This window comes from Sceloporus occidentalis, unplaced genomic scaffold (genome assembly GCF_023333645.1).
Source record: "Sceloporus occidentalis isolate IW3139 unplaced genomic scaffold, rSceOcc1.0.p SCAF_2, whole genome shotgun sequence".
Taxonomy (NCBI): Eukaryota; Metazoa; Chordata; class Lepidosauria; order Squamata; family Phrynosomatidae; genus Sceloporus; species Sceloporus occidentalis.
Genome location: NW_028316982.1, coordinates 78,039,240 through 78,145,008, shown reverse-complemented (window position 1 = coordinate 78,145,008; position 105,769 = coordinate 78,039,240). Strand labels below are relative to the sequence as shown.

The window sequence follows — 105,769 nt, the reverse complement described above, 5'->3', positions numbered from 1 at the left end:
TTGGTTCTATGTTGAAAAGCCTCCTTTCATCTCATATAGGCATTAAAGTAGTGTGGAGATTAACAGAAAGGGCTAATATCTAGATTATGCAATATTTATTTTGTTATTATGTAAGCAAAATGTAATATTTAAAATAAAAAATAAAATGTGAGCTTGTATTTAATGTTATTTTTATCCAGTCAGAGTACAAGGATCTTTATAGTAAATGTACTTGAATAATCCTGAATTTCATAATAACCTCCTTGTTTTTCTGAACAATTTTATTGTTCTATTATAGTGCCAGCACCATCAACCACAGTGACACCAACAACTCCAGGTAAGTCATTCTGGGCCACATGCTGAGAACTTAATAATAAATTCCTGTATTGGTCAACCTAAAAGTAAATCACACTGAATTCAATAGGAGCTTACTCCTTCATAAACTATTGTTTTCTCCACTTTTGGGGGTGGGGGGCATTGTGCCTGTACTTGGAGATGCCATTGGGCAGAGAGGAGGACAAAAACAAAATTATAACTAGTATCAACTCCCAGTGCCCAAATGGCTGATGGGAACTGCAATCCAACATCTAAGCAGGGGTAGGCAACCTTTTTGGGCCGGGGGCCGGGTTGCTGTCCCTCAGGCAACTGGGGGGCCGAAGCCGGGGTGGAGCTTCCACCCTCCGGGGGTGGGGCCGCATGCCAGGGGTGGAGCTTCCACCCTCCGGGGGCGGGCCCGCGTGCCGGGGGTGGAGCTTCCACCCTCTAGGGGCAGGGCCGCATGCCAGGGGTGGAGCTTCCACCCTCCGGGGCGGGGCCACGTGCTGGGGGTGCTTTCACCCTCCGGGGGCCAGGCCTCCCCATCTTTGCAGGTCCCTGACGGGGCCCCAGGCCCTGTCAGAGGCCGGCAAAAAAGCCTCTTGGAGGATCCCAGTGACGGCACCGGGCCTCCTGGAGGCCCACTGCCGCCGCTGGAGCCCTGTTGGAGCGCGCCACCGATGGCATCGGGCCTCCAGGAGGCCCGCTGCCGCTGCCAGAGCCCTTGAATAGGGCTGTGACAGCGGCATTGGGCCTTTCAGAGGCCCGATGCCGTCGCCGGGGCCTTCGAACAGGGCCCCGACGGCTTCAGCGGGCCTTCCAGAGGCCCAATGCGGCCGTCTGAGCCCTCTTTGAGGGCGCCAGCGATGGCATCGGGCCTCCTGGAGGCCCGATGCCGTCGCCAGGGCCTTCGAACAGGGCCCCGACGGCTTCAGCGGGCCTTCCAGAGGCCCGATGCGGCCGTCTGAGCCCTCTTTGAGGGTGCCAGCGACGGCATCGGGTCTCCTGGAGGCCCGATGCCATTGCCAGGGCCCTCGAACAGGGCTCCAACGGCTTCAGCGGGCCTTCCAGAGGCCCGATGCGGCCGTCGGAGCCCTATTCGAGGGCTCCAGCAGCTGCATCGGGCCTCCTGGAGGCCGAAGTCTCACACGACCTTGTTTGAGGTCGCGCGAGACTTCGCCTCTGGGCGCCGCCATTTTGGGCGAAAAAATGGCAGCGCCCAGAGCGGCAAAAAGCCGCTCTGGGTGCCACCATTTTTTCACCCAAAATGGCACCGAACTCTCGCTCGACCTCAAACAAGGTCGCGCGAGGCTTCGGCGCCATTTTGGGCAAAAAAATGGCGGCACCCAGCGCGGCTTTTTGCTGCTCTGGGCACCGTTATTTTTTGAGCGGCGGCGGCAGCGGCAACCGCCCCCGGGGGCCACAACGAAGGCCTCCGGGGGCCGGATCTGGCCCGCGGGCCGGAGGTTGCCAACCCCTGATCTAGAGGGTTACATATTGGTTTTCCCTGATTAAAAACTTGTCTTGCAGGGACGTAGCCGGGGGGGTGTTCTTGGGGTCCGGACCCCCTCTTCCATTAGAAAAATGAATGGTGTGTGCTGATGCACCGCCACACCCAAGCCCCATTATAATGGTGGCACTTAGTCTGGACCCCCCCCCCCCCCTTTCCTAAAATCCTAGCTACATCCCTGTGTCTTGGCAAGGAAAGTTTGGTCTTCCAAGAATTTACATGTTCTATGAGATTATGGGATTGAACATAGAAATCTATTCTTGAGTTTAGTCAAGTTTACACCACATTGATTTATTCACTTTTGGTCTTTCACAGAACTGTCCCTGAGACTAGCTGACACCTACAACTACTGTGAGGGGCGTGTGGAAGTTTATTATGAAGGTGCCTGGGGAACCATTTGTGGCAACAACTGGGATCTCAAGAACGCACAGGTTGTCTGCAGGCAGCTTGGATGTGGGAATGCTGAGGCAGTAGTGCCTTGGCCTCGGTTTGGTCAGGGCTCAGGAAGAATCCTCCTAGATGATGTCCGGTGTGAGGGGGATGAAGCCTACCTGTGGGAGTGCAAGAACCTTGGATGGGGTGTACATAACTGCAGTCATCAACAGGATGCCACAGTTCTCTGCGAAGGTAGGCCCTGATTTTCTCAAGCATTGCTGTTATCCTGGAACTCCTCTCCCTTGTGGAGGGAGAAAGGGGATCACTGACCAAGTGGAGGTTTCTGTGCTGGCTCATGACTTCCACATCTGTGGTACAGTGAATCAGTTCTGGCTTTTATTATGAACATTAAAAGACTTATCTAAGATGCTGGCCCTCTCTGATAAATAGGTTTAGCACTTTGAATAGTGCCTTTAATGGTTGTACCAAACCCCAGAATGGATTCACTGCCCATTGATATGGGATTGACTTGCTGACTTTGAGTGACTTACTACAAAAATCTGACAAAGTTGCTTTGTGGACTACAATCCCCAGATTTACTCAGATGTCATGGCCACTGACAGTGAAAGGCATGGGTATTTTGGGAGTTGTAGCCTAAAAAGTAAATGTGTCAAGCTCTGCTTACCATCTATGGTATTCTGAGAGTTGAAGTACAAACATGAACTTTGCCAAGCTCTGCTTACCACAGTATACACGAATCAACTTCATAAGGTGTTTGGATTGTGACAGACAACCACTGCATCACACCTCCACTCTTGACATGTGTGGTCAAAATTTACAGTTTTAAGATCACATAGCTGGTTCACATGTTGTCTGTTACCCATTGGCCAGCTCTTCCCCTTATGGCAGTTGACCTGTGCTTTGCCCCAGGAGCTCATTCCCATGCCATTTTGGTATGTATTTGAATAACTACAACCATAAAGGAAAGGAAATTCACTTTGGGAATTTTCTACAGTTTCTACTGCTAGTCTGCTAATCCTTGGGGAAAAGCTAATTTCCTTTATGAGCTTCTCACATGGTCTGGGCTCCTTGGTGACTGCAGCAGATCAAACTGGGGGGAAGGAACACTAAACCTTTTTTTTTTTATCTTAATGGAAGAAGATTTATTTCCTCTTGTCAGAGAAATTGCTCTGCAATACTTGAATGAAGAATTCTTTAAGTATTATCAGACTTTGTACGTCTCACTCCAGAGGTCCATTCCATCTATTGGAAAGTACCTGGCACATCTTCTTTTGCATTCTTCTGCCATTTTAACCAGACTGATATCATCTGGTCACATATGTCCCCATTTTTATGTGTTGAATGTTAGAGGGTATGAGATTATTATCAGAAGAACAAAGCAAAAATGTATAGTAGTCCATCAGAGTTCCTATATTCTTTCATTTTGTTACTATCATTTCTTCCTTCACAGCTGAAATATATAAACCAAGTAAGTCCTTTTATATTTATGAATCTGTTCTCCGTATGTACATATTTTATCTCTTTTCCAGCATACAAAAAGTGCTGAGGATTTCCTCATACACTGAAATGCAGTAAAGAGACATAAAGGGACAGTGTGTAAGGCCCTTGGCTGATATGAAAGGAGATGCCAGAATGTGTAGAATCTTGCTGATTTATTTCTTTATTCATATCTTGCCCTTCTCCCAGCATGGCAGTTTCATGTTCATGATTCAGATTCAAATTCATTTCCATTGATTTTATTATGCAAAAGCAAGTGTATAAAGCCAAGCTTCTGAAATGTGAGCAATTTACCAATTTCTGGATTTGCATGAGTTCTTTGTCTTGTAGCTCTCCAGCTGGTTTCTGTCACTATTGGACAATCATTTTAGTTTTATGTAACTTGGTTGTTGATATTTTCTAAAACTGTCATTGAACTTGATTTTGGTGAGGAAAGGCTTTTGTATAAACATGGATTACAGATGTTAACCATCACCTTTTAAAAATTTCTTCCAGCTTCAACCAATGGAGATTGTGAGTATTTCACAAGTTTCAGGGTATTTCCTTTAAAGTAATAAAATGACCTTAATTTAATTTAATACAAAGTAGTCATTTAAATTTCTTGGACAATCTGAATAAAGTGTTTTGCATATAGTCTTTGAATGTAAAGCTTGGTCTTGATATCTTGTTTAAAATGATTCAGCTGTTCAAATCAATGCAATATCCTCAGATTCATATCACAAAATTATGTTTTAGACCCTAAATTTTTGAATCATGCATGTTTAATTGTTGCAATGTGATCTAACTATTCCAAACTGGTAATTTCTGAAAATTTACAAATTCAACCACAAGCAGTCATCAAAGCATGAAGCTTCAGATGTGACAAAATAAAGAGTTTTTCATACACATAGGGACTGGTCAGAATGCTCTTGGTGACTTAGGCTTGCACTACCAGGGGCTACACAACTGTAAATGCTTCTTATACCATTGGGCAAAGAGGTATCAAGTCTCTCCTTGTGCAATTGTTTCTCCTCAGTTGCACAATAGCAAATGAAGGACACTTTGCTATAATTTTACCCCCAGATCCCAATGACTGTGGCTTAGCCAGAATGAACAATAGGAAATCTCCCTCCAAGCCCATTGCCTAGCTGCAGCTATCATCTCTGCAAATTCATGTAAATAATCTTATAGAACTTTATGCCCATCCCCAGAGGTCAAGAGGACCCTGGCCACTATGGCAGAGGTCCAGCCCAGTTTTTAACCATCCACCCTCTGAAACTCACCTTAAAAGCCAGTCAGCCATCCAGAGCAGTGGAGGTCTCCTGCTGCTGAGTGAGGCACTGAAGGATGGCATGACCAGCCTCCTCTTGCCAATGGGCAATGATGTGATGGAGAGTTGTGACAGATTTGCACAGGGGTCCCTGCTTCTGCTCCCCATAGCACTGCTTCCTGTCAGGAAGGGGCATATTAATCTGCACAGAACTCTGTCATTGTGGATGGCTGACTAGTTTTTTAAAAGGGCTTCAGAGACAATATTGTTATAACTGCACTGACCAAGCAGTGGTTCAGTGATGCCTCATGACTTCCGTTTTCACTGGAGCAGCAAATCTGTTCTGACTTTTAGTATGAACTTTAAACAAGACTTTGGACTCTCCTGCAAATAGGTTTAGCACCATGAAGCTTTAAGGTTTCACTAAAACTCAGAGTGGATTCACTGTTGTCCGAATTATGGTACTTAAACAAAAGAACTACAAAGGAAGATTTGAAAGACAAATAGCAGAATTGCAGTGTATCCACAGAACCCAGATCATCGGCTGTGGGTTGAACAGAGATCATGGTTTCCTGGCCCACTATACACATTCCAACACTATCTAGACCTCATCCTCTTGGGAGCACCCTTGACCAGTTCATCCCATCTCCTCTCTGGTTCCCACACTACATTCCAATATTCATTCATATGGTTATCTGTTACTTGCCTTTAGACAACTTCCTTCCTCTTACATTTGCCGCCTAACAACCATCATTAAAACAGAACTTGCCACCTCATCTCCATATCCAAAAGATTTTTAATTTCAGTTCACATGCTCTCACACACACACCCAGCTTATACAAGTCTGTTTCTGGTCTCCTTACTCCAAACATGCATCTGAGGAAACAGACTGAAATCTATGAAACTTCTTTCTTTCTATTAGTTTCAAAGGTGCTACAAGGTCCCTTTGCATCCTGATTTTCCAAACTAACACAGGCTGTGTCTTTGAATCCTGCCTATTGATGTGGGACTCACCAGCTGACTTTGGGCAACTCACTACTAAAACATGTCAAAGTTGCTTTCTGGACTACAATTCCCAGAATGCCTCAGATTGTATGGCCACTGGCAGTGAATAGTATGATATTCTGGTAGTTGTAGTCTAAAAAACTTGGCTGCATTTGCATTGCAGAAATAATGCAATTTGATACCACATTAGCTGCCATGGCTCCATCCTTTGGAATCCAGGGATTTCTGGTTTGTTGTGGCAGCAGAGCTCTCTGACAGAGAAGGTTAAATATCTTGCAAAACTACAGAATCCCAGAATTCCATAGCATTGAGCCATGGTCACTAAAGTGGTGTCAAACTGTATTATTTCTGCAGTGCAGATGCAACCCCTAACAGGTTCTGTTTACCATCTATGGTACTCTGAGAACTGTAGTATGCTTCTTACCATAACATACATAAATAAACTTGTTACAGTATTTGAATACACAGCTGCTTCATAACACCTCCACACCTGATAGGTGTGGTGAAATTGCAGGGGAGACAATACAGCCACAAGCGCAAATGAGAACACAAAGCAGTAATAGGGCCCTAAATCTAACTTAAGACGTTGTTGCTGACTAATAATTTGCCAGTCATTGCTTGTAAAATGTGTATGTGTTTTCAGTGTCAAAATGGTGATATAGATGTCTTCAATGCTATTTTTTTAAAATACTGTTAACATCTCCTCTCTCCCCCCCCCCTTAAAGACATGACTTTCTACTTGAAGGATGGCCCAAATCAGTGTGCTGGTCGTGTTGAAGTATTTTACTTTATGAGCTGGCGAACTGTGATTTGCAGTGAAGGATGGGACATAAATGATGCTGAGGTTGCATGCCAGCAACTTGGATGTGGCCACGCTCTTGCTGCTGTGACTAATGGCCTTTTCGGAGAAGGAAAGGGTGGCCCATTGATGACAAAAGTAGATTGCTTTATATGGGATAGTGATTTGTTATCTTGTCCTCACGAGTATCGACCTGCCACATGTGGAAGCTACAAGCATGCTGGTGTTATATGCTCAGGTACCTTTTGTTCTCTTTCACAGTATAAAAATCCTCATTGACCTTTTTATGGGAATTCCCTCCCCCATGATCTTTACCCTGCCTGAATAGGGATTGCTTTCTTTAGAAAAATGCATTTATATTTGGGATGGGAACTTGCTGCCCTCCCAATGTTAATTGATCCTATCAATTCTCACTGTTGGCCATGTTGGCTAGAGAGTTTATCACATGTGAAGAAAATCAAGGGTTTAAACAGATATTATCCAGCAATATTTCTGCAATCGTGGTGAAGATTTTTCACACGCATCATGATTAAAAATGACTTATTTTGGTAATAACCAGCAACGAATCATTCACAGGGCAATCCTGTGAATGATTTGTTGCTGGTTATTCCCTGGTCATTCCTGGGATAAGTCATCTTTAATCACAATCGCATGTGAAAATCTTTACCATGATCACATGAATATAGCTGGATAATGCCCGTTTAAACCCCCAGTTTTCCCCAAGTGATAAAGTCTGAGGACTGAGTGGAACGTCAGTCCTGTAACGTCAAGATTCCTAAGAGGGGAACAGCCATGATTTATGCTATGTTTCCTGCAGCTAATTTCATTCATCTTATATGAAATCTAAGAATGAGATAACTAATTCAAAATTTCAGTCACTAAAAAAGATATGATTCCTTTCTAAATCTGTAGCAACCTGAACAGTTTGTGGTATGGTTATATTGCAGGCTGTTGTTATTGTTTTAAGTACAAACAATGTCAGGAATCCTGTATCAGAGTTACAAATGTGCTTAGAAGTTACATAGAAACTGTGAAAGTCCCCTAATCTGCACTTACCAGGAAGCAACATGATCAACAGGAATCTGTTCCCCTGTTACTTGGAAAGCAGTAGGCTACCTCCCCCTCCCTCCGCATGATTTCCAGTGTGAGGGGGAATTGCAACAAGGGCCCTGATTCTGCCTGTCACACCAGAGATCACTCATGAGAGAAACCAGGACCATCAGCCCTCCACCTTGTTACTCAGGAACAAGGGAGTAAATCCCCATCAATCACAGCAGCTCCTGCTGGTAAATGCAAATGTGGGGTCAGCTTAGGATTCATTGTGTAGCAGCATAGTTACGGTACTATGTGATATATAAGTGTCATACAGGATTCCATCCACTCTTTTTCAAAGAATCAGGGCTTCTCTCTTTTCATATATTCATTTCTTTTTAAAAAAATGTGAAAGTTAATTGTGAACTAGAGTTCACAAAGTTTGGATAGATATTCTATTAGGATTTGAATTAGTTTTGAATCCTTCCTGGTTCTTTTAGAAACAGTTCTGGCTGCTACTTATTTAGAAATAGCTGCTCACATTTTACTATTCATATTGTTTATCAGATATTGTAGAGAGCAGAGAACAACGTTTGTCCTATGCTGTCAGTACAATTCAAGGCCCCAGAAAGATATCTACTTTGGTTCACAGGAATGGTTCTGAGGAAAACACATGGAAGTCATACCATTAGAAAGATCTCTGACTAAACTAGTTTTCCAGCTGCTGGCTAGGAAAATTATTGTTGGTTCTTGCTTTCAGGGCCCTTCCACACTACGTAACTGAAGCAGTGTGATTCCCCTTTAACAGCCATCTCCACATCCTATGGAATTGTGAGATCTGCAATTTATGGAGGGAGCACTTGCAATTCTTAGCCAGGGAGGTCTAGTGCTTTTCCAAACTGCAAACCCCAGCTTTCCATTGGAGGTTGCAATAACACTTAACATAGAACCAGAATGCTATAACTGTGTAATATGAAATTCTGACTCTGGTGCAGTCTTTTGCAAAACATGCCTCCATATGAATAACTTGAGAATAATCAGTTTCAGAAGATGAACATCAGAAAAGTCTTCTTACCTGCAATCCTCAAGTCAGTTTACACACTAGAATTGCTCTCTGTTGCTAATAAGGCTGTTTTGCTGAACTTCACTGAAAGATTACATACTGTACGAAGGTGGGGAGATCCCATCCCCTATGACCTTTGCCACTGTTGCATTACTGAGGTTTGACAGTGAAACAGTGGCAGCAGCCATACACTTTTGCTTGATTTGGCTTAGCACAAGCTTTCTTTTGAAGTGTGAAGTGTGAGATGGTTTGATGGTTCAACAGCAGCAGGGAATGTTCCATTTTTATGTTTGAGAAAAGTGAGAAAGGAGAGTGACTTTTCAGTTCACAAATAGTCAAGCAATTTCTGGAAATATTTGAACTTCTTCCTGTCTCCATTCACAGATTCTGGACTGACACCACCTACCCTGACATGTAAGTTATAATTTATGTTTTATCACAATTTTTGAGGACATCAGAATAGGGTAATTGTTCTGTTGTTGTTGTTTGTTGAAAACACTCTTTCCCTGTACACTGTTATTGTTGAACATCAGCTGTGTAATCCAGGTTGCTGAGCATTTTGTATAATCAAACTGAGTACCCACTAAAGGTAGAAAGAAAATTTTAAAATATTTGGGAAATTGTCATAATTCTCTTTCCTGAGAGGACAGAAACCAAATAAGGAGAATCCCAAACTGGCAAAAATCTTTACCAATTAAGACTGATTCTGTATGAACAATGCACATGAGCTTGCATTTCAAATTGTATTTTCTGCATAGAAAATGACTTTTTATATGCAGGATAGTTGTCCTCTGTGAGGACATCAGGGGATTTAAATATATTATGTATGTGGAAAAACTTCAATTTAATAATAACTTCCTTGATTTTGTTTTGAAAAATTATCATTCTACTATACCAACAGCATCATTAAGACCATCATCAACCACAGTGACACCTACAACTCCAGGTATGCCATTTTGGGCCACATGCTGGGAATGTAGCAATACATTACTGTAATGATCTATATCAGTGATTCCCAAACTCTGGTCTTCCAAGTGTTTTTGAATCCCTAACCATTGGCCAAAGTGGCTGAGGCTTCTAGGAACTGAAGTCCAAAACAGCTAGAGGACCAAAATATGGGAACCACTGGTCTATACACAAGTAAATCCCATTGAGTTCAGTGGGGCCTACCCTTTAGTAAATGTGTGTAAGATTATGAAGGCGCGGGACAGCCTGCCCCAAAAGAACAGTCTCCTGGCGCCCTGGTTTGCTCCGCGGAGAAGCTACAGCCTCCAGATCGCAGGACCTCCTCACGGAGCAAAAAGAACCCACAAAAAGTGGGTTCTTCTTGCAGCGTCACAATGATGCTGGGACGTCCGGATGCTAGGCACCCATCACATCAAAATGGCAGTGCCCATCTGTACGAGGGGCAAGGGGCATCTGGAAGTGCCACCCCTTGCACGTCATGACAGTGCCCTATAGCACCCATCCAGAACAGGCCTAAGATTTCTAAATTCAGAGAGAAGAAGGGATTGAATTTAAATTAAATATAGTACACAGATGGGTATGACTTAAAGCCTCTACAGACCAACATAAAGAGCCAGCGTAAGGGCAGAGTGTGGCTGTGGTGACCACAGACTAGCAACCCTGACTCCACCCCCAAACTGCCCACCTGACCAGATAGCAGGCAGTTTCACGGCATGTTTTCGGCACAGCATTTACATGTGCTGTGCCAAAGAAGTAGGAAAAAGGTGCCAGCACAGCTGTTACGCACCCATTCCGCAGTGCAAAAAGGAACTGTTTTTTTTCTTTTTGTGCCATGGAAAGGCCAGATCAGGGCTGCAGCATGTAGTCGCCCAGATCCGGCGAGGAAAGGGGTGGCTACAGGCCACTCCAAAGGGGTGGTCTGTTGAGCCCCTCAGTTAAGTAGGAGTCATGTATAACTACTGGAACAGTATTGGAGAGAGGCTGCTTAATCCATTCACCTCCAGCTATCTTCTTCATTCAGAATTATCCCCAACCATCTTTGCCCAAATTACCCGTGCAGTCGACAGATGATGGAAATTTCAGTCCAACAGCATCTGGAGGGCTGCACATTTAAATTTAAAACATGGATAGCCTTAAATAATTGCCAAGCAAAGTTTCGTCTTCCAAGAGTTCACATGTTCTATGAGTTTGTGGGAATAAACATAGAAGTTCATTCTTGAGCTTAGTCAGGTTAAAACCACATTGATCTATTTGCTTTTTGTCTTCCACAGGACTGTCCCTGAGACTAGCTGACACCTACAACTACTGTGAGGGGCGTGTGGAAATTTATTATGAAGGTGCCTGGGGAACCGTTTGTGGCAACAACTGGGATCTCAAGAACGCACAGGTTGTCTGCAGGCAGCTTGGATGTGGGAATGCTGTGGCAGTAGTGCCTTGGCCTCGGTTTGGTCAGGGCTCAGGAAGAATCCTCCTAGATGATGTCCAGTGTGAGGGGGATGAAGCCTACCTGTGGGAGTGCAAGAACTTTGGATGGGGTGTACATAACTGCAGTCATCAACAGGATGCCACCATTCTCTGCGAAGGTAGGTCCTGATTTTCTCAAGCACTGCAGCTGTCCTGGAACTCCTCTTCCCTTTGGAGGGAGAAAGGGGATCACTGACCAAGTGGAGGCTTCAGTACTGGCTCATGACTTCCCTGTCAGTGAGGCATCTGGTCTCTCTTTTAGTACACATTTTAAAGGAGATTCTGATCCCTTCCTGCAAATACGTTTAGCACTTTGAATAGCTTCTTTAAAGTCTGAACTAAAACTCAGAATGGATTCACTGCCCTTTGATATGGAAATCACCAGGTACCTTTGAGCAACTTACTACAAAAGCCCGGCAAAGTTGCTTTCTGGACTACAATTTTCAGAATTCCTCAGATGGCATGGCCGCTGTAAAGGAATGGTATGAGTATTCTAGGAATTTTTGTCAAGCTCTGTTTACCCTATATGCTATTCTGTACATTATAGTACAAAAAGAAACATTGCTTATCACAGAATACTTGAATCAACCCTGCAAGGTATTTATTTTGATGTTGACAGACATCCACTTCATCTCACCTTCATACCAGTTAAGAAATTCTTCTTCCTGGTACAGGTGATCAAATTATTATCCTTGGCTAGTTTGATAAAGCATCTGTATTATCTTGCCAAGTACCTTCTAGTTCAGACACATCGTTGTTTACTGACTCTATCCATCCCTTTATTATTCTGCATTCCCTTGCCCTTTGGGTATTTATTTAGGCAACTATAATCATGTAGGGAAGGAGATTCAAATGGGAAGGTTCTACAATTAGTCTGCCTGTCTCCAGTGAAGATCACAGTTCCTTGAGAGCTCCTCACATGTTCTGACCTCTTTGGTGATTGCAGTGGATCAAACTGTTGAAGGAGGAAACAATAACCCTGCTTTTTATGTCATGAAAGAACATTTCTTTTGTGTTCTTACTGAAATTATTTTGCAGCATAACACTTGAGTGAAGAATTATTTAAGTATTATTAAAGTTTAATTTGGATGTCTCGCTCCAGAAGTGCATTCTGGTTATTGAGAAGAACTTAGCACAAGCATGATTTTGCATTCTTCCAATGGGTTCGTTCTAATGGAGACTACCAATAGCATTCACATACTTGACTCCAATTTCATTTGTTATAAAGCAGACAATGAAAAAAGCCTATTCCAGTAAAGGATTTAAATGTTACTCTGAAAACTAAGGCAGGGTACAGACCGCCCCAAAAGGGCGGTCTGCTCACACCCTGATTTGCTCTGCGAAGAAGCCACAGCAGACAAACCGTGCGGCTTCCTCACAGAGCAAAAAAACCCCACAAAAAGTGGGTTCTTCTTGCGGCGCCATTATGATGCCACAGTGTGCCAATGATACACTCACAACATCATTATGGTGCTGCAACATGCGGACACTAGCCATCTGTCACGTCAAAATGGCGCCGCCCATCTGTACAGGGTGTCCCCCATTGTTACGCCCTCGTCATGTGTTAGGGTTGAGGCACGTGTGGGAGGAGTGCCCTCGGCCAACTTCTAGCATGTGACAAGGGCGCCCTATAGGCCCATCTGGACCAGGCCTAAGATGCATAACCTCCAACTATCCCAATTTTGTGCCAGTACTGTAGCCACTCATTCACAGTCGCAAGGTTGTGGGTTCAATACCAGCTAGGGGCTCATGGTTGATTCAACCTGGCATTCTTCTGTTGTTACTAAAATGAGTACACAGCTTGTTGTGGGCAATTAGCTTACTCATTGTAAACCACTTAGGGAGTGCTTAAGTGCATGGATAAGTGGTATAGAAATGTATTTGCTATTGCTAACTTGTATTATTGCTGTGTGCCTTCAAGTCATTTCTAATTCATGGTGACCCAAAGGCAAACATCATGGAGTTTTCTTGGTAGAATTTCAGAGCTTGTATGTTCTTCCTCATGAACAACCTTTTCCGTCTTAAGCAGCCTGATAACAGTTGACCACATGTGTCCCATGTTTTCATCTCTTGAATGGTAGAAAGTAGGAGAATTTTCAAAGAACAAAGTAGCCCATCCCCCTCAAAAAGATATAGACTAGTATTCCATTACAGTTGCCATATTCTTACGTTTTGTTATTGTAATTTCTTTCTTAACAGCTGAAATCTCTAAACCAAGTAAGTCTTCCATTTATATCTATTAATCCTTTCTTTAGTCTTGCATTGATTTAATCTCTTTTCAAGTGTCCTTGGAGGAGACTAGGCAGTACCAAGTCTCTCAGATTCTTCCAGCCAAGATGACCAGTGCTGGCTGAAAAATTCAGAGAGCTTTATTCCAAAAATGTAAATTTAAGCACTCCTCTCTATCTTGTGATTCTGATTAAAATTGTCTCCACATACCCTCAGAAATTCTACAGTTTGTAACAAGAAGGAAACTTTCAGTCGTACCAATGGAGATAATCTCCAACAGCAACTGCCAGCTTTTCCATCATTTTTAAAAGCCCTTCCAAGTATTCTTGGGCTCATGGTGGCCAATCCCCAGATTTTCCACTGAGCTATTTTAGCTCCCCCATCCCATGACACATTCAAACCAGAAGCAACTTTAATTTGGGATGTGAGGGATATGGAAAAAGGTGAACCCCTCCACCTCTGGCAGAGGACATGTCAGGCCCTGTTATCAAGCGACATTGTCCACTTCTGCCCTAGAAGAATCCATGCCCTGAAATCTTTTAATAATTTTACTAGAAGAATTAAAATCTGGGCATTTCATCCTTCTACAAAGTGGAAATGATTCTACTTTCAGTGGATCACAGCATGTACAGGGAGGAAAAATTCCACCCAATTCCTCTATGGGAGAGGAAATTGCTATTACAAATGACTTGTCAGTATATTGTCTTTTTTAAAAAGCTATTATGATTTGGGTGTTTTAGAGATTATAATCAGGGTTGTATCTGGACAACTTAGCAATGACTTTACACTACCACACAAATCCATTTCAATTAATTTTATTGTTAAAAAGCAAGTGTACAAAGCCAAGTTCTAAAATGTGAACAACCTATCAATTTCTAGGTTTGCCTTGGTTCTTTCTCTTGTAGCTCTCTGGCTGGTTTATATCACTTTTGGATGGTTTAGTTTTATGTAATTTAGCTGTTAATATATTCTAAAACTGTTGCTGAACTGAATTTTGGTGAAGAAAGGGATTATTTTGAGTAAACATGGATTACAGATGTTAACCATCACTTTTTAAAATTTCTTCCAGTTGGAACTGAAGGAGATGGTGAGTCCTTCCCATGTTTTAGGGTATTTCCTTTTAAATAATTAATTGACCTTAATTTAATTTAACATGAAGTAGCAATTTAAACAACTTAGAGAATCTAAATAAAGTGTTTTGCATGAAACCTTTTGAATGCAAACATTGGTCTTGATATCTTATTTAAACTGCTTTACCTTTTCAGATCAATGCTTTTTCCTCTGATTCATATCACAAAGTTGTATTTTAAACCTGACATTTTTAAATTGTGCATATTTATAAAATGGTTGCAATGTGATCAAATTATTCTGAGCTCTCGTAATTTTAGAAAATTTGTAAATTCAAACTTAAACAGTCATCAAACCATCAAGCTACAAACATCACAGTATAAAGAGCTTTTTACATTCATAGAGATGGGACGGAATAATCCTGGTGATTTAGGCTTGCAGTACCAGGGACTACACAAGCATACGTTGGTCTTATCCCCTTGTGCAAAGAGGTATTAAGTACCTCCTTGTCCAATTGTTTTTCCTGAGTTACACAATGGCAGGTGGAACTCACTTTGGCATAGTCCTATCCCTGGACTCTAATGATTGTGGATTAGCCAGGGGAGCTGGGAGATCTCCCTCAAAGTCCACTGCCTTAATGCAGCTATCATCTCCTGAAACTCCACATAAATATTCTTGTAGACCTTTATGCCCCCCCACCCAGCATTCAAGAGGATCTTGGCTACTATGGCAAAGGTCCAGCCTCAGACTTATAGCCCAGTGTTGTAGCTATGTTTTAACCTCTCATCCACCCCCTGAAACCCACCTTAAAAGCCAGTCAGCCATCCAGAGCAATGGGGGCCTATGCTGCCGCCAAGTGCAATACTGCAGACTGGCATGACCAGCTCCTTCCTTCCAATGGACAATGCTATGATGGAGATTTGTGATGAGTCTCCACAGGGGTCCCTGGTTCTGCTCCCTATAGCAATGCTTGGTGGTGGGAGGGACTGATCACATCATTCTGCAGTTCCCTGCTGAGAAGCAGCACAGACATCTGTTTCTCTGAACAGCTGAATCTTGTGCAGTGGAGGCAATGCTGCCATGATTGAAAATGAACACAGAAGTAGTTATGAGGTCTTATGTCTAACTTAAGATATTGTAAATGACTAACAGGAAGTCAGTCCTACTTGTAAATTGTGGTTTTTAAATTTTTTAATAAAAGTGTTAAAATGATAACATATATGTTTGCAATGCTATTTTGTGGAAATAGTTTTATCATCTCTTCCCCCTCCCTCAAAGTCCTGTCTTTTCAGCTGGAGGATGGCCCAAATCAGTGTGCTGGTCGCGTGGAAATCACTTACTTTGCAAGCTGGAGAACTGTGGTCTGCAGTGAAGGATGGGACATAAATGATGCTGAGGTCATTTGCCAGCAACTTGGTTGTGGCCATGCTCTTGCTGCTGTGACCAATGGCCTTTTTGGAGAAGGAAAGGGTGGCCCTTTGATGACAAAAGTAGATTGCTCTATATGGGACAGTGATTTGTTGTACTGTCCTCATGAGGATCGGCCTGCCACATGTGGGGACTACAAGCACGCTGGTGTTATATGCTCAGGTACCTGTTGTTCTTTGGCACTATGAAATTCCTCATTGGCCTTCTTATGGAAATTCCCCGCTTCCCATGTTCCTTCCCATCTCATTGGGATTTGGCTTATTCAGAAGGATGCACTTATAACTGCATTTATATTTGTAGTGGGAACTTGTAGCCCTCCCCAGGTTAAAGTTATTGATCGCATCTTCTCTCACCATTGACCAGACTGGCTAGGATTGGGGAAAACTTCACTCCAGTCACCTCAGGGTTGTTCACAGCTTTCCAGCCATGATATATCCTGATATGTCTTATCCCTGATGTCATTCATCTTAAATGAAGGTTAAAGATGGTATATAGTCAGCCCTATACATTAATTGGAGTTATGGGGTGTAGGATCCCTGTAAAAGTAGAAAACCCGCAAATAAAAAAAGCCACACATTTTTTTAACCTGAGGGAAAATGTTTCTAGGAATCTTTAGGTCTTCCAATTGCTAATCAATGGTCAGCAACTGCTGGAAACTGATCATAGAATCAACCTGAAGGCCTTACAAGTGACTAGAGAAGTGTTTTCTCCAGGAATCTCCAGGTCTTGTGTGACTCTGTGGTCAATGTCAGGCAGAGTGATGTTGGAGGACCTAAACATTCCTAGAGAACACATATTAATCAAATCCTCAAATAATCAAAATTTTCAAAAGTCAAATCCACAAATGCGGAGGGCTGACTGTATTACTAAATAAGATTCAACATTTCAGTTAGTAAACAAAATCTGATTCCTTTCTAAATAAGTAGGTCATCCCATTGGGAAAATCCCTGAATAAGAGTTTTCCAGCTTCCAGACAGGAAAATTAATGCAGATGTTCACTTTCAAGGCTCTTCCACACTACACAATTATAGCACTACGATTGCCGTTTTACAGCTATGTCAACATCCAATGGAGTCCTGGGACTTGCAGTTTATGGAGGGAGCATTTGGAATCCTTAGCCAGGGAGCTCTAGTGCCTTCTCAAAATGCAAACTCCAGACTGCCATTGGAAGTTGCAATAACACTAAGGGCTCATTCTCACTTACCATTTAAACTGTTTTGTAATGAGGTTTTGATCCAGATCGTTGATTCAATTCCACTGTGGCATCATTCCTACCATGAAAGAGGATCTTTTGGATTCAGGGTTTGTTTGTCTTTTGCACCCCACTTATATTTGTGCTGCAATGCCCCCCCCCTTTTAAATGCCAATCAAGCTGATCGCATCACTGCATCGTTGGTGACATGGCCAAGCATAATGTTGGCAACACAGCCAGCTACATGAGGATACTTTGTGGTGCTCCCCCCCCCCCCCATCAACTTTCTTTATTTCCATTCACTTTCTAGCCTTGTAGCCGCATGGCCATGATAGGTAACCCCTCACTTTAGTTCTTCTACAGGATAATGAGAAATCACATTTCCAATTCAAAAAATTATTTTAAAAAAAATACCCACACAACAGATCCCCCTTCAAAAGAAAAGCAAAAAATACATTTAACCTCTTACAGTGGAGAAACGATCATGGCCAGATTTAGAAGGAATCGATCAGTGTAAAGATGGAAAATTAAAAATTCACCTCACTTACAAAGGGCAGTGCTAAAAAAAAGTGGCAGATTTCAAGCAGTCAAATGCTGGATGGGCGACACCCCTTGCCAATCCCTCCAGTGAAATGGGATTCTGATCTGAAGGTCCTTCCCACTTGTTGAGCACACTTGTGATTCGGTTCTTCTCAAAAGAACCTCTTGAAAAGTGCTATCAAATAAAAGTGAGTTTTCTGCGTTTACTTCACTTTCACGGAACTCTATCGTATCAGAATCGAGTTGAAACCAGCGAGAAGTGAGGATGATGGACATTTAACACGATTTGCAATTCGAAGTAAATCATAGTGGGAATGCGATCTAAATGTAGAATCGGAATGATGCAATTGTGTAATGTGAAACTCTCACCTTCTTGCAGTCTTCTCCAAAGTATGCCTCCATGAGAACAATTGGGGAATAACCAAGTTCAGAATGTCAAAAAAGTTGTCTTACTTGCAACCCTCAAGTCAACTTACATGTTAGAGTTACTATTTGTTGCTAATACGGCTGTTTTGCTGAACTTGACTGAAAGATGACATTCAGTGGGAGGGTGGGGAAATCTCATTCCCTATCCTTTGCCACTACTGCAACACTGAGTTTCGACAATTACAGCAGTGGCAGCCTTGCAGTCTTACTTGATTTGGCTTATCACAAGCTTTCTTTTGAAGTGCGAAGTGTAGGATGGTCTGGAGGTTCAACAGCAGCAGAGAATATTCCATTTTTATATTTGAGAAAAGAGAGAAAGGAGGGTGACTTTTCAATTCACAAATAGTCAAGCAATTCTTTGAAGTATTTGAGCTTCTTTCTATCTCCATTACAGATTCTGGACTGACACCACCTAACCTGACATGTGAGTTATAATTTATGCTTTATTACCATTTTTGAGGACATCAGAATATTCTGTTTCTTACTGCCCTGCTGTTGTTGTTGTTGTTTGTTGTAAGCATTCTTCCCTTGTACACTGCAATCTGTACACATCATTTGTGCAATGCAGGTTACTGAACATTTTGTATAATCAAACTGAGGGTGGCAATACCCACTAGAAGTAGAAAGAAAACATTAAAATATTTGGGAAATGTTCATAATTCTCTTTCCTAAAGGGACAGAATCCTAATAAGCCGAATCCAAGACCAGCAAAAATCTTTACAGATTGGGACTTATCCTGTATGAAAAATGCACATGAGGTTGCAATTCAGATTGCATTTTCTGCATAGAAATGTGCAAAAAAATTATTTTATGTTGAGGAAACTGATGTTTTCTGAACCAAAAAAGGTGCCCGTATACATTTTGTTTGGCACAAACCAGTTCTGAAATGGGAATAGTCTGCCAAAATTGCAATTTTTGATGACTTATTATAAGTGATAAAATTATTTGTTCTTGCCTTCATTCACACAGAATGCCTCATCTTTACATCTGCACACACAGGAATCTTCATCTTGTTCATTGCAGAATACGAAGGGGAAACTGAATGCAGTAGCTCATGTTGCCCATTCTTTTTCTGTATGAACACTGCCCCTGAAAAAATTCTCTGATACTTCTGAATTTTGCCAGGATGATATCTAACATCCACTGAATTATTACGCAGTTTAAATAGTTGCCAGTAAACTGTATCAGCTACTTAGGCCCAGTACAGACCACTGCTTTGCAGCGGCCTGGGGCCAATTTTAGGGTTCCGGAGCATGCAGTATCCACACTCTCCAGAACCCTAACACGTAACATTATCGCCACATTTGTAAATGCCCCTCCCCAGCAGCCACACTGACCAATGGAGCTCTGTTTTGTTGGCAGTCAGGATGCAGCAGCAGGATGCACTTCCAGGCCCCGTCTCCCAGGCAATCTCTGAAATAAGAGTAGCTGTCACATTTTCTTGCTTCTGGTTGTCACACTACAAACTACTGCGGGAGGTGAGCAGGCTGGAAATGTCCTCCTGCTGTGCCCCAATGGCAAGCAGAACAGCTTTTCATCAATCAGTATATCTGCTGATGGTTAGGTAGATCGAGGGAATCAGATCAGTAGACATGACTGCATCTATGATATAGGATCTCAGCATTAATTTTACCAAATGAAAATTCAAATGCTTATGGAAGAAAGGATCAGATTTGTTCTATGTGGAGAGGATTATTTTGATGGCATTTATCTGATAGAGGCATTCATGCAGTCTTGAGATTAATGTAAAGGACTCATATCCAGATTATACAATATTATCATGTCATTCTTAAGAGAAATGTCTTTTAAAAAATAAAAATAAATTCTGTACTTGTGCTGAATGCTATTTTTATCCAACCTGAGTTAGAGTATTTATGGTGCGGGACAGACCGCCCGAAAAAGGTGGCCTCCTAGAGGCCTAATTTCCTCTGGAGGGAAGCCGCAGCCACCAAACTGCATGGCTTCCCTCTGGAGGAAAAAGAACCCAGAAAAACCAGGTTCTTTTTGCACTGCAGCACCAATGTAATGAGTGCGCAACTGGCGACGCACTGTGACTTTCAGATGCCATGCGACACTTACGTAACAATGGTGGCTCCCATGTACATGGGATGCCGCCATTGTTACAACACCATGCCGTGCTAGGGTTAGGGACCGTGCAGTTGCTGCGCGGTCCCTAACCCTAAAATCAGGGCCAGCACAGCGCATTTGCACGGTCTATACCACACCTATATATTTTATATACTGCAAAAAACCTGAGTTTAATAATAACCTCCCTGTTTTATTTTTAAAAATTATCATTCTACTATAACACCAGCATCGTCAAGCCCATCATCAACCACAGTGACACCTACAACTCCAGGTAAGTCATTTTGGGCGATATGCTTGGAACTTAGCAATACATTTCTATAATAGTCTATTTAAAAGAAAGTCCCATTGAGTTCAATGTGGGCTAATCCTTAGTAAATTGTGCTTTCTATACAAAAAAAACCTATGCACATTTTGTTTTGCATTAATCAGTCCTGAAATGGGAATAGTCTCCCAAAACTGCAATTTTTGATTACTTTCTTGGGGCAAGGAAAAACATAGTAAAATTATTTGTTCTTGCTTACATTCACAAAGAACACCTCATCTTCTCAGCTGCATCTGCATAGACAGGAATCCCCATCTACTCTTTCCAGAATAGCAAGAGGAGGCTGCATGCAGTACCTAACGTTGCCCATCCTTTTTCTTCATGAACTATTCCCCTGCAAATGTTCTCCTATAGTTCTGGATTTTGCCAGGTAGATATATAACATCCACTGAATTATTGCACAGTTTAAATAGCTGCCAATATCCTGTATCAGCTACTTAGTTAAATATATTTTACTAAACAGACTAAAATAAGTAACTTCTTCTGGCCCAACCACCCCCTTCCCCAATATTTCAGTTATGGATTTATAGCCTAGAGTAACAGATCCATGACTGCTCCATACTCTGTATTCCTGATTGTGGCACTATCGCCACATTCATAAATGTTTCTTCCCAGGCTGCTTTAACAGCCAGCAGCCATATTGAGCAACAGAGCTCTGTTCTGGTAGTGATCAGAATGCAGCAGGATGACATTTCCAGGCCCCAGGCCCCCAGCAATCTGTGGAGTTGTCACAGGTTCCTGCTTCTGGTTGTGACACCACAGATTGTTGCCAGGGAGGAGCTAGAAAGGTCCTCCTGCTGTGCCCCAATGGCAAATAGAACAGATTTTCATCATTAGGTATATCTGCTGGTGGTTCAGATAGATAGAGGGAGTTGTGACTGCATCTATGATGTTGGATCTCAGCATTGATTTTACCAAATGAAAATTAAAATGCATATGAGAGAAAAGATCAGATTTGTTCTACATGGAGAAGACTCCTTTAACAGCATGTATCTGATAGAGGCATTCATGCAGTCTGGAGATTAATGGAAAGGGCTAATATCCAGATTATGCAATATTCATCTTGTTATTACTTAAGAGAAATGTATTTAAAATAAAAAAAAATCTGTACTTGTGTTGAATGTTACTTTATACAACCTGAGTTAGAGGGTTTATATACTGTATATACTTGGAAAAACCTGAATTTAATAATAAACCTCCTTGGTTTTATTTTAAAAACTATTTACCATAACACCAACATCATCAAGACCATCATCAACCACGGTGACACCTACAACTCCAGATAGGTATTGGGTTATGTGCTGGGAACATAGCAATGCATTTCTATAATGGTCTACTTAAAAGTCCCATTGAGTTCAGTGGGGCCTACTGCTTCGTAAATGGATGTAAGGTTACTAAAGTTTCAAAGTTCATAGAAAATATGAGATTAAATCTAAATTAAATAGTAAACATGTGGGTTAGTTAAGTAGGTTCCAAGTTTAACCACTGGAACAGCATTAGAGAGTGACTACTTAGTCTTTTCCTCTCCAGCCATATTGTTCATTCAGAATTATCCCCAACCAGTTTTACCCAACTTATGATGTTCCAGGTAATAATAGGATTTATTTATTTATATGCCACCCAATCACTGGGAATCCGGGTGGCTTACAACAGAGGGGATAATAGACAGTTCCCTGCCCTCAGGCTTACAATCAAAAAAGACACGACACAAAAGGAGAAGGGAATGGTGGGGGGGAGGGGAGCAGGTCCGGCATTCTTCTCTCCCTCTGAGGCCTGGACCAAGGCAGATGGACTGGAGGCCGGGCCCGATGGCATTCGGCCTGTCCTTTCACTCCCAGGCCAGAAGATGACAGTTGGAAAGAGGGAGGGGAGGGCTCTTCCTCTTCAGGCCCGATAGCGTTGGGCCTGTCCATTCGCTCCCTCTAAGGCCAGAAGATGACAGTTGGAAAGAGGGAGGGGAGGGCTCTTCCTTTTCAGGCCTAATGGTGTTGGGCCTGTCCTTTCACTCCCTCCCAGGCCAGAAGATGACAGGTACAGTTAAATTGCTAGTCTCATCATGCTCACCATTATCTGTGCAGTCAACAGATGAAGGGAATTGCAGTCCAGAAGCATCTGGAGAGCTACACATTCATCTTCCCTGACTTAAAACGGGTCTTGTCTTAAATAATTGCCAAGCAAAGTTTGGTCTTCCAAGAGTTCACATGTTCTATGAGATAACAGGATTGAACATAGATGCGCATTCTAGAGCCAAATCAGCACATTAATTTGTTTACTTTTTGTCTTCCACAGGACTGTCCCTGAGACTAGCTGACACCTACAACTACTGTGAGGGGCGTGTGGAAATTTATTATGAAGGTGCCTGGGGAACCGTTTGTGGCAACAACTGGGATCTCAAGAACGCACAGGTTGTCTGCAGGCAGCTTGGATGTGGGAATGCTGTGGCAGTAGTGCCTTGGCCTCGGTTTGGTCAGGGCTCAGGAAGAATCCTCCTAGATGATGTCCAGTGTGAGGGGGATGAAGCCTACCTGTGGGAGTGCAAGAACCTTGGATGGGGTGTATATAACTGCAGTCATCAACAGGATGCCACCATTCTCTGCGAAGGTAGGTCCTGATTTTCTCAAGCACTGCAGCTGTCCTGGAACTCCTCTTCCCTTTGGAGGGAGAAAGGGGATCACTGACCAAGTGGAGGCTTCAGTACTGGCTCATGACTTCCCTGTCAGTGAGGCATCTGGTCTCTCTTTTAGTACACATTTTAAAGGAGATTCTGATCCCTTCCTGCAAATACGTTTAGCACTTTGAATAGCTTCTTCAAAGTCTGAACTAAAACTCAGAATGGATTCACTGCCCGTTGACATGGGGATCACCAGCTACCTTTGAGCAGCTTACTACAAAATCCTGGCAAAGTAGCTTTCTGGACTACAATTTTCAGAATTCCTCAGATGGCATGGCCGCTGTAAAGGAATGGTATGAGTATTCTAGGAATTTTTGTCAAGCTCAGTTTACCCTCTATGCTATTCTGGGCATTATAGTACAAAAAGTAACATTGCCAAGCTGTGTTTATAACAGCATACTTGAATCAACCCCACATAAGGTATTTATTTTGATGTTGACACACATCCACTTCATCACATCTTCATACCAGGTGTGCTGAAATTCTTCTTCCTAACTTGGCCAAATGGTACAGGTGATTAAATTACTACCCGTAACTAGTTTGATGAGCCATATGGACAGGTTGCTTACCTGTAACGGTATTTCTTCGAGTGGTCATCTGCAAATTCATACAAATGGGTTTTACTGCGCCTGCGCAGTGCTGTTCGGAATCGTCTAGAATCACTGAGCAAAGTACACTTTGCAACAATAAGAAATTTTTTGGCGGTAACCCCGCCCCTCCTCTATAAAGCCCCGGTTCCCGCTCTTTTCCCCAGTTCCGAATATTTCCGCCAAGAAGGCGATAGTGAAGAAGCCAATGAGCAGGACACCGAGGGGAGGATGGGCGGGATTTGTATGAATTCGCAGATGACCACTCGAAGAAATACCGTTACAGGTAAGCAACCTGTCCTTCTTCTTCGTGGTCTCTGCGAATCATACAAATGGGTTAGACTGGCAAGCTTAGGTAAACGGAGGAGGGAGTGTCCTGACAACCAAGCTATGACAAATCACAGGTCCATTTATTGAAACAATAAAGGAGTTTGCATAAAAAGAGTCAGTGTCTCAATCTGCATTATACATGACATCAGCCTGCAAAATTTTTCAAAGGGCAACTCAAGACCCTGAGAGTTTTAACCTCTCAAACCTGCATAACCACAACCATCAATATTGCAGCATTTGAGGAGGCATCATATGGACCTTAAACAGCAATTGCAATGTATAACATGAACAACAGACCGAATGAAAACAGGTGGATTATAATGCAACATCAACCATCAGAATCATTAATAGTGCCCATTAATGTAAACCCGACACCAAAACTGCCCTCCCGAAGTCTGCGTCTTGTCTGGATCTGGTGTCCAGCCAATAATGCTTAACAAAGGTTAGGGGCTGGGACCAAACCGCAGCCTTACACACATTATCTAGAGAAATTCCTGCAAGGAAGGCAGAAGATGCAGCTACCGCCCTGGTCGCATGCGACCGTACCCTGGCTGGCAAAGGCTTTCCTGCTAACTCATAGCAGAGATGGATGGTATTGGCCACCCACTTGGAGAGTCTCTGGGAAGATACCAGTAGTCCCTTTCTAGGCTCCGAGTAACACTGGAAAAGTCTGTCGGAGCGACTCGAATCCGCAGTCCTCTGCAAGTAGAACGCCAGGGCTCTGCGAACATCCAACATATGCAGACCCCGCTCCTCAGTGGTGGTCGGATTCGACGCCAGGGTAGGCAAGACAATGTCCTGACACATATGAAAAAATGATACCACCTTCGGAAGGAACGTGATATCAGTTCGGAGCACCACCTTGTCCCTATGGAACCGAAGGAAGGGCTCATCCCTCCGTAAAGCACAAAGTTCCCCTGCCCTTCGGGCAGAAGTGATAGCCACTAGGAAGACAGTCTTCCAAGTCAATAATCTCAAGTCAGTAGTGGCTAAAGGTTCAAACGGCCTGGACTGAAGAGCAGATAGTACAACGTCCAAATTCCAAGCCGGGGTAGGCGCCGAAACTTGGGGATGCAGGTTATTGCACCCCTTTAAAAAGTTTTTGACTAGAGGGTCCCTGAAAAAGGAAGGTAAACCATTATATTGGAAATAGGAACAAATGGCCGAGAGATAACATTTAACAGACACAAGGCACAGCCCAGCATCCACCAACGACATGAGGAACTCCAGCACCACCGGCACTGTGACACGCTCCGGTGTCAGCTCCTTCTCCTCCAAGAATCGGAGAAACCTTCCGCCACTTGGAAGCATAGGACCTCTGCGTAGCCGGTCTCTGTGCTGCCCGGATCACTCTCTGTACCGAGAGCGGAAGCGAAATCAGCGGCGAAGCCTCCAAGCCACCATCGGTAGTGAGTCGATGTCCGGGTGCCGAACCCTCCCATCCTGGAGAGTCAGAAGGTCCGGGCGCGGTTCCAACCGAAGAAAGTCGTTCTCGGAGAGGTGAAGAAGAGACGGAAACCACAGTTGTCTCGGCCACCACGGGGTGATGAGGATCGCGTTGACATGGTCCCTCGACATCTTGGAGATCACTCTGGTGAGGAGAGGAAACGGAGGAAAGGCGTAGAGAGTCTCCCCGGACCAATCAAAAGCGAATGCGTCTCCGAGAGAATCCTCGTGCCGCATCCGAGAACAAAACTGTGGGCAATGTCTGTTGGAGGCCATTGCAAAAAGGTCGATCCGCGGAGTTCCCCACCAGCGAAACAGGCCGCGGACCGTCTGCGGATGTAGTCTCCATTCGTGGCAAGTCGAGACTGTCCTGCTCAACTGATCCGCCAAGGTATTCTCGTCTCCTGGCAGGTGAATAGCCTGGAGACGGATCCCTCTCAGTATGCACCAATCCCAAATTCTCAGAGTTAAGTCCAGGAGCGTCGTCGACTTGGTGCCCCCCTGTTTGTTGATGTAGTACATTACAGTTGTATTGTCTGTTCTGAGGAGGACGACCTTGCCTGTGATGTTGGATTCGAAGGCCTTCAGGGCCTTCTCGACGGCCAACATCTCCAATGCGTTGATGTGGAGACTGGATTCCTGCAGGGACCATCTGTCCCTTATACATAGGTCCAGGAGATGAGCGCCCCAACCGTCCAGCGATGCATCCGTCGTCAGAGTCACCTGTGGTTGAGGCTGAACAAAGGGCAATCCGATGCAAACGTTGTGGGAGTCTAGCCACCATGATAGGGAGGCGGCGACCGGTCTCGGTATGGTCAGCCACTTGCCTGGCGGATCCGACATGGGGTCGAAGACTGAGAGGAACCATGACTGAAGAGGCCACATTCGCAACCGAGCCCACGGGGTCACAAACGTGGTGGAAGCCATATGTCCTAGGGCGACCTGGACGTCCCTGGCCCTTATCCTCCTGTGAGATTGGACGGCCCTCACCGCAAGCAAAAGGGCCGAAAAACGGTCTTGAGGAAGATATGCAATGCATTCTTCGGAGTCGAGGACGGAGCCGATGAAACGGACCTGCTTGGTTGGCGACAGGTGAGACTTTTCCAGGTTGACTATGAGTCCCAAACTTGACAGGAGGTCCAGTGCAAAGCGGATGGATTCCTGAAGGTCTTCCCGAGAGGGAGCCGCAAACAGCCAATCGTCCAGGTAAGGGAAGACCTTGAAGCCCTTCCGGTGGAGGTATGCGACTACTGGCGCCATGCACTTTGTGAAGACCCTCGGTGCCGTGGCTAAGCCAAACGGGAGAACATTGTAATGGTAGGCGTCGGAGCTGATGGCGAAGGCGAGGAACCTCCGGTGGGAGTCTCGGATCCCTACGTGAAAATAAGCATCCTTGAGATCCAACGTCGCGAACCAGAGTCCCTGGTGGAGTAAAGGCAAAATTGAGGCTAATGTTACCATTCGAAAACGTCTGTAATGCAAAAAGGAATTGAGTCCCCTCAAGTCCAATATCGGTCTAAACCCGCCATCTGGTTTCGGCACTGTAAAGTACCTAGAAAAAAAGGATCTGGAACATAGTTCAGGTGGCAAAGGGGAAATAGCCGCTTTTTGAAGGAGAGAGCGCACTTCGTCGAGAAGGGTGCCCGAGGGGGCGGTGGAAATAAAAGCTCCGGTGGGGGGGAGCTCTTCGAACTCGAGGGTATAGCCCCTTCGGACGATGTTCAAGACCCAAGAGTCGGTAGTAATGGAGGCCCACACGTTGAAAAAAGGTCTAAGGATGTTCAAAAAGACGGGGCCGGGTGGAACGAAGTGCGCGGGGGGGCTTCATGCCCTCTTTTTAGGTTGATCAGCCTCCTGTCTTCGGCCCTTACGGTATTTAGGAGGGTAGGACCGGCGGCCAGATGGAGAGGAAGATTGGGAGGGGTATCTCTGGCGTTGAGAACCCTGTTGGCCAAATTGACGGTCTTGATAAAAAGGCCTTTGGGACTGACCTTGCTGGTGCTGCCACAGACGCGGGCGCCTGCAGAACTGGGGAGCGTTGGGAGCCGACATGCCATGTTTTCTCGCTGCCGCCTTCAATCTAAACTTTCTGTTGAGTTTATCATCGGTCTCGGCATGAAACAGGCCCGAATCGTCAATCGGCATCTCTTCAATCGTGGCGCGGACACCTTGGTTTAGGTCCGATCCACGAAGCCAGGCATGCCGACGCAGCGCGATGGAAGCTGCCATGGACCTGCCCGTGCATTCCGCGAGATTCCTCGACGCGGTGATCAGCCAGCTCCCGATTGAGTGAGCTTCGTCTCTGATCTCTGCCAACGTGCGCTGTGACTCATCCGGGACATCAGGAATTATCGGCGAAATCCCCTCCATGAGGGTTTGAACATAAGCCCCCATGCAAGCAGTATAATTTATAGCTTTGACAGCCAATGCCGATGCAGTGTAGGACTTCCTCGCCAAAGCGTCAATCTTCTTAGCCTCTTTATCTAAGGGAAAGGAAGACTGACGTTGAGAGGGGGTGTGCTGAGCACCCTCGACGATCGAGGAGTTCTGACGAGGATGAGCCATCAACCAGGGAGCATTTGGGGCGGAGACCCTATAAAGGGACTCTATCTTGCGCGGCGGGCCCAGCAGGGAGGCTGGAGTATCCCAGGAACGCTTGACCAGGGACTCCATCGAAGGCAGCAGTGGTATCAACGGAGGGGTCTGCATCTTGCCCTGGACCCGTCGCTCGATCGGGTCCTTGGCGAGCTCCTCTGGGTATGCCAGCTCGATGTCGAGGGCGCGGGACATCTTGATGACGTGCTCTGTGAACGACCTCACGTCATCTGTAGGAGAGGCAGGGTCAGGCTGGTGAAGGGCCAAAGACAGAGCATCAGAGCGGTCATCTCCGTCCGAAGGAACGTCAGATTCTGCTGGAGGTTCCGGTTCCGAATCCGACGGGATGATCTGCAAGGCGGACTTCGTCTTGTGCTCTGGTCTATGGCGTGTCGGAGAACGGGACCGAGCTGAAGGTCCAGCCGCAGCCTCTTCCTGGTACCGGAAACGGTCTGGTGGAAATTTAAGCATGGCCACGTCCCTAGGAACCGCCATGTAAAATCTGTCGGTCTCAGAATCATAAAAGTAGGCATCATCATCAGGCTCGCGCACAGGTGACGGGGAGGGGGACCTCCTCAGGTCAGCCATAGGAGCTCCCTCTCTTCCAGGTCAACGCGTGGAACCGTCACAGGGTCAGAAGGACCAGTCGTCGCTGTCTGTCCAGTAGCGGAGTATGAGGTGTCTGCGGTGTCAAGCCGATCCCCAACGGAGCCATCACGGGGAGTACGGTGTCTGGAATGGAGAGCCTCAGAGGAGGTGCGGTGGCGCTCTTGAGATGGTGGGGAGCTCGAACGAGACCGAGGACGGTCCCGACCACCTTCCTTGGTGACAGTAGAAGTCGAACGTGACTTAGTCTTGGCCTTTTTTGCGGGTGGAGCTTCCGGGGTAGAGACATCGGTGGAGGGAAGTCTCTTCTTAGAAGATGACTCACGGGGTGTCTCCGGTGGAAAGAACGGAATCGGCACTTCCGAGACTCTCGTGGTCGACTTGTCCTTGGAAGAGGAGCCCGACTTGGAGCCCGACTTGGAGCCCGTAGTGTGATCCTTGGAGGTCTTGGTCCCCTTAGAAGACTTCTTTCCAGACTTTACCTCCTTGGGGCCGGGATCGGGAGAAACTGCCCTGCGGGACTTATGGTCAGTGGCTGCCCGCTTCTCCTTCGACTTCGAACTTGTCGGGGTCGGTGCGGGGATGGATTCCGCTTGTTCATGGGCAGACTTAGAAGCGGCACTGGGTTTCGAGGAACCACGGGCCGCAGCGGGGGCCGGACCCATCCGCCCAAGATCATGGGCCGCAGAGACCAAAGCCGGTGGAGCGCTGGCCGGGCTAGCATGGGCGGAGGTTGGAGGAGCCGCCGAAGACACCGAGGGAGCAGATGAGGGGCGAGGGTCCCCCTCCCGGATCTTCCCCTGGGCAATGGCGGAAGTTAGCCGGGATTCCCGGTTTTTCCTCGCTTGAGAAGACATGGACTTACACATCCCGCAAGCCTTTGCATCGTGATCCCTTCCCAGGCAGAGAAGACACGACGAGTGAGGATCCTGAACGGGGACCTTTCCCCCGCAAACGTCACATTTCTTAAACGGAGGCGACATCCTACCAAAATCGAAGGTGAACAGTCCAGTGGTCGAGAAACGAGGTCAACAGTCCAATGGTCAAGCCGGGGGGGAAGCAGAAAAAGGCAAATCCAGAAGACGGTCCGAGTCAAAAGCCAAAAACAGTGATTCAAGAACAAACTAGCGAGAGCAAAGTTCCAAACAGCAGCCAAGCGCGGCGGAAAAATGGAACTGGGGAAAAGAGCGGGAACCGGGGCTTTATAGAGGAGGGGCGGGGTTACCGCCAAAAAGTTTCTTATTGTTGCAAAGTGTACTTTGCCCAGTGATTCTAGACGATTCCGAACAGCACTGCGCAGGCGCAGTAAAACCCATTTGTATGATTCGCAGAGACCACGAAGAAGAAATATATATTAACTCATCCAGTGATTCATGGTTCACACACATCGTTGTTTACAGTTTGTATCCTACTCTGCAATATTCTGCCCTTTTTTTTCATATACTGATTCAATATGTTTCTTGTGCAGGTTGAAACACGCAATTACAAGACAGCCAAAAAAAGGAGGGAGAGGGATTACAGCTTAAGGTCACATAGTTATTTCATATGGTTTCTGTTACCCGTTGGCCAATTTTTAGCATTATGGTGATTGACCTATGCCTTGCTCCAGGAGCTCTTTTCCATGCCATTTTGGTACTTTTTCGCATGACTAGGAAGATGTAGGAAAGGAGATTCAGAAGGAAAGTTTCTACAGTTAGTCTGCCAGTCCCCAGAGAAGAACAGAGTTCCTCTGAGAGGTCCGTCCTCACATGGTCCTTAGTGACTGCAGTGGATCAAACTGTTGGGGGAGGAAACAATAAACTTACTTTACCTCTCATGGAAGAACATTTCATTTGTGTTGTCACTGAAGTTGCTCTGTAGCTAAACACCTGAGTGAAGAGTTCTTTAAGCATTATCAAAGTTTAATTTGGATGTTTCCCTCCAGAGGAACATTCTGGTTAGTGGGAAATAACTGGCACAAATATGACTTTACATTCTTCCTAAAGTGCCAGTCATGTTGAGTTCAAATATCTAAGATGAAAAGAACACTTCCGACTTGCTGAGCCTCTTATAGCCCAGGCTACAGTAGATCCCTTGAGCCAATGGGATTTATAAAATATTCATTCAACATACAATGACTGACTCAATTGGTCTCCTCTAGTTAAGACTATCAATAGCATTCACATCTTGACTTCAGTTTCATATTTGTTTAAAACAGACAATGAAAAAAAAACTATTTCAGTAGTTTGTTCTGCATTAGTTCAACAGTGAGGTGAGGACAGGAGCGGATGGTCTTGCCACACACCCCAGTAGGCTTAAGCAAAGGCAAGTGGCAGCAGCCTCTCCTAGCTTGTATTGTTGTTGTTCTTGTGTGTCTGCAAGTCATTTCAAACTTTTGGTGACCCTAAGATGAATCTATTATGGGGCTTCCTTTAAAGGATTTCAGAGATTATGGCGGGTTACAAACCGCCATAAAGTACGCGCTCCGCGCGTACTAGGGTTAGGAAGGGCCGTATTAGGGTTAGGAAGGTTCTTACCTTCCTGACAGCCCTTCCTCCCAGTACGCGCGGAGCGCGTACTTTTTTGCGGTGCCCATCCACATGGGCGCCGCCATGTTGACGTACTGGACGCTGTGCGTCCAGACGTGTCGCGGCGGAAGTGACGTCGCGAGGACGCACTCCACCCCTCGCAGCGCCACTTCCGCGTTCCAAAAAGGAGCGGCATTTCGCCGCTCCTTTTTTGCTGCGCAGGGAAGCCTCGCGGTCTGGCAGCTGGGGCTTCCCTACGCAGCGAATGGCGGCGGCGGGAAAACGGCCCCTTGAGGGCCGTTTGTATCCCGCCTATATGTTCTTCTTCATTCCCGTATTTTGCCATCTTAAGGAGCCTGGTATCAGTTGTCCACATGTGTCCCAAGTTTTCAGCTGTGAAATGTTAGAGAGCATGAGACTGGTATCAGAAGAACAAAGCAGCACATCCCCCTCAAAAAGGTATATACTAGTACAGTAGTCCGTTGCAGCTGGCATATTCTTACATTTTGTTGTTGTAATTTCTTTCTTAACAGCTGAAATCTCTAAACCAGGTAAGTCTTCCTTTTATATCTATTAATCCTTTCTTTAATCTTGCATGATTTTAATCTCTTTTCTAGTGTATAAAAACAGTGAGGGCTTTCCCATACACTGAAAAGCAGGCAACAGCCCCAGGCATAGAAAGGGACAGTTTTCAAGGCATCTCTTGAGGGATATGAAGGAAGATGCCAGAATGTGTATAAATGTCTTTCTTTCTTTCTTTCTTTCTTTCTTTCTTTCTTTCTTTCTTCATTTCTTGCTCTTCTCACAGTATGGCAGTTTCGTATTTATGTTCATACAAAGGTGTACATGAGAATTCTGGAGCTTGGCAAATGTCTGAACTTGTGACTTAATGTGGCATTCATTACATGCATGAAATTAATGTTTATCATAGGTTCAGCATATTTTGAAAAGCAAAAGAGAGGATGCATTTCTGACCGATTACTTCAAAGCACCTATTGCTATGTTGATTCTCTCTTTAAGTACCTTTAAATGCTCTTACTCCGTATTTTAACTCTAAAAAAGAGCTACGTTTTATCCCTGAGGCTGAGAGAGTTTGACTTTCCCAAGGTCACCCAGTGGGTTTCATGGCCGAGTGAGGAATCAAACCCTGACTTCCAGAGTCGTAGTCCATCACTCAAGTCACTACACCATGCTGGCTGTGCTCATAGGCACAAAGTGTACTTTCTTTGGACTATAGCTCTCAAACTGTTAGGTAACTTTTCCTCTCCTCTCTGTGCTGTGATTCTGATGAAAATTGTCTCACTACACAAATTGTAGCAGTGTGTATCAGGAAGGAAACTTTTATTCATACAAATGGAGGTTATCCTCCAACAGCAACTGCCAGCTTTGCCACTATTTTTAAAATATCTTCCAAGCTTTCTTGGTGTCACGGTGGGCAATTTCACCAGATTTTCCACTGAGCTATTTTAGCTCCCCACCGCATGGCACATTCAAACCAGAATTTGGGATGTGAGGGACATGGAGAGAGGGGAATCCTTCCAGGCCTGGCAGAGGACATGTCATGCCCCATTAGCAAGAGGCATTGCCCACTCCTGCTCAGGAAGAATCTATATCCTGAAACCTTTCAATAATGGTACTGTAAGAAATAAATCTGGGCATGCCATCCTTATACAAAAGGGAAAGGAGTCTACTTTCTGCTGCTCACAGTATACATAGAGAAGAGAAAGTCCACCCAATTTTTCTATGGGTGAAGAAATTGCAATTACAAATGACTAGTCAGATTGTTATTATTATTATTTTAAAAACTGCCATGATTTGTGTGTTCTGGAGATTATTATCAGGGTCGTATCAGGACAGCTCAGCAATGACTTTACACTACCACTGAAATCCACTTCAATTAATTTTATTATGAAAAAGCAAGTGTACAAAGCCAAGCTTCTAAAATGTCAGCATCCTACCAATTTATAGGTTCACTTTGGTTCTTTCTCTTGTAGCTCTCCAGCTGGTTTCTATCATAATTAGACAATAGTTTTGGACAAAACTTTAGTTTTATATAACTTGGCTGTTGCTACTCTCTAAAACTGTTGCTGACCTTAATTTTGGTGAGGAAAAGATTTATTTTGTATAAACATGGATTACAGATGTTAACCATCACCTTTTTAAAATTTCTTCCAGCTGGAACCGAGTGGGATGGTGAGTCTTTCCCATGTTTTAGGGAATTTCTTTTTAAATAATAAATTGATCATAATTTAATTTAATACGAAGTAGCCATTTAAACCACCTAGAGAATCTGAAAGTTTTAGCATGAAATTCTTTGAATGTAAAACTTGGTCTTGATATCTTGTTTAAATTGATTCAGCTGTTCAAATCAATGCAGTTCCCTCTCATTCATATCACAAAATTGTATTTTAAATCCTACATTTTAAATCATGCATATTTATCTAATTGTTGCAATGTGAGCAAATTATTCTATAATTTTGAAAAGTTGCAATTACAAATTCAAGCAGTCATCAAACCATCATGTTTCATATGTGACAGAATAAAGAGTTTTTCATACACATAGGGACTGGCTAGAATCTTTTGGTGACTTAGGCTTGCACTACCAGGGATACACAAGCATAAGTCTTTCTTATTCTCTTCTGCAAAGAAGTATCAAGTACCTCCCTGTGCAATTGTTTTTACTGAGTTGAACACTGGCAGATGGAGCACACTCTGCCATGGTTCTGTCCCTGGACTCTGATTGTCGATTAGTCAGAAGAGGGGCTAGGAAATCTCCTTCCCAGCCGTTGCCTGCCTGCAGCTATCGCCTCCTGAAACTCCACATAAATATTCTTGTAGACCTTTATGCCCCCCCCCTCACCCAGCATTCAAGAGGATCCTGGCCACAGTGGAAGAGGTCCAGCCTCAAATATATAGCCCAATGTGCTTTAATCCCTCATAATCCTCTTAAAAGTCATCCAATGGAGGTCTACTGCTGTCACATGGGACACTGCAGGATGGCATGACCAACAGCCCCCCCCCCCCCCACCAATGGACAATGCTATGATGGAGATTTGTGATGGGTCTCCACAGGGGTCCCTGGTTCCACTCCCCATACCAATGCATGCTGGTGGAAGGGGGCTGATCACACCATTCTGCAGTTCCCTGCTCAGAAGCAGCACTGATCTCTGTTGCTCTGGACAGCCGAGTCATCTGAAACAATACTGCCATGACTGAAAATGAGCACACAAAGCAGTTATAAGGTCCTTGGTCTAACCTAAGACATTGTAACTGACTAATAGGAAGTCCATCCTACTTGTAAATTGTGGTTTTAAATTTTTTTAAATAAAAGTGTTAAAATGCCAACATAGATGTTTGCAATGCTATTTTTTGGAAATAGTTTTAACATCCCTCCCCCCCCCCCCCAGTTCTGTCTTTTCAGCTGGAGGATGGCCCAAATCAGTGTGCTGGCCGCGTGGAAATCACTTACTTTGCAAGCTGGCGAACTGTAGTTTGCAGTGAAGGATGGGACATAAATGATGCTGAGGTCATTTGCCAGCAACTTGGTTGTGGCCATGCTCTTGCAGCTGTTACCAATGGCCTTTTTGGAGAAGGAAAGGGTGGCCCTTTAATGACGAAAGTAGATTGCTCCGGTGAGGGCTCTTATTTGTTGGATTGTCCTCATGAGGATCGGCCTGCCACATGTGGGGACTACAAGCACGCTGGTGTTATATGCTCAGGTACCTGTCTTCTCTTTGGCACTATGAGATTCCTCAATGGCCTTTTTATGGAAATTCTCTGTCTCCCATGTTCCCTCCCCTCTTAATGTGGATTGCCTTACTTAGAAGAATGCATTTATAACTGCATTTATATATTTTTAGTGGGAACCTTTGGCCCTCCCAAAGTTAAAGAACTATTGATCCTATCCTACCTCACCATTGGCCAGGCTGGCTAGGATTGGCGGGAACTTCAGTGAAGTCACTTTGGAATTGCTCACAGCTTTCCAGCAATGATTTATGCAATGTTTCCTGTGGCAGATTTCATCCATCTTATATGAAACCTAAAAATTGTATATAGTCGGCTCTCTATATTCTTTGGGGTTCAGGGCAGAAGATGCCCACAAAAATGGAGAAAATGCAAATAAAATGCCATTTTTCTTAACTGAGAGAAGACATCACTAGGAATCTCTAGTTCCTCATGTGCTAATCTTTGGTCAACAGCTGCTGGTGGATGATGATAGAATCATTCTTGAGGTTCTACAAGTACCTAAAGAAGTGTTTTCTCTAGGAATCTCTAGGTCCTCCAGCATGTCTCAACTATCAGCATGAAGCAGAGTCGTCCTAGAGGACCTAAAAGTTCCTAGAGGGAACATACAGTATTAATCAAATCCTTGCATAATCAAATCCACAAAAGTCAGATCCGCAAATGTAGACAGCCAACTGTATTTCTAAATACGACTCAAAATTTTAGTCACTAAACAAGACTTGATTCCTTTCTAAATAAGTAGCAATGAGAACAGTTTAGAATAGTATGGCAGCATGTGCCGCCACTGGGTACAATGGAGGCTGTCCCCAATGGCGGAGCAGCCACGTGCACCGACCACCATTGAAGTTTCATTGTCCATAAGGGTGATGTATCTGCATGTACACACCACCATTGGGGGCAACAGAATTTGAGCATCTGTGCAATTTGGTATCACTGGGGAGGGGGGTCCGGAACAGACTGTGCAATGACTTGGACAAGTCTAACCTTAGTTCTCAGTTATATACCTTTCACTTTAGGATATTGTCTAGTTCTTTCATAGCTGCCATTCCCATTCCTAGTCTTATTCATATTTCTTGACTGCAGCCACCATTCCAATCTCTGTTTGATCCCAGGTACTGCAATTCTTTGACTATTTAAATTTCCTCATTGTCTAAGTTGAATTTGAATAGGCTGAGCCCTATGAAAGGGTAATTTTTGACATTGGGATCTGCCAAGTTAGACCATTAACCCAGATTAGACCATTGACCTGCCTTCTACCAGGTTAGACCATTAACCCATTATTATTCAATGACATGAATTCTATGGGTGTCAGGCAAAGGTTTGTCTCATCACCTGCTGCTTGATCCTCTTAACTGGAGGCACTGGTGACTCAATGTGTAACTTTCTACACATAAACCATTGGTTACGTCACTGAACAATTTGCACAGCATAGCTTCATTTCTGTAAATGAGTCTTCCCACCACTTACTATTACAAATAGACAAGTAGTTTTATGAAATATTTGAGCATCTTTCTGTCTCTGTTCACAGATTCTGATCTGCGACCACCAGACCTGGAAGGTAACTTAAAATTTATGCTTTATCACAATTTTTGAGGATATCAGAATGGGGTGGTTTTTCTGTTATTGTTTGTTGGCATTGCTCTTTCCTTGTACTCTGTAACCATTGCACATCATTTGTGTAATCCATGTTTCTGGACACATCCCCCACACACACACCAGTTCTGCTTTTTCAGCTGAGACACTTTCACCTAAGACAGTTTCAACTTCATTTTAGACTGAGTGCTAAGGGGGAGCACTGCAAGCTAGAGGAGGTTACTGTACGGCTTTGAAACCCAAGAACACAATCAGGACAAGCAGTTCTTTTTAGGCACTAAATAGAAAGATTGGCAACTCAGCACTGTGCATTACACAGTGATGTTGGTAATGGTGGTGTATTTTTATGTGGCAAAACCCCCAAAAAACTTGCTACTAAATCTGGACTGGTCTGGAATTTTACATCTGACAGCAGCACTATTCTGGGAATTTATCCGAGCCCAAAAAAGTTTACCAGTCTCTCTTCACCCTGAGGCAGATGCTCGAATACTTGCAACAGACCTGGTTAAACACTTACGTCTTGGTGCCGGTAACTGCCAAACATATTTGGTTCTAGTTGAGGCATTTAAAAGTTAACTCAAATTGGCTGTAGTCCTGTACAGTTGCCTGGGAACATCCATTGGAACTCAATGAAGATTACTTTACAATAGACATACACAAGATTGAAGTGCTAATCATGTAGAAGAGCTATAATGCAAGGTAACTGTAGCTTCAGAAACCACAGTTTGTGGTTACCTGTTTCAGCATATGCATGTTCAGATCTTTTGCAGTTTTATGCATGTGATGACCATGCAACCTCAAACTAAAACTAACATTGCTTCGTTCCAGACTTTGAGCTACGTCTGGTTGATTCTTGTAACCTTTGTGAGGGGCGTGTTGAAGTTTATTACAATGGCACATGGGGAACAGTTTGCGATGATGATTGGGATATCAATGATGCGCAAGTGGTTTGCAAAGCGCTCGGGTGTGGAGATGCTCTCTCAGCTTTGGGAAACGCTCACTTCGGTAAAGGCAATGGAAATATCTGGCTTTCTAACCTTCAGTGTGAGGGCAATGAGTCCCAACTGTGGCAGTGCAGACACTTGGGCTGGGGTATCCATGGCTGCCATCCTGAAGAACATGCCAGCGTCATCTGCACAGGTAGGTTTGAATTTCTGTTACCTCAGGGCTTTTTCTAACACATCTTTTCAGCATTTCTCTCTTTTCAGTGGCAAAATTGTAATTTATATGTAAAAAAAAAAAAAAACAACTCTTGCTTGGTCCAGTATGAGAATGCAACCAGTAAATCTAGTTGCCTTTGGAACAAACTAGCTGCCTGTAGCCATAGCAAACCCAAGAGCTTGGGCCAAACCACAGCTAATTTTTTTCATTATTAATATTAGAATTATTTGTATTGTTTTACAAAGTAAAGGTGTGAAAACAGAATTTAAAATGGGTGAAAGAAACTGGTGAATCCTTCTCCTAGAAGCACTTCTCCCCAACTATTTCTCTCTCAATAGTGCTCTGGGACTGAAAGCACACAGAAAAATCAGTGATTGTGCAATGGTTATCACAATAGGATACACTGTAGTAAAGATTTAGGGGCTGAATGCATGGCCTCAAAGGCCTGTGTTCCCCCTGGCACAATGTTGTCCTGTACAGACAATGCAGGTCAATAGTCCTGGACCAGGATCAGCCAGACCAGACACCAGTCCAGCAGTTCTGGGCTGACCCTGGCCCAAAATGAACTTAGCATGGCTTTAAAAGGGCAGCTGTTTGTGACTTGAGTTTCCTGGAAAGTTAGTGACAGCCCACAAACCACACAACCATGTGCTGCTGCCACGTTCCCTCTAAAGACCCCAGTTGCAGCCTGTGTTTTTGGAAGGAGGTACCTGGCCACATAGGTGAACCCACATGCCTGGTTTCTGCCCTTATTGACCACGGTAGGGGCCTTCTGAGCGAACATGGCATCAGTGCTAGGTAAGAGGTGCATGGCAGTGGCAAGTCCATGGCATGGTAGCACGGGTGCATGTGACCATCTGCCTGTTGCCAAGCTGGACCAGGGGTAGAAATGGGCCAAAACAGCTGGCATGATATCACAGGCTGGCCTGTAGTATCCTGCCTGTGTGTATAGGCCCTTAATGAAATATACCCCAAAGCAGTGGTTCCCAACTTTTGATCCTCTTGTTTTGGACTTCACATCCCAGAACCCCCAGCCAATTTTGCCAACAATCAGGGATTATGAGAGCTGAGATCCAAAACATCCGGAAAACTAAAGATTGGGAACCACTGCCCTAAAGGCATCAGACTGTCTGATCCTGGAAGCTAAGCAGGGTCAACTTTTGTTAGTACTTGAATGGGACACCACCTAGCCTGGTTGGTCCTACATAATATTGCCTGGGCATGGGATTTTCCATTCTGAAAATTAGATTTTAAGACACCCAGTTGTTAGTTCCCAACTAGAACTAAATCCAGTGGACCAATGGAATTTACATAAGTCTGTCTTACCAAGTTCCCACTGATTCAATAGGACTAACGTTGGATTTAAGCTTGAGGTTCCACAGATTTCTTTGTTATTCTTAAGTAATGACCTACAAAATAATCTTCTGAAATCTTTCATTTCCACATTAATTAAAGAAGTGTGTGTGTGTGTGTGTGTGTGTGTGCCTGTTGACTTATGGCAACCCCATGAATTTCATAGGATTTTCTTGGCCAAGCAATACTCAGACGTGGCTTCTAGTTCATTTGTCTGAAATGTAGCATACAGCACCTGGTGGTTTTTCATCCAAGTACTAGCAAGATCTACCCTGCGTAACCTTCAAAATGAAAAGGGATCTGGAGCCTTTAGAGTATTTAGGCCAGGGGTAGGCAACCTGCGGCCTGCGGGCCGAATGCGGCCCGGCGAGGCCTTGGGACCGGCCCCAGCCCGGTCCTGCTGCCGATTGCCACCGGGACCTTTGGCCTCTCACGCGCAGGGGCAAGGGGGGCAATTGTCTGTAGACGCCTCAGAAACATGCATTTATATTAACATTTTTTAAAAAATCAGCAAATTTTTTTGCGTGTCCTCCACTTTTTTAAAAAAAAGTGTCCACCATTTGAAAATGTTGTCCTACATTTGTCCCTGTTTATTTATTTATTTAAATTTTTAAAGAATTATTTAATTATTTATTTTTTGGCTTTGGCCCTCCCAGTTGTCTGAGGGACAGCAACCCGGCCCCGGCTCAAAAAGGTTGCCTACCCCTGATTTAGGCCCACAGTTAAATACACATCATACACAACTCATCCAGTTAGGATTATTTATCTACCACTCTGCTACTGAGTGGAATGACAAGCCTCCTCTGAACCTATATTGCCAACCATGAATTTATATTGCCAAAAGAGGTACCATTCATAACTGGTGAAAAAATGATGTACTGTCCACAAGGTGGCAGTATATAAGCAATTCCCATGACTTCTGGCTTGTTCAGTTCCTCAATTTCAATTCCTACGCTTATTACAAAATACGTAGGTGCCATTCCTCATAGAAATATATTAAAAAGGAGACAAACTGAAATTCCTCAGAAACAAGGTAAAGATTAAAACCAAATTCATATTGCATATACATAAAGTTTGTGTCACAAACTAAATAGATCCTGGCTAAGGGGATGAAAAGATTAAAACCAAATGCATATTGCATATACATAAAATTTATGTCATAAACTAAATGGATCCTGGCCAAGGGGATGAAACCCCAAATTATTCAGAATGGGAATTTACCTTTGGGAGCTATTGGAATCCCCCAACCCACACAAGAAGAAAACTGAAGATGTGTGAGATCTTATGCACTTTACAGAATGAACTTCCCAGTGGAACTCTGATCTACCTCTCTGACATTTCTACATAAATGAAATGCATTATGTTACTAGGCAAGTACCATCATGCAGAGGAACACGGCATCAGACATCTTAAATCTCTCTTCATCTTTCATTGTCATATACCTCACCATATATTGCCCCTGGAATGGCAAATTATTAAGAAAGATTCCTATCACATTCCTCATCCTTCTGAATCATGTCAGTGACTGACAATTTGAAAAGAGAAATAATTAGGTGTCAAAAGGCATACTTCTCACACAGCAAAATCCTGGGCTTTGATTTTGTCCTACCACTTGTCAATGAGACGAAATCCAATCTAATAGGTGCTTTGAGACAGAGAGATGCCTGTAGCAACAGGATCCCACTTTCAGTTATTTGGCATGTGTTGACTGACTTGGAGAAGTACCATTTTATTAGAGCATATAAATGTGCTAGGGACACAACATTCAGCAGTTTCTGTACACTATGCTGGAGGGGTAGAAAGTTTCCCTCTGTTTGCATAGCCACAGTATAGGAATCACTCTTCAACATCATTGTCTTTCATTGCAATTGTAGGGCACTGGGTGTGAAGGACTGTCATTGTTAGCTGTGCATTGTCAGAGCAAAAATGCAGTGCCTGCAATTCAGCACATTGACTAGGAAGCTTATGTTAATATGCATTGACTAAATCATCACATGAATGGCCTTCTAGGTCTGGAATGAATCACCAGTCAAGTGTAGTTCTCATTTCACTACAAAGGTCAATCTGTGCATATGCAGCAAATAACTCAGCTGCTCTTATGGTATTATGTAAAAATCACAATTAGTGTTGCCTTGATTATTCACTTTGCTTTGATAAAATCTAAAGCAAAATCCTTTTGTGGCAGAGAAAACTGAATTTTTTACTACGTACCCATTATATTTCCTAAGTGCATACAGTAATACTGCATTTTCACAAATTGTCCCTCAGCTTGAAAAATGTGGGTTGATAGTAGAGTACTGGTACTAGAGATCTACCAGTACAGTGAAGAGATGAGTAATTGTACATTGGATTTTTAAAAAGGGTTTAGACCTGGGAGCAAAGGATGCATTAAAGACATGAGTTGAGTTCTTCAAGAAATGAATTTTCACCAGAAAAAACACAGGCACCGTTAGAATTATTTTAATTCGACTAGGAAAATACAGCATTTTTTTAAAAAAAAATGAGCATGAAGTCAGTAAGGAAAGGTCTTTGGGATTGTGCATGTACACAAGTCAGCATTTCTTTGCACACATTAGCTATCTTTCTTGTAACAATTGTATTTTAAGGAAGAATTAAGCTATAGAAAGACTGAACATTGCATTGCATGGTTTAGCAGTCATTCTACTTTAAGGAAGTTCATAGTAGGAATAAAATAAAATGCAGCACAGAGGGATCAGATGTTGACAGATGGAGCCAAGAGATAATACACAGCATACATTAGTAAAAGCAGAAGTATCATCTTGAACATTGCATAGATTTTTTTGCCTCCAACCTATATGAAAATTACTTTATTGACCAAAACAGTTCCACTGAACATGTGGATTATTGGTCAAAAGTCTACTGTTTCCTGTACCAGCAGAGAGATAATACACATAGTCCACTGCTTGCTCTTAACAGAGAACATGAAATCCAGCTCATGTTTCTACTTAAGCATCAATTTCATCAGGTATCACTGTTAGAATAATGTCTTCATTGCCTCTACGTACTACCATGCTGAGTGTATTGTCCTTTTTTATAATGTCACTGACATCACTGGCTGAAAGTATTGTTTGTCCGTTGATGCTTATAATCACATCATTTTCTTTCAGGCCTCCACTGAAATATAAAGAAAGAGAGAAAGTATTACCTTAAGAAAAGAATCAAACCTGCTTTCTGTAATCAGAACTTTCAAGATATGTGATCCAAAATTCTTCAGCAAGAAAACAACAGCTCTTGGGCAAAGCATCTCTGAAGATGCCAGCCACAGATGATGGCAAAACATCAGGAAGAAAAAATTCTAGAACATGGCCACATAGCCCGAAAAACCCACAAAAAACCATGGATGCTGGCCATGAAAGCCTTCACATCTGCACTGTACTCCTCTCTTTGGATGTCTAATGCAGTTTCTACCACCAGAACGTAGAGAATTTCTTTTGGAGTACAATCCCGCCCCCCGCCCCCAATCCCCAGCTAGCATGGCCAGTGGCAATGCTGGCTAGCAGATTCTGTGGGCTATATAATAATAAAAAATAACTTTCCCAAGCTCTGTCTACCATATAAAGATAAACAAACAACAAGCAGACAAATATCCAGTAGTGAAAGTTCCTCAATAAAAGCAATTTGAAAGGATTGTGTGGTCAATGCTGTTCCCTTTGTGTAACAAGGGTGGGAACTCTATACTCTGCAGATGGCATTGGCCTACAATTTCTAGTATTCTTTAACATTGGTTCCCTGCTGGGAGTTCCAATGCAGCAGTATCTTCAAGACTGGATAATTCCCATTATAGACATATGGTGCTGATTGTCAGGGATACATAGTCTGTGAAGTAGGTCTGGCACTGCTTGAGTCTGTTGGAAGAACATACAATTCTCTTTTAACCTTTTTCAACAAATCCCCACATATGTGCCATTAAGTAATAGTGTCAAGAGTCACCAAAAGGAAGAGAACTGAAAGGCTGGGTTCAGTTCTACCTTTCTAGTTTTTGCAGCTCCACCATGCCATCTCACATGATTTCCAGTCAATGCTGCCTTTATTTCTTCTCCCTCTTCACCCACATCCTTAGCTACAGAGAATCTAGGGCAAATTATGCTCTTCCAAAAGCACTGCTAACACTGAGGTAAACAGGGAGGATAGAGCAGCTATCCCATTGTATCATCTTGTCTCATCTTGTAGACAAACTCTGACTCTGAGTTATGGAAACATCCAGCTAACGGGATGAGACATGATTCAACGCCTAAACATAATCACTTTATATAGCCACAAAGCAGTCACAAGTCTCTCATGCAAAGAGAAATCTCTTACACAAGCATTTCTTTCAAAATGGATATTTTGCAGACCTTGAAAGGCCTGCCTTTCTTCAGGGTGAACACCAATGTGAATAGAACCCCCCCCCCCCCGTGCGTATATATTATCACTAGAAAATAAATACAACAAACTGTACAAATACGCTAAAATGACTTTAAATGTAACAAATTACTACTGCAATTCATGATCATGTTTGCAATGATTCTAACATGCTTATATATCAACAGACTATATACCACCATTCGTGAAGGACAAAAACTGTGGATTCCAAGTCCACAAACGGGGAGGGACATTTTTATACTGTGGCAAAGAAAACACATTATTTTCACATTTTGGATGTTTAGGTTCTGGTGTGGAACATACTGGGCACTGTCTGGACTGCTAGCACCAGAGATGGGTTTGGGATGTATGTCACTGGAACAAGATGACACCAGAATGGGAGGCAGGGCGGGGGGGGGGGGGTCCATGCAGGCAAGACTAAAGAAAGTGTCTCTCAAATCAATGCTATAAATACAGGAGGTGGCCTTAGGCAAGCCACACTCTCTTTCTCTCAGTCTCACTCTAAAACCTTAAATGTTGGATAACAATTCTGACTTGGCTTACATGGATTATTGTAAATATTACAGTCAGCCCTCCATATCCATAGATTCTGCATCAACAGATACAGCCATCAATGGCTTGAAAACCTTTTTTGAATCCAAAAAGCAAACCTTGATTTTGCCATTTGATATAAGGGTCACCATTTTACTATGGCACTGTATATAATGAGGCTTAAGCATCCAGAGATTTTGGTATCCAGGAGGGGTCTTGGGACCAACCCCCAGCAGATACCAAGAGCCCCCTGTATAGCCAGGTAATACACATGATATTCCTTGACCACTGCAAAACTCCAAACAAAATGTTTATTATTTTTATTATATGGAAACTTCAGCTCCAGTCTTCATCCTCTTGCAGTAATAGGGCCCTAGTGTGGCCCAATCATAACATGGTTGTGTGGACATAATGAATGTAACAATGACAATTGGTCAATGGTCCCAGATCTGGCACAATGATAGGTTTCATTTACTTCTAGGATTCTATCATCTGATTGTTTTTTGCAATGCCATCAGCAGAGCAGCTCAAAAGATCAGTCCATTAATTGCTCAGTTTGAGATAGATACATCACCAAAGCTCCTCTTCTAAACTCTGGTATATGGAAACCAACAGATTTCCTGAAATAACACACCAGTCAATGAGAGTAACAGTTTAGTTAACTTTCCTCTCATTAAATGGCATGGTCAAAGGCCCCCTTGAAGCTTACAGTTGCAGTTTTTGAACAGTTTTTGAACTTACGCCTCAGCTGGTGTGTCTGGAATTACTTCAATGATATAGGCTCCAGAAATAACGTCAGGGAAGTCTTTATGGCGGTCCTTCAGTTCTTTTGCTTTACTATAAAAACAAAACCAATGAAATTAGGTATGATTAACGTTTATGTTAGAATACTTAGCAATAAAATAGAACAAGTTTCCAGAAAAGCAAAACTAAAACACAGAAGCTTTAAAATTCCAAAAATAAACAAACAAATAAAACTTAAACAGGTAAACACAACTGTTCAGATTTCCAAAATCCAAAGAAAGAAAAATTAATTCTGCTGCTACTGTGGAAAGTTATTTTGCATGAAATGCATAATAATGTTTGTTCTAGTTATTTGTTGATTTTGAAATTTAATTTTGGTTTCTTTAAAAAAAATTACTTCATAAAACTGAAAGTCCTGGATCTTTAGTTTAGGAAAGCATTTGACATGTATACAGACTAAGACTGTGTCATTAATTTACTGTCAGATTTTGCTGTACTTAATACATCGCTGCCTATCAGATTCTATTTGGACATTCCAGATTGAATCTGGTGATAGTGTAGACATTATCATTTACAACAGCTATTAGCAAGAATTTTAGAACTTTCAGGTGAAAGAAGAAGAAAACCAGTTCTCATTTTTCTCTAAAGCATATTTAAAAAACTGGAATGGCTCAGTAGTCATAAAAAGAAAAATCATAGGTCAAACTGCCCCCACACTCCAATAAATGTAAATAAATTTAAGACCATAAAATGAATGACAAATCACAGTATCTACAGTCAAATTCACTGAGAGATAATGATCCAAATTTAATCATAGATATACTAAATACTTAAGGTAGAAATATTCCCCACCTCAGCTGAAAACATCAGGAATGAAGAGATTTAATTCAAGGAAATATTTAAATACCTTTCTTTTATTGCACTCCCCCTGCCTTCAAAGCAATCACATGGTGCTGCTAATTTTTTATGAGAGGTATATCTAATATTGCTGTTATTGTGCTGATTTAAATAGGTATGGGTAGAAGAAATATAGTAATTTTAAAACATACCTGGGGGTGAGAGACATCATTCGTATGCCAATATATTTCTTCTTTGTTACAGCTTTTCCTGTTTTTTTTTTAAAAAAGCAAAGTTTACCTTGAATCTTTTTCATTGGCCCAGAAGTACTGCATATATTATACGTAATGATGTCGTACCTACCCATATATACTTCACATATATAAATCAAGGGCTGATTTGGGGGCCAAAGTTTAGGAGCATGTAGCATATAACAAGGAGGGTCACCATGATGGCTTGGGAATTACAATAGGACATTAGGAGACCAAGGTTCAAATCCTGGCTCAGCCACGGAAACCCATTGGGTGGCCTTGGGCAAGTCACACTCTCTCAGCCTCAGAGGATGGCAATGGCAAACCCCTCTGAAGAAATTTGCCAATAAAATTCCATGATAGGTTCTCCTTAGGGTCACCATAAGTCAGAAACAGCTTGAAGGCACACAACAACAAAGTATGCAACAAAAGATGTAAAGGATGACCACAGGAAAATGATGCCAACAAATTCACAAACTTCTGGCAGGTATAACTGTTTGTGTTCACCCTAAAGGATGGATGGATGAGGAAGGAATTGCAGTAAATGGTGGCTGTGTGATGTTTGGGGGAAGCGACCAGGCACAGACAGGGCTAAGAAAACACACTCATGTCAAAAAGGATGAAAAGGCAAAGCAAAGAAAATGGCAACCACATAAGCAGTGATTTCACTTGAATGTGACAACTTTGCCTGCTTTTAACCCAGAAAAGCTGACAAACAGACACAAATGTCTTATTCAAATCCTTCAAAACCTGATTCTTCTTTGCGTTTCTTTGAAGTGCCAAAAGACTGCTACCACATCATTTTCCTACCCAGGCATTCAAAAAGGTTAGAAGTAGTGCCGTGGCAAAGAGAGTAGAGGGTTTCAGTGCTTCTGTTAGATGTTCCCAGGTTGGAGTAAGTTCTCCCCTTTTGCCACCTTACTCAGAGAAGGGAGTGGTTCCTTTTTTGAGAAGAGTTAACTTACAGCACTTACACTGACCTGAGGATAAGTCGCCCCAGATTTTTGGGGTCAATTTTTTGTCTAAAATTTCTAGACTTATACACGTGTAAATACAGTAAGCAGATAGACCTCCACGCTGAGCCACTTCAAAAAACAAGCAAGAGGTAATATCTTGAATCTTGTCCATACTAACAATAAAATAGTAAACTTGTGCATAAAGGGAAAATATGTTGAGAAGTCCCTTTACAGATATACAGTTGGCCCTCCATATCTATGGATTCTTTATCCACAGATTCAAGCCTGCATAGCTTTAAAAATATTTTTAAAAATACTTAAAATTCCAAAAATGAAACCTTGACTTTGCCATTTTATGTAACCATTTTACTATGCTGTAGTATTTAATGGAACTTGAACATCCACTGGTTTTGATACCCACTGAGGGTCCTGGAACCAAAGCCCAGTGGATACCAAGGACCCAATGGAAGAAAAGGACTAAATGGAGGAAAAAATTAAAAATAACATTCACATGCAGGTATAAGTAGTACACATCAGAAAGTTACCATCCTATTCTACTACCTTTTCCCATGCAGAATGCTCTTAAAGCATCATCTTGTGCATCAGAACTAGGTCCCCCTGTGTTCACAGGGCTTAAACCCAGGTAACTATGTGCAACAAAGCTAGGCAACTCTAGATGTTTTCCCATAATCCATCACCACTGACTATGCTGGCTAGGGCTGCAATCCTGGTGTCCTGGATTGCACCTTAATTTTCCTGCCTTGTAATATAGTACAGTACCTTTAGATTGTCGATCGTGTGACTCAGTGAGGAATTTTTTAATCTTGTCTGATGGTATTGCAAAGGAGATCCCAGCAGTGACTTTCAGAGTATTAATGCCAATTACTTCGCCATCCTGTAATAATGTGAATGATTAAGTATGAGTTAACTAAATAAAGACTGCAATTCCTACTGTACATTGTGCAATACATTGATTCTGAAACAGCCACACTGTAAACATTTTGGTACAGCACATGAATTATTGGCACTAGCATGAAAAAAAGATGAATAAGAATCTTATGATGATTTGCCAGCTTCCCGCTGTAAACTTTACCAATCTGAGGATGGAAAAGTGGAAGGAGATTAAACGGTTTATAAAATCCAAAACATAAACCGTCTAAAAAAAGATCTCTTACCAGATTTACTAGAGGTCCTCCAGAGTTTCCATACTGTAAATTAAAAATATATATATTATTTTTACTCTTGCATTCATTTACATAGTTTCTTTACACTAGCTAGTATGGTTGCTGCCCAAGCTTGGAAAAGTAATAGTTGGGACCAGAACTCCTATAATTTCAGTGGCCATGGATACTGGGGGATTTTGAGATTTTTGGTCACCAAAATTAACTTACCTAAGCTCTTTTGTTACATTGCAGAAAAGGGATTCATATTCACTTATCAACAGTGTTCTCTTATGCAGCTCTGACTATTCAAAACCAGGGTGAAATAAAGCTAATAAAGTGTACTTTCAGACAAGCAATGTTCCCTAAACATGCAGCTGAAGTGTTGGGACGAGCAAGAAGAGAATTCAAAGGAAACTTAAATTGAAAAGCTGGCCTGAGCACACTGAAGACCAAACGAAATGCTACAGTAGCCAAAATAAAGTCTCCCTGTGTAAAAATACTTAAGGAAACCCTGTTTGTCACTGAAATGATCTACAAGGTAGTACGCCTTATTCAAAGCCCAATGTATCTGCACTATAAAATTTTGATGCCTCCCTTTATATCTCTTTTTTAAAATCCCACATTTTTTATACTTTAAACTTTTTTCAGTAAGCTTCTTTGGCAATTTTGTACCTCTTTTACGCTAAACTCACTAGACATCAATTCCTTTATTTCCTGGTCTTGCTCCTGAAGCTTAGGAAAATATGCCTGTTTTCTTAATTCTGTAAACTCCTAAATTACAGGAAGTTAGCATAGCCCTTGGACAGTTAGATTTGGTAAGTTAGCTGTTCCCTCAAGTCTAGTAGAAGAAGTACTGAAGGTCAGCATTTCTTTCACTCCTAGAAATGCCACTAGTTAGCATCTTTTAAAAACAAGAACAAGAACAAGTTTGAGCAATCTATGATGAATATTTAAAGACTGTTGAAGAACATAGCCTGCACTTAATAATTTTAAAACAGTGCAGTGGTTTATGACTGAACACTTGATAATGCTTTTTAAAGAGTAAACATAAATTTTACTGTGAAAAACTGTTATCTATTCCAAGGGACAAGAATGAAAGAACTGAACTACCATATATACTCAACTATAAGTCAACCTCATGTATAAATTGAGGTCAGGTTTTGGGGTCAAAATGGATAGGCTGAGGGTAAAATTTGGAGGCTCCTTTGGTGTGTGTATGTGTGCATATGGCAAGAGAGACCCTTATTGAGGTTTTTTGCTTTGTTGTTTCAGCTTTTGTTTCAGGCCAGATATGCAGGTGTGAGAGGGGCTCTTAAACAAACAGCAATATTAAGCAATCACTCAGGACTCTTTCTGCTTGGCTCCAGAGAGAAATAAACTCCTCTCCGCATGCATGACACAGGGAAATCTGAAAGACCCATAAATAAGTTGACCTGGGATTTTGGGGTCAATTTTTGGGCATAAATTTTTAGATTTATAGATGAGTATATACAGCAATGCTATTGCAGTGACTTTGTTAGATGGAAGCAGAAGATAGTAGCAACAGAATCTGCTGATACAGTTGGCCCTTCTTATACATGGATTTTTTTATACACGGATTCAAGCATCCACAGTTTGAAAATGTTCCAAGGAAGTATAAATTTCAAATATCAAACCTCGATTTTCCATTTTTTATAAGGGACACCATTTTTCTATGTCATTACAGTCGGCCCTTCTTATACACAAATTTTTTATACACGGATTCAAGCATACACGGTTGAAAATGTTCCAAAAAAAGCATACATTTCAAATAGCAAACCTTGATTTTCCATTTTTTATAAGGGACACTATTTTGCTATGTCATTATATTTAATGGGACTTGAGCAGCCACGGATTCTGTTATACACGGGGGATCTTGGAACCAAACCCCAGCGTATAACAAGGGTCCATTGTATAATCTGTTTTATGGTCAAATGCATCAATACAGGGAGAGATTTGTGAAAAGTGACTTACATTAATAATTGCATCTGTTTGGATGTAGTCCATATCAGAATTTCTGAGTCCCAGTTCTTTGCCTCCCCGTTGAGTCGTGCTAACAATTCCAGTAGTCACTGTATTCTGCAAAGAAAATGGACTTCCAATAGCCACCACAAATTCACCTGGGCGTAAGTCTGCTGAACGCCCAAGCAATAGGACTGGTAGTTTCTCCTGCAAACACAGAAAGTAAAATCATCATCAATGTAAATCAATAACAACTCAAACATTTGAATGCTACATGAAACAAAGGCATCAAGAAATGGTTGAGTTTGGTTTCCCTATAATCTCCCATTATCCCAAAAAAGAACTACAAATAAAATTGTGTTATCTAAGAAGTCATTATTAAAAGGAAAAAAATGATATTTTATGGCATTCCATAATGTATGATTCTGCGACTGGACTTGTTTCTAACATCTTCCTTAGTTGGGCAGGGCAGAGATGAAACATGAGGCTTTGATTATTAAGAAAAGCTTAGAAACAGACTGTAGCAAATAGATAGCAGCCAATTGCTGTCTCCATTCCTTCCTCTGAGAGTTCTCAGATGTATGATCCCTACCACAACACCCCCTTGCACTGGAGAGTGCTCACAGGGGTCGGGGAAACCATCAGCCAGCTGATTCATGATTGACAGGGGAACAGATTCCCATTGATCACAGCCTATTGCCGTCTGGTAATGAAGGACTAGGGGAGTTTTATAGCCCCTACATGCATAGGGACTGTGAATGGATAACAGTCACAACTGCATAATTCTAGATTACATGTTTGTAACAGTCAGAGAATTCTGGCTGACATAAACGTATATGTACCTTCTAAGTGTTGATGTACAAATGAATTATTAGCACTGATGTACTCCAGAAGCTGAACCTTCCATTAATACAAAAATGTCATGAAAGCAAAAAGAAAATCAAAACTGGAAAGCAGCTGTAACAATCACAACATGCAGCGTTTCCATTTATATCTATTTAACATATTAATTGTGATTAATTCAGAAAAATTAATTCAGGATTAATTCAAGAAAAATATTTAAAGATTCATTCCTTCAGTACATAAAAATTAAAATGCATGATCACAAAATCTCAGTCAGCAGTCTTGACTCAAAGCCCGTTCATTCAGCTGTACTTTGATTTTCATGAGATGAGCATAGCGTTTTAACCAATGTTTGTTGTTAACTGCCCTCAAGTCAATCTCAACTCATGGCAATCCTATGGATGAGACATCTCCAAGACCCTCTGTCCTTCACTGCTCTGCTCAATTCCTGCAGCTCCATACCCATGGTCTCCTTGATAGAGTCCATCCACCTAGCATGTGGCCTTCCTCTCTTCCTACTTCCCTCCACTTTTCCCAGCATTAGTGTCTTTTCCAATGAGTCCTTCCTTCTCATGATGTGTCTACCAACCCCATAAAGCAAAAGTGATTGAGTGGAAATTCCCATGTTCTGCAGTCAATTCAGACAGCTAGAAAACATGCCTGATGGACAAACTGAATCAACTGGTTTATGTAATGACAGAGATGCATCCTGTGTTATATCCACATTTATAATGGCATATTTTAACCACTAAAGTTATTATTTTCAAGGATGTTCTTAAAGACACTTTTAATGTGTCTTTTTAATTTTGCTCAGTATGCTACATGGAGCAGAGCCTTGCAAAGTAGAAATGCTAGGGGAAAGAAAGAGAAAAGGAACAAATAAAAGACAAAGTGGGTCCGGTGTTAGAAAGTCTGGGTCAGATGTAGCAGTTAAATAAAAGAAAGTTCAGGAAACAGAGATTTTGTGATATATATGTATGTTATATATACATACATATATTTGTTACATATATATAACAAATATATATGAGATACACTGTCCGTGAGGATGCACTTCCCTCTTCCTGGTTCTTTGAACATTACCAAAGGCCCTACACCTTAACACTCTTTCCATCAATGTGTCCAGTAATAATGAATATATAAAATGCAATTTAAATATAAGAAAGGATGCTTTATTAATATCCTAATTGTAAAGTACTATAGTTGCAAGATGATATCTTTCATCTAAAGATATTATGTTTGTTACCATTTAGAGACATAAATCAGCTTCATTTATATGCCAATTTACCTTAATTGAAATACTCTAAAACATACCACTCTTTCTAAAATATCTAAAGCAGTGGCAAATTAGAGGGACCAGGAGACAGAAAAACACTGAAACAACAAAGTATGTTCTATAACCTGTCTAAAATAGTACATCTATCAGATCAATGCCTGATAAGAATAATAAATCTTCTGAGACAGATGCACATTTTCATAGCCTTGGGTTATTTCTGGCAAGAGAAAGAAGCTATATAATAAATAGTTGATGAGCAATGCAATTATTTGCAGTTGTGCTGAGTCTTCAAGCCTGGGCCAATATTGGGTAAAATCTTAGTTCAAAGTCAAACACTGCATGAGTTGGCTCAGTATCATCAATGTGATTCAACATGCCTTCTGGAAAGAGTTAGCCTTCTCTTTATGGGGTTAAAACAAAATCAGTTGCAAAATCCCTTCCTCAGCAGAAGTTATAAAACATAGTTTGTTTGCAAAACAAAATGAGCAGCATACACAAAGTTTCCAGAAGAGACTGTCCTCTTATCCTTTTTTAAAGACATTTGTAAGCAAAATCCACAGATGATTGTATGTGTAATGTCCCCCCCCCCCTTTTTTTTAAAAAAAAAAAAAAACATTTGCTCTTGGGATAAGACTCAATATGGCAACCATTATCCATTTATGTATGCTGCTGTCTCTTTCTTTTTATTTTGCAGAGGTCCATTTGATCTCAAATGTTGGGCCAAACTATATAAATATTTCTATATCAGAAACTTAGAGTACTATAAAATTTAAAAATGTTCAACCAGCTTGTAATGTGAACATAAAACCAACTTGGCCCCAAATATTTTTTGCACTCCAAGTATCATTCGTCTACATTAACTTCCATATATACTCTACTGTGAGTTGACGTCATGTATAAGTTGAGAGTAGGTTTTGGGTCCAAAATTATGGATTTTGATATGACCCTTAGATAAGTCGAGGATAAAAGCTAGGGGCAGGTAAGAAAGGATCTAAAGGATGAAGTGAAGGAAAACAATGCCAAAGAAATTACAAAATTCCAGCAGGCATAACTCAGACTAAAGGCTGGATGGAAGAAAGAGTAAAAAAAAAAAAGGGGGGGGGGGGGTCAGTGCTTCCAGGACAGATTACACTCTTGTCCTTCAACAGGGGGTTGTTCCTTTTAAAATAAGATTAAAATACAGAATTTACATTGACCCGTAGATAAGTCAACTCAGGGCTTTTGGATCAATTTTTTTACAAGAATTTCTAGACTTCTATATACAGTATAATCAGACATGGGCATGGATAGTAAGTGGGATGTACTTAAAAGCCACACATATGACCTTGAGGGCTACACACTACAACAAAAGGCCAAAACTGCTTACAACATTTAATTCACCCATTATTGAGAACACTGCTTTTTTCTTTTAAATGTGTTATGAATGCAGTCCAGAGGTATGTAGATACAGCACCAAGCTTTTGAAGTATGCTTAATTGCTTAAGAATTAATTGATACTATCAGCTATCACCTCTTTGGAGGGGAGAGTGTTCCTGATTTTGTGGTGACTGGTACTGCCAATGTTGGCAGAAAAGGGCCATTTATTTGGGGCTGATCTCCCAGTTCATTGTCACATTTTCTGTACAGACAGTTATTCACAGCATCCCTTTGCCCAATCCAGCATAGAAAAGCCTGTTGCTGAATCAAGACAAAAAGTGATTAGCAGGGTAAACATGCTTTTTGAAAAACAAACCAGAATAAAACATATCAAAGGGCATGTTCCTATCCTTTATGAGAAGAAACCACACGTGAAAATTTTGAATTTCAAACAATGGAGTAAAATTAGTTGAAGATAAAACAAATTACCACTGTTTTTTAGAAGTGTACTTCCTAATTCAATAGTCAGCTTGTTGTCCCTTAACTAGCACAGAGAATATTTAAGAATAAACAGTCTTTTCACTTCGAATGCATTTCTCTATCTAAGGCCTGAGACACACTGGCCAAAAGTGGTGTGCCGGCGCCAAAACTAGGGTTCCAAAGCGCACGGCAACCATGCACTTCAGTCCATATGGGCAGTGGCATCATGGTGCCGTCCTGTCCACATGGGCACCGTCGTGATGACGACGAACACGCCACAAGAAGAACCCGGAAGAACTGGGTTCTTTTTACTGCGAAAGGACGCAGTGTGGTTTGGTGGCTGTGGCGTCCTTCCACAGTTGAAACAGGCAACTCCAGCCTGCCGTTTCAGGGTGGCCTGTACTGCCCCTTACCTATGTAGTGCAGCAACAGGAAAATGTGGTCCTACAGATGTTGTTAGACTGCTACTGCCATTAACACTACTCAGCATATCAATGAGGTAGGATGATAGGTGCTGTGGTTCAAAACATCTGGAATGCCACACATTCCCCCATCCCTCATACAAGATCATCACTATATATGGTCCTTTACAAGGAGAAGTGAACCAATCATTGCTACAAAAATGTCTAAAAGAAACAAGAAAACTATTCAGTAGATTTTTTTAAAAAAAACAGCACCTCTTGCTTTCCCTCTCTTAGAAAGGAAGCATTAGTCTCTATAGCTGAGAGTTTCAATCTGAATTTGCTCTCAATTCATCTTTATACCTGCAAACAGGCAGATGGAAGGGAGGACTATTCTTGCAAGTAAAATCTATCAGATCTAATTATAATTAAAATACAGAGCTTTATAAAAACATGGCATAACTTTGTATGCCTTTCAGCATATAATAAAGGGTAGAAGCCTGGGCATGCCATTGATTTAAATCTTTCTATGTGCCCTTCCCTCTTTCCCCCACAGTGCTGAGTCACTGACTCATTACATAGCCTAGGGCAAATCATAATCATTTGCTTCTCTCTTTTTCTAGGCCCTCTCCCTCTTTTATTCAATTCTTTCATTATCATGTGGCCTCATGAAAGATTCATACAGCAAATTCTAGCAGGTCGTCTTTTAAATTTAAGATCGCTTTTAAAATTATTTGTGTCACAAGTTCCCATACTCCAAACATTACATTTGTAGAGCTGCATAGCATCATGTTGCTCCTAGCACAAAGGAAACCTGGGTTGTCTAGATGACATAGGAAACAGAACGTTGACTTTAGCATAATGAGATTATTATTATTGAAGGCACTAAAGACGGATCTCTTCTGGCAGGCATACCCACCTGACCTTCTATAAAGAACTTTAGGAAACCCCACTTCCAGTCATAACAGCATAACTGCCCGCTGCCCTGTGATTACTGTAATTGAAATTTTTATACTTTGTGATGTTTTTATGATATGTATTTTAGACACGATTGCCTGTATGGAGATTTTTGGTTATAGTCCCGCTTCGATCCATTGGGAGAAGTGGGAAAATACAAATAAACTTATGATGACGATGATGAGGAGGAGGATCTGAGCAAAACAGTGCCTTCCTTCTCCATCCAATCGGCTGGACATCGAGGAGAAGTGATTGTCAACTTCTCTCTTACACAGTCCAGTGACTGGGACAGTGAGAATTTATTTATAAGTTATATGTGAGAATTTGCTTGCTTCACAGCTAAACTAGAATGGTAGAGGGTGATGACAGCCATTTCCAGTATACTCTGGAAATAATTCAGATAAAACAGATTTAGTTGAACATTCATCAGACATCTGTAAATTAATCTATATACTGAAAAGTCCAGAATGGCCCTAAACCCAAGGAACAGTTCTTCCATCAATTTCTTGAATGCTTGCTCCCATCTCTTCCAGACTTACCAAGGTGGCAGCAGAAAGGGTTTGGGGGTAAACCTACAGTACAGCTTCAGGCTCCAGACACTGTCTTACCCCCTTGGAATAGCATTCAAGAACGCTGGGAGTCACAGAAACACTACTCCTACATGTTGAGTCTCCCTTAGCCTACATGCTTGGAACCATGGTGTTTGAACTGCTCTTCCAGCAGTTCCATGTATATGTTAAATAGCATAGGGGACAACACAGAACCCCGAGGAACTCACAGGGCCCAGGGGTCAAGCAAGAATCACCCAGCACCACCTTCTGAGTTCGCCTCTCCAGAAAGGAACGGAGCCATTGTAAAACAGTACCCCCAAGTCCCATCCCAGAGAGGCAACCCAGCAGGATACCATGGTCAATGGTACTGAAAGCTGCTAAGAGGTCTAGCAGAACCAACAGGGACACACTCCCTCTGTCTAGTTCCCTGCATAGGTCGTCCACCAAATTGACCAAGGCTGTCTCTGTTCCATAACCAGGTCTGAAAACAGATTTAAATGGATCTAGATCAGTGGTCCTCAAACTGTGCCCTATAAGATATTTTGGACTTGATAATCAATTTTATCAAGAAACCCCTGGAGTTGGGAAGCCACCACATGTTCCATTACCCAAAATTGTAGGTTGGACAGTGGTTGATAATTATCCATTATAGAGGGACTTGGGGATGGCGTTTTTAACAAAGGTCTCACAACTACGTCTTTTAGGCACGCTGGGACTTTGCCTTATTGTAGGGAGGCACTGACTACCTCCTTTATCCACTCAGCCAATCCTCCTCTGGCCTGTTTAATCAGCCAAGAAGGACAAGGATCTAACTAAGACACATATGGTGGCTTTCACCTCTCCAAGAATCCTGTCCACATCATCAGGCTGCACAAGTTGAAAAGTATCATTAAAGTTGCTCTAGCCAGTGTTTGGTCAGATTCACTTCAAGTCTTCCACCAATGTTGCTCTAGTCTCTGTCTCACTCGCTTCATCACCATTTATGTTTTATATACAGCTTATACACGTAGTCTGTAATTAATTTTATACAATATTTTAGTAATCTGGTGCACAAAACTTTGTCTACAATGAACCATCAGAAAGCAAAGGTGTCATTATTTCAGCCGCCCATGAAAACAAGTTTTGGAGTATTTTGTATTTTGGAGTTCCAGATAAGGGAGACTCGACCTATGTTATTCAATTCATATAGCGGCCCTGGACTCTGAATATATGCCTAAAACTTTCCTATTCCAAAAAAGCTAAATGGTGGCAGGGAGGAAGGCTCCATGGAACCAGAAAGGTTATGGTGGTGCATAATAATATTTGTTTATTTTATTTTATTTATATTACACCTTTCTCCCAATACAGGACCCAGGTTGATTCACAAAATGGTTTGACAACTCATAAATAACAAAATTCCAATCTAACAACAACAACAACAACAATCCCCATCTCCACTTGTCCTGCATCTGAGACTCCATGGTCAGTGAATCAGAAAAGCTTGTAACGGCAGCAACACTGGGGAAATGTCTTAACTGAACAACAGTGATCTGGGAGCATAAGTGATGTCAGAACAAAATATAGACCTTACTATATTAAGAAAGGAATTCCATTTTATTTGTTAACATATTGCCAAGAAAAATAGAATACTTCCAAATTCTGTGTGTTCTTAGGCCTGCAGTACATTCAGACAGTCTGTTAGTTTTGTAATGTATCAATAAACATATCAGTAAGAATGCAAAAGGGGAAAAAAGTTGCTTTCTGCAGTGAAGTCACTCATCCAATGAAATATTTATTCATTGTTTTTAATAGCTTTTTATCTCTTTAACTGCATTTTATTCTTTTAAGTGTATATCTTAACTGTTTTGATATGGTGATTAATTTAATTTCATTTTAATGTTAACTTTTTGTATGTTTTCAGCTGTACTGTACTTCATTCTTTACTAACAGCAATGGCGCTGCATGATGCTGAGAAAAATATTGTTAGAAGTGAAAAGAAAAACTAAGAAATAGATAAAGGAAAGCATTAAAAATGAAGAGAGGAAAAGACATACAGGATACAAATTCACAGAGAATGTTACCAAGTACAGACAATGAAATGAAGGTTTCAGGAAAAGCTGTATTTTTATCTCTCTGCTTCCTAAACTTTAAAGCAAAATAAAACAAGAGAACCATAATACTAAAAGACTGCTCAGCTGGGAATTTTCTTCTGGCTATGTAGCAAGCTATATAATGCTTAATATGCTCTCTACAGCTTTTTAAACTCTGTAATTGAAACCATCTTACTAAATCAATGCTGTATGCTCCTAGACCTGAAAATGATATGTGAAGCATGTAAGAAACATATCTATATATTACTTCTGAACAACTGGAAAAACCTTTGCAACTAAAACATTTTAATTTTAGCAAATAGGGAATGGAGAATATTCATACATGATCTAACAGACACAGTGAAAACGAGATGATAACATTACTTTTAACAGTAATTAGTTTAAGCTATGGTTCAAATCAAATCTGGTAATTAGTTACAATTTATTAAAAGTAATCCTTCTTATTACTCAAAAATAACCTGGTACATTTTTCCCCCTTGAAAACAAAGCACTAGACTGCTACAATCCACTGGCCTATGATACACTGCTTAACTTGCACTGCTTAACCTATGCAGCGAGGCCCTTATAGCTTCTATAAATATAAAAGAAATTAAAACCAAGATGGAATTTAAATGGGAATATATATGAAAATATGGATGGAAATGTTTATATATGATCATTGTTATGATAGGGACAAGATGTCCTAAACAATAAAAATATTTATTAAAAAAACCCAATTATAGTTACCCCACAAAAGGAGTGAAGCTGTCTCTTAGTACATTATAACTGCAATACAACTTAAGTATGCCTTAGAGCTCAGCGGTTCTCCAACTGTGGGGTGGGATCCACAGCAGGGGGTGCAAGAGTGCTCAAGGGTGCAAAAGTTGGAGGCCCTGATCCCGCCTCCTCTTCCTCTGCTTCCCAATTTTTTTCTGTCCTGGAAGGGAAGAGAAGAGCCTGGGCACTTGGAGACTCTGCGGGGGGGGGGGGGGGGGGGGGGAGGAGAGCTACTTATTTTTAAAATATTAATATACATGAAATTTTCAGCAAACATATGCATACTAAACAAAATATTATTCATATACTCTGTTGAGTGGGAGTGAGGCAACATCTGCATGAAGATGTAAAGGAAGTCATGAGGTTAAAGAGTTTGAGAAGCACTGTCTTAGCAATTTAGAAAACATGCAGGGGTAGCTGTGTTGGCCATTTAACAAACACAAACAAAAATGCATCAAATTGTCTTAGCAATTTGTTTTTTGTCATTGTCCGCCTTCAAGTAATTTTTGACTTATGGCAACTGTAAAGTGAACCTATCATGGAGTTTTCTTGGCAAGATAGCCTTCTCCTGAGGCTGAGAGCATGTGACCTGCCCAAGGTCACCTAGTGGGTTTCATGGCTGATCGGGGAATCAAACCCTGGTCTCCAGTCACCGTCTAACACTCAAACCACTGTGCCACACTGGTTCTTACGAGACATTAATAACAAATAATTCATTGTTTATAATTCACTACTTTCAAGCTCTGGCGAAAGCTCATAATAGGAAGCAAAACAGAACACTTACTCCAAGGACTAACATACAGGAAACAAGAGCTGGCCATTTTGGGCCTAAGATATCATGGTGCCCTTCCCATCCTATATTCAGAAACAAACTGGACTGGAAGTTCAATTTTACTACAACACTTCAAATGGGACAGCATCATCTATCTTCCCTAAGGACAACAGGCTGGTTGGGAGGTGGAATGCAGGATAAACCATGTACTCAAGAGAGGCAAATAACCAAGAGTCTCAAGAGGAAAGGTTGGGAAACAGAGGATGCTACCTCAATCAGTTGCTCAACTCTTCCTAATTGTAGGAATTGGGCCTTTCTGGGGAAATCAAACAAGATGTCTTGGGAAACTCAACATTCTTATCAAGATTGCTTGCATGTCTGGTGTGGAACAACATCAACAGTATGATCAACTACTGGGAAAGGGAACCAAATTCTGTGCCTGGGTATGATCCAAAATATATCCCCAAACCCTTACACTGCCCCTGCCTCCACCAGAAAAATTGTAGGGGTTATCTGCCTCCATTTTAGTGTCCACATACAACATCCTCAGGAGTTTGGTTGTTTTCTATCAATGCAGTTCTTCAGGCCTACTTTTCAGTTCTGGGAAGCAAATGCGAACTTTTGCCCTTCTAATTTCTCTCTCACCCACTGTCTTCCTTTCTATTTGTCTGATCAGTTCATGTGGTTTTCTTGCCCTCTGTAACACTGTGGTTACTGAATTTGTGTGGCCAGAGGGAATTTTACTTTTTTCCCCTGTGTACACAGCCTGTGGAAAACAGCAAAGCAAACTCTGTGTATTTATTCATAAGTATGCTAGGCCAACAGTTTTGAAAATAAAAAACTGGTTGAGTTTCAGAGGTGCTTCTTATAAAATAAAACATGTGGAAATGATACTGACCATAGAAAATATAGCCAGACCTCAGATCTAATGCAGACTTCAAAATACGAAACAAAATATAAATGCTTTTTTATTCCACTAGCTGAGACTGTATTTTTTCTTTTTATTATTTTCAAATTATGGTTGTAGTCACTAGTTGTTTTCCAAACACATTTGAAGACAGAAGACCTCCCTCAAAGTACATCAAAGTAAAACTAAGCAGTGAACGGAGGAAGGAGAGGTAAGTAAACAATTAGATTTTCTTGTACAGAATCACCTGGAGTGTATTTCACCATACACCAGATCCCCCAAAGAACCTGGTTTTTCCGGGTTCTTTTTGGGGCGGAGGGACACCAGGCAGTTTGGCTGCTGCGGCGTCCCTCCAGAAAAAAACAGGCCACTGCTAGCCCGCCCTTTTCAGGCAGTCTCTCCCAGGCCTTTGAAACCTTGTGCATGTCAAAAATTATGCTCATCAAGAAGATGGACTAGCAAGCCTCTACAGGACAGGCTATGAGACTTACCATTTCCATTTTTGACTAACCACAATCTAGCACTGTATGTGGGCCCAAAACTATTGTTAATTCTAACAGGGTTTACTGAAATAAATCAGTTTGATATTGTCTTGTTTCAGTAAATCATATTTTCAAGTAACTGGGCTTTGCTGGGTTCAGACATGATGCCAAGCTGCAACTGGTCAAAAACAGAAGTAAAAGTTTTTCCACAGCTGTACCAAAGAAAATGTACATGCTTATACAAATATTTGGTCAATTACCTTTGGCTGAATTTCCCACCTCACCCTCTTCAAATTAAGAAAGTCAAACGCAGGCAGTTGTCACAAATATTGCAAATGGTATCCCCATCAGCACACCAGGGAGCCATTTTAAAGCAATGTATATTGCGGGGAACTTCTAAAGTACAAGGAAATGTTTTTCCTCTAACTGTGCCTACAATTAGGTCTGGGACATCTAGATTACCAAGTGAGTTCTTGGTAAAATAGCTTATGTTCAAGCACTCATCTCTCAGCAGAGAGACAGAGTCAAGACAGTACTGTTTTCCACCCAAAAATATTAGCATGGGTAGTGACAATCTAGAACTTCTTAGCCTCTAAGATGAGTCCATGCATCTGACTTTCTTCTATAGCAGCCTCCATGTGGGAGGTCTGCTCAAATCCATTTATTTTGGCCTTCAACCAGCAATAGGATAATCACAGGATGTTATTTGTATTCATGTTTTTTTGTTCAGTTTACTTTTTCTAAAGGAACAGAAAAGCCTAATTAACTGTTATGATTTGGCAGTACAGCCGGCCTTCCATAGCCATGGATTCAGCATCCATGGATTCAACCATCCACTGCTTGAAAATATTCAAAAAGGAAGGGGAAAAAATCCAAAAAACAAATCTCGATTTTGCCATTTTATATAATAGCCACAAATTTTATATAATGGGACTTAATCATTCACAAATTTTGGTATCCATGGGGAATCCTGGAACCAAACACCAGTGAATACCAAGAGTCTACTGTACTTCATACTCCATTAAGTCATTTTAGTCACAGCATACTGGATCTCACCAATGACTAAAAGCTCCATGTACTGACTGGAAGTTGCATCCATGTCTGTACATATTCAGACCTTGCACAAGGAGGTATCCAATACACCTTCCAAAAAGTCACCACCCCAATATGTTAAAACACCCGTGAGCAGCCATATGCTGAGAGTAGAGGATATGTGCTCAAGAGCAACTGGGGGAAAAACGAGGTACACCCTTACAGCCGTTAGTGGCCAAGGAGATGGAGCCAGATCCAGCAGTTCTCCACCAGCAAGGAAGCAACAAGACAGAGGGAGCAGCCTGACACTTTTGCCATCTCTTGTGAGTATGCTGGTGAGTATTTATGCTCCATCAGTCTAAAGTAAGATCTGTCCCATTGTTTTCAACTGGCAAGCCAATGAAAGGAAGCCCTAAGCAATCCGTGGATAAAAATATTTCTTACTCTCAATGAGAGGGAGCAGGGGAGTGACTATGAAATGGTATCAAACTACTACTCTACCCAAAAGGTTACATACAAAGGGTACTAGCTCCTCACTATTAAAGGGTACCGTGCTACTATTCCATGTGTTCTCCTTAGCAGATTTTGGATGGTAAGGAAAAAGGTTGGAAGAAATAATGGCGGGAGGGACTGCATATTGATGACAACAGTTTTGAGACTGCTCATAAATTTCCATGAAAGAAACAGAATTACCGTAAAAGCTGCATAGTGAAGCACCCAAAATGCACACCAGTTCAGTTATATAATCTTGAAGATACAGTCGGCCTTCCTTATCCATGGATTTTCTATCCACAGATTCAAGCATCCACAGCTTGAAAATATTCTAAAAATGTATAAATTCCACATAGCAAATGTTGATTTTCCACTGTATACAAGGTACACCATTTTGCTCTGCCATTATATGGAACTTGAGCATCCACAGTTTTTGTTAACCATGGGAGACCATGGAACCAAACCCCAGCAGATAACAAGGTCCCACTGTATATAACTGAGTGTTTCAGTTCTGCTACCTCCTCCAAAAGACTTTTATTCAGGCTTCATATACAATTCTCCCAGCTTATTACTCCTTAACAATCAGGGATTTAAATATTCTACAAACAGGATACCTTGTCATCTTCCTGATGCACTACCTCTTACAATTCTGCCTGTACTGCAGCCACTCACTCAAAACCATAAGGTTGCGAGTGCAATACCAGCAAAAGGGGTCAAGCTTGACTCAGGCTTGCATCCTTCCAGGGGGAATTAGCTTACAGTTATAAACCGCTTAGACACTGCTAGTTCAGTATGAAGCGGTATATAAACGAAGCTGTTTGTTTTTTTGTTTATTGTCCAACAAGGCAGAACCACATTGTATGTATATTGCAATGCCCAACAGTGCTTACTGGAAATTTTGTAGGGAGGTAGGAAGCTACATAGTAGAAACATGGTGGAATTGTTAAAAAAAAAAAACCCAATCCAAAATTATGGAAGCCTGTAATCATGTGTGTTTGAGCTATTTCTTTGGACCTGAACTTCATCTCTTCCTTTGGAAAATATTCTTAATTGCCCTATTTAAGCCAAAACATGAATAGTATATAAAACACTAAATAAATTTATAAAAATTTTGAAGTAAATTCATGAGTGTTTAAAAGCCCTGTGTTTTCGAAAACACAGAAGTATTTAAAGTTATTCCATTGAAGAAAAATTAAGGCTCGGGACAGACGGCAGGAAGCGCTGTCCTCAGGCCAATTCTAGGGTTCTGACTACATGCACCAGAACCCTAGAACATGTCACCGCCATGCCGGCCTCCCGTCCACACAGGGGCTGCCATCTTGACATAAGCGACGTGCAGAGTATAAACGTTGCTGTGCGTTGCTTACGTCACAAATGTGCCAATGGCGCACTCATGACGTGCACACGGTTTGGGGTGGAGGGATGCCTCACAGTTTGGCCACTGCGGTGTCCCTCCACAGGAAAACAGCCACGCCCATCCCACCCTTTTCGGATGGTGTGTACCAGCCCTAAGATATGAAACACACTTTGGCTCATATTGACTCACAAAGTTTTCCAAATTGTTTTATTTCCTTCTTATTGGAAGGACTGTGTTGTAAAAAAAATGTAATTTCGTAATAAATTGCCTGAGTATTTAAGAGAGTAATTCCTCCCCAGATATGTGTATCTTATAAGGTGAAAATGTGCTTGTTATTTTCAAACTGTTTATTCTACTGCAAGATCACATCTACACTGTTCTGTCATGGGTAGTTCCAGGTTTAGTTTCTGAACTGAGAAATGATTTAGACCTGGTGATGAGATGCAACCATCAATTATGGAAGATCTCTGGAAAGAATAAGTAGCTGACTCATTTTCTTCCTTCTTTAACCCCCCCCCCCAAAAAAAAAAGGAAAAAAAGGGGGGGTATTAAAGAAGCATCATTCTCCAAATATCTCGTATTCAAATTATTCCATCTCACTATGTACCTCCATGAAGACTTTGTCAGCACAAACTTCTGGAAATATCAAAGAGGAGTCTTACAGAGATCTGTTTTTCATTTACACTGAATTCTTTTCCATGGAAAGTGGGTTAGACAGTGGAAACCAGTTCATTCTACTGGTGCCCATAATCCAATACTTTATTTAATTTCTTTTCCTGTTTAAAAAAGCAGCCTGTCCTGAGCCAGAAGTACATCACTTAAAGGAAAATTGTGTGCATGGGAATGCAAGAACAGAACTGTTTTAGAAATGTCAGCAGAGTGGAATCTTAAGAGCAAAACTTTGTGCATTTTTTAACCACAGACATTCCATATCCCATGATAGAACATAGTCCTCTTTTGCACTATCTAGCCAAGGGTGGGGGGATGGTTTGCTTCACTTTCAGTTAAAAAATTATATTAATGTTATTTTCAGCAATCATTTAACAGGAATTAAATATTCTAGTCAGGTAAAATGATGTGAAATTCATACTGTACAAACTAACAAAAAAATTTTTAAAAAAGGAATATTTCCTACAGCATATTATTTTACACTTCCCAGAAGCAATACATAAAACAATCCAGGAAGCAATGCTTAAAAGGAAATTGTTGGAGTCAGCTACTATGTGTGTGTTCAACAGCATACTTCCTCTGTTCATCTTTGCCAAAAGATGAAACTTGCTGCAGTATCCACCACAGTCAGTAAAATACTTGTTCTGTATTCCCTACACAGAAGCAGAGCTTTGAAAAGTTGTCTTTTCTTAGTACAACACCTCAAATTCTAAAGTCCACATGGCCACTGTAATGTTGCCAAGCTCTGGACAGAACCTCACCTGCTTCCAGGTTCTAAGCCCCATACACAGCCTTGCTCCTCTAAGTCTGCCAGTCAATCAACTGAATGCAACTTGTCGCAAAATAAGTTAGTTTCACCATTACCATTAAATGAGTAATGGAGAACAGCAGGGATACCCTATTTTACACTTGGCTGGGAGGGATGAAACAGGTTATCCTAAAATTCCCCAGATCACAACACACACATTAGTTTAAATGAACAAATACTGTATATTTATTTATTGGATACTATTGGATACCATATCATTTGATACTACTCACCCCTCACTCCTGTTTTCATTACCTGTTCCAACACACTCCCCTGCTGTTCATCATTCTTTTACTCAACTGTCTATTATACTCGCCCTCTGTAAAATTATTTGTCTTACCATGATCAAGCACAACATAGTAGTTCCACATGGACTGACCCCCAGATTTACTGTTGGCCTGCTACAGTTGAGTCATTCCATGCCTGGTGGAGAACAGGGTAGGGATAGGGTGGCGTGTATTGGAGGAACATCTAGCTATGTCCCGTACCAGATACAAAATAATCACATCATCTACTAGGATCTTCCAAAGGTCTCAGTGGATGATGTAATCATTTTGTGTCTGGCTACAGGGACAAAGACAGATGCTTCTCCAATTCCCTCCCCCAGCAACTGCATAACCATGAATTTCTACCTGAGACCTGAATACTGTACTCCATCAGTGCATTTGAGCAACTGGATTGCAATCCATGAAACTCAATGCTAAAATAAATCAGTTAACGTCAAAGGTAGAAGAGTGTGCGTGTGCGCATGCGTGTGCGCGCGTGTGTGTGCGCGTGTTCCCATTACCCAAAACACTCTGCAATGGAAAATGACTCAGCATTTGTCACTTTAAATATTCCAAACTATATAATACAACACGCACACCTGTAAAACATTAAACGAAGTTTCTAAAATTACATGATTACAGTGGCAAGGCAAGCTCACCACATGAAAACCAGAGAGCACTCCAGGGCATAAACAAATATTTTTGCTACATTTTGGGACAAATATCAAACACATGCAGGAGTTGTATTCCTAAGAAGCTGGGTTATGTTGTAACAGTGCATTCTGCTTCCAAATCCGCACTGCTGATGAATTAGGACACATCTGCACAGCAACAGCCTGTTTCCTTAGCTAGATAAGAACAGAAGGAAACTTCTCTGTGGAAAATAAAAGTATCTTCTGTCTGGGAGTAACCCGATGTTAAGAAAGAAGGCAGGCAGAGTTGCTCCCTCAAAAACAATTTGCCAGTCATGCTGACAATTTTCTGGAAGTCCTTCGTTGCAGGTGGTGGACTGAAGAGTGCACTACAGAAGTGTATTCAGCTCCTGAAACAAGAAAGCTCCTACAAGATCCTAATCATCTGGGTATAGGTTGAGTCTCCCTTGTCCACAATTCTTGGGACCAAAAGTGTTTTGAATTTTGGAATACCTGTATTTGCATTATATATGTACATAATGTGTATCTAGGAGATGGAATCCTAGTCTAAACATAAAATTTATTTATGTTTCATAGGCTGCGTCCATACCAGCGCTTTGTGCCGGCCTGGCCACATACTAGGGTTGCGCGGGGGCGAAACATCCACATGCCCTGCAATCCTAGTACATGGCTGCGGCATCATCATGGCAGTCTCCTGTCCACAGGATGATGTCACGCACACGCCCCATGCATGACGTCTCTGCACCTCCCCAGACCACTTACAGTGGCCTGGGCGTGGCATGAGAAGCTCTGAAATGGCACTGCATTGTTCCCACAGCAACCAAATGGCTGCCAGAACGAGGCCAGGGAATAAAGGGACATGGCTGTGGCTCCCAGGGTGTCCAGGGGCATGAAGCCCCAAGACATCCCTTTTCCACACCACTCTGGATAGCCCTGCCCCCAACCCGGAGATAAAAGGGGCGCCACAGACCCACCCCTTTGGGGCAGTCTGTACCACACCATATATACCTTACACACATAGCCTGGAGGTAATTTTAAACAATATTTTAAAAATAATTTTATGTATGAAATTTAGGAGCTATGAAGACAGCCCCGAAAGGGCAGCCTTCAGTTGCCCCTTTTACAGCCAGATTGGGGCCGCGGCACCTGTACACCACAGCCTCGATCCAGCCTTTCCAGGACAAGAAAAGGAGCCACAAAAGCAGCTCCTTTTTGCAACCTGGAAAGGGTATGATAGCTGTGGTGCCGCAGCTTTTTGGTGCTCCTCTGGCTCTGCGTAATGCAGACACAGTGCCAGAGGAGCACCATGACGCTGCACGCCATGCAGTGCATGGTGTCATGCCACCGTGGGGGCAGAGCCGGGGTGTGCATCGTGCAGACACTACTCCCCGACACCTCCCCAAGCCAGCCAAACTGCCAATCTGCACAGGGTCTTAGTTTGAACCTACTGAATCATCAGAATGCAAAGATTTGACTATCTTAGCCACCTATGTTTTGGTTTTTGAGTATAGTGCGCCCTTTTTTTATGCGAGGGATCCATTCTTTACCCCCCCACACATAAAAAAAATGCATATGCTCGAGCCCCATTGAAAGTAACGGGGCTCATGCATGCGATGGTGATGCGGCGGCGCAGCAGCACACACATGCCTCAGGCGTGCGCCCCATTCATCTAAATGGGACGCGCCACCCTTTGTGCCCCGTGCAGCTCCCTTGCGCCTTTCAGTGTATGCGTATAACGCGGGTGCACTATATTTCACATTTCAGAATTCCAAATAAGGGAGACTCAACCTGTATATAAGATGTAATAATGTTTTAGTAGCGTAATCTTGTAACAATTTATCAAGTATACATTTGTTTTTTCTAAATATGATGGGTCCTGTTCAAATGCAACAGCCCTGTTCAAGTGAGTAAAATACAATAACTTTTGTTGTGTGCTTCTGTATTTTAACATCCATTGTTTTCTTATGAAGAAAAATATTTTGAGTATTGGCTAGATAATAGGTGCATCTGTATTTACTTAGTACTGACTCACCTGGGCATCTATTTTTATTAGTGCAATATCTGCTTTCTCATCAATATCTTTAATTTTAGCTTCATATGTAACACCATTCTTCAGTTCCACTTTTACTTTGTTCTTATTGGTAACCACATGTGCATTAGTAACTATCAATCCATCTTCTGAAACAATGAACCCTGAGCCACTGGCAACAGGAACTTCCCTCTTTGAAAAAGGCAGCCTAGAAAACAAAGAGTTTCTAGATGGAAAAAAGCAATACCTGAAAACATAGAAGATATTAAAGAAACAAAATCTACTTCTATCATTATTATTTTTTGTACCAAGAAGGTATACTTGGGTTTTGTGAAACCTCAGTTATATACATACACCACTTTCACATCTAATCCATTACTGTATTATTATTTTTTACTCTGGCATGTATTTAAGAAAATTATGACATGCAAAATTATTTGCAAATTATGACATGCAAAAGCCATTTGTTAATTCTAACTAGATGGGACCCACTGAATCAATGTGACTTACATAAGAATAGACATAAAAAGACATTAAACAATTGCTTTTAGTTTTCTATGTTAAAAACAATATTATCCTCAGAAGGAGCTTCTGCATGCAACAATATTTTTCAAAGAAATTAACAAAATGCACAGTCACCAGGGAAATATAAAATTTGGATCTTTTGTGTACTTGCGAAACAATTCAATATGAACAACAGCCGGAGCGATCTTCTCCACCACATCTGCAATAAAGTTGTATTTGTGTCGCAAGCTATTGGGATCTTCCTGGCCTGAGGAGAGAAACAAAATAAACTTGTCATAATTTATTAACATGACATAAGGAGTTGTGTAAAGAGTTGAAAAACATGTGAAGTCGAAGCCAGCATCCATAGTTTTTGTGGGTTTTTCGGGCTATGAGGCCATGTTTTAGAAGAGTTTATTCCTTACATTTCACCAACAGCTGTGGCTGGCATCTTCAGAGAATGCTGGAATAGAAGAGAGTGGGATATATATACTGTTGGTTGAGAGGAGGTGAACTGCATATTAATTATGGACTTATGGAATGGCCTGCTGGATGAGATCTGTCAAATTACCGATCTAGAGAGCTTTAAAAAGGCCATTAAGACGGATCTCTTCCGGCAAGCCTTCCCAGAATAAAATGCTCGGCCACAAATAAGACTTCCCATCCAGTGAACTCTGCCCATGATGATTTTTATTTAGCTTAGTCGGTTTTAATATGTAGTTTTTAATCTTACATTGTTTAATCTTGTTTTAAGGGGGGGCATAATGTATATATGGATGTATTTTAACCTGTTGTACACCGCTTTGATTGCCTGGCAAAAAGTGGGATAGAAATAAAAAAATTATTTATTTATTGTATATTGTTCTGTTGTTGAATGGCAAGGCCTACAGGGTATCCATTTACTTAATGATCCATTTTTTGTTGGGAATCCCCCTCACCCCGGGTGGTTTTCATTTGCATTTACTGTTTCCTGATTCTGGTGTTTTTCAGGACTGGTAGCCAAACTTTGGGGCAATCCAGACCGCCCCAAAGGGATGGGCTGGAGGCGCCAAGTTCCCCTCTGGAGGGACGCCGCAGCCAAAAAGAACCCAGAAAAATGGATTCTTTTTGGTACACTGTGACACATACAAGCCGCAAACGCGGTGCCGGCAGTGCGGTCATGCCACCATGCTTGCGTCATGCACGCACACCACGTATGGACGGTGCCACATAAAGATGAAGCTGTCCATATGTATTAGCGTTCAAGAGTGTGTGGTTGCTGCACGCTCAGGAATCCTAATTTCAGCACCACCACGGCACTTTTGGCCCATCTCTTTTGGGCCTTCGTTTACTTTAAGGGTTTCTTCTTTCCTGTTGAAATTGTCCAGGACCCAGGAAAAAAAGTTGCAAAACAGTTGCATTAAAAACAGAATCATGTGGCCTATCAAATTTTACAACAGAGCCTAAGAATTCACTTTTTGGGGAAAGAGATTGTATTTAATTACTATAATTGTAAGGAAGAAAAGCAATGAAATGAAAAATACTGAAGAGCACTGTATTTCAAAAAGGAGTTTCCAACTTCACTCTCCCATAGACATCCCTTCATCCATTATCTACAGTAAATGAGGCTTCCATTTTTACATAGAAGGTTCTGGTTCAACAGTAAATGACTTTGATTTACTTCCTTTTTTAAAAAAACAAAAACTTCTCCTTGGCTTAAAAATCGCCCAGGGGTGCCCAAAAATATAGTAGAAGTGCCCCATGCCCTCAGGGAAAATTGGATGTCTGTGTAAAAAAATTAGATCCCTGGGGGGCTCTGGGTGTCTGTATGAGGCCCATGGGCATACTTTGTCACCGTTGTTTTATTCTTTATTCCCTAAAATATGAGGTATTTTAAAACAGTTCAGTTATGAATTCAATTATCCACAAGTATAAACTGGATGCAGTGACTTTGAATACAGTATATATTCATGTATACGTCTAGAAATTTTACTCAAATGATTGTGTAACACTTTTTTGCCAATAACACTGACCATCTGCCTTTCAGTTTAGTTAAGCAGAAGTATGGGCTACACATAAGAGAGATTGCTTTTCTTTCCTTTTCGAAGTAGTTTGTTGTGTGTTTTCAAGTTGTTTTACGCTTCTGGCAATCAAAATGGAGAACCTATTACAAGTTTTTTTTAGCACAATTTGTTCAGAGATGAGTTGCCTTTGCCATTCTCTGAGGCTGAGAGTATGTGACTTCACAAGGTCAACCAGTGGGTTTCCACAACTGAGGAGGTATTCGAACCCTGGTCTCCAGAGTCATAATCCAATGCCCATTTTCTAGGAAGTGTAAAGTCTAACTAATGATCTTCCATCAGTCCTCAATCAGGAAACAACATCCAATCAGCTCTTATCAGTGATAATTTTAACCAAAACAGTTGCTTAATAGACAGGACAATATATTTACTTAAAGCTGAACTATACATTTCATTACATAATTCTTCGTCTTACTTTTTTAAAGTGAAAAAGTAGCCAGTCAGAGGCAACAATTGTAAGTGGTGACAACAAAGCAGGACTAAGGCAATTTGCTTTTCTGATCCACCCAAATCCTCAGCCAATGCTTTTCCATCCATGGGGGAAAGGGGAGATTTAAGTAAAAATGGCAGGCTATCAGTTCTTAATGTTATTATTATCACAGCTGCCAGTCACTGCCCCCAAGGTTGTTTTCCAACTAATTAAGTCTCATGTGTAGTTTGATCTTTACTATTAGCAGAAATTAAATTCTCTGTTTCTTATCAGTTACAACATAGCTGGTTTCTGCTTTTGTTTTTTAAAGGATTATGAGCCTTACGTGATCTTGCCATCAAAGCATCTATCAGTGGGTTTCAGTGGCAGACATATTCTTTCACACAAATAATGAATTTATGGCAGGGTTGAAAGTTCAAAGTAGTTGAATTTTTATCCTGAATTGTAGTGCATGTCTATATCATTGCCCTTTTTCCTTTTTCTTTGATGGTGCTTATGATTTACAGTGGCAGGAGCAGCAATTTTCATGGGAGACAGCAAGCTTGCAGCTTTAAACCTTTTTTCCAGAATGCCCTTTCTGCTTGCCATTAAACCATTTGAATATACAGTTGTCCCTCCATATTCGCTAGGGTTAGGGGAACAACACCCCCGTGAATATGGAAAAACCGAAAATAACAAAAACACTGTTTTTACCTGAGAGGACACCTCTCTAGGAATCTCTAGGTCCTCCAGTGCAACTCTGTGGTCAATGTCCAACATACACTGACCATAGAATGGCACTGGAGTAGCTACAAATGGTCTTTCAGTGCAACTTTTAGTTAAAGTTGACCACAGAATTGCACTGGAGGACCTAGACAGTCCTAGAGAGAACATATTAATGAAATCCGTGAATAACCAAATCCGCGAATATGGAGGGATGACTGTAGTGTTTGATCTTTACTAAACGCAAGCTGTTCCCATCATCAGTTTCCCTGCTTTGTGGCAATCTATTTATTATTGTATACATAACTAAAAAGTTCAAAATCTAAAATTTAATGTGCAGCTTCTTAAAGTATTATGTAACCCAAACCTAGTCATAATGTACACTCTAAATCAGGGGTAGGCAACCTGCGGCCCACATGCCAGATGCGGCCCGGCGAGGCCTTGGGACCAGCCCCAGCCCGGTCCTGCCACTGATTGCCGCCGGGGCCTTTGGCATATCAGGAGGAGGAGGGCAAGGGGGGGCAAGCGGCGGGCAAGGGGGCAAGCAGCGGGCAAGGGGGGCAAGCGGCAGGCAAGCGGGGGCAATTGTCTATAGAAGCCTCAGAAACATGCATTTATATTAACATTTTTTTAAAAAATCAGCAAATTTTTTCGTGTGTCCTCCATCCTTTTAAAAAAGTGTCCTCTATTTGAAAATTTTGTCCTACATGTGTCCCGGTTTATTTATTTATATATATATTTTAAAAATTATTTAATTATTTGTTTTTTGGCTTCGGCCCCCCAGTTGTCTGAGGGACAGCAACCTGGCCCCCGGCTCAAAAAGGTTGCCTACCCCTGCTCTAAATAATTCCAATAATTTTCTCAACTCACAAGACCCACCTTACCTTTCAGCCCAAGGCATAACTATGGGCAGAGACAAATGGCCCAAATGCGGCGTGGCGGCGGCAATGGTAGGGTTCCGGACTGCGCAGCAACTGCACAGTCCGGAACCCTACAACGTGTGGATGGCGGCCTAATGGCGGCCTGCCATCCACACGGGGGTAGCCATCTTGGCGTAAGCGATGCGCAGTGTCCACACATCGTTGTACATCACTTACGTTGTGAGTGCGCCATTGGCACACTCGCAACATAACCTGGGAGATGCAAAAAGAACCCGGAAGAACTGGGTTCTTTTTACCGTGGAGGGCTGTCATGCTGTTTGGCGGCTGTGCTGTCCCTCCAGAGGTAAAATAGAGGTAACCGCTTTGATCTTTTTGGAAAAGCAGTATATAAATAAAATTATTTATTATTATTATTATTATTATTATTATTATTATTATTATTATTATTATTAAAATAGGTGCCTGCAGAATGTACTGGGCCAAAGGGTGCATCTACACTGAAGACATAATGTAGGTTAACACCACTTTAACTGTCATGGTTCCATCCTATAGAATCCTGTGATTTGTAGTTTTGTGAAACACCAGCACGCTTTGGCAAAGAAAGCTAAAGACCTTATAAAACTGCAAATCCCAGGATTCCATAAAATGGAGCTATAGCACTTGACTGCATTATTTAGATGCACCCTTAGGCACAAGACAGATAGTCCCATAGCGCTGTACCGTCACCAATTCTAGGGTTAGGGACCGCACACCAGTCCCTAACCCTAACACAGAGTGGTGGTGGACAAATGGCAGCATCTGTGTACACGGGTGCCGCCATTTTGACTAACCAAAGGCCTAATGATGTGCAGGGAAAGTGAACTACAGTAGGTTCTTCCCTTATGCGGGGTATCTGTTCTGCGTAAGGGAAAACATGTGTGTACTCGAGCTCCATTGAAAAAAATGTGGCATGTGCATGCGGCACAGCCATTGTTTTTCATGCTGTGTGGCTTCAGCAAAAGCTGAAAGCTGCATATGGCGGGGGCGCACTGTACTCCCTTCAGGGAAAGTGAATCAAATAATTATTCAAGGATCAATCTTGTGTGTATACCAGAGCAAGATAAATGTTTGTATACACTACTGTTTTAAAATATGACTCACATTTTGTTTTTAGTACTACTTGTGCATCTGCAGAGACAACAACATTGAACTTCAAGTATAAAGACATAACGTATTTTCTCCTATACTGCAATTCCAAGTAGGAAATTGTCATGGATTTTTTAAAGCCCTAAACTACTATCTGAACCTGAAGTTTATACTCCCTAGTTCATTTTCTGACTAGACTGGCTCTTCTTAATTATTTAATAACTAAAAATAAAGAATGATTTCATGAATGATGTTGGTCCCTTAAATCCTCAGGCAGGAACACCTTGGTTTTAAACAGGAAGTCTTCTCCCATCTAAATTATAAACCACAGACAGTGGTGTATGAATCAGCCAGCCCTCTTCGTGATTATAGTAGCTGCTGCTACAAAGGACCATCAAGAAATAGAACAAGACTTCTTAAGGAAAATGAGTCTAGAGGTTAGAGTAGGCGTTGACAATTCAGGCGTTCTAGGTCCTATTCTCAGTTGAGAGTGGTATCTGACCACAATTTTATCGAGCCTACTTTTAAAACAACAACCTTTTACTAAACAAGGTTGGTCATGAAGCTCAATTAAAACTTAGAAAAACACAGAAGAAACTGCCTTTTAAATTAGCAAATATTACCCACAGGCTGCCAAAAATTCTTCAATGCCCTTTACATTCACTATATCAAAGCTGTCTGAAAATCATGTCAGTGGAAATATTTGAGAGGCATTTATTGACTTTCAAAATCAATGAGGGAGAAAGCATTTGACGAGACAGGAAAGGGGGTTGGGGGGATCAGAGAGCCCACTGCCAAAAACAAAATTACCCAAGGCTGACAGTTACTCCCTAAATGAAAAATGAGAATGTGGCCCACTCCATAATAAATAATCTCCAACATCATCAAGAGGCCAGCCTTTCTCCATTCCAGGAGAATGGGCAATTTGTGGCAATCCAGCAATTGTTGGATTACAACTGCACAATTCCTTGCCATTGGCAACACTAGGAATTACAGTCCATCATCATATGGTGGGTTGCAACTGGGCCACCCCTGCACTACCCTATTCAAATTACCAAGTGAATGAGTGGAAAGAGTAGAAGGACCCTTCTCAAAAGCATGAAATATGAGGGGTCCCTGGGAAGAAAGTAATGTTTTAAAAAGCCAAGAAGGTGATATTATAGAAACAATGAAATGCACAAGATTAGGAGCCATCACAGGAAGAATTCTGCACTCAGAAGAAGGTAACTCAAGGACAGAAGGTGGAAATATTCAGGAACTAATCCCAGCTGATGTAGGGCAAATCTACACTGGCCAAAAATCTGGGACCAGGTCAGACCCAATGTGACACCTGTTGGCATATAGAGTCACAAGGAAAATGTACAATGTGGGTTTTAATAGCAACCAGACAGTAAAGGGTTACTGTGAACCATAATGATTAGGCATTGAAACAGGAAGTGATATCAAAAAGATAGTCAACAAGTGCTGTGAAGTACTGTAGAATGCTGCCAGTCTGAAAAGTCACTCAGGAGGGTGGCTGGGTTCTTTGTGGCACCAGAGGGAGAGGCAAGGCCTAGCAGGCCTCACGGAGCATTTTATCTCAGAGTGGGTTGTTGCTAGTGTGGATGGTGGCGATGTATATATTCTTGTACACAGTGGAACTTCTTCTAAGAATAAAAGTCCCATCTGAGAGAAGTTTACAGTGTCTCTTTGCTCATGAGAAAGGGAGAGGTGTTTCTCCAGTCACAAAGGTGGAAAATCTGGTGCCAAACGTTGACGTGTTGCCTCACGCGTTGGCAACATCAAAAGCATTTTAACACCACCACCAAGGTGTCCCCATAGACCAGCTGAGTTGACACCACATCAGCTCTGCTGGCCTAGCCCCCGTCTACAGACCTGCTACTGCTGCTTCGTCACTAGGAGCCCTGTGGAAAGACTGTAGCCAGGAAATGTCCAGCCATGCAGTCAAGGGTCCCTCTACCCTTTCCACTCATTCATCACATGGGCACCTCAACCTTTTCCATGGAGCTTCTACTGGTGAGGTAATAGTGGGGGCAACTCCATGAATAGCCCATTCCCTTTCTCTGTGCTGCTCAGCATGTGAAGGAGAATGATGTGGCTCTTGGCAGGTGAACAACTGGCTCAGGCCCAATCCAGCGGTCCATGTGCCAAAAGCATGTGCTCATCCTGTAGTTCTGGGGAAACACTTGGGTTATCCCCAACTTTGGTTACTCCAAGGCAAAGTTGGATTAACAGGCAAAACCCACAATGGGGACAGCAGACAGCAGCAGCTTTGGGGTGGGTCTACGGTTTTCTTGCAAGTGTAGAAAGCTTGTAGACATAATGCAATCCCTACTCATGGGAATGTTTAAAGGATCAGAAACAATTCATAACTGTATTTTCTTTGTCCTCTCCATTGCATTGATTCCTTGCCCTCTGCTGGGCTTAAGATTTTATGTTGGCTTTAATATCAATCACAATTACCTATTACTGAGTTCTTCTTTTAACCAACATCAGGAAGTTCCTTCAAACCCTAATCAATAACAGGCTCTGGTTAGTGTTAATTGTTGTTAGCAATGCCAAGCTAAAACTTATCTTCTTCTTCAGGAGAGGAGGATAGAAAAGAAGTCCACAGTTTAGGAGCCCATTCCCTATCCTAACTGGTTAGACCTGTGAACATCTGCACTAGCCCCAGTCTGTTTAAAATCCTCTTGTAAGAGTTGAAGATAAGACTAACCTGGGCAGATAAAGCAGTTTTGTATTGTAAACTCACTGCAGGGATAAAACATTTTTTCTGAAGTACCTACAGGCCCTTGTATTTTATAAATTTAACAGCGGTGTGAAAAAAATAAACCTTCACATAAAAATCATGCATTGTTCCCAAAATATGATGTTAATCCTATGGGATTCCTTTTCTCTCCATCTGAATGTTGACAAATCACATTTTGTTTAGTCACGTGTAATGATGACAATCGAGAAACAGGAAGGAAAGGAGGTACATCACAGCAAACAAGAGGAAGATTAGGAGTGTATGATCCTAAGGCATATTTGCAAGGTCTTGTGTGCCTTCAAGTCATTTCTGACGTATGGCAACTCTAAGGAGAACCTATAATGGGTCTTTCTTAGCAAGATTTATTCAGAGGAGATTTGCTATTGCCTTCCTCTGAGGCTGAGAGCATGTAACTTGCCCAAGATCACCAAGGTTTCATGGCTGAGCTGGGAATCAAACCCTGGTCTCTAGAGACACAGTCCAACATTCAAACCAGTATGCCATGTGAATCTAAGGTATATTCGCAAGGCACCAAGTCACTTTTTAGTGCTTTGTCTGAAGAAAGCTATTGGAACTATTAAAAACTGAGAAATTTCAGAAGAATTCTTTATTGGCTTATTTTCCATATTAATATATTCAGATTCAAAAGAGAGGCTTCTCACACACTTCTACCAATTAAACTGAAAACTAAATAGATATAAATTGATTCTTTTTTTAAAAAAATCATTGTACATAGTTGGGATACACAGCTACATGGAAATATAAGGAATGGGAAAATATGACTCCATACGATTAACTGAGTACTATTAATAAAACAGTACTATTAACAAAAACCATGCACCTGTGTTTGGGTTTTATTTTCATTTTTGACATTTATCTCTTGGAAAACAGGATGCAACTATTGCATTTAGCAAAATGTCTCAGTACAAAGGGAACATTTGATGAGTGCTGATATTCAGTACAGATTCTTGTTGTAGAGACAAAGAGCCAGTTGTCTCCATGGAAAATCTCAAAGAAAATAATTAATTAATGAGTCTGCTAAACTAAAAGCCTAAGATACTAACAGAATATAAAGGAAAGAAGGGTTCCTATAATGCATTGAAGCAATGTAAACATTAGAGAATGACATTTCAAGCTACAGTTCCCGACCAACTGTGGATGTCTACACTGTAGAAATAATGCAGTTTGAACCACTTTAAGTGCTATCACTCCATCCTATGGGATCCTGGGATTTGTAGTTCTACAAGGTCTTTGGCCTTCTCTTCCAAAGAGTGCTGGTGCCTCACAAAACTAGAAATCCCAGGTGTCTGTAGAATCGAGCCATGGCAGTTGAAGTGGTGTCAAACTGCTTTACTTCTACAGTATGTACCCTAAGCTAAATCTAAAGCAATTACATCATTTAACGTTTATTTCACAAGAACTGGTTACAAATTTATGGTTAAAATCCAAAAGAAGTTATTCCTGGAAGTGAACTCGCGCATATAAAACCTACTTCTAGCCATTGTTTCCCCACTCCCACCCCCCGAATCTGGCAGTAACATTTGGGAATAATTCAATAAATCTGTATATCAGAAAGGAATATCAAATATTCAATCAAAACAGCATTTTTAATTCTGCATTTGAATGACTAATAATTGCCCACCTATTTCCATGAATACATACAATATAAATATATATTCATATGATTTGTGTCTGACTATAAAGCAATGAGACTTTGTTTCAAAAGGTACCACTAATTTGAAATGGATATAAAATGTGGGGATTGTCAGTGAAGAACAATTATTGTGATGAATAAAATAGGAAGTAATCATATAGAGCCTGACAATCATTCAAAACAGCACACATTCTCATATGTGACAGTTTGTTGATGCATTAATGTAGCCTTTATAATAAGTTTTTCCATAATCATACTGGAAGCAACTGCAACCCCGCCTCAGTTTTTCTTTGTAATAATCTGGCTAACTTCCTGATTCTCCCTAATTTGTTAGTGGAATTTCCCTTCCTGCCTTGACTTTTCACTACTGAAAGTATTCCATTGTCAAAAGCAATGCCATACACAGATGAATCTAAATTACTTCTATTTTCTCTTATATCCTCAGCAATTTAATATTTCCTCTCTCTTGCTTCCAAAATGATTGGCAAATGTTTTACATTCCTTTTTAGGATTATTTTCTCTTCTAGGAAGAAAAGCGGTTGCTCAAATGTGACTATGGCCAATGCTTGTCATAATTAAGGATTTTTCATGGGACCTGCTAACCCTTTATTCTTTTCCTATGCAAGTCAATGGATTATATTTCCAAAGCTGATTTATATGGAACAAGAGAAGTAGTCTGTTACTTAAAGTAAAGGTAGTCCCTTGACATGAATGTCTAGTCATAACCGACTGTAGTGGGTGGTGCTCATCTCCATTACTAAGCAAAAGAGCCAGCATTGTCCAAAGATGACTTCAGTGGTCATGTGGCCAGCATGACTGCACCAAATGCTGTTACTTTCCCACCAAAGTGGTACCTATCCATCTACATACATTTGCACACTTTCGAACTGGTAGGTTGGCAGAGGCTGGGACTAGTGATAGCAGCTCACCCCATCATGCAGCACTCAGGCCTCAAACTGCCAATCTTCTGCTCTTCCAAGCATCAGAATTGGTGTCTTAACCACTAAGCCACCACCTCCTCAGTCTGTTACTGAAACTAACATATATGTGTAAATTGAGGGTAGGTTTTAGGGTCAAAATTATGGATTTTGATATGACCCTTGGATAACTTAAGGGCAAATAAGAAAGGATCTAAAGGATGAAGTGAAGGAAAACAATGCCAAAAAATTTACAAAATTCCAGCAGGCATAACTGTTTGTGCTCACACTAAAAGCTGGATGGATAGCAGAATAAAGGGGGGGGGGGGTGCTTCCAGGCATTCTTGCCTTTCACCAGGGTATAGTTCTTTTTTTGAATAAGAGTAAAAGTACAGTACCTGTGGATAAGTCGACACAGTTTTTTGGGGGGTCAATTTTTTGACCAAAATTTTTAGACTTATACATGAGTATATACAATATCCTCTGCTCTTAACACTTAGCATCCTGTTATCTTCAGCTTATAGAATGGAGGGACAACCATCTTCCGAAGATAGTTTTCCTGACTATTCGGCTGGACAGACCACCCCGAAAGGGCGGGCTGGAGCCGCCCGTTTTTGCTCCTGAGGGACACTGCAGCAGCCAAACCCCAGCTAAAAGTGGATTCTTTTTGGTGCATGTGGCGGACCCCATGAGTGCACCACTGGCGCACTGTCACACGTCGATGCAAGTTGCACTGCGCTTGCGTCATCATGATGGCCCCCCATGTGAATGCGGTAGGGTTCAGGAACATGCAGTCGCTCCACAATCCCGAGGCCTAAAATCGGCCCGAGACTGCCAATGGGTTTATACAGACTGGCACTTTGTGCTGGCCTGTGCTTGCAATAAGGGCTAAGCATCTGCACGCTCCAAGCCCTACTGCTGGCTGCGAGATACCATCTTGGCACACGCCCATTTACACGGCACGCACTATGATGATGCACGCTGGGCGCAATACCCAAACAGCACTGCGCAGAAGGGGCGTCATGACACTGCGGCACTTATGACACCCCTTCTAGAAAGCTGCTCAGAGCAGCTTCTTTTTACTCCCCACAGGGAGCAGATTGGTGCTGCTGCATGCGGCTGCTGCGGCACCAATCTGGAGCAAAACAGGGCGGCGTAACTCCACCAATCTGTATAGCCCCACTAATATCTGCTTGACTCAACAGAATAATTGCACTCCAAGTCAATGGGGTGGTATAATCATATGGAACAAGAGAGAAGGCAATACCTTTTTAGGCACACAGCTACAGATTTAATGTGGTGCACTGAGTTTCTCCATCTGACCTGCTGGGGTCTCCAGGCAAATCTCTCTCCCTTGCCCCATCCCTGGCTATTAATGTTAGAGACTCTTTGTATCTCTGATTGTCACCTTCAACCACTATCAGAGATTTCCCTCCTGGCTTTGTTCCCATGCAGGAAGAAGAGAGAAGGGGTTAAACTGACTATGCAGTCAGCCAACATTTGCAAAGTTTGGTCCAGCTCTGTTGAGATATCCCTTTCCACTCATACAGCTCTCACATCTCATACTATCTACCTCCCACACAGGCAAAAACAGGGCCTCCTAGTCAGGCCTATAGTGCCCATCACCTTCTGGGACTGTTCTGCCTATAAAAGCAATAATCACCTTTGGAGATATTTCAGAACTACAGTCCTTCCTCCTTTCTTGCGGTCTTCAGACTCGCGTCCCTCGCTTATGTGCGAGTGATTAATGGAGGGGAAAAGAATAGGGTATGCCCCCATGCCCTTGTGCCAATTGAAGCCAATAGGGGTCCAGAATGGATCCAGAACGAAAAAGGAGGGGCAACTGTATAGCTACCTAGCACTACTAGCAGCCTTGCCAAGATTACAAGATGATAGCAAGGAACACACACACATGGTGATGCTCTACAATTCTGCTAAAGCAGAACAGTGCTATTTTTGCAAGCAGCTTGCTATGCTAATAAGATTAACATATGGAGCCTTTTAAAAACTTGACTACAATGTTATAGAAAATTCTGAAATTGAATTTTCTTCCAGAAAGTTTTCTCAGGCCCTATAATCAACTGAGATCTGATTTAGCATGTTTATTCAACCTATATTTAGTAACAAAAACTGGGAAAAAGCCATGTTATTGGCATATGTAGTATAAATATCTGAAATGTCCTTCCTCATTAGCCATTATTTAACAGAACTCGAAGGGAGGGCAGGTTTAAAAAGTTACATTCAACCACTTCACAAGTACACATATTTTCTGCTATGAAATGTTCATGTATTTTTGATAGCACATATGAATGGGGGAAATTGAAGACACTGAAAACTGCTTTAGTTTTTATCTAACAGATTTCTCCCACAGCAGTGAGTGTTCTCACTCACTCCTTCCCTTTGCATCCCCCTGCACTCCCACCCAAATCCTGAACATTAAAGGATTTCTGGATTGGCTCTGTAAGACTGTACGACTGGATATCCGCCTAATTGCCCAACTGCTTTAGATTCAAATTGCTATAATCTGAATAAAGTTGATTACAACACAAGTTCAGCATGATTGGCATTACATATATGTGGAAGTGTGTAATGGGTCAGTCTTGTAAAAGCTTTCAGCTGTCTCACTTTAGGATTTCTGCTTAAACCACACCGTTTTGCATGTTTCAAAATTTTATGCTTTAAAATGTGCCTCATCCAATTTTACATAAACATGCACACAGTTTGTTGTTGTGTGCCTTCAAATTGTTTTGATTGATGGGTACCCTAAGGCAAATGTATCATGGGATTTATTTTTCAGAGGTTTGCTATTTCTCTCACAGTGAGAGAGTATGACATGCCCAAGATCACCCAGTCAATTTCCATGGTTGAGCAGGGATTTGGCCCCAGTTTCCTGGAATCTAGTCCACCACTGAAACCACTACATTACACTGGCTCTATGCACCATTTACATAAATCAAACTACTTTGGCAAGAAATAGACAGAGGGTGGGCAACAGTGAGAAAGGATCAAGACATGCTGGGGTCCCCAGATAGGCCGATTAGCTTCCAGTCAGGTACAAACTGTTGGTTATTACCTTTAAAGCCCTACATGGTTTGAGTCCAGGTTATCTACAGGATCTCCTCCTCCCATATAATCCACCCAGCACACACAGGTCCTCTGGTGGGCATTTACTCCAGCTATCCAGGACTAGGTTTGCAACTGTCAGCCAGACATTTTCTTCAGCTGCCTCTAGGCCGTGGAATGACCTGCCAGAATGACTCAACAACTGAATACACTGCACTGAAGGCCAGGCTCTTCCAGCAGGCTTATTCAGATGATTTTTAAATTGTGAATTTAGATGATGGATTTTAAATGTGAATTGTTTTAAAATGTGTATGTCTTATATGTCCTTTTAAACTGCTGCTTGTTTTAATTAATGTGTTTTAACTGATGTTGTGCATTGATTTGTTGTTGTTCCCTGCATTGTTCCATGGGGAGAGGTGGGTAAGAAATAAATTTTATTTATTTATTTTATTGTGTTACTAATTTTATCATTGCTGTTTCTTCACTGTCCAACTTTCATAACCATACTCTGAAATTGGAAATACAGTGCGCCCGCGCCATACGCGGCCTTGAGCACACGCGCTCAAGCTGCGGCGCGCGCGGGGGGCGGAAGGGGCGGTGCGTCCCATTCAATTGAATGGGCGCGCGCCCCCATTGCACCCCGCATGAGCCCCATTGTTTCCAATGGGGCTCGAGCATAGGCGGAATTCGCCTTATGCAGAGGGATCCGGAATGGATCCCCCGCGTAAGGCGAGGACAGACTGTACAATGGCATGGACAATCCTGACTTTGCTATTGAGTAGTATATCTTTACATTTGAGAAGCTTGCCTAATTCCTTCATAGCTGCCCTTCCAAGTCCTAGTCTTCTGATTTTTTTTTTAGTCCAGTCGCCATTTTGATTAACCACTGAGTGATAGGAAATCTTTTACTATCTCAATGTCTTCATCATCTACTTTAAAGTTATTTAAATAGTCTGTGGTCAATTACAATTGCCCCTCCTTATCCACTGATTTTTTATCCATGGATTCAAATATCCACAGCTTGAAAATATTCCAAAAAAGTATAAATTCCAAACAGAAAACCTTGATTTTTCCATTTTATATCAGGGACACCATTTTACTATGCCACTGTATTTAATGGGATTCGAGTATCCACAGAGGGTCCTGGAACCAAACCCCAGCAGATAACGAGAGCCCACTGTATTTTTGTTTCCTTAATGTTCGACTATAAACCTGCCTCTGCACTTTCTTCCTTGACTTTCTTCAGTAGCTGTTCAAAGTCTTTGCTATTTTTTGCTAGTATAGTGGGACCTTGATATCAGCAGGGGAGCCATTGCCGAACTCACACCCCACTGATACCAAAATCCAAAGGACTTCAAGTCCCATTGTTCCTAATAGTGTAGCAGCTGCGTGCATGCACCACCACTGGGGACAACCAGGGGCTTGCCATCCATGGATACTTAAATCCATAGATGGCAAGTCCATGGATAAGGAGGCCCTACTGTAATATGGTGTCAATACATTTTACCCCATATCACTACTTCAGTACTGTGCAGTATTTGTAAACAAAGGAGTGCCTCTTTATACAGGGTGACCAGATGTCATAACCAAAAAGGCAGGCAAGACACCACCAAATGTAGGGCATTCAAGAAAAAAATGTAGGGCATTACAAAATAAAAGCTAAAACATTCATATAAATATATATCCATGCTTCTTGGCCATACTCAAAATGAAAAGAAATTTTGAAATTCCTCCTTGGCAGAAAGTTGAACTATAGGACATGTCCTGGAAAAGGACACCTGGTCACCCTTGTCTTTGCATGAGTCACTCCAAATTTGTTAGGTTAAAAGAAGATCCTCTGAATGACTTTTTCAAGGCTGCAGTATGTGGTACCAACCTCCCAACACAGATATGCTCCAGAAACTTATGGGCAGTACAGACTGGAGGCTCCGTGCCACCCCTGTAAGCCCTGTGTCTGTGCTGCAGCATCCCCATGCTGTGCTGCAGCATCCCCATGCTGTGCTGCAGCATCCCAAGAGATGTGCAACAAAAAAGCCGCCTAGAGCAGCTTCTTTTTTGCGACGCTGGAAGCAGGAAGGGGCGTCGCCATGAGGCCACTTCCTGCCAGCGACGTCTGGTCACTGTATGGTGGTGGCGGCATCATGGTGGCCCCCCTATGGATGAGAGGCTGACATGATGCCACCTCCATCACATGCTAGGGTTCCAGAGCATGCAGATGCTGTGCGCTCCGGAACCCTAATACCAGCGGCGGCACACCACTTTTGGCCCATCTGTCCTGGGCCTTTAGTTGCTTTCCAAAACTACTTGAGCACATTTCAAGGTGCTAGTTTTATCAATGAAATCTTGGATTGGATTCAAGGTTTCTAACAGACTTTCCCCTTCCTAGCCTTTTTGTTTTGTTTTGTTTTGTTTTGAGGAGAGGAAGGTGCTCCTTCTGCAGGAAAATGCTTTTTTGATTATTTTGCTGCTCATACAAGGAGAGTATGTACAGAATCATTCTTAACATTCTTCCACTTGAGTCTTGCCAAAACTCAGAGTGGTTTCAGGAAAGAGGGGGCCTATTATTGGGCTGATATTTCATAGTTATGTACAAACCTGAAAGTGTGGTTTTAATGTTTTCTGTTCTCTATAACATATTAGAAATTATTTTTCCAGTTATTATAATAGGTCTCGGACAAATGGATTATGAAAGCATGAACAGAGAATAAGGATACATTGATCTACATGCAATTGCTAGTCCCAACTACAGTAAACCCACCAAAGCTATAGAATTTACAAAAGCACAGATTCAGCAACTGAATCAATGTGTATTCCAGCTAGGACTAACAATTGGATTGGTTTGGCTAACAATCTCAGTGTCCTTTAAAATGCCAGAAATTTCTCCACTGCACAGTATTGATGGCTGTTTCACTGGGCTCAGGCACTGTCTATCAAGTAGTCCCTGCTTCATAAGAGACACACATTATTAAACGAGTATTATGCAAAATCTAAATGGAAGAGGGAGTTCACATATTACAGCACATGATTATACTTCTTTTTTAAAAAAAATAAAAGATATATAACTAAGTTAGCATTGGGAATTAAAATGAAACAATATTTAAAGGCCCATTTTGCAAAGAGAAACTGTTATACATAAAAAAAAATTAGGTCTGGATCCCCAAATTCAATCAAGATTTAAAATAGACTGATTGAATTCAATGGGACTTCAGTTAGCTAAGTATGGTTAAGTTTACATCCAGGTCACTGCACTCCCAGAATTATTCAATTACTTTTCTTTTTGAAAAATATCAAGGTGATTGAAGAATTTAATGTAAGTTGCCAATAATATCATAACTATTGATATAAATGCAACCATTCCAACATTTTTGTCTGCAGAATTGTTTTTGCTGCACTGGGAATGAGACCTGCTTTTCCAGCCCCACCTTCCTTTTCCTACAGCCATGCAGACAAAAGCACAGCTAGAGGAAATGCAGACCAGAAACTCCTAACACACACATCATAGTCAAAACACACTCATTAGAGTCAAGGGAGGAAAGCAGCAAAGAAGACAAGGATGTCTGAGAATCGGACTGGAAATCTAGGAAGTGGGTAAACAGGTCAAAAACAAAATAGGCAGCACAATTAAATTTTCTCAAGTAGCTGGTTTAAGAGCTGCATGTGATGCAGGAGGGCTGGAAATGTGTGATGAAATCTGATAGTGTCTGATATTTGCACTATCTGCACAAGCAAACTAAATTAAAGTCTTTGACTTGGATCTCACATTGTTTTTCCTTCATACAAGAGAGGGGTATTTCTATCCACACCTTCCCATCTTTCCCTTCCCAAAGCTAATTTTACACCATTACAAAGTGTCACCCAAACCTACTGGAATAGATTTTCAGAGAGCACAGAAGGCTTGAGAGGGAAGAGGATGGAGAGAAAGTTCTGTGCTGTGAAGTCTGGGCAGGATTCAACTGGGGACATCTGCTGATGGAAGAAACTCCATCAGCAGATTCAGGTAGAGGTGATTCCACTCCTCCTACACAGCAGCCAGAACAAGATGTTCTCCTTCCGTCGCTCCTGCCCCCTGCAATCCTCTGCACCACCCAAAAGGATGTTATGGAGGGTTTCCAATAGAAATGTTGAGGGTCACTGGATGTGAGATGGAATACAAAGTATAGCAAAATAAATATGAAATGGCTAAAGGGATGACATTATAGAGTTACTAGGTAGGTACCTAAATTTATATTTTATTGACATCTTCTCAGGAGGCCTACCTCAAGGTGCATCCCTGAAGAACTTTTTGGTAGGCACTTAGAGAAAAGGTATTTTGTTTTATTTTATTTTTTTAGCCTTTCCAAAAAGCTTCAGTAGCTGTACATGTAAGCTTCTGGCTCGTGTTTTTGATACAGGTACCGAGGAATTTGTTGTTTTTAATAGTAAACTGGCTGCCTATTTTCCAAGATAGAAATGCAAGTTTTGGTCTTTCTTCAGTATTTTTAGGGATACAAACTTAGTGGACACAAAACAGATCTCAAAGAGCAAAACCTGTTCCTCACTCTGATGCTTAAACTTAGTGAATTTTCCCCAAATAATGATTTTCAGATCATAGACCAGAATAAAGAGACGTCTGTATGTCTACAAACATGGGAGATTAGGACAATGCATCAATGCATTTCTATGTTGTTTTCTGGTATGAACTGTTAGAGGCATTCTTCCCTGAAGGTCACAATGCAACTTTTAAACTTTTTTTTAAAGAAAAAGATAGAAAAGTGATATTGGCACTTCCAGGTAAGATACAAAGGAAATGCTTCTGAATTAATCAAGCTATGCAAACAATGTGTTGCAATACGTATTCCTCAAACCCAACACAGCACAGGCTTATTAACTTTAGCTGCAACAGATACGGATTTAATAATAAACAACAGAAGTGATGGTAAATTCTTTAAAAGGTTACAACTGTATCCGCCCTGAACTATTAGGTTTTTTTTAATCAAGCAAATTGCAGAAGCATAACCATCTGAATCCTTAATATGCAACTAATATTTTAGAAAACCAAGCCAAATCCAGCTGGCATATACCCTGGGGCAGCCTCATCCTCCCAAATGTTCCAAGGCTGTTAGGACAATGTCAGCTCAACTTTAATGCATGTTTACTTATGATGCAGTGAGCTCTGCTCTCAGTAAATTTGCATATGAGTTAAGCCTGCAAGAGATGGGATTAGTTGAATGGTGCAGCCTAAGGATTAAGTCCTGATCGTTAATAACTTAAGTACCACTGCTAGGAGTCCTCCATTTATACTAGCTTGCATTTTATGCAAACATTTGGGCATTCCTAGAAACACAGAGCTGTTTTTGAATTTGTTACTGTGTGCCTTCTAGTGCTTCTGTCTTATGTCAGCCTTATCACAGGGTTTTCTTGGCATGATTTACTTAGAAGGGAGTTGCCTGTGCCTTCCTCTGACACTGAGAGTGTGTGACCTGCCCAAGATTACTCAGTAGCCTTCCATGGCTGAGCAGGAATTCTCTGGTCTCCAGAGCTGTAGCCCAGTGCTCAAATCACTATACCATGCTAGCTACTTGGGGGGGGGGGGGGTGCAAGTCATTTCTTCACATAGACTATGGGAGTCTTGCATCTGAGGAAGCAGACCCAGTCTAAGAAAACTTATGCTACAATGTCTTTTGTGCAGTTAGGCCCAGTACAGACCACTGTGATGTCCTGCCAGGACTGACTGAATTTCCCCCTGCATTTTCTTTCGTGTTGGTTCAGGCCACAGAATATTTTAGTGTAGGAAAGTCATTGTATTAGTTTGTGGGAGGAGCTGTAGGATTCCCCTGCATTATTTCCAGGTTTGGTTTGCCCTTTTCCAGCACGCACTGCTGTAGCTAGAGGTTTTTAGCTGGGGAGCAGTCTTTGCTGTGAGCAGGCAGAGAGCTGTCTTTTGGTGGCAAACAGGCCCAGACAGCCGGAAAGGGCATTTCTTACACTTTAGCCATTTTAGTTACCAGGACCAATTTAGCCAATTTAGTTACCAGTACCAACTCAGCCAAATTAGTTACCATCAGCAAGCAAATAAAGAAATTCAGGAGCTGAAAGACCCTGCACCAGCTCCATTGAGTGAGGAGAGCAAACTGACATCAGACCCAGAAAGATGACATCCAGAAGATTGCTGAAACTGTAAAGTATCTTTATTTAGAGCTGGGGAGGAGAAAACTCTTTATTTTTGTCCTTTAAATTAAAATTCCCCCCTTTTGAACTTTACATTCAGCTTCAGAGCCTTTTTGTGGGTAAAGAGTTTGATCTCACCAGGGTACCGGCATTGCACACCCAAACCTGCCACCACTTTTAGTTGGGTGTGTCTTCACAACCACCGCTTTGCGGCAGCCTGGGGCTGAAACTAGGGCTCGGGAGAGCGGAACATCCACACACTCCTTGCTCTCTCGATGCTATTTTGGGCACATGTGCATTCACACACCACACACGCCAATAACGTACCTTGTGCGCTGCATCCAAACAGTGAAGAGCACAAGAGACATCACTGCGCCGCTCCAGGCGCCTTGGCAGCAGCACGGAAAGGAGCTGCGTTTTGCAGCTCCTTTTTGGAATGGATCGTTGCCGTGCCCATGCAACAACAATCCGGGGCAGAAAGGGACATCTGTACAGGGCCTATGTCTCAAAGGTGGTACAAGAACCTTTTGCATACTGATATTCCAGACTAACACAGCCACGTCTCTGAATTCTGCTCCTATGGGGCTTTTGTTTTGTTTTAAACAGGAAACATGTATCTGTTTTCAACTGTTAGATGAAAAAGTTCATTTCAATATCAACACTGAAAAGAAATCAAATTATACTGGGGGTCACCCATTAAACTGAAGGAGATGGAAGAGACAATATAATAAAGACCTTCATACTACAGTTATGGTTATTTGCTGTAAATTCAAAGAAGGAAATTAATTTCAAAGAAAGGGAAAGCACCTTACAATTCATGTTTTCTCAACAGCACTCTGAGGTAGGCTCTTCATAATAGGTATTCTTCCCTTTTGGATGGCCTAATAAAAGTGCTCTACTCATACAGATTTTGCAAATTCTCTATTGGTAAGTTTTGAAATTTGTCTATCAGTGGAATTTAATGCACTCTAGAAAAAAGGCATTGTTTACTGGATTAAAAGCCAATGTAGAGTAGAGGTTAGGGCACTGGACTACGACTCTGAAAATAAGGGTTCAATTTCCCACTTGGCCATGGAATTCAGTGACTGTGGATAAGTTACACTTTCAGTTCCTGAAAACTGCTTGACAGGGCTGCCATAAGTCAGAAATGACTTGAAGGTACACAACAAACAACAACAAGGTAATGTATGTATAGGGACAGTGGCCTATACAGGAAGCTGATCAGATTCTAAACCCCAATCTCCACCTCTGGCTAGTGCATCATGGTGGTTCTTACTGCTATTTCCCTGCACTGTACAGCTTGACTACTGCAGCTTATAAATATGGCATCATGAATTTTATTGGGCTTGCCAATATTTATCCAGCCTCAAGCAAAATGATCAAACTGCAGATTATGATGGACTGGGTTTTAGCATTGCCAAGAATGGTTCCATGCACTTTCAGCATCTATTCAGCAACAATTCACTCTGCTGAGATTGTTGACTTTGCTTTTCTGATTTCATTTTCCATGACATCACTTGACTCAAAGGCATTTAGCTATAAAGAGATTTAGATTAAGCATTTCAGTTACATCTATTCTGGTGGACATAAAAAGTCATCTCCCTGGTAATTTTTATATTTAAAATTCTGGTATTTTATGGAGGGACCAGAAGAAACTGATGAAATAATGCTCTAAGTTCTATCAATTTAAGTTCCAGATGCTTTAAGTTCTACCAATCACTCAAAATTCTCTTTTGAGAATTCTGTTAATGTTTTCTTGTATATACTGAAGACATACTATGGCCATGCAACTAATATGACAGAATCCTGAAGTGAATCAAGCCACTTTGGGCCAGTCTTGGACCAGCTCCATGTCACTATATTTCCAATGTATATGTATGGATGTGAAAGTTGGAAAAATGAAGAAAGCTGAAAAGAAGAGAATAAAATCTCTGGAAATGTCTGTGCTAGAGGACAGTGCCATGGACTATGAAAATAAATGGGTCCTAGAGAAAAGTGAGTGAACCTTCACTAGAAACCAAAATGAGCAAACTGAGGTTATCATACTTTGCCCATGTCATGAGATAACACAACTCATTAAGTAAAGACGATAATGACTGGTAAGGTGGGAGGCAATAGGAAACAAGTAAGATGACATTATAGATGGATAGACTCCATCAAAGCAGTCACAGCCCTGAGTTTGCAGGTCCCAAGTAGGGCTCTTAATGACAGGGTGTGCTGGATGTCTCTTTCTTGGGGTCATCATAAATCAAAGCTGACTTGACAGCAATTAAAAACAATTGGATCAGATCAGATTGTCCCAATTCACTGTTCATATCAATTTAGACTGATCCAAATATCAAAAATAAGCAGGAAAAATCAAACAGTATGTCTTCCACATGACTGTATCAGAAAAACACCTAAGTGATATGACATGGAGGGGAGTGGACTTTGCTCATTTGACAGATCTAATGTGCAAGCTGGGGCAAGAATCTTGCCAGTACTGTCCAATCACAGCCACAATCTTTGAGGACAGACTTTGAGATTCTTTAAATTATATAGTCAATTTTCTCCTATATTTCTTCTCTTTCACTTCCAAGATTTAATTGTTAGTAGCAGTTCATTGAGCCTGTCCCTAAATACCCTAAATCAATGGTACTCAAACTTTTTACCCTTGGGACCCCGCCTTTACATCTGTGAGGATGTCACACGCTGTATGTGAAAGAAAATATTTTGTTTATTTAGCATGCGTATTGTCATTCACACATTCATGTACGCTCATATTTTAACATTTTATAAGGAAATAATATTCAAATTAGAATAGCTTCATTTAAATAAATTCAATACTTAATGAATGTGTAAATTTTATACATAAAATGTTTGGGAAGAGAAAGGGGAGGAGGAGGGATCAAAGATTCCAACTCTCACTCCCCCCTTGATTAACTCTCACACGCACACCTGGGAGTCCTACCTCACCATTTGAAAACCATTGCCCTAAAGGCAATATGTCCTTTCTGATTTTGGAAGCTAAGCAGGGTTAGGCCTGATTAGTACTTGGATAGGAAACTACCAACAAATACCATGTGCTGTAGGCTACATTTCAGAGGAAGGAACTGGCAAACCATGTCTGAATATGTATTGCCTAAAAAACCCTGTGAGTCAGCATGATGTAGTTGTTTGAGTGATGACTATGACTCTGGAGATCAGGGTTCAAATCAGCCATGAAAACTTTATGATTTGAGCTTGGGCAAGTCACTATCTCTCAGCCTCAGAGGAATGCAAAGGCAAACGCTCTCTGAATGATTCTTGCCAAGAAAACCCGGTGATAGATAGATTCACCCTAGGATTGCTATAAGTTGGAAAAAATTGAAGGCACACAACAACCAAAACAAGAAAAACCCTATGAAATTCATGTGGTCACTATACATTGACAGGAGACTTGAAGGCACATACACACACGCTCATTGAAAAAACAGTGGCCCGGTACAGACTGGCGCCATAGCACGTCCTGGTGACATGCTAGGGTTACCTCAGGGCATCTGTAACCCTAGCACGTCTTCAGTATGTCAAAATGGCAGCGCCTTGTACAGATGGGCGCCGACATTTCGCAGCGCCATAAAGACATCACAAGTGCACTACTGGCACACTGCGGCGTCATTATGGCGCCACAAGAAGAACCTGCTTTTTGGATGTTCTTTTTGCTCCACAGGGAAGTCCCGCGGTCTGGTGACTGCGGCTTCACCACAGAACAAAATCAGGCGCTAGCAGACCACCCTTTTTGGGCAGTCTGTACCGGGCCTATGGTAAAAGTTTGGGAGATCGCTGATGGTCAGCTAAACGCTTCTCCTTTTATTTGCCAAACTTGTATCTTGTTGAATACCCAAGTTTAACCCTCTCTTTGCCTTCTTGGTTTGTTAATTTGAGAACTTATCTGTTAACATGCACTCAAGAGTACCTTTAGCTATTGTTGGGTATTTGCCCTTTTTAGTGTGATTCATATTTCAGTATCATTATTCAAAAGTTTTTGTCCATCTGTGCAGTTTTAGTCTGCCAAGAAACACATTTATTTAATTCACAAAGTACATATTATTATTATACTGCATGCTTAATTAATTTTGTGAAGCAAAACAAATATGACTTTATTGCCTATATAGTTCAATAAGCAAACCATTAAATTTAATTTCCATTAGATCCCCTCATTAGTTAAGCCTACTTATGATTTATGGTAGAAATCAGGCAGTCTGAGTCACCACAGAAAAGGGGGAACAAAACCCAGGATTGCTATCTGTCTTCAATGTAAGCAACAAATGAGAAGAGGTCAGCTACCCAAGGTATTATAGCACCAGCAGCCTATTCCCAACAACTTAAAAGAAGTGATCTTGCTTAGGACAGAGGCAGAGAAGTCTCAGCAGCAGGGAAAGTATTCACAGGTCATGGCTGAATTCCCTGGCAGGAATTTAAGTAGATACTGATAAACAAAAAGATGTAGCCACTCCCAGTTCAAGTCAACACAAGAACACTGGCAACCTAAATCTTCAGTTCAGATTCATGATCATGATCAAAATTAGATTGATCCATGATTAATCAGACCCAGATCTGAATCACCAAACTTGGCTCTGAACCAAATGAAGGGTGGTGGCATGCAGATCCCTAGAAATAATATAAAGAAAGATCACTAAAACTTTACAGTTTTGATGTGTAAAGAAGAAACAGAAATATGTTAATGTTCTTTGCCTTCCTCAATAAAATGTAGTTTTAAGACTTCCTTTTTTTTCAAAGGAAGTGTTTGCTCCCATATCTTCTATCCCAATATCTAACAGATGTTTGGATGACCTTTCAGATACATTCTTATAAGCAGAGGTACTTCAAAAGATACTCAAGAATCTACATGCATTCCAGACCACATAGTTTTGTTCTAGAATTCCAGACTTAAACTTCTCAAGTCTTTCCAATAAGCTATTCCTTACATGAGTCCTACAGGCTGGTCCAACAGTTAGTAGGTCAATAACAATATGCACATAAAATGTAATCTGTACAGAAGGTGGGATGTAGTTAGATATGGTTCTGGCAGATCTCACAATTCCCTATGAAAATAGGGAGGGTGTCATTAATCTAAAAGTGCAGCAAAGATAGACAGGCAGAGATGGTTCCTTTCTGCTTGCCACTCTCTGACTCAAAAAAAAATTAGGGTTTTTTTAATTTCTAGTGGTAGTAGAGCATTAACAGAAGCAAAAACAGCTTAAACTTATGAACCTCTGATAGGAAAACAAACTGAGGGGGTAAGATTAAACTCTCCGCTTGTTCTTCCCTATTTTGGATTAAAAATTATTCCACCACACCATTCATCATTCATAAGAATATAGCAAGAAGCCCAGTTCTGCATATAGATCTGCCATGTACATAACCTTACAAATGTATCCTATATATGTTCACTCAAAAGTAAAACCTAGTGAGATCCAAGGTAGATTGGTGTTAAGCAGGCATCAGGTAGGAAACTAGCAAGAGCAGAACTCTTGTTGATTTTTCAGTCATGCTCTTATAAAAGAAAATATTTATCTCCAGGAAAATATTAGCTAGAGCCAAACCAGATGTTGCACATCAGACGGGTAACAGTCTCCCAACTTGTTTTTCTTAATGAAGAGCAGTCATAAGATTCTGCAAGTTTGAGCAAAAGAAAAAGAACTGTCTAACCCTTTCCCTTTTATGTGCTATTCCACTCAACATGACTCCCTGAATTTGTTTCTTCTCCTTGGAAGGAATAGATTAGTACTTGTCTCTTTCCTGCACATGGAAAAATAGCTGGAGGTGGATAACCTGAATGAGGAAATGACCAGAGACATAGGGGTAAAGCAATCTCTCTTCTGCCCTACAGCCCGCAGTGGCTTTTGTTGTTGTTGTTTTAAGACTGTGAAATGAGATTGCTGTGTAGCTGGGCACTTAAGTGACTCTTAATCACACAGAATATGTGTTGAAATAACAGGAAACAAACACATTGAATTAAGGCAACATTGTCCATGATTAAAGCTGTAATCCTGTACACATTTAATGGGGACTAAGTTCCACCAGACAGCACTGTGCAATGGTCTGACCATTGGACTATAACTCTGGAGAGCAGGGTTCAAATCCCTGCTTGGCCATGAAAATCCACTGGCTGACCTTGGGCAAGTCACACTCTCTCAGCTTCAGAGGATGGGAATGGCAAACCCTCTCTAAAGGAACTTGACAAGAAAACCCTGTGACAGGTTCACCTTAGGGTAGCCATAAGTCCGAAATGACTTGAAGGCAAACAACACGCACACAAGTTCAACTGAATTCAGTTGGACTTACTTCTGAGTAGAATTCAGACACATAGCCACCTTAGTCTGGAATATCAGTATGAAAACGAATCATGCAAAACTTGAGATTAACTGAGCAAAAGAAGTTGTAACATGAACTTTTGTAGACTTGGTCTGAGGAAGCAGATCAAGTCTATGAAACGTTATACTACAACCTTTTATCACTCAGTCTGAAAGGAGCTACAAGATCCCTTTGCATGTTTACTTCTAAGCAGACATGCCCTAGATTGCACTATGAAAATTTCCGTGACTGTTATCAATGATTGCTAATGTAACACCATCGCAGGCATGTCTTGTTTAGCTGATTTATAGTGTTATATTCAAAATACTTGGTAGCAGCCTCTAATTCTGAAATTAAGAGTATTTATACAATGGCTAGTAGTTCTGCATTTGTACTGCATTCAAGAGAAATATGAATCTTTCCCCCTTAATACCAGCTCCCCATCTCATCTCACTGTGGGATCCAGTGCCAACCTTATTCCTCAACGGATTACCTGTCTACCCAGGAACTAAATGTTCTGTCTTCATCTCACCACATCCCTACTTCTTCCCTGTTCTGCCCAACATGACCTGAGATGTTCCCCCACTAGAAGTGATGAGAGCACTTTCTACAGACTTTCCACTTGCTAACTTTCCAAGCAACATAACCCACATTCTCTTCCACCCAAGTCTGCTTCTTCCTTACTGACAATGACTGTTCACTACTTCCCCACTGCATCCAATTCCCAAGGACTGACTAATTTTCTCCTCCTCCCCATCTTGTCATGATTGCTAACTTGTATTTATGCTTTGAAAAGGGGAAAAGAAAAGACAACATGACCTCTCTCGGTATTACTGAAGAGATTAAATTCCATAATCACTTAAGCAGCAGTCTGCCTGCTCCTAATCTTGAATGTTTGTGTACACACACACATACCCTACCATCAAGGAACACCTGAAATATTGATTTTGTAGCCCCAAGATCACTGAGCAAACGTATGGGAAGACAAACTACATTTAAAGGATACAAGGCATCATTAGACTTGGTTTTCCTTACCCAACCTTGTTCATATGAAATGACTGAGAGGTGTTTTAAAAGTATTTCTGACAGAATCATAGGATCCAAAGGATGTTTTAATCCAACCCTAGGCAGTGCAGACACAGCAAAAGACATTCCTAAGAAGTGACCATCTTACTTCTGTTTAAAACCTTCCGGCAAAGGAAAATCTAGCTCACGTGCAAAAGACTTATTTCACAAATAAGGTGTGGGAATGGTGCCAAAAACCTGAGTGTATGAAGTGCTCTGTTCTGAAAACTCTTAGGTTGAACCTCAGATCCTCCTGGCAGGACTGAAATTAGGACAAAAAGAGCCCATCTAGAACCAGGACCACCAGTTCATGTAGTAGATAATACTGAGGTAGATGGGTGCGGTGGGTGTGCCAGTGGTCTAGTGCAGTGCTAGGCAGCCTCCAGCCTTCCTTCCACCCAAAGGACTCAATAGGGGGTTTGGGAAATTCAGACCACACCAAGTGACAGGCAAAAAAGCAGGGATGACACCACTGCTCCCCAAATATCTGCCTTTTGGCAGAAAAGGGCCTTGGCATTCACCTGCATGTCTTTAAAATGCTAATGAGTGGAGTGAGACTCAGTGCAAGAAGAAAAGACCCCTGGTGTTTTAAAATTAAATTGAAATTATATACACACACACACATTCTTTGTTGCTGTGTGCCTCCAAGTCATTTTTGACTTATGGCAACCTTAAAGTGAACCCTATCATAGTGGGTTGTGGGGGGTGGGGGTTTGGGGGGGTGGCAGGTTTCTTCAGAGGGAGCTTGCCAGGGCCATCCTCTGAGGCTCAAAGAGTGTGACTTGCCCACCCAATGGGTTTTCATGGCAAAGCAGGTTTTGAACCCTGATCTCCAGTCATAGTCCAACACTCAAACCACTACACTATGTTGGCTCTCATCACATGAAACTATGTACATGTAAATACATCCAGGCTGTGCATATGCTATTGTAATTGAAAGGTATGGGCTTAATTTAGCTAGCTGTTTTATGTCATTGCCATTACATTCAGTGATGCACAAGAATTATAATTTATGACCAACATTAGTACAAAAAACAATAGTAAGGATTCTGTATGGTGTGGTATACAGATCAGCATGTTGCAGTAGTTTGCACTAGGAAGTAAATTCCAGTAGAGAGCCAGTGTGGTGTAGTGGTTTGAGCCCTGGACTATGACTCTGGAGAGCAGGGTTCAAATCTCCACTTGGCCATGAAAACCCACTGGCTGACCTTACTCTCTCAGCCTCAGAGGATAGCAAGGGCAAACCCCTACTCTACAGAAATCTGGCCAAAGAAATATCATAGGTTCGACTTAAGGTCACCATAAGTTGGAAACAACTTGAAGGCGTACAACAAGTACAAAAAACATGACTAGGGACTCTCTGTATGGTGTGGTATGGAAGGAGGTCAGTGGTGGCGGGGGGGGGGGGCGACACCATGCAACCCTAATGACTGTACCCACCTTTCCACTTCTCAGCTTGCCCCTTTTTGCAAGTGGGAAACCCACTCCTCTTCTCACCCCACCACCTTCTTATCCCACGGTTGACAAACACATCCTCCTTTCCCACAATTTGCCCTCCATTCCTGCCTTCTGTCCAGGAATTCCAGAATGTACTCCATTTTGACTAAGAAGTATGAAGATATGTTTTATATGAGTGCTTTGAACTTTTGTCTTGAAGGTCCTACATTTCTGCGGTGCCTTGTCCTCCTCTGCGGTTATTAGGACACTTGGTCACCCTGTGACTAAGCAGCATGAATTTATATAGGAGTGCTTTTAGCTTTTTCTTTGGTCAGGTCCTCCATTTTGTCTTAAATGCCCTACATTTTGCAGTGCCTTTGTCCTCCTGCAACTAAAGAGCATAAATTTATATTTCTAGGAGTGTTTCTACCTTTTCTTTGGTCAGGTCCTCCATTGTGTCTTGAATGCCGTACATTTTTGGCAGTGCCTTGTCCTCCTTTGGGGTTATTAGGACATCTAGTCACCCTGCTTGCACCCATCCTTTCTTCTGCTGCTGCTGTTGTTTCTTCTTCTTCAACTTCTGCTTCTTCTTGTTCTTCTTCTTCTACATCTTCTTCCCACAGAGGATGGGATCTGAGTTGGAAACCCATTCCTCTTCTCACTCAACCACCTCCTTCCCCACTGAGAATTTGCCATAAATTTGGTATTTACTGAATTATTTTTTCCTTTCTAAGATATTTACAAGAGAACTGATTTTACATATTTAAAATGTTTTTTTAAAAGGATGCATTTGCAGACAACTACATGTCAAAGCGCAGAAAAACAAAGCCACAAAGTCTGTCCTCTGGACCTACTAAAACAAATGACAGTACTGGCCCATAGGGAAACCATACTTGCCTATAAAGAATCATTGGAAAATACTTGCCAATAGAGAATAATAGAATACTTGTCCATAGAGCATCATTGAAAAATACGTGCCCATAGAGCATCATTGGGGAATACTTGCCCATAGAGAATCATTTATGTGTCCTCCTTTTTGTGTGTGAGTGTGTGTTTTTAACAACCAAACCTCTATATTCTCTATCAACAAGTACTCTCCAAATATTTCCTATGAACAAGTACTGTCATTTCTTTTAATGCTTCCCCATCTAACTGCAAAAAAATCTGTGAGTCGCCTTGGGTCCCTTGGGAGGGAAGGAGAGAAAGGCGGCATATAAATGAAACAAATTAATTAATAAATAAAAGGAGGACAACTTAGGCACCGCAGAATGGAGGGCAGTCAGAGGGGGGGGAAATGGGAGGACATGACCCCCCCCAAAAAAGGGGAGAGCTCAAAATACTGATAGAAACGCAAATCCATGATTCTGAATGGAGGAGGCTTTGTGAGTCCCTCCTGGACTAGAAGGGCACCCCTGAATGCATCAAATGAATAAATGCAGGACCTTCAAGGCACAATGACCCAAGGAAAGCTCAAAACCACACGCCACACTAAGAAGTTTATGCTTAGATCCAAAACACACTGCAGAAATAATCCAGTTTGAGACCGCTTTAGGGAATTAGGGAATCCTGGGAACTGGGTTGTTGTTGGTGTGTGTGTGTGTGTGTGTGTGTATCCCGCCTTCCTCCCAATACAGGGACTCAAGGCGGCTTACAGATCTGAAACGGTCCAGTATAAGACATGCAAAATACCAGTTCTACAAAAACATTCAAACAATTTAAAACATTACATTATTAAAACTGTAGCTTGCCGTGGCACCAAATTTCTCTGACAGGTGGAGAGGGAGGCTCAATGCTTCACAGACACTACAAATCCCAACATACCACGGCACTGAGCCAAGCGGCTTCATGCTGGGTTATTTCTACAGTCTGTTTTGGACCTTGGTCTCAAAGGTGCAACAAGATCTCTCCTCTGCCTGCCGATTCTGCAGACTAACACGGCTATATCTAGGAATAATGAGGAGGAGGAGGAGGAGGAGGATGATAATGCATCCGAGGAAGTAGACCGAAGTCTAGGAAAGCTGATGCTGCCAACTTCTTTCTTTCAGTGAGTCTCAAAGGTGCAACGAGATCTCTCTACATTATTATTATTACTATTATTATTATTATTATATCGAAATGCATCTGAGGAAGTGGGCTGAAGTTAGGAAAGCTGATGCTGCCAATTCCACTCTTTCATTTAAAGGTGCTACAAGATCTCTCTTACCTGCTGATTCCACAGACTAGCACAGCTATGATATCTTTGAATGATAATAATAACAATAATAATGCATCTGAGGAAGTAGACTAATAACAATACTAAGGATGCTGCATCTGAGGCACCTAGGGAAGCTGCTGCTGCTGCTCCCTGCTTCTTACCGTGGCTGCAGGGCCCCCTCTGGATGGCGATGAGGGCGGGCTCCGCGGCGGGCGCCCTGCGGCTGGCGGCCCGGAGCTGGCAGAGGCTGCCGTAGGTCCTTCCGTCGTTGCCGCAGACGGGCTCGGCGGAGGGGCAGAGGCACCTCCCGGCCTTGGCCCTCTTCCTGACGGTGGAGGAGGCGGCGGTGCCGCCGGCGGGGCCCCCGGGGAGGACGACGCAGAGCAGGCCCTCGGCGCAGGAAGGCTCCCCGGCCGGGGCCGCCCCGCAGGCCTCTCCCTCCTGGGCCGGGCAGGCAGGGCAGCAGCCGCAGGAGTCCAGCGCCGGGCTGCCTTGGCACTCGGGCGGCAGAGCAGGGCACCGGGAGCGGTCGCAGCGGTCGGGGCAGAGCGGGCGCCCGAAGAGCTGGGCCGAAGCGCCGCCGGCGACGGAGAGCAGGAGAAGCAGCAACGAGCAGAGCTTCATGTTTACCCCCGGGATTAGGCGGGAAAGAACTGATGGAGAGAGGGGGAAATGGCGCTTTTAAACGCGAAAGGCCCGCCTGGGAGGCGGCTGGGAGGAGGGCTAGACAACGATGGTATTAACAGTGATCATAATAATAAACGCCTATTTGTGCCAATGCTGTTGCTCCTTCCTCCTCTTCTTCATCTCTCCTCCTCCTCACTAATAATAACCTCCCCAGGGAGGGCTTTTATAGCCTCTCTGAGGGATAAAACAGGCGGGGCTTCAGAGAGAGAAGCCGCTTTGGCGAGGCTTTCAGGGGGTTACTTTCCCCCGTGTCTCCCAAGGCGAGCCCATCTCCTCAGCCTGAAGGAGGAGGACCCACCCGGGCCCTCGCAGAAATAGAGGACCTGGCTCAATAAATGTCTTGATCTTGAAAGCACTAAGTTGCAGCTCTCGTTTAATAATGTCACTCACATACACACATTGTAAGTCCATGATGATTCCCACTCAGGGTTGATGACCAGATTGGGGGCAAAAATGGAGGACCTGACCAAATAACACACTCAAACGAGTTTAATGTTATGTAACTCATGTACATGTAAATTCATGCTTCCCACTCAGTCACAGGGTTTGACCAAATATATCCCCCTTCAAAGGAGGACCAGGCCCCAGCAGAATGTAGGGCCCATATAGGAGACAAAACAACAAAATGGAGGACCTGACCAAATGAAAAGCAAAAAAAGACATTGTGGAAATGTAAGTCAGTTGATATGGATATGTAAATCCATGCTTTTCAGAGACAGGGTTGACCAATGTCCTCAGCTCAAGGGAGGACAAAGGCATTACAAAATGGAGGACCTGGCCAAATAAAAAGCTAAACACTCATCTAAATGTGATTCATCTAAATGTAAATTCATGATCCTCAGTCACAGGGTTGACCAATATCCTCAGCTCAAGGGAGGACGAGGCGACCGCAAAATGTAGAACCTTCCAGACAAAATGGAGGGCCTGACCAAATAAAAAGCTAAAAGGACATCGTGGAAATGTAACTCCTTTATTACAAAAATGTAGATTCATGCTTCCCAGTCACAGGGCTGACCAATGTCTTCACCTCAAGGGAAGACAAGGGTATTGCAGAATGTAGGGCATTCCAGACAAAATAGAGGACCCAACCAAATAAAAGCTAGAAAACACTCCTAGAAATATAAATTTATGTTCCTTAGACATAGGGAGACCCAATGTCCTCACCACAAAGGAGGACAAGGCAATGCAGAATGTAGGGCATCCAATACAAAATGGAGGACATGACCAAAGAAAAAGTGAAAAGCACTTATATTTAAATTCATGCTGTTTAGGCACAGGGTGACCAAGTGTCTTAATAACCATGGAGAACCTTCAAGACAACATGGAGGACCTGACCCAATAAAATGCTAAAAGCACTCATAGAATTGTAACTTGTTTAATGTAACTCATAGAAATGTAAATTCATGCTTCTTAGCCACAGGGCGATCACATGCCCTCACCTCCAGGGACCTTCAAGACAAAATGGAGGACCTGACCAAATAAAAAGCTAAAAACATTCTAGTGTAAATTTATGCTTTAGTCACAGGGAGAGCAATGTCCTCCCCTGAAGGGAGGATGAGGCCACTGCAAAATATAGGGTATTCAAGACAAATTGGAGGACCTGGCCAAATAAAAAGCTAAAAGCACACACATATATAAATTCATGTTTCTTTCTCATGCTCTGAATGGAGGACATTTTGGAATTCCCCCTGGACAGAAGGTTAAAATGTAGGACATGTTCTGGAAAAGGCGAGCATGTCCGGTCACCATGTCTTTGTCCCAACTTGGTCTCAGTGCAAATCTTATCCTGACTCAGTGCACTGGGGACTGGTTCTTTCAGCCAGAGAGTTTGCTGCTACTGTTGTGCCTTCAAGTCATTTTTGACATAAGGCAAACCTATCGGGTTTTTCTTGGCAAGGTTAGTTCAGAGGAGGTTTCCTATCTTCCTCTGAGGCTGAGATAGTGTGACTTCCCCAAGCTCTCCCATGTCCGAGCAAGCTAGGAATCAAACTCTAGTCTCCAGAGTCGAAGCCCAATGCTCAAACCACTAAGCTACCTGGCTCCAGAGGGACTTTTAAAAAAAAACAATTGGAAATAAAACTTCAAATTCTAAAAAGAGGGCTGGTTATTAAATTGTTGTTGTGTGCCTTCAAGACATTTCTGACTTAAAGCGGCCCTAAATGCAACTTATCACAGAGTTTTCTTGGCACAATTTGTTCAGAGGGGGTTTGCCAGTGCCTTCCTCTGAGGCTGAGAGCATGTCAACCAGTGGGTTTCATGGCCAAGCAGGAATCAAACCCTGGCCTCCAGAATCATAGTCCAATACTCAATACTGAAGGCAAGCTACAGCAGTGTAAATAAAGGTGACGACACTTTACTATTAACAGTGTGTGTGTTGTGTGCCTTCAAGTAGTTTCCAACTTATGGCAATCCAAAGATGAACCTATCATGGGGTTTTCTTGGCATGATTTGTTCAGGGGAGGTGTGCCATTGCCTTCCTCTGAGGCTGAGTGAGAGTATGTGACCTGCCCAAGGTCACCCAGTGGATTTCATGGCTGCGCTGGAATTGAACTCTAACCCTGGACCCCGGAGTCGTAGTCAGACATTCAAACCACATCACCACGCTGGCTCTTTGCAGATCTACTTTGTGCCACAAAGGCATAGTTCTTAGCTTAGTACCTTCCTGGTTTATTTGTTGGTTTCTACAAAGGAAATAGCTAAGAGTCAGTCCTTAATGATGGCTCACATCCATGATCCATGTGCAGGCCCCCCAGCATGACACTCATGGAACCAGCATGCCATGGCAGAGCTGTGGACAATGCCAGGAGTTTTCCTCTAAATTGATATTTGGGAATCCTTGCCATTTTTACAAGAAGACCACTGATTCTGTCTGTACATATCCCACAACCAATGGCTACAAAATGCATTAAAATTCTTAAATTCAACAAATGACACTGGTGCAGCATTAAAAAGATCCAAGGGATGGATTTTACAAATCTCCAAATGTTAAGGCAGACCACAAAAAGCTGACAACAGTGTTCCCTGAGGGCCACAGACATAAGAACAATAGGTGAGACTGATTGTAGCTCTGCAGGCATAATCACAAAGGATGATAAATGCTATTTAAAAGAGATGCTTAAAAGATCAGTTGGTTTTGCTGCTTACTATTTACTCTGTAAATAGCTTCTTTGAGCCATTACACTGTAGAACTACTGAATGGAACCACCTTGGGCAAGTCACACCCTCTCAGCCTCAGAGGGAGGCAAAGGCAAACCCCCCTCTGAATAAATGTTGCCAGAAAAAGCCATAATAGGTTCACCTTAGTATCTCAATAAATTGAAAATGACTTGAAGGCACATCACATTTACTCTTACAATTCAAAGATATAGCCGTATTAGTCTGTTGAATCAGTATGTAGAGAAATCTTGTAGCACCTTTGAGACTAACTGAAATAAAGAAGTTGGCAGCATGAGCTTTTGTAGATTTCAGTCTACGTCTTCAGATGCATACAGTCACTATATGCATCTGTGGAGCAGACTGAAGTCTACAAAAGCTCATGCTGCCAACTTCTTTATTTCAGTCTCAAAGGTGCTACAAGATCTCTCTACCATTTACCCTTACAGTTGAAGAGAAATAGAGTAGTTTTTTGTTCCTACTCTTTCACCCCAGCTAGAATTATTGCTTGAAAACATCCCAAACTTCAGATGTTTTGGAGCTCTACAACTCCCATGAGCCTTAAGCAGCACAGACACTGGTGAGGGATTACAGGAGTTGTAGTCCAAAATCATCGGGAGGGCCCTAAACCTACAGGCTCAGTTCTTGACTTAAAAACCAGTTGAAAAGCTCTGTTACATGAAGACATTGCTGCTGGGAATGAACGGTGAATTGGTTTAAGCTGCTTTATTCTTTTTAATGAAACCCATAGTGGGTGTGCATTAACTTATATTGAGATCTTCTGTCCCAGTAGGCTTGCATAGCTTTGCATTGGTGCAAAGAAATAAACTGAGAATTGGGTCTAGATTTGGTTACATTTAAAGCAGGGTGACAAAATCCAATGGGATTTGAATCAGTCATGACATATTCCATTGATTTCACTAGGTTTACCGAGTAGGGCAAAGTGTGCCCCATATCCAGCCGTTTCCAGATCCAAGAAAATGGCTACCATTGGCCTAAAACAGGACCCAAATGGGTAGAATGCTTGTGTCCACAGAGGACACAGGTAACAATTTTTCACCAAAGTGTGCAAGGGGACTTCAAGGTTCTGGAGGCTAGATTTGTCTTTGAAGCCTCTAGCAATAATCTATCCCTGATTTAAAATAATAACTATGGGGGGGGGGGCATGTATTGCATATCCCTGGAAAGAAGCATCACATTTGCCTCAGTGTCAAACTTGAGGAGGAATAGGCAATGCTTTGATCCTACTGGTGTCTCATGCCTGCAAGTATAACCAGAGCCAAATATAGGTGACCCCTTGGCTGGTATCCCATTTATATGTACATACTGTCACACATCTACTCCTCACACAGTTACGTAAATTGTATGTATGTGCTGCCTTCAAGTTGCCTGTTGATGTATGGCACTCCATAAATTTCATAGAATTTTCTTAGGCAAGGAATACTCAGAGGCAGTTTTGCCAGCTCCTCCCTCTGAAATACAGCCTACATCACCTGGTATTTGTTGGCGGTCTCCCATCTAAGTACTAGTCAGGACTGACTTTGCTTAGCTTCCGTGATCAGACAGGACCTGGTGCCTTTAGGATATTATATGATGGCAAAATGCCTGTATTAGAGAAAGCATAGCTTGGGGTTGGCCTGTTAAAATAGTGCCTATTCTGAAGTATAAACTTTTGTGAAATCTTTGCATTTATTGCCATAAATCCGTCTTGCTTTCCAAACTGAAACATTTGTGCAGCATAAGGTCACTGCTGCGCTGGCAGTGAAGTCAGCGCATTCTGTCCTAAACACTGATTTTCTGGCAAGTCTCAAGTTTCTGGGATGAGGTAAAGCAATCTCTTTGTCCTAAAAATACCTCCTTGTGCTGTTCTTAATACATTTGCAGTCATCACAGAAGAAAAGAGCACAAACTAGCTTGCTTTTATTAGACTGTAGATGGGGAGCTTTCCTGACATCCAAGCCTGCTTTTTCAAATTACAGGTAAGGGCTTATTTTTACTTGCAAATCATTTGCTCCCAGAGAAATGGAACACTTGGAAAAACTAACAAGAGTCTTCCCTTTGTGTGTGAACTTATTAGCTGACCCCAGGCTACCATTTGAAGCCACAAGTGGAAATATTTTCCATGCTATCTGTCAAAATATGAGGCAAATCAGTGAATTTTATGGCTGAGTCCCTACTTTGAGCCTGGGTCTCCTCAGACCTATTCAAAGCTTTAAACACTAAACCTCATTGGCACATGGGCAGGCCACAGTATTGGTCACCAAGAATATGATTTCAGCAGCATGCAAATTTTGACCTTCTCCCTTAAAAAGGGAGATTAACACCAGTCTAGCACATCTTAAACCCGTCAGCAGCCAAAACTTAGTTTTGATGTGCCATCAGAGATACAATCTTTCACTTGGCATTTTGAATTGTTTGAATTGTTAAATCAGATTGGAGGGCATAAAACCTGTAGACTTTGGCCCCAGAAACTAGGACTCTTGACCTAAAGGAGTAAAACACC

At 42.0% G+C, this 105,769-nt stretch overlaps 3 protein-coding genes across 5 annotated transcripts in view; 2 read left to right on the top strand and 1 right to left on the bottom strand.

Annotated features, from left to right (window-relative positions):
- Positions 1-2,442, top strand: part of LOC149318585 (scavenger receptor cysteine-rich domain-containing group B protein-like) — a 6,624-nt gene extending 4,182 nt beyond the window's left edge. Inside the window, exons 2-3 of the mRNA XM_089508335.1 lie at positions 278-316; positions 2,120-2,442. Coding sequence (XP_089364461.1) covers positions 278-316; positions 2,120-2,442 — 362 coding nt within the window. The remainder of the gene's footprint in view (positions 1-277; positions 317-2,119) is intronic.
- Positions 2,443-6,678: 4,236 nt separating this feature from the next.
- LOC149318584 (scavenger receptor cysteine-rich domain-containing protein DMBT1-like) lies at positions 6,679-37,825 on the top strand. The gene is made up of 19 exons (XM_089508334.1): positions 6,679-6,988; positions 9,230-9,259; positions 9,747-9,791; positions 11,083-11,394; positions 13,475-13,492; positions 14,574-14,591; positions 15,851-16,162; positions 18,553-18,586; positions 20,483-20,524; positions 21,807-21,851; positions 22,859-23,169; positions 25,341-25,565; positions 26,272-26,411; positions 30,272-30,330; positions 31,718-31,769; positions 33,486-33,503; positions 34,732-35,029; positions 36,583-36,612; positions 37,476-37,825. Exons 1-19 carry the CDS (start codon positions 6,679-6,681, stop codon positions 37,823-37,825), a joined length of 2,649 nt encoding a protein of 882 aa, XP_089364460.1.
- A 3,780-nt stretch (positions 37,826-41,605) lies between these two features.
- On the bottom strand, positions 41,606-100,381 carry HTRA1 (HtrA serine peptidase 1). Of its 3 annotated transcripts, none has more exons than XM_089510079.1 (9): positions 99,588-100,356; positions 68,823-68,955; positions 68,187-68,391; positions 50,019-50,213; positions 48,039-48,071; positions 47,644-47,758; positions 45,869-45,926; positions 44,817-44,912; positions 41,606-42,296 (listed from the first exon to the last, which is right to left on the bottom strand). In XM_089510079.1, the coding sequence occupies exons 1-9, from the start codon at positions 100,048-100,050 to the stop codon at positions 42,128-42,130; spliced, it is 1,467 nt and encodes a 488-aa protein (XP_089366205.1). In that variant the 5' UTR covers positions 100,051-100,356; the 3' UTR covers positions 41,606-42,127. The 3 variants fall into 3 exon arrangements, with proteins under 3 accessions (XP_089366205.1, XP_089366206.1, XP_089366207.1); XM_089510080.1 differs by having other exon boundaries at positions 68,856-68,955; positions 99,588-100,354; XM_089510081.1 differs by lacking the exons at positions 41,606-42,296; positions 45,869-45,926 and having other exon boundaries at positions 44,823-44,912; positions 99,588-100,381.
- Positions 100,382-105,769: the final 5,388 nt, after the last annotated feature.

Excerpts from the sequence above, each read along its gene's own strand:
- LOC149318584 (XM_089508334.1), top strand. The coding sequence starts at position 6,679 with ATGACTTTCTACTTGAAGGATGGCCCAAATCAGTGTGCTGGTCGTGTT. Across the intron at positions 20,525-21,806 it reads CCTACAACTCCAGGTAAGTC|ATCATCAAGACCATCATCAA; the intron begins ATTTTGGGCGAT and ends CATAACACCAAC. Across the intron at positions 23,170-25,340 it reads TGCCACCATTCTCTGCGAAG|ACACAAGGCACAGCCCAGCA; the intron begins GTAGGTCCTGAT and ends AACATTTAACAG.
- HTRA1 (XM_089510079.1), bottom strand. The coding sequence starts at position 100,050 with ATGAAGCTCTGCTCGTTGCTGCTTCTCCTGCTCTCCGTCGCCGGCGGC. Across the intron at positions 68,392-68,822 it reads CCAAATTTTATATTTCCCTG|GCTGCCTTTTTCAAAGAGGG; the intron begins GTGACTGTGCAT and ends TTTGTTTTCTAG. Across the intron at positions 42,297-44,816 it reads CCAGACACACCAGCTGAGGC|TGGAGGCCTGAAAGAAAATG; the intron begins GTAAGTTCAAAA and ends TTTATATTTCAG.